Below are 144,179 nucleotides of genomic sequence, written 5' to 3'. Positions count from 1 at the left end.
AGCATGAACCCCAAGGTACTGGTGAGGGACCACGATCTCTATCAATCACAAAATGCCCTAAATCCATTAGAAGGCTAAGCGAACTAAAATCAAGGTCTCTCCCAGGTGAACTTCCCTAGCACTGAGACTCAAGTTGTAATTAGCTCCTTTGGGCATCCCACTTTGTTTGCGTGCCCCACACCAGACTCCTGAAGCAGAGAATCAATTCTGAACTCTGTCATGGACGGATATTATGAGATGGACAGTAGAGCCTCATAGGAAGTCATTCTTGCCTGTGGCCATCAAACTTTACAACTCCTCCCTTGGCGGGTCAGACACCCTGAGCCAATAGGCTGGTCCTGGACTTATTTACTGGCATAATTTACATATTACTATTTAATTATTTATGGTTTTATTACTATTTAATTATTTATGGTGCAACTGTAACGAAAACCAATTTCCCCCGGGATCAATAAAGTATGACTATGACTATTCCCCTCAACAAGTATACCACATTGGATACTGTTGGGGGGGATGACTTACCTGGGACAAGCTGCAGCAGCCGGATCTCTGGCATTGAGTCTGGCTCTGCAGTGCAGAAGGGAGGGTGGAAGAAGAGGAGAGCGGTAGTGATAGGGGACTCGATCGTTAGAGGTACAGACAGAGGTTCTGTGGTCGTGACAGAGACTCCCAGGTGGTTTGTTGCCTCCCGGTTGCCAGGGTCAGGGATGTCTCTGATTGCGTGCACAGCATTCTGAAGTGGGAGGGTGATCAGCCAGATGTTGTGGTACACATCGGTACCAATGACGTAGGAAGAAAGAGTGAGGAGGTCCTGGAGAGTGAGTATAGAGAGCTTGGTAGGAAGTTAAAAAGCAGGACCTCAAGGGTGGTAATCTCAGGATTGCTACCTGTGCTACGTGCCAGTGACGGTAGGAATAGGATGCTCTGGTGGATGACCACGTGGCTGAGGAACTGGTGTAGGGGGCAGGGTTTCAGATTTCAGGATCATTGGGAGCTCTTCTGGGGCAGGTGGGACCTGTACAAGAGAGACCTGTACAATATCCTTGCAGGGAGGTTTGTTAGTGCTTTTGGGGAGGGTTTAGACTAGGAGGATGGGAACCAGAGTGCCAGAGCAGATAGTGGAGCGGGGATGAAAATAAATGACGTTAAAAGTTCATGCAAAGTCACAAATAGAAGGGTTGTGTGTGGTGGTAATAATCTTCTGAGGTGTGTCTATTTCAATGCAAGGAGTATTGTGGGGAAGGCTGACAGGCTGAGGGTGTGGATTGACACATGGAATTGCGACACTATAGCCATTAGTGAAACGGCTACAGGAGGGGCAGGACTGGCAGCTTAATATTCCAGGGTTCCAATATTTCAGACGTGATCGAGGCAGAGGAATGAAAGGTGGGGGAGTGGCATTGCTTGTCAGGGAAAATATTACAGCAGTGCTCAGGCAGGACAGATTAGAGGGCTTGTCTACTGAGTCCTTATGGGTGGAGCTGAGAAACAGGAAAGGTATGACCACATTAATGGGGTTGTATTATAGACCACGCAATAGTCGGCGAGAATTGGAGGAGCAAATCTGCAAAGAGATAGCAGACAACTGCAGGAAACATAAAGTTGTGACAGTAGGGGATTTTAATTTTCCACATATTGATTGGGACTCCCATACTGTTAAAGGTCTAGATGGGTTAGAGTTTGTAAAATGTGTTCAGGAAAGTTTTCTAAATCAATATATAGAGGTACCAACTAGAGAGGATGCAATATTAGATCTCCTATTAGGAAACGAGTTACGACAGGTGACGGAAGTGTGTGTTTGGTTCCAGTGACCATAACACCATTAGTTTTAACTTGATCATCGATGAAGATAGATCTGGTCCTTGGGTTGAGGTTCTAAACTGGAAAAAGGCCAAATTTGAAGAAATGAGAAAGGATCTAATAAGTGTGGATTGGGACAGGTTGTTCTCTGGCAAAGATGTGATCGCTAAGTGGGAAACCTTCAAAGGAGAAATTTTGATAGTGCAGAGTTTGTATGTTCCTGTCAGGATTAAAGGCAAAGTGAATAAGAATAATGAACCTTGGTTCTCAAGGGATATTGGAACTCTGATAAAGAAGAAGAGAGAGATGTATGACATGTATAGGAAACAGAGAGCAAATAAGGTGCTTGAGTATAAAAAGTGCAAAAAAATACTTAAGAAAGAAACCAGGAGGGCTAAAAGACATGAGGTTGCTTTGGCAGTCAAGGTGAAGGATAATCCAAAGAGCTTCTACAGGTATGTTAAGAGCAAAAGGATAGTAAAGGATAAAATTGGTCCTCTTGAAGATCAGAGTGGTCGGCTATGTATGGAATGAAAAGAAATGGGGGAGATCTTAAATGGGTTTCTTGCGTCTGTATTTACTAAGGAAACTGGCATGGAGTCAATGGAAATAAGGCAAACAAGTAGTGAGGTCATGGAACCTATACAGATTGAGGAGGAGGAGGTGCTTGCTATCTTGAGGCAAATCAGAGTAGATAAATCCCCAGGACCTGACAGGGTATTCCCTCGGACCTTGAAGGAGACTAATGTTGAAATTGCAGGGGCCCTGGCAGATATATTTAAAATGTCGGTATCTACGGGTGAGGTGCCGGAGGATTGGAGGATAGCTCATGTTGTTCTGTTATTTAAAAAGTGCTCTAAAAGTAATCTGGGAAATTATAGGCTGGTAAGTTTGACGTTGGTAGTAGGTAAATTATTGGAAGGAGTACTGAGAGCTAGGATCTACAAGTATTTGGATAGACAGGGACTCATTAGGGAGAGTCAACATGGCTTTGTGCGTGGTAGGTCATGTTTAACCAATCTATTAGAGTTTTTCGAAGAGGTTACCAGGAAAGTGGATGAAGGGAAGGAGGTGGATGTTGTCTACATGGACTTCAGCAAGGCCTTTGACAAGGTCCCGCATGGGAGGTTAGTTAGGAAGATTCAGTCGCTAGGTATACACGGAGAGGTGGTAAATTGGATTAGACATCAGCTCAATGGAAGAAGCCAGAGAGTGGTAGTGGAGGATTGCTTCTCAGAGTGGAGGCCTGTGACTAGTAGTGTGTCACAGGGATCAGTGCTGGGTCCATTGTTATTTGTCATCTATATCAATGATCTGGATGATAATGTAGTAAATAGGATCAGCAAATTTGCTGATGATACAAAGATTGGAGGTGTAGTGGACAGTGAGGAAGGTTTTCAAAGCTTGCAGAGAGATTTGGACCAGCTAGAAAAATGGCAGATGGAGGTTAATACAGACAAGTGTGAGGTATTGCACTTTGGAAGGACAAACCAAGGTAGGATATACAAGGTAAATGGTTAGGGCACTGACGAGTGCAGTGGAATAGAGGGATCTGGGAATACAGATACAAAATTCCCTAAAAGTGGCGTCACAGGTAGATAGGGTCGTAAAGAGAGCTTTTGGTGCATTGGCCTTTATTAATCAAAGTATTGAGTATAAGAGCTGGAATGTTATGGTGAGGTTGTATAAGGCATTGGTGAGGCTGAATAAGGCATTGGTGAGGCTGAATCTGGAGTATTGTGTTCAATTTTGGTCACCAAATTACAGGAAGGATATTAATAAGGTTGAAAGAGTGCAGAGAAGGTTTACAAGGATGTTGCCGGGACTTGAGAAACTCAGTTACAGAGAAAGGTTGAATAGGTTGGGACTTTATTCCCTGGAGTGTAGAAGAATGAGGGGAGATTTGATAGAGGTATATAAAATTATGATGGGTATAGATAGAGTGAATGCAAGCAGGCTTTTTCCCCATGAGGCAAGGGGAGAATAAAACCAGAGAACATGGGTTAAGGGTGAGGGGGGAAAGTTTAAAGGGAACATCGGGGGGGGGGGCTTCTTCACACAGAGAGTGGTGGGAGTGTGGAATGAGCAGCCAGATGAAGTGGTAAATGCAGGCTCACTTTTAACATTTATGAAAAACTTGGACAGGTACGTGGATGGGAGGTGTATGGAGGGATATGGTCCAGGTGCAGGTCAGTGGGACTAGGCAGAAAAATGTTTCTGTACAGCCAAGAAGGGCCAAAAGGCCTGTTTCTGTGCTGTAGTTTCTATGGAGCAATGAGGGAGATTGAAATATTGAAGCCTGTGCAGGGGGTGAGCGCCGACTGCTTGCCTTTTGATGGGTTCCTCTGTACTAGACAGGGGAGAGCCTGCCGCTGCTCCCGGAGAGTGCTGCCCAGGTTTTTTCTCCATTTTGGATGTGACTTAGAATATAGACTCTATTTTCCAGTCTTATACTTTCTATATTTTGTGTTTTCTTGCCCGATCTTGCTTTTCTTGTGCAGAAGGACTGATTTGGGGGTTGATGTGCCTGTTCCAATTTTGCTTGTTTATTTTTGCTGGGAGCTGGGATTTGCAGGCTGATGATTGGGTTGTCTTTCTTTTCTTTCCTGGTTTCATAGCTACCTGGAGAATTGAAGAATTTCAGAGTTGTGCACTTTGATAATGAAATGAACCTTTGAACTAAGTGTGAGTAAATGTCATGGGGGGGGGGGCCCACTGGTAGCAGACCCAAATGAGAGACACAGACACTGAAGTACAAGGAACAGGACTTGACTAGAGTAGGAGCATGACAGGATACAGAGAAGGAGCAGGGACAAGAACACAGACTTGGGCTAGGACACAGACAAGAAACAGGGAAGCCGGACAAGGAACTATCAACTAGGAGCCTGGGCTTGAACCCTGAGCCAGAGACTGGACAAGGACCCAGAACCTGGGTCTTGCCTCAGGCTCAGGCCCCAGAACCCAGAACCCAGAACCAGGCAAGGACATAACATGACTGCAGGCCTGGGGTCTCAGGGGCTTGGAATACAGAGGCTGATAACTCAGAAGCTGGAGCTCAGAGACAGACTGGGAACTGTATATCAATAAAGAGCCAGGACTCATCTCTAACACAACACCAACATGAGACAGGGCAATACATAGACAGAGCCAGGACCATCCATCAGGTAATAGCAGAAAGACCAGACTTACCCAACAGAGGCAGAGGCAGAGGCAAAGGCAAAGGCAAAGGCAAGACAAGTCCCCCCCACAGGGGAACAGCAGAACAACCTGACTTACCTCACAGAGGCAAGGACAAGACAAGGCAGATCCCCCCACAGGGCAACAGCAGAACAGGCTGACTTACCCCACAGAAGCAAGGACAAGAAGAGACAAACACCAAAGAACAACAGACAGTTCCATCTCTGCATTAGCAATTGAACAAGACAGTGGCATAGGCAAAGTATCAAGCAGAGAGTCCAACAGGGAATCCCTCCTTTGCAGAGGTATTTATGCCTCAGCCCCAAAACGAGAATCATGTGCTTACAACAGAAACTAGGGAAAACCAGAAACCCTGGAATAAGCAGCTATGGACCGGACCGTGAACCGGAATACGGACTTCACGGACCAGGACAGTAAAGGTGCGTCAGAGGACAAAGGTTAGTGTGTATGTGCCCATGTGTATATATGTGAAGGAGTTAAGTGTGAAAGACATGTGTATGAGACAATACATAAGAGTGTGTGTATGAGAGAACGAGTGAATGAGCGTGAGGGATTGTTGTTGCTCCTTTTCGCACCATGTGGAGCACCAGGCGGCATTTGTTTGCTGTTTCCTTAGCATTTGTCTGATTTTTACGAGTCCGAGTTGCTAGCTTGATGCACGGAGCTGGCCAGATTCAAATCCAGAACCATTGGCCTAGAAGTTCTGTGCTGATGCCACTACATCACCGGCCGACTAGTGAGGGCTTGTGTGTATGATTAATACAGACAGATATAAGCATGACTGGCACTCTCCACTCCTCATTGTACCCAGAGAGCAGGTGATGTGGCAGGGGGCTCTTATTTACCACATCACTGTTGCCTAACCTGAGACTCTTCTTTAGAAAGGGACAGTGTCAGACAAAGGACAGCCAACAAACTTCAACTATTTTGTGCTGAAATGACTTGCCCAAAACCCTTCAGTAGGTGGCAGCCTATCCCATAAATTAATCTCTGGGTCATGCTCAGCCTTAAGGCTTTGTTTGTCAGGCTTGCGTTTGCCTTTAGACCCTTCAGATCAATGGTCACTGACCTTTTTGAATGAAAGTCCTACTTATTCACGCTTGTGTGCAGGGCCGGATTAAGCTAGTGCGGGGCCTGTAGCATATTTTATAAAGGGGCCCTAAATTTTAAAAATGCACATAAGTATTAAAACATAAATTATTTACTTGCTTAGTAAAGTAATTCAATTTTTTCATTTGCTATACAGCCAGATAATAGGACAAATGTCTAACACTTCAGTAATAGTATTACTTACATGTAGGTATCAATTTCAAGTGTCAAAAGTAACAAAAATACAATTTAAAAGTTAGATTTTCTAGATTTAGCATGAGGAAATTTGTTGATGATACTGGAAATGTCTATTTCACGCAGAAGTTCATGTTCAAAGCTCATTAGAGTGAGATTGTTCAATCTGTTCTGACCCATGGTGCTCCTTAGTTCATTTTTAATCCTTTTCAGTTTTGAAAATGAGCTTTCTCCACAGCAGTTGGTAACAATGAGTGACAAATAGATGCGCAAGGCACTTTCTTCATTTGGAGAACATGACTCCAAAGAATTGTCAGTTATCAAACGGTACAACTGTAACTCTACAAGGTCTTGTTTGACGCCAATATGAGAAGCAAGATCAGTCTTCAACAGTTCAGTAAACTGCACAAATTCTTCATTAAGACTTTCTTCCTGATCTTCCGGATGTGGTTTAATAAGATTTGATGACCTCTTTACGATCTCTTCAGGTGTAAACGACTGTAACTGATGAAGGAATTCAAAAACACCATTCACCTTTAGATAAGCTTTCTGCCTTTTTGACAGGGCTGAAAGCCAGCTGTCAATAATGGCAAGAAATGTTCGGCTTTTAAACTTCTGAGCAGGCGTTTGAGATTAAACAAGTGGATCAAGAGTGCTGGAACCACTGAAATCATCATACGTGCGATTTTGCTTGTGTTTTCTTCGAGTTTGTTGTTGATAATCTTCACACTTAGTCAGATCCTTGGCTTTTTGCTCAATGTCTGAAAAAGTAGACCGCATATCTTGAATATATCCATGCAAGGATTCATAGAATGCACAAGCTGTGTTCAAGTCTTGGCCAGAAGATTGCAAAGGAACACTGGTCATTTGAGAACGTTGTAATACTTGATCCCACAATATGACCATTATTCCTGTTTCCAACTTCATCATGGTTGAATGTAGTCCACGAGACTTGTCGACACTCTGCCTCCTGATCATTGTTATTTGAAATGTCATCCAAGACTTGTTTTATTGCAGAAAAGCTGTGTGAAAGTGCTTTTGTTGCATCTGCACGAGCTGACCACCTGGTATCTGACATTCAGAAGCAGAAAAAAATGTGTACAGGCTTTCTACAAATTGAAAGAAAACTAATGCTTCTTGACAACATTCAGCAGCACATTTTCCAACCAAATTTAGTGAATGTGCAAAACATGGAACGTAATCCGCAAACTCATTCAGCTCTTTAATTCGTGCTTGTAAGCCACTATACTTGCTACTCACATTGCTGGCATTGTCATAACTTTGACCACGGCAGTCTTTTATATCAATGTCATTTTCCTTTAAGTCAAGTAAACTTTGAGCGAGCTGTTCAGCACTATGACCTTCCATATCCAAAAAGTTCACGAATCTTTCAACTGGTCCAGACAGCAAAACATAGCATACAGTCAAAGTTAGCTGGTCCACATTAGATATATCTGGAGTAGAATCCAATGAAACAGAATAATACTTGTATTTAAAAACGCAAACAACACTTGTATTTCTTCACTTCACCGATAATGTGATCCAGTATGCTGGATCCAATCAGATCGCTGAATTTCTCACATGTTGTTTTAGATAGGTATGTTTTATGTCCCCTTCCTTGGTTCGCATGAGCATTTATACCATGACACAGCAAGGAGCCAACACCTGCCTGCACACATACTGTACCATGCAGCATGCAGCTCCCCCAACATGAAAACAACAGCATTGCCAGATCATCGTTGTTGTGGCGTGGGTGAAATCACAGAGCGTTGCGTTACCGGTAAGTACAAGGAAGTTTCTTTATTCGACAAAACAAGGTTACAGCAGGAAGAGACCCCTGGCAGAACAGGTCTAACCGCCTTGTGATTGAGGCTCGATATTTATTTGCTAAACACAAAGGACAGTTCATAGTTACAAGTATAGACAATTCTTTGAAGTTTTCACATCTTTTGATTAAATTCATTCTACCGGCGCCAGTACGCCTAAACTGGCATTCATGGCCTTTAGGAATGCAAGTTAAAATCCATAATACATTACTTGGTATGTTACGTGCTAACATAGAGGACAACTCATATTCAAAAAACATAGATGTGGTGTCTTTGCAACTACCTGTAAATTTAGCATTCTTGTCTCAGAGGCGCCAGAGATGCATTGTTACAAATGAAACTGGGTTCACAGCTTTTAGGAAATGCATTGTTATGAACTCAATCCACAGTACTTTGTCAAAGAACAGAAGACTGATGGCTGAAGTCATTTATTTAAGTGTGAATGAATCGTCTACCCAAAACTCACTCCTAACAGTCGTGAGAATACAGTGAGATGCCGATTTCACCAGACTGCAGCTTGCAAGCATTTGGTGCGGGCGGGACCCTCGAAAATGCAGGGCCCGTAGCATATGCTACTAGGTTAATCCAGCCCTGCTTGGCAGAGCAATTATGCAATCACTCATGATGTCACAGGCCACTTTTTTTAAGGAGTTGCGGCTTTCCAAGGAATATCTGGGGACTGCTCATACTCCTACGTTTGGGAAAGCTGGTTTTGGGTATACTTTATCAATTCTGTTGTGAATTTCATTTTGTGAAATTTCTGATTAAATTCCCTCAATATTAATAAAGCCTCAGAGGCTCCCTGCAATCTTTTGAGAGTCCTCCTTTCTATCCCTTGAAGGACTCTCACATCCCAGGTGAAGAACCACTGTTTAAGTTTCCTCCTAGTTCCACCATGATCCCTAATCTGTTTATTTACTTTTAGTATTATGACGCTTGATTCCTGGTGAACCATAATTGGGTGTACTCAAGGAAACACATAAGGATTTAGGAGTTTAAACAGGGTGCGGCATTTAACTCGATTCCAATTAGTAATAGCCATGTGACAGTGTGTCATCAGTGACATCATAAACATGCCTACGTACGGACACCATGGTAATGTAGTGGTTAGCATGACACTGTTACAGCTCTGGACATTGCAGAGTTCAGGTTTCAGTTCCGGCGCCATTCTGTAAAGAGTCTCAGTGCATTCTTCCCATGGAAAGTGCTCTGGTTTCTTCCCCAGTCAAGATTACCCTCCTAACTGGTCATTGTAAATTGTCCCATGATTAGATTAGGGTTAATTAGGTTTGTCGGGGGTTGTTGAGACTGAGTAAACCGTACATTGCATTTGCAACTGGATAACTGTTCTTTTTTATTCTAAACTCAGGATGTTCCAGTGCACTTTGCAGCCAATTGTATACTTTTGCTGAAAGATGGGAACTGGTCGTGGCTGAGGCCCTCCCTCTCCCTTGTGCTGGAGAGATTGTGGACAACTGTCCTGTCAAGATTCTGACTCGAGTGGTTGTGGGATAAGACTCTTAAGGCCTGGAACCTCCCCCCTCCTCCCTCACAATTGTCACCATATTTCTCCTTTAAAACTTACCATACTGACAAGTTTTTGGTCATCCACTCTCCTATCAGACACATTAAAGTGAGATCCTGCTTGCCTCTGATGAATCCTTTTGATTCTTTGAAAGATTTTCCTAAAGATCCTTTGGTTCTCTTGAGAAATGAGCGAGGTGAATCTCTTTAGTGATCTGCACAGTGTTTCTCTCCTGAAAGCAAGAACAAAGAAAATCTTTGACTTGTTGAAATAATTTTGTGAAGGGAGATGTTAATGTCTGTTTTCCTAGGTGAAAGTAAACATTAGAACATTAGACTGTTTTGACAAGAACAAAGCTTGCCAAATTCCTTTTCACATAGTGTGTTGAAATAACTATCGAGTTTAGATTTGAAAGTCTCTAAGGTACTACTCTCAACTACACAACCAGGTAGTTTGTTCCATGTGTCCACAACTCACTGTGTAAAGAAATGCTTCCTGAGGTTAGTCTGAAATCTCCCTTTAACCAGTCTCTACCTATGGCCCTGTGTCCTTGATGATGGGTTAATTTTGAAGCAGCAGCTGGAATTCACCTTACTTATACCCTTAATGATTTTGAACACTTCTATCATGTCTCCTCTTGTTCTATTTCTACTTAGGCTAAAAAGATTTAATTCTTTCAATCGTTCTTCATCGCTCATACCCCGCAGACCTGGAATAAGTCTCGTCACCCTTCTCTGAACTCTCTCGAGTGACTTCACATTCCTCACAAGATATGGAGACCAAATTTGTACAAAGTAGTCAAGGTGTGGCCTCACAAGCACATTATACAGTTTAAGGAGAATGTCTCTAGACTTGAACTCCACAGAGTGCATTCTATTAGCCTTCCTAATCGCTTCTGTGCATTGCCTAGATGTTGATAGTGATGAGTCTACCAGGATGCCCAAATCCTTCTCGTACAGTGTACTTTCTAACTCAAGTTGCCCCCCATTGTATATTTATATCTAATATTTCTACTTCCTATATGTAATATTTTACATTTACTTACTTTAAATTGCATCTGCCATTTATCTGCCCACTTCTGGATTTTGTTCAGATCTAACTGTATTGATTCTGCTGCCTGAATGTTATCAACCTGCCCCCCTAATCTTGAAGAAGACCCCAATTTTGAAGAAGAGCAGAAGAGTTTATTCTTCACTTGATATTATTGAAAATACAGATGATCTGGACTGCTTTACACTGCATTTTGTATAATCACACTGTGTCAGCAATGCTTGCCACACTTCAGAAGTACACCTTTGGTTGCAAATCACCTCAATGTATCATATAAGGGACTTTATTGGTTCTGTATGAATGCAGGTTTTTTTTCTCTCTTCAGAGATGGATCAGCTATTGTAGCTAATTAACATCTGTAAAGCACATGGGTGAGGTTAATTCTGGAGCAATAAACTGATGTTAAATGCAAGTATTTTTCCTGCTGTCAAGTTGGAATGAGCAAATGCATCATGTCTAAGGAAATGAACCCAGGCTGAGACGTACTTTACGTGCCCCCAAAGCTACAGGATGAGGCGACACCACATAATTAACCATCAAAGTTCAAAGTAAAATTTGTTATCAGAGTACATACATGTCACCACATACAACCCTGAGATTCTTTTTCCGTGGGTATACTTAGCAAATCTATAGAAAAGTAACTGTAAACTGTAAATATCAGGAACTGTAAACTAAACTGCAAATACAGGTATAAATAGCAATAAATAACAAGCATGAAATAACAAGATAACATGCATCAATATAGCAGAGTCCCTAAATGCCATCACTTACAGTGGTACTGCAATTTACAACATCTCCATGGTGCTTTCCAAATTCACGATAATTAGAATTGCCCACTCTTGTCCTCAATTTCACATGCCTCACACGTTTATTTATTTGTTATTTATTTATTTATTTAGCGATACAGAGTGAAGTAGGACCTTCCAGTTCTTCGAGCCACGCTGCCCAGCAATCCCACAACCCCGATTTAACACTAGCCCAATTATGGGGCAATTTTTCAATGACCAGTTAACAGACCTGGTACATCTTTGGACTGTGGGAGGAAACCAGAGCACCCGGGGAAAGCCCACATATTCCACATGGAAGATGTACAGACTTCTTGCAGAGGGTGTTGGAATTGAACTCCGAACTCCGATGTCCCAAGCTGTAATAGTGTCACGCTAGCCGCTAGGCAACCATGACATCCAGTACCCTTTAAGAATGTTTCTTCCTCTCCAACTATCACAGTGCACAGGTATTGAGTTACTGTCTTATGTCTGGAGACACAAGGGACTGCAAATGCTGGAATCTGGAGCGAAAAACAAAGCACTGGAGGAACCCAGTAGGTCTGATCGATGTTTCAAGACCTAAAACATTAACTGTTCATTTCCCTCAAAAGATCCTTCCTGGCCCATGAGTGCATCCAGGGAACTTTATGTCACTCCTGTCTTAAGTCTTCATGAATTCAACCTAAATTAAATCAAATCTTTGAAAAGCAAAAAAAAACTTTATTTACTAGAACTCTGAAATAAAAAAAATATTCAGAAGGTTAGACAGCATCTGTGGAGAGAGAACTATTATTAATGTAACCCTTAGGTTCAGCTGGCGGCATTAGTCTAGGGAAGACAGTCTCTGGCCCCGCCAAACGTGTGAAACCTGAAGTGCAAAACCTCTTGTTTGTTTGGATGCTGCATGATGTGTTCCTCTGTTTCAAATCTGCCACAAAATAACAAACAGTACACTCTATGCAATTAAATGATTTAGCTTTATAATTCTTAACTTGACTGGAGGGTTAGTAAAGAAAGCAAAAAGAAAAGGGCCCATTTTAACGAAACAGTCTAACGGGCACGTTGAAGCTCACAGTTTCCCTCCGTTAGTCCTCCATCGATTTTCCCCGGGCAGCCTTGACTAGAACAAGTCCACTCTGTCCTGCAGTCTGTTCTGGCATCTTCTCTCTCCATCTTCTGCCGAACAAAAAACTGTGAATACCTCGCTCTCGGGCACACAAGAAAGAAAAAACACTCCCCTTATTGGACGGCACATATTCCAAAGCCCCCGTTATCTCTAGTCATAACCCAAACACTGCTGCTACAGAGAAACCATTACATTAGCATTGAAACCTTTCCCAGAGCGTTACACTCTCCCCCCACCAAATTTAGTCACGTCCTCATGACTTTGAGATAATTTGCCAACACACAGGCACAAAGCACAAAGTCGAACCCAGGTGTAAAAGGCAGTGACGTAGCTCCCCACAGCGGTAGGGGCCACACCCTGTTCCCCCGGTGCTACATTGGCCAGCCTATCTGGTGGTCTCCTAATTCTTTGAGACCTCTGTTAGCCATCATCTACATCTGCTGGGGATACTTCTGGTCCACCAAGTGAGGCCTCTCCCGGCCTATCATTCATGCCCACCTGCAACTCGGACCCCTCTGCCCCTTGGCTGAGCCCTGCTTCATCCCCTGCAGGGTCCCTCTGCAACCTGGGCTGTCCACAGATGGCCCCGATTTCATCTGACCCAGCGTGAGAAGGGCTGGGAGTCTCTTCCTCAATCAGTGGAGATTTAGCAAAAAGCAGCATATAGCACACCCCCATGTCCTCATCCTCCGAATCAGCATCCCGCTCAGGGGCGGGGGCCGGCCTAATCTCTCCTGCTGTTGGTCTTGCAGTCACTCCACGTTGCAGCAGAGTTCTCTTACCAGGTGTAGGCTCCAGGTCAGGTTTTGGGTCAACCTGCACCTCTTGTCCCAGAGGCAGAGGGTGGTTCCGATGGAGAATCTTGACAGGCCCATTCCAATCCTCTAGTTTCAACTGGTACGTTTGGCATCTGACTTTCCAACCGCCCAGCGGTCAGCCAACTTATGCTTCTCAGGTAGCCCCAAATTCCTTTTGAGGACTCGGTCTCCCGGCATGAGTTGCGAGAACCTAACTTTTTTGATCATACCTCTTATTTCCTTGATTCTGCTTGGCAGCCACGGCCCAGCTAATTCATAAGCCTTTTTCAGCTCCCTTCTCATATCAGGTACATACTTCAGATAAGTCTTCGGTGGTGGGTCACCTTCGTCAATCTCAAAACAAAGGTCAGTGGGCAACCTCGCCTCGCACCCAAACATCAGATAATATGGCGAGTACCCAGTAGCTTCATTTTGTGTACAGTTGTAAGAGTGGACCAGATGTCCAATATGTTGACTCCGCCTGCTCTTCTTGCTGATCTCCAAGGTCCCGAGCATGTCTAGCAAGGCCCAATTAAACCTCTTAGACTGGGGATCACCCTGCGGATGATAGGGAGTAGTCCTCAACTTCTCAACTCCAAGCCTGCTCAGTAACTCATGGATGAGCCTATTCTCGAAATTCTATCCCTGATCACTATGTATCTGCCTGGGAAGACAAAATAAATGAAATACTTCTCTCACAACACTTTGGCCATCATGGACGCCCTCTGGTCCTCGGTAGGAAAAGCCTGCACATATCTGAGGTGGTGATCCGTGATGACTAAGACATTTTCCATGTTACTGGCACCTGGCTCTATTGACAGGAAATCCATACACACCAGGTCCAGGGGCTCTGCACTCTGCAAGTGGGACAAGGGAGCTGCCCGCGTAGGCAGCATCTTCCTCTGTATGCATCGAATGCACGACTTGCAATATTCTTCGACCTCCGTCTTCATTTGGTGCCAGTAGAACCAATCTCTGAGCAATCCATAGGTCTTTTCAACCCCCAAGTGTCCCAAATCATCATGAAGTGACTTCAACACAATCCTCCGATACTTCTCAGACAGAACCAGCTGGGAATGCCAAGGTCGGTCCAGAGGTGACGTGACCCAGTATAGGATTTGGTTCCTCAACTCCAACCTGGGCCAGTCTCTCAGTAATGGAGGCACCGCAGTGTGTTTTGTCTTCTCCACCTGAGCCAGGTCTCTATTTTCGACCACTGACTAAATGGTACCGATGCCTGGGTCATCTTGCTGAGCAGCTGCCACTTCCTGAGAACTCAATTCCGGTAACTGGTTTGTCTTCAGAGCAGTCAGGTTACAGTAAACTTGTGAAATGGGGTCATCAGAAGCTCTCAATTGATCTACCGCTCGATCCTGCCCTTGCCTTCCGCCCGCCTTTACTATGATAGAAAACTGACACATGGCCTTCACCTCCGGGGCAGGAACACCCTCCCACTCTCCATCCCTGTCCAGCCCTTCATGCGCACATTGGGACAAAGCATCAGCATCAACGTTCCTGCTTCCCGGCCAGTACTTCAGGCTGAACTCATAGGCAGACAACGCCGCCAACCACCGGTGGCCTGTGGCATCCAATTTTGCCAAGGTCAGGATATAAGTTAGGGGATTGTTGTCCGTTCTCAGCCCAAACTTGGTCCCATAAAGGTAGTCATTCAGCTTATCCACCACCGCCCATTTCAACGCCAGAAACTCCAACTTGTGCATGGGATAGTTTTCCTCAGAGGGCGACAGATTCCGACTGACAAACGCAACAGGTCTCAACCCAGTGCCCTGATCCTGATACAGGACACCCCATAAGCCCTCCCTGCTGGCATCCATATGCAGTATATACAGCAACTGGGAGTCTGCAAAAGCCAGCACAGGCACCTGGGTCAGCATTTCCTTCAGCAACTGAAAGGCCTCTTCACATTTCGCATCCCACCTCGGTCTAAAAGGCTCCGAAGGGCTAGGATACTTTTTACCCTCCTCCCCTTTTGTCCTCCCTTTCTTCCCCAAGGGAGAGTAACCACACAGAAGCTGATTCAACAGGTGACTCACTTTCGCATAGCCCTTCACGAACCGCCGTTAATAACCATGGAACCCGAGGAACGAGCGCAAAGTGCTCACCGTCTGGGGCCTTGGCCAGGTAGTCACCACCAATATCTTAGACGGATTGGTAGCTACTCCATCCCATGTGACTATGTGCCCAACATAACTAACAGACGTCTTGCAGAACTGGCACTTCTCCAGGGAAAGTTTTAATCCTTTAGCTTTAAGGCAGCCCAGCACCTTCAGTAGCCTCACTTCATGTTCTTCCAAAGTGGACCCATACTCTATGAGTTCATCCAGGTACACCAATATCTCAAGCAAGTTCATATCCCGCATTGTTTTCTTTATGACCCGCTGGAAGGTTGCAGGAGCTCCTGATATGCCCTGGGGCATCCTTTTGAACTGGAAGAATCCCAGGGGACATATAAATGCCGTCTTCTCTTTGTCAGCCTCACTCATGGGGATCTGGTAATATTCACTCCTCATATCCAGCATATTGAACCACTTTGCACCACTCAGACAGGCCAGCACATCTTTGATCCCTGGTCAGGGACGGTATGCCAGTTCAGAGTCCTATAGTCCACACACATCCGTACCTTCCCATTCTTCTTTCTGCCCACTACTATTGGGGACGCATAGGGGCTTCAGGACTTGGTGATTATCCCAGCTTCCTTCAGCTTTCACAAATGCTGCCGAACGTCTTCCACCTCTGCAGAGGCCAGTTGCTGTGACCTCCCTCTGAACAAGGTGTCCTCGGTCACCCAGATAGTGTGACGAGTGCTCTTGGAACAACCCACATCAAACTTGTCAGTGGAAAAGGCACCTTCCAGCTTCAACATCTTCTCTACCAACCTCCTCTTCCAACCCGCAGGAACTGGGGAGTCCCGGAAATTGAATGACGCAGTGGTCAACTTTCCCCCCCCTTTCCAATAGTTTCTCCCCGGCTTGTCTCACAGGGACATTAGACATTACCGTCACCGGGAAAAGATGCTCAGGGCATCCCCTAGTTGAAGGTGACCTCCCTCTTTGTAGTGCTCCTGACAATCACTACCATCCTGTTCGCCTGTACAACTGAGGACTTCTGCAGTTCGGGTCTCACCAGTACCCCAGCAGACACTCCTGACTCCTCTTCGTGGTCTTCCGGAGCATCCACCAAGAGGGCCTCGCCCTTGGGCATTCTGGGAAATTTGGGGTTTCCCCATTACTCTCACTATTTCCCTCGCCTAAACTCGTTATCCGGCCTACTGCAGCCACGCACTCCCTCAAAAGCAGCTCAAAACACCGGGTGAATGGACAATGTTCTCAGGAAGCTCTCTCCAGCTTTCTTCCTGCAGGCCCCCAGGAGCCTCCTCACAATAGGAGTGTTGGTCCCCAGAAGAATTGAAACACAGCCTTCTCAATGGGGTCTGGACAAGCTAGCACTAATGTATCAAAGGCCTCAGCCACTCCCACATCAGCCTCCGAAAACTCCAGCTTCACTGACAAGTAGCCATCATATGGATAATCACCCGAACTAAGACCCCAAATCTCAGTGCACTGAAAGGCGTCAATGGTAAATGTGTCAAATAGTGGTTGTAAAATGAACAGTACAGCAAAGTGACCTGCGACCCTGTGTCAAGTAGGCTCTAGCATAAGTACCCTCTATCTGTAGTGATACACTGGAGCTTGGCCCCACTGAGCCTTCAGGAGTATGGTTCTTTGCTTTTGGGTGTTCCTTGATATATTGCTGGGAATGTGCCCCCCTCCCCCTGATATGCCAGGCCATCCCCTCACTGGGTTTCTTTTAAGTTTTCACAACGACTCTTTCTGCTTAGGTACCCGGGGGCTCACTCTCCAAAGGGTTTCCCGTCGTTCACACTCCCGCCTGAAGTGTCCCTCTTCACCACAGTTATAACAGACCATACCAGCCACTCCTCTTCTCGCGTGACCCCGGCTGCTAGCATCCCTCTGCATAGTCCGTCCCCTTAGAGGATCTGCCTCCCTATCAGCTCCATCATATGGGGCAGGGGGGTTACACCCACTGATAACAACCGGGACATCTCAGTTCTCAATTCTGCCACAACCTCCTCTACCACTCCCCGGCGCAGGCTATCTGTGGTCACTTCACTGCAAGGGACCACTACCGAGGACTGTACCCTGGTGACGGAGGCCTTCCACGCATGCTCCACCTCTTGTACTTCTCTGATCTGCTCAACAAACTAGGGAGGCAGGCGCATCTTACGAGACAGTCGGAGACCCCAAGCGATCAGGTCCTGAGACTGGCTGCCCTTTGTTATCTGGTCCATTCTTAACTGATCCACCTCAGCCGCTTGAATGGCCCCTCTGCGCCGCAAGCAATTTAGCTGCCTCTCTAGCCGTTTGATGTAGGCAGAAAGTTTCTCCCCCTTCTCCTGACCGCATGTTCTGAAACCCCGTCATGAGATCCATTGGGCTTCCTGTTGTGCCAAATGCATTTTCCAGTACTCCCATGTAATCAGCAGTCTTGGCTAAGGGGTACCGAGACTTCACAGCTCTCACCACTTCAGCAGCCCTCCCCCTCAAACTCAACCAATCTCTGTCACTTTACGCCATCATCTAACAACTGAGAGGTCTGCTCCACCCAAGTCTCATGCTCCTCTTCCCTCTCCATCTTCTGCCGAACAAAAGACCATAAATCCCTTGCTCTCGGGCACACAGGAAAGCAAAAACACTCCCCTCATTGGACGGCGCACATTCCAAAGCCCCCGTTATCTCTAGTCATAACCCAAACACTGTTGCTACAGAGAAACCATTACATTAGCAGTGAAACCTTTCCCAGGGCGTTACATTAATATTTCAGGTTTATCAACCAGAAACATTAATTCACTTTCTCTCTCCATGGATGCTGCCTGACTGGCTAAGTATCCACAGTTTTTTTCTGTTTTGATTCAGAATTTCACCTCCAGGGAACACAGTGACTATAAATATTGCTACCCTTTAAAAATCCGGGTCTCCCATTGATTATAACAATTTTTCCTCATAAGGTTGTTTATCAGTTTTTAAACATTTATCAAAGCCAGGAGCATAGCAGTGTGATGAGACTTTCAGCTTCTAAGCCTGCTCTGCTTAGCTTGGTCAAGGTTGATCTTGAACCTTGTCCACTTTATTACGTCATCCTTATATCCTCTGATTTCCAAAAATATATTGCTTTTAGCCTTACCAGAGCACAGTTTTCTGGGAGAGAGAATTTCAAAGATTTACAAGTAAAGTGACTCTCAACTTTGTCCAAAGTAGGTGACCCTTATTCTGGGATTAAACCCCCAGTTCTCCTCTATCAGGGACATAAAGCCCTTGCCAAGAGATATGGACAGGTTAAGTGAGTGGGTAAAAAGCTGACAGATGGAATGTAATGTGGGAAAATGTGAGGTTATCCACTTTAGAAGTTAGAATTAAACAACAAATTATTATTTAAATAGAATACAAATACAAAACATTACAGTGTACAAGGATCTAGGGATTCTAGTCCATGAAACAATAAAAGTTACCATGCAGATACAGCAAGTAATTAAGAAGACTGATAGAATATTGACTCCGATTGAAAGGGTTATGGACTGTAGAGGAGGGAAGTTTTCAGAATATTTTTTGATTTCAGTGAAATCATATCTCACTATATTTCATTGATCATATCTTCATCTTCTAAGTTTGAAAGACATGTGACTGACGCACCATCCCAAAATCTGTGTGGTGAATTTTCACTGCATTTCCTCTACAGCGAGGATATTGTGAGACAAGGGGACCAAAATTGTAAGCAATAGTCTCAGTGCAATCTTATCAAAGCCCAAAATAATTATGGTAAGATACCTTTACTCTTGCACTCAAATCCATGCTATCTGCCTACCTAATTCCCTGCTGCGTCTTCATGTTAACTTTCCCAGGTCCCTTTGAATTCCTGTGCTCCCTAATCCCTCACCATTTAAGTAATACTCAGCATTTCTGTTTTTTCTGCCAAGATGGATAACCTCCCCTTTTTTAATGGACTTCTTCTGCCACATTACTGCCCATTCACTCAGCTCTTCTATATTCCCCTTATCACTGTTCCCACTCCTACTTGGTTTTATGTCATCAAGAAACATTGAAATGTTAGATTTGGCACACTCAATCAAATTGTTGATACAGATTGTGATTAATAAGGCCTAAGCATCAATCTCCGAGGTACTCCACTGGTCAGAACCTACCAACCTGAAAAGGACTCATTTATTCCAACTCTTTATTTCCTGTCAATTAATCAACTATCAATATACTCTAGTATATTATCTCCATCTACAATTGCTCTTATATTTTTCACCAACCTATGTGAGACCTTATCAAAATTCTGAAAATCCAAATACACTACATCCACGACTAGGTATACCTTTGAAGAACATCAACAGGTTGTTCAAACACAATGTCCCATTAATACATCTACATTGATATGTTATTAGATATGTTATTCTCTTAGCATCAGGATTTTATATCCTTTATAATAGATTCTAGTACTTTTATAACAACCGATGTTAGGCTAACAAGTCAGTAGTTCCCTGCTTTCCTTCTCCATCTTTTCTTAAACATTTTCTTGTCTCCAATCTTCAGGAAGCCATTGTACAGTCTGTAGAATGTTGGAAGATGTTAACCAGTCTGTTGTCTCCGTGGCAACCTTTCAAAACTCTAGGATGTAGATTATCAGGTATTTGGGATGACCGATTTTCAGGCTCATTAACTTCTCGAGTTATATTTCCATTTCTTTTACTTCCTCTTCTTTTACTTCCTCATTTGCAGTGGATTCTTAGTTTTGCAAAGTTTCTCTGCCGTCATCTGTGAAGACAGGCATAAGGTACTTGTTTAATTCCTCTCGTCATTTCCTTATTCCCAACTGTAAATTCTGCCTTCTCTATCCATAAAAGGCCCACATTTTTCTTTGCCAGTCATTTCATATAAAGCACAGTCTGTTTTCACGTTTCTTGCTCGTTTCCTCTCAAGTTCAATTTTCAATTTCCTTATCAATTTCCTGGCCACCCTATACTGAATTCTAAAACACTCTCTATTCTCAGGTTTGCTGCTTTAATTTCTGGCAACTTTATAAGCCTTTTCCTTCAATTTAATCCTATAATTAATCTCTCCATGACTAGGCCACTTTTCTGGTTGTATCCTTATGCTTTAAAGTATGTTGTTGTAAATCATGTATTCTTTTAAAACTGCTAGCTATTGTCCACTGTTTTTCCCTTATATGTAATTTCCCAAACTACCCCAGCCAATCTGTCTTCCATTACCTCATACGTAGTTTCCTTTGTTTAAATTGAAAAATCTGGTTTCAGGTTGGACTACGTCGCTTTCGAACAAAGTAAGATGCTATCATGTGACGGTCAGTCTTTCCTGCAGGGCCTTTTACAGCAAAATTATTAATTAGACTTTCCGTCGCTGAAGCAGACCTCCCAAGTGCAGAAATTTGCTTCTGCATGAGTGGCCTATAGGCAATGCAGAACATGCCTGGGAGGGGTGTCCAGTCTTGTGCTTTCTGCTAGTGGATGCCATAGCACACACCTAGGCTCCTGGAGTAACAGCGCATCTGACTGACAGAGAATGCAGAAAAAAAATTGAAGCTTCATGGACTGCATGCTGTCCCCAATTTTTAAAGCGAGTTATTTTTCATTGGAACTAAGCAGAACACAGACTTGTAGAGTCCAATTTCAATGCATTTTACTTTATTTATTTTTTTTTTGTGGAGGGGGAATCTGGTCATCATGGCAAATCCAGCATTTAGTTTCCACTCGTACATACACTGGAGGTGGTGATACTGAGTCAGTTTCTTCAACCACTGCAGTCTTCTGAGAAAGGTAATAGTAAAATCGAATGGTTCATAGGTTGTTCAGAGGGCAGTTAAGAGTCAGCCAAGTATGGTAGGTTTGAAGTCACATATAGGCTAGAAGGGTGAAGACAACATATTTCCTCCCCTGAAGGATATAAGTGAACCAGATATATTTATTTACAACAATCCAGAAGTTTCATAGTCATTATCACTAAGTCTTGATGTTCTTTTTCCAGATTCCATAACTACCATGGTGGGAGTTGAACTCATGTCACTATTTGTTAGGTCAGGCCTCTGGATTACCAGTCCTGTAATTTAACTACTGTGCCAATGCCATAATAAGACTTCCTTGCAATAAAGATCAATATACAATTTGCCTTCCTGGTTACTTGCTGCAGCCTTAATTGTGTGAATGATGTACATGAGGTCCCTCTATGCATCAGTATTTAATAGTTTTTCAGCATTTAAAATCAAAAGTTCTTCAATATGTCCAACAAAAAGGGATAACTTATCACTGCTCTGAAGCCACTATCTTCTTTCCCACTCACTTAACCTGTCTCTATCCCTTTGAGACTCTCTGTTTCCTCCTCACAGCTCTCAGCCAGCTTTGTATCATAAGAAAACCCGCCAATATTACACTCTGACTTTCCATCTAAATCATTACGATGAAATGCCCAGTACTAATCCCTGTGTGATCCCATTTTTCACTACTTCCTTGGTTCTCTATACTTTAAAGTCACTCAGTTCATGACCTCGATGCAGCCTTAATCCAAATATGATCAAAAGAGCTAACTCCAGAGGTGAAGTGAGAGTACTGCCTTTGACAACAAGTTTGCATTTGATCAAGTATTGCATCAGAATCGTATCGCTCAGCAACCCCCTGATTTAATCTTAGCCTCATCACGGGACAATTTACAATGACCAATTAACTTACCAACTGGTACAGCTTCGGACTGTAGGAGGAAACTGGAGCACCTGGGGAGAACGTACAAATTCCTTACAGGCAGTGGTGGGAATTGTACCCAGATCGCTGGTATTGTAAAGTGTTGTGCTAACCACTACGCCACCGTGTCACCCTAACATACCACTGACATTTGTCACGAAATATTCTGTTTTGCGGCAGCAGTACAGTGCCATACATAAAAATGCTATAACTTGCACAAGAAATATATATATTAGAAAATTTAATAAGTAGTGCAAAAAGAGAGTAAAAATATTGAGGTATTGTTCATGGGTTGGTTTATTGTCTGTTCAAAAGTCTGATGGTGGAGGGGAAGAAGCTGTTCCTAAAATATTGCGTGTGTCTCTTCAGGCTCCTGAACCTCCTCTCTGATGGTAGTAATGAGAAGAGGACAGGTCCTGGCTGATGGAAGTCCTGAATGATGGATGCCACCTTTTAGAGGCATCACCTTTTGAAGATGTTCTTGATGTTGAGGAGGTTATTGCCCGTGATGGAACTGGCAGAGTTTGCAATCCTCGACAGCTTTTTCTGATCATGTGTAGTGGCCCATCCAGTGATGCAACCAGTTAGAATACTCAAGTAGCCCTGGCTAAACTGGAGTCAATTCATAACTATTCACTCCACCACTGACACACAGTTGCAGCAGTTTGTACTACCTACAGGATGCATTGCAGCAACTCACCCAGAGAGAGCAACTTCCAAACTCACCAGCTAGAAGGACAAGGGCAACAAAAGCATGGGGAAAACCATAACCCTGAATGTTACCCTCCAAGCCACACACCATTCTGTCTTGGAAATATTTCACCGTTCCTTCATTGTCGCTGGGTCAAAATCCTGGAACTCTCCCCTTAACAACATTGTGGGTCTAACCACATCTCAGGGACTGCAGCAGTTCAAGAAGGCAGCTCGCTGCCACCTTCTTAAGGGCAACTAGGGATGGACAATAAATGCTGGCTAAGCCTGCAAAGCCCATATCCCTTGAACGATCTGAAAAATAATTAATCCTACTCATTTTGTTCTTAAGCTGTGCATTGGGATCACTTGCTCCCACTTCAGTTTAAAACAAAATCAGAACTCTGGAAGAATTCAGCTGGTCAATCAGCATCTGTAGAGGCAAAATTTTTTTGCCGACACTTCAGGTCAAAACCCTTCGTCAATGAAGAAGGAACTGGGAAGATTGCCAGTACATGAAGGAATGGGGGTGGTTTGTGGAGGGATAATGGCTGGTAGGTGATAGGTGAGACCAGATGTGGAGGGGTTAATTGATAGATGGAACCAAGTAAAGTGGGTGGGTGGGACAGATGCTGCTATGTAATATGTGGAAACAGATGGGGAAGGGAAGACAGGCAGACGGAACCTGGGTGGGGTGAGGGGATTTGAGGGATGAACAAAGGGAGAAGAAAACCAAATGGACAGGTGAGTGTTTATAGGAAGAGAGCCACCGGGAGGGGAGAGGATGATGGGCAGTGAAATCAGAATCAGGTTTAATATCATTGACATATGTCATGAAATTTGTTGTTTTGCAGCAGCAGTACAATGCAATACATAAAAATTTAAAAAACTATATTATAATAAGTATATATTTTAAAAAATAATTAAATTAAATAAGTAGTGCAAAAATACAGGAAAAAAATAGTGAGGTAGTGCACATGGGTTTATTGTTCATTCAGAAATCTGATGGCAGAGGGGAAGAAGCTGTTCTTGAAATGTGAGCGTCTGTCTTCATCCTCCTGTGTCTCTCCCTTGATGGTAGTAATGAGAAGAGGGCATATCTGGGGTAATGTGGGCCCTTAATGATGGATGCCACCTTCTTGAGGCATTACCTTTTGAAGGTGTCCTCAATTCAGGGACAGTCTAGTCCCCATGATGCAGCTGGCAGAGTTTACAACTATCTGCAGCTTTTTCCAATCCTGTGCAAGGGCCCCTCCATGCCAGACGGTGATGTAATCAGTTAGAATACCCTCCAAGGTACATCTGTAGAAATTTGTGAGGAAAAAGGAATGGGAGGAATGAGTGATGAGAGAAGAAAACTAGGTGGGCCTACAGTAGGTTGACTTACATCTTTTGACCCCACAAATGCTACTTGACTTGTGTTCTTCCAGCATTCTATCTTTAATTTCCAGCATCTGCAGTCTCTTCTTCCTTCCACTCCAATTTTGTGGGTTCAGTTGACTGATGAAGCTAAAGTTGGACCCACACTTCCATAGATGGAGCAGGAGGTGCTTGAAGTGGTAGGTGGATGGATAGTTCATGAGACCATGCACTCCTTCTGTCGTTTACACAGGAATTATGTGTCTTCATGTCCTCGAGGCTTTCAATACCATCCTCAATGCTCCTCCAACTTGAGCAGTAACAGAGCAGAGATCCCCAGGAATCAATGTGGATGTTGTATTTTTCAAGGACACTCAACAAATCCTGGAAACTTTTTCTGGGTCTGCTTGGTATCTCTACCCACGACAGAGCTCAGAAGAGAGCACACACTCTACTCCTCCCCACAGATCTACCGAGCCTTAGGAACATCATTTTACAAGGCATTTTATTGAACTTCTTTTACTATTCTTACACAGCCAAAGCCTATCAATCTCAACATTAACAGGGTGTCTTCAAACAGAATCGAGTAATAGTTTATTGACGGATTTTCACATCTGGTATGTATCACCACATCATCTCGCCATTGCAATTATTTTGCTATTTTGCCATTCTCTTTTCAATACTCCCCCTCCCTTCTCTTTGTGAAATAATTTCCTATTTTAAATGGTGAGCCCATGGCTGCCCAGCTTCTGAAAATGCTCAAACACCAAGAATGGATTTGAACAAAGCATATGGGCAACAGCAATGCAGGTGGAAGCCTGATTTTCGTAAACACTCAGTGTGAAAAATTGCAAGTTCCTCCATATTAAACATTCAGTATTAGGTACACCTGTGTACCTACTTGTTAATGCAAATATGTGGCAGCAACTCAATACATAAAAGCATGCAGACATGGTCAAGAAGTTCAGTTCTTGTCCAGACCAAAAATCAGAATGGGGAGGAAATGTGATGTAAGTGACTTTGACTGTCGAATGATTGTTGGTGCCAGATGGCGTGGTTTGAGTGAAACTACTCATCTCCTGGGATTTTCACACTCCACAAGCTAGAGTTTACAGAGAATGGTGCAAAAAACAAAAAACATCCAGTGAGTGTCAGTTCTGTGGATGAAAATGCTTTGTTAATGAGGGAGGTCAGAGGAGAATGGCCAGACTGATTCAAGCTGACAGGAAGGCAACAATTGCTCAAATAACCACGCATCACAACAGGGGTATGCAGAAGAGCATCTCTGAATGCACAACATGTTGAACCTTGAAGTGGATGGGCTACAGCAGCAGAAGACCATGGTGAAGACACGTCAGGGATTAGAGCTGGGGTCAGGGGAGGGTGGAGTGTTGGAGTGGTCAGAGGAGAGGGGATACACTCAGTGGCCACTCTATTAGGTACAGGAAGTGCCCAATAAAGTGGCCACTCTGTGTAAGTGCACACTAATACCTCTTAGCCATTAGGTATTGATTCAATAGACCACAGCGAAAAGTCTCAGCAAACACAGTGAGACATTAAATCCAGGGCTGACCCAACACTGAGCATGTGCAGTGCATGTAATAACTTGGTCTGTTTCTTATCCACTTTGTTAAAAAATAACAACTCTGGACAGCCTGACCACAGTATTTCTAGATAGTGTCTGGAGAACATATCTCAGAGGGTTAGGAATCTTTGGAATACTCTTCTTCTGTGGAGGCAGCCGTTGAATGAATCCAAGACCAGGTGGCAGGATTTTTAAATGCAATGACAATCAGTGTATATGGGAATCATGCAGGAAAGTTGATGAAGTGTAGAAACAGCTTTTTCTTTAATGATGAGCAAGCTTAAGGCTGAATGTCCTCCTCCTACTCATGTCTTTATATCATAACAAGCTTCGTTCTCCTGTACATGTGTTAGCATGAAGAGGAATTGAACTATTTTTATCAGCAAGCATATTCAAAGGTATGATAGATGAATATGCAAATCCTAATTTGATTATATCACTTCCATTATATCTTATCTTGGGACAAGGGAGGGCTGGACATGTACAGTATCAGGAGTGATTATCAGCCCAATAACCATTTATGAGTTGGTGCTTTCTAAATATAAAAGAAAAAAATTGTGACCTGAAAAACCTGAGTGTTATTGAGTTGGACAATTGAGATGCTTCCAAAGGAGAGAGCGAGATTTACATTTCCATCATGCCTTTCATAGCAACAAAAAAGTTTATTAATGGTACTGAAGTCTATAGTTTTTCAAACATTGTTTAAAAGGCATTTAAGCAGGAATATGGGCCAAACACGGAAAATTAGACTGGCCGTATAGATTGGTGGTGGGTCTGTTGTTGTTTGTCATCTATATCAACATTCTGAATGATAATTTAGTAAACTGGATCAACAAATTTGTAGATGACGCCAAGATTGGAGGCGTAGTAGATAGTGAGAAAGACTATCAAAGCTTGCAGAGGGATCTGGACCAGCTGGAAAAATGGGCTGAAAAATGGCAGATGGAATTTAATGCAGACAAGTGGGAGGTGTTGTACTTTGGGAGGACCAACCGGGGTATGTCTTACCCAGTGAATGCTAGGGCACTGAGGTGTGTGGTAGAACAGAGCTATCTGGGACAACTAATTCATAATTCCTTGGAAGTGGTGTCACAGCTAGATAGGGTCGTAAAGAAAGCTTTTGGCACATTGACCTTCAGAATTATTGAGTACAGAAGATGGGATGTTATGCTGAAGTTGGATAAGATGTTGTTGAGGGTTAATTTGGAGTATTGTTTGCAGTTTTGGGCACCTACCTACAGGAAAGACATCAATAAGATTGAAAGAGTGGAGAGAAAATTTACAATGATGTTGCCGGGACTTGAGGACCTGATTTATCGGGAAAGGTTGAATAGGTTAGGGCTTTATCCCTTGGAATGTAGAAGATTGAGGGGAGGTTTAGAGGGGTATAGGGGGTATAGATGAGAACTAAATGCAAGCAGGCTTTTTTCACAGAGGTTGGTTGAGACAAGAACCAGAGGTCATGGGTTAAGGGTTAAAGATGAAAAGTTTATGGGGAACATGAGGGGGAACTTCTTCCCTGAAAGGGTGGTGAGAATGTGGAATGAGTTGCAAGCAGAAGTGATGAATTCAGCTTTGATTTCAACATTTAAGAGAAATTTGGAATAGTGCATGGATGGGAGGGCTATGGTCTGGGTACAGGTCGATGGGACTGGGCAAAATAATAGTTTGACACAGACTAGATGGGCCAAAAGGCCTATTTCTATGCTGTACTGTCCTATAACTCAGATAGATATTTTGGTCAGCACTGGATGAGTTGGGCTGTAGGGCTTGTTTCTATGCTGTATAACTCTATAACTCGAGAGCAGAAAATGCAACAGCATAGCAAAATCCCATAGGTTACAGCAGATGACTGGCTAGAAATTCTAATGCTACCAATACACTGTTTAGGGGCTGAGTGCAGGATGTCTTGGGGAAGGGAAATGAGTGTGGATCAGAAAATCAGCCGACTGGATGGTAAGGGGCTGAAGGCACCAAGGAGTGCAATCAGAAAGCCAGTAGTTAAGATGGCAGGGGATAAAATCAGAGGTGAAGTGTTTGGATGGGGAGGGCTTGAAGTTGAGTACGATGGTGGGATGCAGTGGGGGAAACTGAATCGTCAGTTTACATGGATGGTATTAGAGACAGAAAGTTTAAATGTTTTGGGGGGACTAAGGGAAGTAATTGTTAATGGATGGGTGATTGGAGATGGACAGTTTGGTTGGGGGAGGGTGGTAGGATCAAGGGCAGGCAGTTTGAATGGGGGTGGGGAGGAGAAACACCGAGATAGACTGTGGGGAAAATTAAGGCTAGCAGTTCAGATTGAGGAAGAGTTCAGAAACTATCGGCCTGAATCTAGGTAGCAAAAACAAATGAATTAGGAGGTGCTTGGACACTGGGTGGTGGCAAATTGGGGCAAGGGCTGCAGCGTCATTGGCTCAGGGGCATGATTGGGAATTATTGTTGTTACTTGTAGTTGGTGCAGTGCTGGGGTGGGAAGAGTGGTGGGGGAGATGTGCTGGTTAAGAATGGAAGGTGAGTAATTGACCTGTCTTACAAGTGTCCCAGTCCAATCCTGTGCAAGGCAGGCAACATGTGCACCCAAAGGAGGTGCAGCCTCCTCTAAATCAGTGAGACCCAATGTAGATTGGGGGACCACTTTGTTGAGCATTTTCATTTCATCTACTACAAAAAGTGGGATTTCTCAGTTCTTCTTCTTGGGCCTTCTGCAGGGGAGCATAGGCCATCGATAACACCCTGTCTCCATTGTCCTCTGAAGTTATTGATATGGTTGGAGTTCATCAACAATTCTACAGTCCATTGCATCCACCGTACAGGGGATTGGCCTATACAGCTTCACCAGAGCCCTGGTGGCCGGCCACCTCTCACAATGGGGACTTAGGGTTGGACTTTAAGAGGTGGGATTTCCGGGTGGCCATTCATTTTAATTTTACTTCCCATTTCCATTCCAACATGTCAGTCCATGACTCCCTTTACATCGCATGAGGTCACTCTCAGATTAGAGGGGTAACACCTCATAGTCTGTCTGAGGAGTTGCCAACCTGACAATGTGAACAATGCTTTCTCCAATTTCCAATAATTTCTCTCTCCTTCCCCTTCTCTCTTTTTCCATTCCCCATTCTAGCTTCGCTCTTACCTCTTCTCTTCAGCCCACCTGCTCATCACCTCCCTTTAGTACCCCACCTCCCCTATCTCTTATGGTTCACTCTCCTATCAAAATTCCTCCTTCAGCCCTTTACTTCTTGCACCTATCACCTCCCAGCTTCTCAGTTCATCCCTCCCTCCCCCACCCAGCTGGTTTCACCTATCACCTCCCAGCTTGTACTCCTCCCTCTCTCCCAATTTCTTATTTTGGATTCTTCCCTCTTTCTTTCCAGTCCTGAAGAAGGGTCATGGCGTTCCTGTTCATTACCCTCTATGGATGCTACCTGAGCTGCTGAGTTCCTTCTGCATGTTGTGTACGTTGCAATGGAATAAGTTTTTGAGAGATGAAACAACTGTGCAAGAGTATGGTTTTAGAGTTAGTGTTTATCGTATAATTCGGACAGATATAGACGAACAAAAAAATCCATTGTTTTACTGTTAAAGATCTTGATGTGTTAGATTGTTTGAATGTTAAATAGGAAAATGATAGAGCATCTTTTCTTCAAATTTCCCTTCATAAAATGGTTGAAGTTCTGTATTTTTTCTTTCATTTATTGATATTGCTTTATTTTATATTTCAAAATTTTATTTTTGCATTACAGCTAAATTACTTTCTCGTGTTTATAAATTACCAAAGCTTTTCTTAAGGGTTGAAATTCTTGTGTAGAAAGGGCTGACATGTATGCCAACCTTCTTAGGTTAGAACCATAGATGTTTGCTGTGAACTAAAATAGCAATGAAAAGTAGGTATAAGGGGTGCATCCGAGGAGATATTGATCTGACATATTCTGTTACATTCCAAAGCTTAAAGTTTCAAAGGCAACACAATTTTAAATGAAATCTGTATTTCTGTAATCCATTTTTATACTACCCAGGCCTAGACCTGTCTACACTTTAAACAAGCCCAACCAGTATGCTCATTTTGTGGTTTCTCCAACACCCGATAATTATGTTTCTTTTAATTATTTTTATTGTCTCATTAAATGAGAATGTAAAATTCCACCACTTAAGCTCCCCTGAACACAATGCTTGGAATGCACTCAAATCTGTATTCAATCACATCCAGACGTTTCGCCACTGTTCTTAGACTTCAGTGATGAGTGTGTGCATACCCAAGTCCCCATTCTGTGCAGCAATATTCTAAACAGCATTGAAATTAGTGCGTTGGATAGCCTTTGTTAAATCTTGATCAAGACACCAGAATAATTTCCTGTTCTTCTTTGAACAGTATCCTGGGATCTTTGACAGGCATTAAGCACCACATTGAGACCTTTGGTTGGGTGGCCTATCTGAAGGCTGCCAATGTTCCGAGACTATACCCCTTGGTCCTTATGGTTCTGAGTGTGTTTTTGATATATGTGATACCTAATAAACTGTATTGAGTCCAGGGATTCAGTCAAAATTCTTGTATTATATTCAGTGAACAGTATCCATCGTATGCACTTACACAGTTTCTTCATCCTTGGAAGGCAGTGAAACAAACTCACTATTGGACCACAACCTACCCAAACAGATTATTTAACAGATAAAGAAACAGCAACAAATACCGTGTTTAGATTCACAGCAGTAAAACCAGTTCCCAGAATCTAAAAAATAACAAAAGGGAGAGACCCTGCATTAACATCCAGTGAAATTGGATCTGATAACATTCTTTAAGAATTAAGGTTTCTGTGATATTTTAACTTCCCACAGAACTTGCTGTCTTCATGTCTGGAAATAGTCTCATGAGATCCTGAATTGTCAGGGATTTTGTACACAGTCAAGCTATTGGTGGTAAGTATCATGCCATATTCTGGTTTGTCTTCAGTTGTTGAAGACCAAAGCTTTGGAATTTCATCCTTTAATGATCCCAGTCACTAGCACCTTCTTCCTTCACGCTCCTTAAATCTAAACTTTTGGTCACACATTCTAATATCTTGTTGCATGTTTCAATGCAAAATTTCATATGTTAGTATTGCTGTATCAAAGTTGTTTTATAAATGTCTGTTGTTATTAAGTAATAAGTTTGTCATTGATATTGCTGAGAATCTCAGCTCCTGTGTGTTTTGTATAATTAACAGCACTTCTCTCAGGATCTGGGTCCAACACTGACCTCTAGCACCTTCTGTATGGAGTTAGCATGTTCTCCCTCCGAATGTGTGGATTTCCCCTAGGTTTTCCAGTTTCCTTCCACATACCAAGTATGTGTGGGTTGATAGGTTAATAGGACGCTGTAAATTATCCCAAGTATAGGTGGGAGGTGTGGAATCTTGGAGGGGAGTTGAAGGGAATGTGGGGAAGAGTTGGTGGCAGAGGCAAATACATGGATATACATACGGGTGAAAGAAAAATACAGAGCTTTGTGGAAGGGAAGGATTAAATTGATCTTGGAGTAGGTTAAAAGGTCAGCTCGACTTCATGGGCCAAAGGCCCTATACTGCGCTGCACTGTTCTAATAAAATGGGATTAGCATATGATTAATGTAAAATAGACAGTTGGTATTTGATGTGAAACTGTTGAGATAGTCTCCCTGTGGCATACATTGATATTATGCAATTTTTTAAACTGTATTTATTGATGCCACAATATTAGCCAATGAATCGGTTGTGGGATAAGGCACACAGTATGACTGTCAAACAATGTCAATTTATGCAGAAAACAGTCAGTTCAAAAGGTGGAGGAAACACAAACTAGACCAACTTCTCATGATACACAGTAGGCCAGGTAATCTGCCTCGGAAAATTCAGTGAGTAGAAGATAGTTATACACAGTTTCTGTGCATTAAAGTCAATCATGTGCAGCAGTGTGGTCATAAGTGTGATTTTTAGAGGAAATTTTCCAAACATCTTCACTGTGTCATCATATACAGCTATTTTCAGTTTGTCACACTGTGTTATATACACTATGCAATGCTGCATCTCTTCTGTTATAAAATACAATTATACTTATCTTCCATTATTGATAGTGTGCTTAATGTGAAACTGCTATAAGGTGATTTATAAATGAACCACAACTAAGAATTTGAATGCACTGCCCAATAAGGTGATAGAAGCTGGAACGATAATAACTTCCAAAAGGGAATTGGATAAGTGCTCAAGGGAAGAAAAACTGCAGGGATATGGAAACATTGAGAAAATGCTACTATGCTCAGTGGCCACTTTATTTGCTACCCCCTGTACTTAATAAAGTGGCCACTGAGTGTATGTTTGTGGTCTTCTGCTGCTGTAGCCCATCTATTTTAAGGGTCGACATATTATGTGTTCAGAGATGCTGCTCTGCACAGCAGCATTGCAGCAAGTGGTTGAGTTAGTGTTGACTTCCTGTCAGCTTGATCCAGTCTGGCCATTCTCCTCTGACCTCTCATTAACTAGGCATTTTCGCCCACAGAACTGTTGCTCACTGGGTGTTTTTTTTTGTTTTTCACACCATTTTCTGTAAACCCTAGAGCAGGGGTTCCCAACCCGGGGTCCACGGACCCCTCAGTTAATGGTAGGGGCCCATGGCATAAAAAGGATGGGAACCCCTGCTCTAGAGACTGTTGTGCATGAAATCCCAGGACATCAGCAGTTTCTAAGATCCTCAAACCACCCTGCTGGCACCAACAATCGTTCCATAATCAAAGTCACTTAGATCACACCTCTTCCCCATTCTGATGTTTGGTCTGAGCAACAACTGAATCTCTTGACCATGTCTGCATGCTTTTATGCATTGAGTTGCTGCCACATGATTGGCCAATGAGATATTTGCATTAACGAGCAGGTGTACAGGTGTACCTAATAAAGTGGCCATTGAGTATATATTGCTTTCAGAAGAGTCACCACAAACTTGACGGGTTGAATGGCTATGTTATACCATGCTGCAATACTATATCTGCCTAATGTTTTGTGGTGTATTATCAAAGTATGTGACTAAAATTCCTGAAGCAGCAGTGAAATATGGGATCAGCTGGGTAAGTGACATTCAGTGGAGAGCTACAGTTCACCCAGCTGCAGAAACACTTGCCTCCTCACCTTGCCAACACTACAGTTTGCCACAAACTGGCTGGACTGTAAAAATGGTGATTTTTACCCAGCTCTGAGTGATAGCAAATCACTTTTCCAGGATCTCATACCACCAGGACAGTACAGAGGCCTATCTTGGCGATCAGCCATTTGATAATGAAACTCAGCTAGCACAACAGTGAAGACTTTTTTTGTTGCAGTTTAATTTTACTGAACTTTTGAGCTTGTCAAAGAGCTCTAAGTTCAGAAAAGGGACCAGCAATTATATTTCTGTCAATCTCAGCAGTGCTTTATTACAGTCTTGGGTTTGTATGAGGCAGTTCATCGAAGTGCAGTCAACAAAAAGGGGAAAAAAATTACTGGGAAGATGCCAGACCCTAATAGTCATTCTATTAGGGTAATCACCAATGACCACTGTCGAGGACTCGAGAGAGGAATGATGATCTCTAAACTCAGGCGTCTGAAGCATAGGGTACTGCAGCAGCCAAAGCTCGGTTGGTAGGTGTCCTGTCTCCGAGTGAGAAAGTCCTGCTGCAATGAAAGAGTGTTGCGCCGTCAGAGATAGTCTTTAAACCAAGACAGTGTTTGCTCTTCTAGCTGGATGCAAATATTTGGGAGTTCTTCTCAGTGTCCTGGCCAATATTTTTCATATTTGAAGACTATGTTCATACAAAGATACATGCAAAGGAAGAAGCAGAGTGCAGTGCATTCATGATTGGTGCTTTCTGTAGTGAAAACTTTAAAGAGCAAAAATGCACAAACAAATAGAGCACCATTGCCACTCGTGTGATCCCCTGGGGTCATACACCCTATCATTGTTTGCGAGGCTTTCCCATCTGACTCAGCCCCTCCATGTGCAGTAATGGAAGGAGCCCAGACTGTGGCCCTTCCCTACAGAGCCTTTGCATTGGCTATACCATGTTTCAATGCATTCCTCAGCACATGCTCCTGCAAACTGTGATATACCAGTCAGCAGTATTCCCTCATGGACATCTCGCTGTACTGGCTGACCAACATGTTTCAGGCAGACCAAACGGTGTCCTTCACTGAACTGATTGATGACCTTCCAATAGCACTTCACGTCTGTCTCATAGTGTGTGTTCCGAGGAGCAGCCTGTAGATCAGAGTCCTCTGTTACAGTTGTTGGGGATGTACCAAGGCATGGACCTTTGTATCCATCTCTGTACCCTCTTAACAAATCCAGTATACGAATAGGTGGGTGACTGTTTCTTCCTTGCTGTAGCCATCCTGAGGGCAGCGTACGCTGGGGGTGATATGTTGTCTGTGGAGGAAAGCCCTGACTTGGAGGGCCCCTCTCACTGCCAGCTGTGAGGTCTTGGTGCTTGTTTGTCAGATCTGGCGATGAGACGTTCTGCCTTATTGTTTGGACCGTTTGTTCAGAGAACAAACCAACAGAATGCAGAGTGTCCCTGTCCTACAGTGTCTGCAGTACATTGCACACTGACCACTGTCTGATGGACATGCTTACTTGGAAGAACTCTTCCACGAAGGACGGGTAGTGTAGCAATGTCCAGCTGACTGGGGTATTGAATGGAAGAGGGGCCAGTCCTGTCTTCCGTAACACCAAGGATAGACAAAACCTCAGTACATGGGGTCTCTTGGTGTCCATGTACTCTGGGTTGATACACTGATACAGTAACACACAAAGGTGGTCATCAGGTTGAAGGCAACATTGTTTACACTTTTGCCCCATTTTTATTTTCTTATTTTCACATTTGCACTTTATCCCATTGTAAAGCACTTTGAACTACATCATCTGTTTGAAAAGTGCCCTATAATATAAATAAAATTGTTATGATTATTATTACATTCTCAGGGGACTTGTGACCTATCTTGGACCTCCAGACAAAATGGAAGATGTCCTGGATGATAATTGAGGCAGAGAAGCAAGGAACAGGCCACACCTCTGCCAGCACATCACGCCTGAGAACACATCACACGTGGTAACCAAAATCTTCCCAGTTATTGACAGAGAGCATCATTTCCACCGACCCAATGTTTGTTTGTCTTTCTCAACCCCCTCCAGCCAGTTCCTGTTACACAACCCAATATTAATCTCTCAGTCAACATCTCTAAACCAGATTATTTCAGCACTACACACACAAAATGCTGGAGGAACTCAGCATGTCAGCCAACATCTATGGGGAGAAGAATAAGCAGTTGACCATTTTGGGCTAAGACCCTTCACTGGGACTTTGAGAGTAGACTTTCAACAAACGTTACCTTCTACTAGGATATCAGAATAGGCAACTAGTTTCAATTCTTCTTTATACACATGTTCAGTCATTATAGGTGACAGCATGAGATGCTGACATTTTTTGGATAGACTAGCTACAACTTGAATGTCAAGACAGTTCCTGTAAACCACCAGCTGAAATTATTGTCAATAGACAGGAGCTAACTGATGTTAATGAAATCTTCTTCCCAAATGGCTTTTCCAATACTTCCCTCATTTCCCACAGCCTTCCCATCCTCCTAGCTCCACACTTACACAGTGATTTCCAATTTAAATTATCTCCTTCCTTACTCTTTATAATGGAGAAGTTACTTATGCTCAGTGTCAGTCAAGGTTCATTTGTGCTTCAGGTTACAGGATCAAACACTGGCACACTCCAATGTGGCACCAAGGCTGGAAATCATTACCTTATCTTTCAGGCCAGCTGCTGAAGAGGTCTGTCTATTAGTAATAGGTTCTATGGCTAAGAATAGAAATGTCTACAAAAAGTGGTGGTCATAGCCCAATCCATCACGGGCAAAGCCTTCACCACCATTGATCACATCGACAAGGAGTACTGCCACAAGAAAGCAGCATCGATCATCAAGGAGCCTCCACCAATGGCCATGCTGTCTTCTTGCTGCCACATCTTGAAGGAGGAACAGGAGACTTGAATCCCACACCATCAGGTTCAGGAACAGTTGTTACAATTCAGCCATCAGGCTCCTGAACCAGTGTGGATAACTTCACTTGCCTCAACTCACTTTCAAGGACTCTACAACTCATGTTCTCAGTATAACTTATTTTTTTTTTAAAGTTGGACAGTTTGTCTTCTTTTGCATATTGATTGCTTGTCATTCTTTGTGTGTAGTTTTTCATTGATTCCATTGTATTGCTTTGTTTTACTGTAAATGAATCTCAGGATGGTATACATACTTTGTTAATAAATTTACTTTGAGCTTTAGAATGAATAATTTCTAAATAGGGAGGAAATCCAGGAATCTGAGTTGCAGAGGGACTTGGGAGTCCTTGTGCAAAACACCCTGAAGGTTAAGTTGCAGGTTGAGTTGGTGGTGAGGAAGGCAAATGCCATGTTAGCATTCATTTCAAGAGGTCTAGAATACAAGCACAAGGATGCGATGCTGAGGCTTAATAAGGCACTGGTGGGGCCTCACCTTGAGTATTGTGAACAGTTTTGGGCTCCTCATCTAAGAAAAGATGTGCTGGCATTGGAGAGGGTCCAGAGGAGGTTCACAAGGATGATTCAGGGTTATCATTTCAGGAACGTCTGATGGCTCTGGGTCTGTACTTGCTGGAATTCAGAAGGCTGAGGGGGGGGATCTCATTGAAACATTTTGAATGTTGAAAGGCCTAGACAGAGTAGATGTGGAAAGGATGTTTCCCATGGTGGGAGAGTCTAGGACAAAGGGCACAGCCTCAGGATAGAGGGGCACCCTTTCAAAACAGAGATGCGGAGGAATTTCTTTAGCCAAAGGGTGGTGAATTTGTGGAATTTGTTGCTACATGCAGCTGTGGAGGCCAGATCGTTGGGTGTATTTAAGGCAAAGATTGATAGGTTCTTGATTGGACATGGCATCAAGGGTTACGGGGAGAATGCCGGGAACTGGGGTTGAGGAGGAGCCATGATTGAATGGCGGAGCAGACTCGAGGGGCCAGATGGCCTAATTCTGCTCCTAATTATAAGATACCATGGCTTTTATGTACCTTGTCATTTTGTGGCATCATTGGTTTGCGTAGGTAATTAATTATTTAGCACTTCTCAATAAAATTAACTAGGTGTGTTTATTATCTGTCCTTGATGACAAATTAGTCAGATATTTTAAAAATCTGTTGTGCAACTTCTAATTCAGGGTCAAGTCATTTTGTCATTTTGTGCTGCTGGATGAAAAGAGGTAAAATAATCTTATGGTACAAATATAAACTGGGTGCAAGAAAACAGAACACACACACACACACACACACACACACACACACACACACACACTCACACACACACACACACCCACATACTCACACACACACACACTCACACACACACACTCACACACATACACACACACTCACACACACTCACACACACACTCACACACTCACACTCTCACACTCACACACACACACTCACACACATACACACACACTCACACACACTCACACACACACTCACACACTCACACTCTCACACTCACACACACACACTCACACACATACACACACACACTCACACACACATACACACACACACACACACACACACTCACATACACACACACTCACACACACTCACACACACACACACACACACACACACACACACACACACACACTACTGGAGAAGCCTGTTAACAAAATAGCTGCTACCATTGGATATGCTTAAGGAATGAAAACTATTAAAATGCACCAGTAGGAGCTCAGCTAAAGTTTTTTTTCCTTAAATCATTAGTGAGAAAAAATAATGCTTGATGAAAATATGTGAGCGGTCTTCACCAAAGTTGGTGGGGGGGAAGGTCTTGAGGAACAACAAACTCACACTAAATGATCTGTCTCTGACTTCAAAGCTGTGCAACATTTTTTAAAAAGTACCCGGCTGATGAGTCATCGAGAACTGCTCATGAACACACATGATTAATTTTACTTGTAAATTTTCTTTTCAATGTGGCTCTTTCTTCAGTGAGCACATACCTGTGCTTGTTGAAGTGACACGTGCAAGCAACCTTCCTGAATCTTAAAACAAAAATAAAGGCCACAAAGTATAAAATGTGATTTGTCAGTGCCTATTTCCGAAGGTTGTGGTGTACACAGAAATACCAAGACGCTCACTCAGATCCCATCAGGTTGAAAGCAGCGAGTTACGTGGCCACTCCTTTTCATCCTGCACACTGACGTCTTCGACTTATTCGAGGCAAGGTAAACAGGAATTGCAAGGTTTGCAAAAGTACATGCAATATATCAGAATCCTGCTCAGAGCGGATGAAGTCCTGAAAATTGAAATTGACACAGTTAGCAAATCAATAGGTTTCACTGACAGAAAGCCTGCAATTCTAGACAACAGGCACAGCTACAATATTAATGCCTAAAGTTTGGGACACTGAATCCTTGTTAGTGTATATTCAATGGCTAGCTACATGATTGCTTCTCCCAGAAAATCCGATGCAAAAGATTTGTCAAGAAGTTCATCCCCTATAAGTAGCATTAGCGTGTTGTGCTCGGTTTTTGAAATTCTTTACAAGGGAGTCAATGGAATGCAGTTCAAACAAGGAATGAAACACGATGACTCAACCATAGATGAATTTCTAGACAGTATTTTCATCACCACCCCTATGCTTTCCTTTCACCTTTTCCTTCTCACTTACACAACAGCAGGCATCTTAATACACTTTTACCACACTCAAAATGTCCCAAGAACACTTCTCAGCAATGTTACCAAGACAAAGGGCTAACAATGAGCCACATGAGAATCCATTTGAGCTTAGGACCAAAGGCATGGCCGCAGAGGGCAATTGAGAAGATCTGCTCGAAGGACAGAAGCAGAGGCAGGGAGGTTCAAGATGAGAATTCCAGAGTTTAAGGGCTTGGCAGCTGAAAGCATGACTGCTAGTGATGGAATGATTGAATTCCGGGTGGAATTGGACGACTGCAGCAATCTCATAGGGCTGGAGCTGGAGGAGGTTACAGAGATGGCAGGGCTGAGGCGAAAATAGGAAATGGAGATGAGGATAAATCTTCCATTTCAAAGTGTTGCCAAGCAAGGATTAAAATGGGAGCGAAGAAGTGATTGAAAAAGAAAAAGAAAATCAGCTCCAATATTTTATTATACTTGAGAGGCTTTCAGCTCCTGAGTTGTGTACAAGCTAGTAATAACCCAGACAACATCAATAACAAGGAATATACTGAAGGACTGATAAAATTGCCTCATTAAGTATATTCCAATTGCATAGCAACACTGTGTCAAATCACAAACTGCTTTCATGACTTACAGCTATCTCCCTGTGCCCCTCTCCCTGTGTGTAGTGCCTTGCTATCAATTTGTGCGTGCCAGAATGGTGTACGCCAGAATATGCAGTAAGAATCCTGGAATCAATTTAGCTGTTAAAATATTCCCACTCAATATTTTGTGAACAAGAAAATCACAATGTAAATACAGGAAATGCTAGTAAAAGCTGAATTTTAGGGTAAATTTTGGTTGCCTTAAATTGGACGTTGCATATATGATAAAAACATTAAGGGAGTGTAAGTCCTTTAGTGTTAGTTTGGCTCAGTATCAGACTATCTCAGGATCAGAGGGTCATTAACTGGAGCTCATAGTTTTAACTTCACCTTGAGCACGTCCCCAGTGTAGCACTGAGGGAGTCCTTCATTTCTGGTGGTACTGTCTTTCAACAGAGACATTAAATTAGCCTCTTCAGGTCAATGTAGAACTATAGTTTGACACCAATCTCTCTTGACTGGCTGGGCCAACATTCTCCTCTCACCTAACATGATTATAAACAAATTATTGATCATTTGTTTAATTATAAGCTGAGGAATGTTGCCAAGGCAGAACAATTTCTGCGTTGAAGCACTTTATAATAATGATTCCTTGCATAACATCAGGGAGTGTTCCACCCAAGATGCCCCGATTAAAAAAATATGTTCAGGGTATCGCGTATAGGATTTGAAATGTCATGTTACTGCTGTATAAAACATTGGCAAGGTCATATTTGGAGTAACAGAATCACAGATTAGATCCAAAAGTGGTGACTGTTTGTATGTGCAAAACACTGCCACGTACAGTCAAATCACTTGAGATTCTGCTGAGAAACTCACTCCTTAAAATGTGCACTTTCCTGATTGATAGTCAACATAATACAACAGTGTTGTATTGCGCCCAGAAAATGGGTGTTTTTCTCTCTCATATGAAATCTCCACAGCTTCCTTTACACATCCAATTGAGCTTCAAATGAGAGGACGGAGCTAAAATAAACCAGGATCGAATCAGCCCCCTTCAAAAGTGTCTGAGCTGCTTGTTGCACAGTGAAAAGAATGAATTTCCATTGTATAATACTTCTGTTGTAAACCAGCAATCATCTGACTGACCGTGAGGAACATCATGAGAGCCTGGAGCGCTTCTTCTCAGTTCCTTCTTACTGAAGTTGAGACTTGCCAGCCCTGATGACATATATTGCTCATGATGACCTCGTATTTTCATCGTACAGTGAAACCAACACTGCTTTCAGTTGCAAGGACTCCAAGTCTACCACATTCCCTCTCCCCCCACCAGCCTACACCAAACCCCTCCTTCCTAGACATTGGAGGTCATCACTTTTATCCAGATGCTATGTGCAGCATTCATACCCGTGCAACGAAATTCAGGGAAATGGTGAAAAAAAACAGTTATAAAATTATTTATGGTTTTCAACCTGAGTTGTGTGATTAACTTTACAGGAGTACAGATGTGAAAGTAAGCTGGTATTAGCTAGTCTGGATACATTAGAAAGTGGATGATGTTGTGTTTATGATACCACCATACCAGCAAGAAATTGAAGTTATTTTCACCCCTTCCTGTGCAATTCTTGATTGGCTGACCTCTGGAAAGTGAGTTAAACCTTTAAGAATTCTCTCTATGTCAGCCAGAGCACAGTGGCAGGAAAGGTTGCCAAGGGGCTGAAGACAAACACCAGCAATCCCCAGCATGTCTGGGAACCTCCCCACACAATTTGGTGGATGACAACTTGTGTGTCCCAAGTAGCTCCAAGCCACTGTAAGGTGAGCTCACAAAGGGCCAATGGTCTTGTACTGAGCTGCATAGTGCAGAGATGCTGTGATCTCTGTGCTTTCCTGTGGAGCATAAAGAAAGCTCACCTCTGACCCAGGATACTGACGGACTTTTACCGCTGTACCATTGAGAGCATATTCACCAACTGCATCTCAGTGTGGTATGGCAATTGTCCCGTATCGGACCGCAAAGCACTCCAGCATGTGGTGAAGACTGCCCAGCGGCTTATCGGCACCCAATTGCCCACTATTGAGAACATCTACCATAAACGCTGCCTGGGCAGGGCGAAAAGCATTATCAGGGATGCATCTCACCCTAACCATGGACTTTTTACTCTCCTCTCATCCGGTAGGCGCTACAGGAGCCTCTGCTGTCGCACCAGCAGGCACAGGAAGAGCTTCTTCCCTGAGGCTGTGACCCTGCTCAACCTCACATCACAGCGCTAAGCTGTATTGCACCCATATTGTACTGTCTCAGTACTTTTATATTTGTGTGCTGTAGCACTTACTTTTTATTCGTAGTTATTTTGTAAATAACACTATTCTTTGCATTTCTGGTCAGACGCTAAATGCATTTCATTGGCTTTGTATTTTTACTCAGCATGATGACAATAAAGTTGGATCTAATCTAATCCAATCTCTGTCAGTCGTGTCTGCAGACAGAGCTGAAGTATAGAAAAGTGAGTCTGGGAAAAGGTCTTTGTCTTTGGAGCATAGAAGGTTGAGGGGGGTCTTGACAGAGGTATTTAAAATTATGAGGGGGATTGATAGAGTTGACGTGGATAGGCTTTTTCCATTGAGAGTGGGGGAGATTTAAACAAGAGGACATGAGTTGAGAGTTAAAGAGCAAAAGTTTAGGAGTAACATGAGGGAGAACTTCTTTACTCAGAGAGTGGTGGCTGTGTGGAACGAGCTTCCAGCAGAAGTGGTTGAGGCAGGTTCGATGTTGTCAGTTAAAGTTAAACTGGACAGCTATATGGACAGGAAAGGAATGGAGGGTTATGGGCTGAGTGCGGGTCGGTAGGACTAGGTGAGAGTAAGAGTTCGGTATGGACTAGAAGGGCCGAGATGGCCTGTTTCCTTGCTGTAATTGTTATATGGTCTATATGGTTAAAAGCAGCGAGTAAATAGGGAACCTCTATTTTCTATCTCTTTGCTGACTTAGTGAATAGTTTGTTCCTTGTTTTACTATGAGTGAGAAAGGTAGGTCATTGGTCTTACACACGTTATAAGGCAGCTTCTGACAGCTAATGCAGAAATGGTTGCTAAGCACCAGAGTATTGAATAGGACAGGAACAGAGTGAGGTGCTGGCATTGTATGTGTGAAATAGTGGTGTAAGCTAGAACAAAGTGCTGATGACCACAGTGGCAGCTAACCTGAAGTGAGTGTCGGCAGGTGTGAACATAGGAGAGGATACTGCCCACACTCTGCAGTGGAGGGGGTGTAGCAAGGCAAGAGATGTTCCTGATGAACTGCAGCCAGGAAGCAGTGCAACTCTACTCTCATAGATATGTGACAAGGCATGGTGTGGAATATATGTTGCATGGAAACACAAGGAAACTATTCTCCTGACAGAAGTGGGTTGAAAAACCTGAAATGTGTTTGCAAATCTTCTATCACTACAAAAAGCAGAAGATGTTTTGTTTAGTGAAGTGGTGCAATGTTTACTGGATCACTTTATTTCCAAATACTACAAAGTGGGAAGTAGGAAACAACAACCCCATTGGCTTAAAGATGGACCCATCTCTGCAGTGCACATTCCATATCTTTCTAAACTGGGTGCCAAGCAACGAATTTGTTTGTGGCTTAATCTATGAGCAAATCCAATAGAAACCATGAACTCACACCTGATATTGTGTGCAGAATTACGATATCCATGCAGATGGCCTGAAATAAAGCCAAAAGTACTTTGTGCAATGCAAAGTATATATCTACTTGCAGTACACGGCTAGAGAGTGGTAGTGAGAGTTGGAGCTCTTGAGTAGGGAGGATGTTTCTGTCAATGGGCACATCGTCCCCCACCTCTGGTGGTACCTACAGGAGGTGGTGCCTCAAAAAGGCAACATCCAACTATCAAAGACCCCCACTATCCAGACCATGCCATCTTTTCACAGCTCCCATCGGGCTGGAGGTACAGAAGCCTGAAGTCCCACACCACCAGAATCAGGAACAGCTACTTTCAATCACTCAGTTCTTGAAACAACTTGCACGACCCTAATCACTGCACTGTGACCATCTTGAACTACAATCAACTTCATTATTCTTGTTCTAATTGTGTTCTTTCTTGTGAAAATTGTGCATCATTTGTTTAGGTTTTTTTTTGTGAACGCTGCTTATCTGATGCTGTGCCTGTGATGCATGCTGCCAGTCTTTCGTTACACCTGTTCACACATGGACGTGCATATGAAAATAAACTCAACTTTCAGAACTGTTGTGACACTAAGTGGAGAAAGCCTGTCACTCCATTTGTGCCCTCAGGGCCCGCCTACATTCCCTCCATGAAACCCCACAACCATTCTTTTCCAGTGATGCTCAACTGACAGTGACGCTCTGTGCTCTAATTCTTACTTGTCCAATGTTCTTACATATCCCCTTTCTTCACTTTTGCTCTCAATGAGTTGATGTTGAAAATTAGTTCGTAATGCACTCACCAAAGCTCACTGGATACTCAGAGCCTTCTAGAAGGGAAGCAGTAACCCAGTTTCTTCATGAAGCTGTAGCCTCTGCTGCCAGTGGCCTAACTGCACCTCTTCACCCATCACTCATGGGCTTCTTCAACCCCGTCTGTTCGCAGTAGGACAACACCTCACTTTTAAAGCTCTCACCATTCTTAAATACCGGAATGATCTTGTCCTTCTGTAACTTCACCCAGCCTTTTGTCCTTCTGTAACTTCACCCAGCCTTTTAACATTCTGAGATTTCTGCATTCCTTTAATTTTGACCACTTGATCATTCACAATTTTAATTGCTCCACCGCCAACAGCCATGCCTTTAGTTACAGAACCCACAGGCTCTCTATAACCCTGCACCGTACTTTACTCCTTTTAAGAGACTACTTGAAAGTTAACTCATGGACAACCTTCTAAGCTAACACCCATTTACATTGCCACATTTTATTTGTTAGCCACATCTTTGGTTTGATTGGCAATGTTAAAAGCTCAAGATGCATGGACACTATTTTCATAGCATTGCATTTTCAGAACTATTTAGCAAAGTAGATGCAAATTAAGTTTAATGCCGCCCCTGAAGGACTACAGTTCAGCACTTTTCTCAATACTGCATTAGATGTTTAGCCTGTTTCTGGAGCAACATTGGAACTCTTGACTTTCTGCTCTGAAGGCAAAACTGCAAGTCACTCAACCATGGCTGATAATCCTTCGTGCCCTGGGAGGACCATCAGCAGTTCTAAAGCTGTAAATGACTTTGTTAGGGTTAATGGGAAGTAGCAAGGACCAAATGCGATGTAACTGCCATCAGAACCTTTCAACCTTCTCAGAACTAGAAGCCTGTAAATGACAACTCTTTTGCATATTTTGTTTGATCTGAAAGGAATATAACTTAATGCAAATCAGAGCATAGTGTCACGGATCTACTGCAATTTAATAACTTCTGAAGGGAATCCAGCCCTCATGGACAGCGTGTGACAGCTACCCCACACCTCTAAAGACCTGGGTTTAATTTTGATCTCAAGTGCTGTCTGCATGGAGTTCTCACCTTCTCCCTGTGAGTGCATGGGTTTCCCCTGGGTGCTCTGGTTTTCTCCCACATCCCAACGATACATGGGTCTGTAGTTTAATTGACCACTGTAAATTGCCCCCCTAGTGTGTGGTACAATCTGTGGGGCGGAGGAAGTTAATGGGAGTATAGAGAGCATAAGTTACAGAAAACTGAATATGGGACAGGACCGATGTGATTGATCTGAGAATTATATAGACTTAATAGGCAAAACGATCACTTATGTGGTGAGAAGTAAGCAATGAACTTCAGAATCATGAGGGGGTCATGAAGTTTAGTCACAAGCCGACTGCACATTTAATCAGACCCTAGGGGTATTTTATCAGTCCCATGAATAATCTGTTTGGATAGGCTTTTGTTCTGAAATATGCTGGAATTTTCTTTTGAGGAAGGAGAGGGGGAATAGCTTTCGTGCATAGCGTAGGTTTCTGACTGTTTTAAGATTCATTTAGCATGTCTGCTGGGTGTGATTTCATTTGAGACAATTACAACTCAAAGGTGTGCAGTACAGAAATAGATTATTCTGTTAATTGTCAGAGCTGGCTCTTTATTAATCAACCCCTGGTGAATGCTCTCTCCCCATAACCTGCAGCAATCCCAAATGAGTCCCGTGGCCCTATTCTCTCCTCACGACATTGAGCAATTTCCAGATAAGCCCCATTAAATTCTTTTCAACCCATCAGCCTTTACCAATCCTACACTAATTCCACTACTCTACTTAGTTCTGTATCAAAGTCGTAGTTCAAGACAAATTTATGCTCAATCTATGTATATGTCACATATACTACCTTCAGATTCATTTTCTTGCAAGTATTTACTGGAAAATAAAGAATAGAGTAGAATTTATGAAAAACTATACATCCACAAAGGCTGGTAAATAACCAATGTGCAAGAGAAGACAACTTGTGCAAGTAATGTTAAAATAGAAGTAACTAAAAAAATAATACTGAGAACATCAGTTGTAGAATTCTTGGAAGTGAGTCTATAGGCTGTGGAGTCAGTCCAGCATTGAGGTTAGTGAAGTTAACCCTGGAGCCTGATAATTTTAGGGTAGTGACTGTTTCTGAACCTGGTGGTGTGGAACCTAAGGCTCCTGTATCTTCTGCCTGATGGCAGCAACGAGAAGAGAGCATGACCTGGATGGCAGGGGTTCTTGATGATGGATGTTGCTTTCTTATGGCAGCGCTCCTTGCAACTGTGCTCAATGGTGGAGAGCCTTTGCCTGTGATGCACTGGGCTGTATCCACCACATTTCCATTCCTGGGTATTGATGTTTCCATATCAGGCTGTGATGCAACCAGTCAGAATACTCTCCACTGTTCATCTATAGATGCTCATCAAAGTTTTAAATGACATGCCAAATCTATGCAAACTTCTAAGAAAGTAGAGGCACTGTTGTGCCTTTTTGTGATGGCACTTTGGCTCTGGTCCCAGAACAAACCCTTTGATATGGTAACACCAGGGAATTTAAAGTTACTGACTCCCTCCACCTCCAATCACTTAATGAGGACTGATCAATATTTATCCTTCAGTCAACTTCAGTAACTGCAGTTTATCTGCTTATTATCAAACTGATGTTTGTGGGAGTTTGCTGTACTTTCATTAGCTGCCACGCTCCCTACAACTCCGAACCGATTTAAACAAAAATACTTAATTGGCTTCCAAATGATTCGGGATATGTGCTGAGGAATGTGAAAGCTGCTATAAAAATACAGGTCTTTCTTTTTTCTCCCTTCAAACACTGCAGGCCTGACTTTAAGCCTTGCTTTCCAGTAGAAACAGAGTTGACAGACAGTTAAAATCAGGGTGGCAACTTACTTCTGAGACCCCTGGTCGCAGTGCATCCAAATGCAATGCACTGGGACTGTGGCAGAAGAGGAAGAGATCTGGGTTGTGGTTACAGGACAGTGAAGAATTTGGCAGGAGTACAGCTGTGAGATTACTTTTACCTTTTTTTGTAAAGCATCTGGGATATCGTGTTGGAAGGAAATGGGTCTTGCTTTAAATATGCAAACCATGTCATGAAAGTCCCGCTGATAATTTTGATAATAGGCGCAATGTAGACGAGCTTGCTGTGCCTTCTCAAGTGAGCCAACCAGGCTTGGAAAGTTCAGATACTTATAGTGTTATTGTTGCCTTGTACTGCTGGATGGAGCAGCGGTTCGCCTAGATCCCTGGGCATTTTCTCGCGCTCTTCCTCTGGAATGTACTCCCCAAACCCTTCCTTCTCCACCTGATGGGACCGGCTAGCTGCTTCTGTCCTTATTCTGCTTGGAGATTCTAGATAAATGAGAGGCATTATAATCTCATGGCGTGAATGCTAACAAGCTGAGAATGTTTTTGCTATTGATACCACTCCTGACTGAGACTTTCAAACTGTATCCACCGTGCTACTAAGTCAGATGGTTATAGGCCTGGGAAACACACAAGAACTACCCACTACTTCCAGTTCAGCCAGATGTGACTTTAAAATGTATGTGAGAAGCTTCACATGGGGAAAAGTGATTTTACAATTGCAACAATGTGTAGAAATTTGTTATTTTGAAGCAGCAGTACAGTGCAAATACATAAGGTATTATAAATTACAATAAGAAATATACTGAATATGAAAATTAAATTAAATATTGCAAAAAAGAGAGCAAAAATAATGAGGTAGTGTTCATGGGTTCACAGACCATTCAGAAATCTGATGGCAGAGCGGAAGAAGTTGTTCCTGAACCTACTCTCTGATGGCAGTAACGAGAAGGGGGCACGTCCTAGATGTTGAGTGATCTAATGATGGATGCCACCTTGAAGCACCATCTCTTGCAGATGTCCTCAATGGTGGGGATGGCTACCCATAATGGAGCTGAAATCCTCTGTAGCCTCTTTCAGTCCTGTGCATTGAAGGCTGTATACCAGTCTGTGATGCAACTAGTCAGAATGCTTTCCATCGTACTTATATAGAAATTTGCTAGAGTCTTTGTTGATATACCAAATCTCCTCAAACTCTGTGACACACCAATGTGTTGGCCCTAGGACAGATCTGCTGAGATGTTTGACACCTGGGAAGACGAAGCTGCTCACCCTTTCCACTGCTGACCCCTCAGTGAGGATTGGTGTGTGTTCTCCTGACTTCCCCTTCCTGAAGTCCACAATCAATCCCTCGGTCTTGCTGACGTTGAGTACAAGGGTGCGTTGCGACACCACTCATCCAGCTGATCTGTCTCACTCCTGTATGCCTCCTCATCACCACCTGAGATTCTACCAACAACAGCGGTGACATTGGTGAAGTTATAGATGATGCTTGAGTTGTGCCTAGCATAGAGAAAGTAGAGCAGTGGGCCAAGCATTGGTTCAATACTTTGAGTTTGCCTGTAGTATTAACAAAAGCCAACATGAGAACTAATACACTGTCATCAAAAAATTGTACAACATTATGCCACCACTATCAATGCTCAAGGTTGTATATAGTATAGATACTTTGATAGTAAATGTACTTTAAATTTTGAAGCCATTGTCAATGCTTTCACTGAAGCATACTAGACGATTGGCCTTATACTCAATAACGTCCTCTACTTCCCATTCCTTGTAATGGTAAAGGTACATGACGATGGTTCACATTGGTGGGGAATCACTTCCCATATTGTGGGATCCACCTTTCATCAAAGGCAAACATTGATGACGAAGTTCACCACCACCTTCAACACAGTTGTACATCAACAACTCAGACCACACACAAACTCATGGTCTACCAGCAGCTGTGATCCCTGCTCTCCAATATGCTTCTGAGACCTGGACTACCAACAGCAGGTACCTCAACGCATTAGAGAAATACTGGCAGCGCTATCTCTGCAAAATCATCCAAATCCACTGAAAGGGGAAGGATTGTGTCCATTGGAGTCCTTTCCATGGCCAATATCCACTGTACTGAGGCCATAGTTATACCCTGTCATTGTGCTCACCACATTATTTGCATACCCTCAAACAGACATCCTATGAGCTATGTGATGGGCTGTTAGAGCAAAAGGTTCAAGGACACAGAGTCATAGAGACATCGAGCCATAGAGCTATACAGCACAGAAACTGGTCATTCGGTGCAACTTTTGTACTACCCCACTATTTTTGCTCTCTTTTTGAACCACATTTATTTTTTTTATGTACAACGTATTTCTTATTGTAACCTGTTTTTTTTCTTCTTCTATTTTATGCGTTGCACCATACTGCTGCTGCAAAACAGCAAATTTCAGGACATATGTCAGTGATATTAAACCTGATTCTGATTGTGATTTTGTCCATACCAACAAAGTTGCCTACCTGAGCTGGTCCCATTTGCCTGTGTTGGCCCGTATCCCTCTAGGTCAAGGGTTCCCAACCTGGGGTCTACAGACTCTTCGGTTAATGGTCGGCATCCATGGCTTTAAAAAGGTTGGGAACCCCTGGTCTCCATCCTTTCTAACCACCTACCTGTCCAAGTGTTTTTAAAACATCAAGATTGTACCTGCCTGACCACTTCCTCTGGTAGCTTGTTCCATATGCCCACCACCAAATGCGTAAAAAAAGCTTGCCCATTAGATCCTTTCCAAATCTTTCCCCTGTCACTTCAAACCTGTGCCCTCTAGTATTGAACTCACCTATTCCGGGGAAAAGATGTGACTATGCACCATATCTATGCTCCTCATGATTTTACAAACTTCAGCAAGATGACACCTTAGCTTCCTTTGCTCCAGGGAAAAAGTCCCAGCCTATCCAGCATAATTCAAACCCTCCAGTTCCAGTAAAAGCCTTGTAATTTTTTTGCACCACTGCTAGTTTAATGACATCCTTGCGTAAAGTCTTCTTGAAGAAATGCAGCACCCCCACTATTTCCTGGGAATCCATGGTCTACCTCTGCTCCATGTGAAGAAAAAGGATTTGGGATGGGATTGAGAACTTGAGGTCATGCATCAGGAACACACAGAGATAGATGGAGCACACCACCCCACACTTCATAACCCACAAAAGTGGAGTGGAAACGTGTTATCTTTGATTCTAAGGGAGACACAGGAGGCTACAGATGCTGGAATCTGGAGTCAAAAATAAACTGCAGGGTGAGCAAATTTGTGAAGACAAAGTGATGATCGACGTTTCAGGTCAATGCTGCTTGATGCACAGGGTTCTTCCAGCAGTTTGTTCTCTGCTTAATCCTGAGAGATTGCCTAAAAAGCAGGAGATGATTCAGGGTAATGACTTGCTAGCTTTCATTTGGGGATCAGATTCAAGTTTATTCCAAAGCAGTTTTCTAAACAACAAGAGACAGATATGAGAATGGGTGATACAACTTTCTAAAAGCTGACATCTGAAATATCAACCCATCGCTGGAAATAGACCAAATTACTGCCTTACAGTAATTAAAAGTGTTAATTCGATATTTTATCCCATAGTAATAACATCTTGCAAGGAAAATAAACGTTAAAAACATGATTTTGTTGGTAACTCACCTCATCAGTGAACTGTTCCCACAACCTATGGATTCACTTTCAAGGACTCCCTATCTCATGTTCTCAATATTTATTGCTCTTTTTTCTTTTCTACTCACATAGTTTGTTGTCTTTTGCACATTGGTTGTTTATCTGTTCTGTTGAGTGCGGTCTTTCATTGATTCTATTGCGTTTCTTGGATTTACTGTGTATGCCCACAAGAAAATATATCTCAGGGCTGTATTGGTGACATATATTTGATAATAAATTTAGTTTGAACTTTGAACTGTTTTTACTGTTCGACCCACAAAATAGGGATTTGTTCAGCTTAGATACAATATGGATTGCGTGTCTAAAGCGAGAAGAGAGGAAAGGATGTTTTTAAACTAACAATGTGCAAGCTATTCACTGATACAGTCAATCACTAAAATCGCAGTCCACAAAGAGTTTTACTAAAGTGTTGAAGTCAGTTATTATATATAAAAAAACCGAAATGACCAGTAAATTAAACAGCTCCCAAATGTTGCTATTCTCAAAAAATAAAAGTAAGTTTTTTTAAAAAAAAGTTGTGTGCAGTTTCATATGTTCATGCAAGCTTCCCTTCAGAACAGTCAAACAGACAAATCAGTCTCTTGTGCCTCTTCTCTATTTCTCCTCCAGAGGGTGATATATTGACTTGTCGCGTTTTTCAAGGCCACTACGCCTTTAAGTAGAAACGCTGTGGCTTTGACGTCAGATCAGGGGATTGGAAAAGAAGGTGTTGAGAGTCTCCTGCCATACAGTCTTTCTGGAGCAAAGTGTTGTCTTTGTTGAGGTGTGAGGTAGGGATCTGGACTTCTTTTTCTGGTTGTCGCTCTGTAGCCAACAGCAAAATTACAGTAGAGGTTGGAAATCTGCAGTGAAAAGTCTTTGACCTGAAACGTTTCCTTGTTTCTCTTACTACAGGTTTTGCTGAGTATTTCCAACATTTTCTGTGTTTTTTTTTAATATATCATTTGTTTTTTAGGTTTGTTTGCGTGTCTGTGTTTCAGATTGCCTCTTAACTATTGAGCCGTGCCAGGTTCTGGGAGAATATGGCTGGGGATGTGTTTTTCAGCCACGTCTTTAAGCTGTGGTGTTTGCTCCAGACTTTCTCTCCCCCCCCCCCCCCACCGCGGCTCCACATTCAACTGTTCAAGCTTGTGTTATATACGTATTTTCTCTCGCTCTCTTTCTAGATAATCGTCCCAAGCGAAAATGACTCTAGAAGGAGGAATGAAGTGCATCAAGTACTTGATGTTCATATTTAACTTCTTGTTTTGGGTGAGTCCTTTTTTTAAAAAAAACTTCAGTGTTAATTTTCCCTTTTCCTATAAATTTTAGTATCTGATTTGTTGTTGAGCCTCAACTTCCCTTCGGATAAACGCTTGTGAAGTGATCGAAAATAGCAGACTACTGGTGTTAGAATAAACCGAGAAAAGTATCTCAGTATCGCCCGTTAACACTTTGCCACAGTCTTTTGCAACAGATTTTCCTTTCATCACTTTTTAATGGCATTCGCTGAGATCTGGTCGTTTTTTTTTCTCCCCTATATGAAAACTCCAAGCCAAATACTCGTTCTATCTCGCCAAAATTAAGATGACCAAGGGGAGCGGCTACGTGGATGGTTTTGTTTTAAGTTTGGAAATTACTCGGTATGACTGTATTCGTATCTGAATGTTATATCTGCGAAGGTCTAACAACATATACTTTGGATCAGTGAGTTTAATGTCTCCACTAAAACGGGCAGGGTGTGTTGAACGAGCGCTTGTACATTTTTCATGGGGCGGGGGAAGTATTATTTGTATGGAGGAAATGCCATTGTTTGGGGCTCTCCTTTTCCAAACGCCAGGGTGTTGACTTTAATTCTAAATCCTACAAGGACTGATGTGGGCTGGCGGTGACCATTTATTCTGCGTCTCGCCTGACGAGACATGTTGTCTCTTCCACTTGTAACTGCGTCAAACCTACTGTCTCTAATGGGCAAACTAAGCAAGTGTGGGGCGGGGCTGGGGTCAGTCCCAGAACATTGAATGGCCGTGGAGCCAGGATTTTGTATGCTACACAAGGTAGGGGTCGCAGACTACCATCACTTGTCCGTTAATTTTCTGCACTCACACCCTTGCAATTCTAAAGCTCGTCTCGGTGAAATGTCAGCTTTTCCGTTGCCAATTTGAAATATTGACTTTCCCCAAAGTTGTGGGAGGAGGGTGACTGTGTTTATTACCTAACAATTGAGTCTCCTGTGTAATCTTTGAACTGTACTGACATTCGAGACTTATTAGTCTTGCCCCAGAGTTGTCACCAAAGCAGTTGTCTAGTGAGACTGGATTCTATTTCTCCCTCATTCATGAGTGATTCATAACCACGTGGATGAGATCATGGGCCCTAAGTAAGCATGAGGTGTGGAACTTGTGGTGAATGAGGTTTGTGCTGCAATCCGTGTAGTTTAACTAAGAGTGAATAAGCAAAACCCTATTTTAGCCAAAGATGCACTTAATTCAGTCTAAATCATTTATCTTGTGAAGCATCAGTATGGATGGGTGCCCTTGTTTTTTCTGTATTCCTGGTTCCAACCTAGTGCTTAAATACAACCTTTGTTTTGCTTCTATTAATTGTTTACCATAATCAAAACTTAATTGTACTTAATTCAAATTGGTGAACTGGTGATGATTGCAATGTGAATTCCCATTGTTTGTCCAAGGCAGTTCAACACTTGGCTGGGCTGCAATCCAGTTTTTGACTTGATGTGCAAAATGTCTGCATGCAAGAGTGTTGCATAGAGGCAGGACTTCAGTATATAGTATAACTGGTGTGAACCCAATTCTTCACACCTTAAGCTTTAAGATGCAGGCAATTTGCCAGGAGTCTGTTATTAGTGTGAAGTGCAGACATGGGTGATTAGTGTTTTGGATGTAAACTGACCTTGAGGTGCCTTTCGGGTAGTGGAAGTGTTGGGGGGGGGGCATCAAAGGTGTTAAATATTTAAGGTACAGTTTCCTGTAGTTTTATTTTGGGTAATGTTGCATAGTTTGCTGGTTTTGTTTCCTCTGGCTGGACAAGGAAGGGAAATTGTTGCATTAAATGACTACCCCACTTGAGTATTGTTGCCTCCTAAAAAGCCTACTGATGTAACTGCATCCCATAAGTTATCGCAATATGCATCAATAATGTACTACACTACGGAAGAGCGGCTTTTTAAAAAAAAAATCTCTGTGGCAGTCAGTCAATTGGGGCATTTTGTTCCACGTATGGGCGGGGGAGAAGCACCTCCAATAAGTCAGAAGTAGAGTAAAGGTTTCATGGCATTTTGGGGAACTGGCCTGGCCACATTTTCTTGCTGAGTGCGTTGCCATACATTTTTTTAAGGAAATAAATATAGAGCAGCCACTTTTAAGCTACTCTACTACCTCCCATCCTTCAGGCTAAATCCTCAGGTTGGCAACTTTTCACTATTTTGTGATGTTGCCACCTTTCTCTGAACCACCCCTCCACAATTATTTTGTGGCTCTCCACTCCAGATTCAAAGCCTGAAAGAAAATGTTCCCTGGATTATTCAGAGTAGTGTCCAGGTAGGTGATCAGGCCTCCTGGAGGGTTAGTAATCCTGGGAACGTTGCCAGAGTAGGTTCTATTTTGCCCCTTTCTGACTTGTCCCTTCAGTAGTACGGCACCATCTACTGTCCAACTTTCATTTTTATTTGACTTCTTTAATCACTGGCCTGTCTCCATTAAGTAAAGAACAGTTGTTTAGTTAAGCTCCAGGCACATGTAGCAAGTGCCTTTCTCAAATAGCTTTTGCCACCTAATGGGACTAAATGTTCAAAATTTCCTCCTTTATGCCTTCCGAATCTAACACTCCTTTAAAAGGGTTAAACTTGCTGAGACCAGCTTGCAGCTGTGTTAAGTGTTTGTGTCTTGGTTCAGTGACATTTTCTGCTTTGTGATAAAACTTGTTGGTAGGATACAAGGCAGCCTGCTTCAGTTGTCTGGCTTTTGTTACTCTTGGATCCCTACCCCTCCCTTGGTGCTGTATGGCGGGCAGGTAAGCTGTTCAACCCAATGGTCAGTTTGTCTTGGTTGCCAATTTTATTTGGCAGCTGGGGGATTGGAATGGAAGTAATTATAAGACTAGTGGAGAGCCCTAAAACATGCATGTCATTTTTGAAAAAACTTGCTGGTTCACTCCTGATTTCATTTGAGCTTGAAGTAAGCAATGTGATTTGTAACTGCCCTCTGAAATGGGCAAGTTCCCATGTTCAGGGTGAATGGGGATGGTTTATAATTGTTGGTTGATGTGTACTTCCGTTTTGTGGGAACTTCGTGAAATCTTGCTGCCCTGTATATTTCAATGCAGTAGTGACTGGGTTTTTAATGTACATTAGCTGTATGATACTGAAGTCATGGCAAGTGCCTAATCATAGAGTAGTACAGCACAGAAACAGGCCCTTTGGCTCATATAGTCCATGCCAAAACCATTTGAACTGCCTCCACCCAATGATCATAGACCGCCATATCCCTACTATCCAAACTTCTCAAACGTTGAAATTGAGCTTGCATGCCCTACTTGTGCTGGCATCTCACTCCACACTCTCATGGCCCTCTGAAGAAGTTTCTCCTTGTGCTGAGCTTAAACTGCTTGTCTTTCACCTTTGAGCCATGACCTCTGGTTGTTGTCCCACGACCTCTGGTTGTTGTCCCACCCAAGAAGCTGGTTCTTTAAAATTCAACCACCTTTACTTTCTAAAAGAGAGCTGAGTGCTAGGATTTGTTTTGTGTGAGAACACAGCCTTGTAGGTCAGTGGCCAGTACAGAACTGCAAGCAGCTTGCCAAGAACCATACATGTTGGTGTTGTAGTTTCAGTGTGGGCTAGAAGGGAGTTTCCATTTGAACATTATATGATTTGGTTTCTTCCTCTGTCAATGATCAACTTGTACCTTCAGAGTTTCCAATGAGTGCTCTTGGCTTGTGATTATAATGCTCACCCCTGTATTGTATCTTCATTGACAAACATACAATTTATAACACACAGACTTTTGAAAGATTATGTTGGGGCATGGTCCAATTGAAAGTTTTAAGGGGCTGAATGGTCTCTTGACGTTCTGCTCCAGTTTGAGGTGACTGTCTCCCTTGGCAGATTCTTAACCAATCCACTTATTTTCCACCTCCATGAAAGTGAAGCCCAGACAGTGTGTCATTGGGTAACTGTCCCACAGTGGGAGGAGAATTGTAATTGAATGGCTGCCTTGCATGTGAAGTGCTCCTTAGTCAGATGTAACACTTAATATAAATGGTTCTCCTGCTTCACCCACACAAATGTTCCAGCATGTCAGCATCATCTGCTGTGTGGGCTTGGTTATATTGTGATGTTTTAAGCAGTGAGTCTATACCAAGATTATGACTCCATCCCAGCAATAGAAATGTAGATTTGCATTTCAGTTAAATATTAGACTATGAAGTTTCGTGGAAAATGTATCTCCTTTTTATTAGGCAGGGCCATTTGGCCCATGAGTTTATGCTGACTCTCAGCAATCTAGTTAGTCCCATTTTGTCCACTTAAGACCATATGACATAGAAGCAGAACTGGGCCACTCGGCCTATTGAGTATGCTCCACTATTCTATCATGGCTGATTTATCTTCCCCTCAACTCTATTTTCAATAACCCATTCTCTGGCATGCCCGTCAATTCCTCCCCAGTTCTGCTACCACTCAGTACCAGGGCCAATTAACCTCCCAGTCTTTGGGATGTGAACGGAAACCCACATGGTCACGGGGTGAAGGTGCATGCTCTGTGCAGACAGCACCAGAGTTTGAGATTAGCCCTGGGTCACTGGCGCTGTGATGCAGCAGTGGCCCCGCAATACCGCCCTTCATTTTGTTGCCCTGCCCTGGCTGTACAGGCCAACAGTGCTTTTGGCCACTTTACCTGCGAAAGGGATCAGTACGGCAGTGAATGGCCGTGTCACTGCCTGATAGGATGGTACAGATTGAGCTGTGAGGCCAGTGCCTTTTGAGGAAAGGGTTGCGTTTTGGCCTCTGCTCTGTCCCGGCAAGAGCCTGCCCTGAGATTAGTGAAGGGAATTGAGTGAGGGGATGGAGAAAGCTGTCAACTTCCCTTCCTCTACATGATTGATGATGAAACAGTTGAAGTCCAATGTTTGCTTACTCTGAGCTTCCAGTCACATATGTGGTAGAGCCACTGTAAGCTTTGGTATTTTAGGTTGGGGTGTGTGTCCTCCTGTCTTTCTCTGTTGACTGTGTGCTCTCCCAAGCAGTTCAGTCACCTTCACCTCTATATTGGTTACATTGCCAATAACAGCAAAGGCTCTTGCCACCTCTGTTTAGACCAGGCCACAATGACTCTGGCGGTGATATCTTCTGCACGAAAGCAGATGTGATGTCTGTTGCAAGGTTTGTGTGTATTACAGTACAGCCCTCAGATGTCCAGTTTTTGAAATTTCAGATTTGGCTTCAAGCAGGGAGAGAAAATTGAGTTTCTATGTACAGATATTCCAGTCTGCTTTCTCCAGAGGAAACTATTTGATGCAAATAACTGGTTTACTTGGGGAAGCTTGTTGCTGATGTGCCCACGCACTTGTGGAAGGTCCAGTGAGTCGAAGCACGGGAGTGGCTTTTCTAGTACTTTGCTCACTGCCTTGTGACTCTTAATTGCAAAACTGTCAGCCAGTGCTCTGCCAGCCTACTCACTGGTGTCTGAAGTTTTATTTCCCACTCTGGCGACTTTGGCTGACGGACTGAAGCTGAAAAATCCTTGGTAGTGCAACATCAGTCATTTGGCATATAATGTTAAATTGGTGCCTCTCCTTCACTCCCAGTGGATGTAAAACAAATCTACAGAACTTCATTGTGTTCTAGCAGTAACTCCCCTTTTATATTTAAGCAGAAGCAATCAATGTAACTAGTTACATTTTCTCCTTTAATATTACATGTCTAGTAATTGCATGTTAAGCTTCGTGATATTGTGAAAGATGCGCAAATCATTTTATTTAATCTTGGCTCTAAAGTTAGTCATGCCTTATTTATTTCTACATTTCAGGATGTTGTAACACAAGGAGGTGTCGGCTTGTTCTTTTTCACTGATTTGTTCCCAATCATACTTGGAAACCTTCCCGAGAAGCACACTAAAGCAGAGTGTGGTCCAAGCACCTTTGTCAATATCTGCTGACTGCTATGTCCCTCCGGCTGATTTATTTTTGCAATGAGGCGAAAGTTGTGACTTGGCTTTTTGCAACATGGGTCTTTGTCCTGGTCTCCACGGACTTTGTTTAACAGATATTTTCTCTGCTTGTTGTTTCAGCTTTTAACAGGCCAACACAGGTTCTGAATTAGGTTTAGCAAGTACTTCCCCTGTGACCAATGAATTTAATAAAACTTTAAATTTTGGCTCAATGTTTGTTCTGCCTTGGTCAGAAGGTGAATTTGAATTTCTACTACAGACGGTCCTGCAAGTATTGACTGATAGGATCATCCTTTCAATGATGTGCCTCCACCTTAAATTCCCATCAAACGGTACTGCTGTATCAGTGTAAAGCTGGTTTATACCATGGAAGAATAGGACAGAATTCCTGCATCCTTCAGGGGCATGTGTGGTATTTCACTAAATTGCCAACTGTAAATAGTGGGGTTCCTTCCTACCAAACCCAGAAATTCCAAGTGGAAACTGGAATCTTAACTGCAAGTTCACAGGTGTGTTGTCTGTCAACCTTTCTTCTCCAGTGCGGTATGCTCCTCGTGAACTTTTTTCTTCACGCTCTTGCTCAATGTCGTCCTTCCAGCTTCCTGGAAATAATTCAACATTAAGTCTCCTTTTTAAAGCCTGCTTTGTAGTCTAATGGCTGTGAAATTGGCATCTATTTTCTTTCAAACAGTCCAAGCAACACTATGTAAATGCAAGTTGTTGCAGTTCAACATTTCTCCTACTGTCCCTCTGGCAAAAAGCTTAACTGCAAAAAAAAATCCTGCTTTTTATTTTTGCATGAATCAAGGGCGTTGGCTGATATCTAAAGTTTAATGTAAAAGTTATTTGTGTATCTTGCATTTTCAGTGTAACCATCGTTCTCTGCCCTTCATGTACTTGCAGGCTGGACTTCAAGCAGTTGCTGACTACGTGTGCAGTGAGCAACGGGTCCTGCTGGCAGTTGGATAGGTTTAAGTGTTTGTTCCTGTGTTGAGCGAGCATCTTGCCTTGTGGCATGTAATGTGGGGGCAGGAGCTTGGCGCGTAACTTCGACCTTGACCTGGTGCTGATGCCACTTACAATGGCGCATAAATCTGTGGTTGCGAGGCCAGCTGCTGCCATCGGGAGTCAGCCAGACCAGTGAGAGGAGCAGCCATTGGCTCTTCGAGGAGCAGTGAAGGTTCAGTCATTAGCTTGCTGTCGGGCATGGCTACCTAGCACAGCAATTTGGTTGTTGGTTTGGGGGGTCGTGGGGGGGGAGAGGTTAAAATGGGACAAAGTAGCTACATGTGCCACCAATTCCAACAGTGTTAACACAGCCATGCTTCTCATTGCCACACTCTCCCCTCCCACAAATGCATTCTGAAAGTGCTATTTGCAACTCAGCTGATAACACTCATTCATTGTGGTTCCCAGTTTAAATTCTGCTCCCTTGGATTAAACAGAATTGTTCTGGCACCAGAAAGTGCTGTTTTGTAACACCACCTGAGATATTAAACTAGGGTCCTTTCTGCCTTCCTAGATTCTGGTAGAAGGACTTGTAGTGCCTTTTTTTTGCCTAAATGCCAATTTTTGGTTATTGGCCAATAGCACTGTAAATGATTACATATTATCACGTTATTCTCCATGGAAGCCTGCTCTGCGCAATTGGCTGCTGCCTCCTACATTGCAGGAGATGAACTTCAGAGTCCAGATCATTAGTTGGAGGGCACCAACTTTGTCCACCAATTATTTTCCATTTCTTGGTGGCGCACAAGAAAAAGCAAGTGTTTTTAGAGTGTGCAGAAGAGAAGTTGTTAAATTATTTGTGGGTGGGGGAGTGAAGACTTGGTTACCTGAATGGACTGAAGATGCAGAGGTTGTTCTTCGAGCAAGATGTTGAGATCTTAAGTGTTTAAGGAATAATTTAAGGACAAATAATACAGATCGAGAGAAGCTGTTTCATTGTGGGTGTTGAGAACAAAATGAGCATGCTTGCTTTTTAATCTGTGAGATGAGCAGTGAGGTGTGGAGGGAGGTTTAGCTGTAGTGTCGAAGGAGGGTGAATATGAAAGGACACGATTTCCAGGGCTGTTGGTTTTGGGAGCAGGAGTGAGACTGGCTGTGTAGTTTGTATGGAGCTGGTACAGTCTCATTCATGGCTGGCCTCTCCACCCTGGTGACATTCTAAGTTCATGATGCCAATAAACCTGGGTCAGCTCAGGCAAAGTTGCTCAAGAGTCAGTAGAACCTGATGTGAAATGAGTTTCCAATATTACTGAGTTGCTTCATATTTAAAAACCTAATGTTGGGATGCATATGGGATCTGAGGAAGGGAGTTGACTCTGGCTCTCCAATGGGTCCTTCGGAATGACAGTGAGGAAAGAAGATAGGGCTGGGTCATGTTGTCTTAGTGCTCCCACCAGCCTCTTGAACCTGATGAAATTGCGGTCTATATACAGATGCCTGAGCTAAGGAGTGGGATTACCAGTGAGCTCTTTCAGCCATTAGAACACTGTACTTATTTTTTATGACTCTTGAATCAGGCAGCACCCGTGAAGCAGAATAAACAGTCAACATTTCGAGCCACTTATGTGCTCCAAATGGTACCGTTTCAAAGTCAAAGAAGTCAAAAGATAAGAAATACAGATCAAGTGGGCAGCTAGAGATTTTTTTTCCCAGGGTGGGAATGGCTAATACCAGGGACATAATTTTAAGGTGATTTAGAGGAACTTTTTTTTTTACACAGGTAGGTGTATGGAACGAACATCCAGTTATGGTAGTAAAGGTAGATACTTTGGGGGCATTTAAGAAACTCTTAGGCACATGGATGATAAAAATAGAGGACACTGTGGAGGGAAGGGCTGGATTGATCTTGGAGTAGGTTAAAAGTTTGGCACAACATCATGGGCTGAAGGGTCTGTAGTATGCTGCAATGTTCTGTGTTAGACCAGGTGTCAGTACTGCATTTGCAGGTGTTGGAAGATGGGTTTTGGGGAGAGATTTAACAAAAAACACACTGGACCAGCTTTTCAGAGGATGGTTTCTTGAATCTGATATTCTATTCAATAAATGCGAAGCTGTTCCCCATGTGTATCGGTCACAAGACAACTTGGTTTTAGCTGAATCATGGGAACCAGTTTCAATTCTTTCAGAGGGGTGAAAAAGCTTTAGGTCCAAGGGCTCATCATTCTGCTGTCTAAGCAACAGTTGAGTTGGTGGGGAGAAGAGTGCAGTTCAAGCAAATCTTTCCACAGGACCAAATGACTGAGTGGCTGAGAAGAGGAGCATAATGCCACTTTGTTACAAAGCTCTTTTTGTTTTCTCCCCTATCCCCACTGGTTTCTTTGTCCTGGAGTACTGTGTCATATAAAGAGGCCATCCTGATCATGCATTTATTTTATGCACACGCACCAGACCAGCTGTCAACTTGCCAAGATGGGTAGTGCTAGCAAACACAAAGTGGATGTGGTGCATTATGGGCTGGAACTACCATTTGAACCAGTGTGGCAAACAAAGCACAAGTGTTTACTGCAATATTCTGAGAATACAGGATTTAAAAGCTCTTGGGTGCGCAAAAACTCTTAGCCAAATGAGCGGTGTAGGACCTAGAGCTCACTACTTACTCGGTGGAGAACAGGATGAGAGGACTGCGTGGAAGATTGCCCTGCTTATCATCGTGGCTGATAGAAGTTGCTGGTCGCAGTCAACAGTGCATGACCTCTGCTGGACCTGGGAACAGATACCGAAGAAGATGGCACACACTGAGGAAACTGCCAAGGTACGGTTACTCAACAGTACCACATAATGGGCAGTTGGCCCATGTGTCAGTGTTATCAGTTTTTGTATTGCTGATCTAATTTGCTGGTGGGTAATGTCAGACCTTCAGACAATCTTTCATGGTTTTATAGCTGCATTCTAGCAGGGCGCACATTCAAGCTGCAACTTGCGGCTGCAAATCTTGGCGACAAGGCCTTCATACAAGGAAGCACAGTGCAACTGCATGGTCAGTTATTAAGACGGGGGTTAAGTTTAGATACTGCCCTGTCCTTGAACAAATTTTCCTACCCTCAATTAAATAAAGTTTAAGATCGTAGACTTGAATGTGAGCTCAAAAGCAAGGCCTCCAAGGTTCGCCCTTTACCTATAGCATCACGGTCATGCTGCTGGAGGTACTGCTGTAAGCACTGGCTTTCAGTGCTGTCCTGTTCCTGCTGTCTCTTGTGCTCATCCTTGCTCCTCGGCTGCGCCCATGAGAACTGCAACATAACTTGCAAGCCTGTGGTGTTGGTGTTACAGCTAAAGTCATTCTTGTAGTGCTGATCTGCCTTCGGGCATACACATGAGCATTGTATAGAATATTATGTAGTGTAAGTTTTGAACATGGAACATAGATTACAGCACAGGAACAGGCCATTCGGCCCACAACGTTGTGCCGAACCAGCTAAAGCAAATCAAAAACACCCAAACACTAATCCCTCCTTACCGACATGTCCATGTGCCTATCCAAAGGTCTCTTAAAACCCTATCATGTACTTGCCTCGACCACCATACCATACAGTGCATTCCAGGCATTCACAACCAAGTAAAAACTCACCCCTCACAACCCCTTTGAAGCTATCCCCTTACCTTCAATGTATGCCCCTGGTATTAGACTTTATAACCCTGGGAAACAGATACTGTCCACTCTCTCTAATTTCTTAACTCCCTATAGGATCTCTCCTCCCCTCTGACACTACAGAGAGAGGGGGGAAAAAAAACAAGTTTATCCAGCATTTCATGCCCTCTAAACCAGGCAGCATCCCGGAGAACCTCTTCAACACCTCAACATCCTTCCTATAAAGAGGTGACCAGAACTGTATGCAATACTCTGGCTGTGGCCTAAAGTTGCAACAAAAGCTCCTGACTTTTGAACTCAATGCCTTAACTAATAAAAGCAAGTGTTTCATGTGCTGCCTTAACCACCTCATCGATCTGGTGTAGCCACTTTCAAGGAGCAATTAACATGGACCCCAAGATCTCTCTGCTCAGCAATAATTAAGGACCTTGCCCCTAACAGTATATTGTCTCCATGCATTTGCCCTCCCAAGGTGCAACACCTCACATTTATCTGGGTTAAAATTCATCTGCCATTTCTCAGCAATTTGTCTATATAGTGCTATATTCTATGTGTCTTCTACACTCCACAACTCCACCAATCTTGGTATCATCCACAAATTTACTAACCCCCCCCCCCATATGCAATTTCATCCAGCTAATTTATATACATTAAAAAACAGATAATTATATAATTATATACAAACATTTGTATAATATATAATTTTTTATACTCATTTGCTTCATTTGATCCTAACTTCCGAAGCTTAACATACTTTTCCTTGACTAAATCAATCACCTCTCTGGACCATCAAAGGTTCTGTCTTTCCATCCCTGTCCAACCATCCTTCTAACAGGAACATGCCTTTCATGTACTCTGTGCAATTGATCTTTAAACGCCCTCAACATGTCTGATGTGGACTTGACAGAGAAAAGATGTTCCCAATTAATGCCTCTTAGTTCCTGCCTAATGCCCTCGTAATTTGTCCTACTCCAATTTAAAATTCCCACAAGGATTATGCCTATCCTTATCTATAGCTGTCTTGGAAAAATAAGGAGTTGCGGTCACTGTTCACCCACTGATAGCTCAGTCACCTGGCCAAGCTCAGTTACCCAACACCAGTTCCAGTATGGCCCCTCCTCTCATTGGGTCATCCACTTATTGATTTAAGAAATCTTCCTGGATGCACTAAACAAATTCAGCCCTATCTGCACCCCTTGCTCTAAGAAGGTCCCGCTTTGTTAGGGAAGTTGAAATCCCCCATGACAACAACCCTATTATTTTGTACATTTCCTTAATCTGATTACATATCTTCTACAATGTCCCAGTGGTTATTGTGTCTGTAGTACAATCTCATCACTGTGATTTGCACCCTTCCTATTCCTGAGTTCCACCCACATGGTTATACATATTGCAAATCAACCTTGAGGTATGTTTTAATGCAAACTTTTATTTTTCAGGTGTCTTTAAAAAAATAAATAAATAAATTCTAATGTGCCTTTTTTCTCCTGTCTTTTGTAGACCTGGAGGAGCAGGCTTCTGAAGGCACTGAGCAAGGCTACACCCTATTGTCTATTTCACCAACGTTTGCTAGCTAGCACCCGTACATCTACATGACGATGCAGTTGGTGAGCTAGAACATGGCACCGGTGAGTCACTTTGCACAGCTGAGGAGGAGCAAGAATCTGATGCCCAGTTGGCACTGTGACTTCCTTTGCTGAGGAACTTTGCTGTACTTTGAGTCCTGGAGTGAGGTGAAGTTGGCTGTGGAGGCTGCTGGCTGGTGCATCAAAGCAGTACCATCATGAGACTCACAGCCCTTGCCCTCTGGACTGTACACTACAATCTCCTTGTGTTGGCTCTGCCACTGCCAAGTGGGTGTATGCTAGATGCCATCTAGCTTGCCAGGTTTCTTTGGCTTGAATCCTTTTAAATCTTGCATCCTTTAAATCACTGTGCTTGTGGGTGTTCCCACTATTTAAATTTCTGTCTGGCACGCGAGTCGGTCTCTTGAACTCTTGCTCCTCTTCGAAAGATTGTGCTGAAATAACCCTTGACTCTTATTGTGGTGTTCATCTGTAACCACCGTTTTCTTTCCAGTTAAGGCAGAGGAGTCAGAGTTGTGCACAAGCTGTAAATGGAGCTGTCGTCTCATCTTTTGCTTGTATATTATGTGATTCTCACTAAATCTGAGTCATCTGGATTAAATTCAACAACAATATGATCACATTTTTTTAAAAAAAACTTCTGACTTCACCTAGAACTTAACCCAATGCATGAGCTGCTATTCTAGAGCACAAGCTGCCTTCAGTAAGGAGCTTCTGAAAGCAGTGTTTACACTGTGGTAATTCAGGATGTTTCCTTTTGGTTCATCTTTTATGACTATGGTAGTTATCTTAAGTAACAGTGAAACTGTTGTATGTTGCTGTATTTCTCCTAATACTACCTTTTGTTACAAAAATACCCTGTTGAAAAAATGACAGTGAGTCACTTGTCCTCCTGTGGGGTGGGTCTTGATAATTGCAACCATGTTTAAAGCACTGGTCATTTTCCTATTGTTTTTCTGACAAGAATCTTGCATGATCTAAAACTCCCAGCTTCTCAGAAGTTCATCTTCAACCAATTAGATTTTCTGCACCTGATGCTGTGAAATGGCGGAGGGTATTGAAAACGAGGCAGTGATGTTGGACAACATCCCAGCAGTGGTACTGAGTACTAGCTGTACCTCTAGCCAATCTGTCCTAATATGATTACATATACCTGATCATGTGGAAGATTGCCCAGATGTGTCCTTCCTACAATGGGACATTCCATTTGGCTGAAGATAAATGGTAGGTTTTGTCAGTGGTGCTTGCCAGTACTCAGTTTTATTTGACAAGGCCATTCTGTGTCAGATATCAGACTTGGTCCAAGCATACATTGGAGCTGAATTATGGCAGTGAGGACTGCCCTCTACTTCAAAGCAGCATTTGGATATGGAATCAAGGAGCCCTGCCCCTCCCTCCCAGGCATAGGGGGGAGGGAATAATTCATTGTTGTGAGTTGTACCTCACACTAAGGAAAATGGTTGTGGCTGGAGGTCAATTATCCTGGAGTGTCACTAGATCCAAACATCAACTGTTTCATCAGTGGCTGACCCAAGGTCTGAGGTGGGGACACTGCAATCAGTCAATCATCAGTTCAATTTACACTTCTTAACAAATGAAGCAGCCCACTGCCTGCACGTAGCAGGAGAAGGCAATAATATCTCCAACTATCTATTAACTGTCTACTTTTTAAACATTCAATGGTATTACTATTTGCTTTAGTGCCCCACTGTCAGTATTCTGGGAAGTGATTGGGTGGGAGTGTGCAATGAACGTGTTACTGTTGGTCTAAAACTCATAGTCCAGTCCCAAATACTGTGGCTGCAAGAGCAGGTCAGCGACTGGGCATCCTTTCCTTCTGCCCTCCTAGTCTCCACTTGCCTCAGTACAAAAGGGTCTCTACAATCTTGACATCAGGGCAAAGCCCATTTGATCAGTGGCTGTCCACCAATGGCACACAGTAGCTGCAGTGCGAACCGTCTACAACATGCACTGCGGTTATTCACTCAGGCTATTGTGACGGTGTGCCTTTCAGAACCAGGACCTCTGTCACTGGGAAGAAGGGCAGCCGATGCACGATGGGGTTATCACTTGTAGATTTCCCCATCATCCTGACTTGAAGACTGGTCACTCTTCTAAATTCTGGGTCACCAACAGCGATGGAAGGACCAGTAATTATCACAAAGTTGGCTCATCACCATATTAAGTGGTATTGATATTGCCCTGCCTTGGTGATGTCAATATGAAATATGAATTGAAACAATCAGTGTTTCACGGCCACTGGTACTTCAAGGTGTTGTCTCAAGTATGCAATGCAGCAGCTAGTTTAACGTAGGGTGAGGTCCCAAGAATAGTAATGTCACGAACTCCAGCAGTACTGTTGGTTGGGAATGTTTTTTTTTGATAAGGCCCCTGTCAGTGTAATTGCAACCATGACTCTAAATGAGCTTGCACTGGCAAGTACAAATGATCACCTTTGGGTATTTGCTGTTTTCTGTTCGCCTGGACTTGCTGCCCTTTGTGAGATGTGTGCTGCTTTGCAGGTGATCGGTCCTCTATTGACCTCCTTAAATTTTCCAATTAGTCCTCTTGGAAGTGGCATGTTCACCTACTGGTGAACAATCTCTGAATCGGGTTTATTTTCACTGACATATTGTGAAGTTTGTTTTGCAGTACAGTGCCATACATAAATTACAAGCTGCAATAAATGTAAAATAGTACAAAAAGAGCAAAATAGTGTTTATGGACCATTCAGAAACCTGGTGGTGGAGGGGAAGAAGTTAATCTGAAAGCATTGCATCTTCAGGCTTCTGTACCATCTCCCTGATGGCAGTAATGAGAAGAGGGCTTGTCCTGGATGGTGGGGATTCTTGATGATGGATGCTGTTGTCTTGAGTTTTTTTTTTGGTTCAATGATGAACAATCTCCAGATGGGAATTTTTTTTTCCATACAAGTTTTCTTGAGCTGCATCTAGTCTGCATCCCTCTTGCAAGTTGATGAGGAGCTCCTCATGAGTGGAAGCTGTATTGATGATTAAATTCTCCCTGTTTGCACCTACTTTTTATTGTGACTCCTAACTGCCTTCTGCTTTGTGGATGTGTTGGGGAATTGAATACACAAGTAGGAAGGTCGTTTCAGTCATGGGGCTTGGGTGAGACCTTGTCTGCAATGATACTGATCTATTTATTTAAGGATGCTAATACATTAGAAGCTGTTAACTAGGTTACTACCTGGAATGGCTTAGTTGCCATTGTGAAGAATGAGTGGATGACCTGTGCTTGTATCTCCTGGAGTTTTAAACAACAATGGGGGATTTGAATGGAACACAACTCCTGAGGAGTCGTAAGATGATGGGGTGGGGAGAGGATGTTTTCTCTGTGGGGAATTGTACATTTCCTTTTTTAAAATGAAGGGTTGTCATTTTAAAATGGAGTTAGAGTTCTCCTAAAGGTAGTGATTGCTTGGATCTTTCCTCCAAGATAGTGGAAGTTGTCTTTGAATATATTGAAATTGAGAAGTAGAAGTTCTCTATGAGCATGTAGGTGAAAGATACCTGAGGGTGGATAGTTTGGACTTCTGCTTGTAATTGGATCAGCCTTTGTCTCAATGGCAGAACAGGTTTGAGGGGCTGAGTAGCTTATCCTCCCAATTCCTATGTGAAGGATCCAATGGTTTCTTGAATTAAAACAAGGAACAAGTCGTCAACATCTGGACTAGTATTGGTCCTTCAAGGCCAGATCAAACAAGACTTTTATTAGATTGATTTCTGGGAGTTTGCTGTGTGCACATTGGCTATTACATTTCCTATATAACTAAAGTACTTGGCTGCATCTTGAGGTACTTTACAACTGCAATGGTGTGACTGCAAATGTTAATTTGTAATGATTTTCAATAGCTGCACATTATTATCCCACCAAGTTTAAGTTTAACTGGTATTCAGCCATACCTGAATGTAGCCAAACGAAACAGTATTACTCTGGAGCCTAAGGTGCAAAACACAGTACCAACAGTTATACACAGCACAAGGCGGATGTATGTGCTTGCTATCTTGTATCAGTAAAATAGTCACGCAAAAAATGTAGTCCTTGAATGTTGCAACAGTCTGCAGTTGGAAACAATATGGCTTGTTTTCTGCTGAGTAAACATGGGGGTGGGGGCCAGTACTGGTTCCAGCTTGGGCAGCACGCCACACCACCCCTGGCACTGTGGTGGAGTGCACTGACTTCAACGACTATCCTGGGGAACTGTAAGGCGACTCCACGGCTCGAGGCCTTGTCCTCACTGTGACAGAGACCACACAGCTCCCCTGCCGTCTGCCAATAAAGCAGTGAATTAGACTTGCAGCATTCCACATTAACAATGTTCAAAAGGGTTTTGCAATCACAAGAAAAGTAACTAACATGATCGCTCACTGTTGGACTGCACAGTACCTTCATGCACTGACTCCTCCGACACCCTTCTGATGTAGGCAGCAGCATGATTTGCACTAAGTCCAGTTCCTTTGGTTTCTCTGCCAACAAGCAACTCGTGGAATGGAGAGACCTACAGTTCCTTAAGTCCAGCAGGATCTTGCGATCATTTATTTTCTTTTAAAAATGAGGCAGTAACACCTTTGGTTGACCCATAAGTTGCTGTGACTGAGCACGCTGCCACCTTACTGGAATTAAGTTAATCAGTGTTTGAAATTTCTGAGCATTCCTCTTGCCTAACTTTGCCTTGAAATCACTTGCCCTGCAATTATCTTAACCACGCTCAGTGGTAAGGTGGGTTCACTTGCATGTCTTGTGAGTTTCGTTCATACACACTCCCAATGTGTTTCGTCATTCATTTTGAGGTGGGGTAGAAATGGCAATCTTAAACTTTAGATATTTCCTAATAGTTGCTAAGTGAAATTGTTGGTGTGAAATGCCTCTGGGTCAGGCTTGTTTTCTAATTTGACAATACGGTAGTTTTGTGTGTGTGTATACACACTCACACGTGCATATGCACACGCACACAAAATGTAGGAGCTGAAACTTGTGTAGAATATTTTTTTGACAAAATTCAGAGCTTCATGTGCAAAATTTGATTGCTTTGCTCTCCAACCAAATGGGTAGCCTCCAACCTGATGGCACCTGTTTCTCAAACGTCTGGTAATTGCGCACCCCCCCTCCCCCCAACAATTGGTCTCAACGTAAGCCAGTTTCAAGCTCTGCTGATGTTACCAGGCGAAATTAAACTGATATTAAGTTGCTAGCCTATGGATTTCCTTTTTTCCATTTGTGATATCATATTTATAATGCTTTGTGGTCAATAATACACTTTTGAGCTGCCCAGCACAAATCCTCGCAGATTTGATTTGATGCAAACTGACACATTTCACTGTTTTTTGATGTAATATGACAAAAGATTATTAAATGCTACACTGCCAGGACAAGCCAGAAACTATAGCTGACTGCAGAGGTTCATGCACTGCTTGGGGATCATGTGCTTCCTTCAAATCAGGGGACAGGATGTCTAAGGTCAGCAAGAGCTGCCCTCTCCCGTGCCATCAGGCAGATAAAGTGAGTATACTTAGAAAATCCAGACACCTTTGATACCAGGGACTTGCAGTGCATGTGGCAAGATAGAAACTACACTTTGATTCGGAGCGAGAAGGCTGCAAGTGAACGGCTGGTTTTCGGAACCAAGGCAGTTTTTAACCACTCAAAGTAAAAGAGAGGCAAGACTGTGCAGGTGCATGACGTCAGGTTTAAAAAGAAGACAGCCATATCCAGTGGGCAGTGTTCGGAGCAGGCAGTGGAGTGAGGGGCAGCAGAGTGATGGGGCTTTGGCTCAACAGGCGTAGGCGGTAACGGGACAAGGCGAAGTAGGTTTACCTGTGTTATTTGTGGAAAGGACGAAGTATGTGTGTGAGGCCAGTTTTCTGTGCTCGGTGTCAGATGTGGGAGGTCCTGGAGTCTCCCAGCCTCCCGGACGGCCATATCTGCACCAGGTGTCTCAAACTGCAGCTCCTAAGGGACCAAGTTAGGGAACTGGAGATGCAGCGCAATGACCTTCGCCTGGTCTGGGAGAGCGAGGAGATGATAGAAAAGAATTATAGGCAGGTAGTCACACTGGGGCCACAGGAGATAGACAAGTGGGTCACAGTCGGGGGGAAGAGGAAGAGTCAAGTACTAGAGAGCACCCCTGTGGCTGTACCCCATGACAATAAGTACTCCTGTTTGAGTACTGTTGGTGGGGGAGTCAGCCTACCTGGGGGAAGTGACAGTGGCTGTGCCTCTGACACAGAGTCTGGCCCTGTGGCTCAGAAGGGTAGGGAAAGGAAGAGTGAGGCAGTAGTGATAGGGGACTCTATAGTTAGGGGGGTCAGACAGGTAATTCTGTGGATGCAGGAAAGAAACTTGGATGGTAGTTTGCCTCTCAGGTGCCAGGGTCCAGGATGTTTCAGATCGCGTCCAAGATATCCTGCGGTGGGAGGGAGAACAGCCAGAGGTCGTGGTACATATTGGTACCAATGACGGGTAGGAATAGGGAAGAGGTCCTGGGGGGGGGGGGGGGAGAGGAGTACAACGAGTTAGGAAGGAAGTTGAGAAGCAGGACCGCAAAGGTAGTAATCTCAGGATTACTGCCTGTGCCTCACGACAATGAGAATAGGAAGAGAATGAGGTGGAGGATAAATGCGTGGCTGAGGGATTGGAGCAGGGGGCAGGAATTCAGATTTCTGGATCATTGGGACCTCTTTTGGAGCAGGTGTAACCTGTACAAAAAGGACAGGTTGCACTTGAATCCCAGGGGGATCAATATCCTGGCGGGGAGGTTTGCTGAGGCTACTGGGGAGAGTTTAAACTGGAATTGTTGTGGGGTGGGAACTGAACTGAAGAGACTGGGGAAGAGGAGGTTGGCTCACAAATAGGGAAAGCTTGTAGACAGTGCGAGAGGGAGGATAGGCAGGTGATAGAGAAGGGACACGCTCAGACCGATGGCTTGATGTGTCTGTTTTAATGCAAGGAGTGTTGTGAGCAAAGCAGATGAGCTTAGATTGTGGATCAGTGCTTGGAGCTATGATGTGGTGCTCATTACAGAGACTTGGATGGCTCAGGGGCAGGAATGGTTACTTCAAGTGCCAGGTTTTAAATGTTTCAGAAAGGACAGGGAGGGAGGCAAAAGAGGTGGGGGTGTGACATTTGATCAGAGATAGTGTCATGGCTGCAGAAAAGGTGGACGCCATGGAGGGATTGTCTACGGAGTCTTTGTGGGTGGAGGTTAGGAACAGAAAGGGGTCAATAACTTTACTAGGCGTTTTTTATAGGCCGCCCAATAGTAACAGGGATATCGAGGAGCAGATAAACAGATCTGGAAAGGTGTAATAATAACAGGGTTGTCGTGATGGGAAATTTTAATTTCCCAAATATCGATTGGCATCTCCCTAGAGCAAGGGGTTTAGATGGGATGGGGTTTGTTTGGTGTATCCAGGAGATAAGCTTACAAGAGGAGAGGCTGTACTTGATCTGGTATTGGGAAATTAACCTGGTCAGGTGTCAGGTCTCTCAGTGGGAGAGCATTTTGGAGATAGTAATCATAATTCTATCTCCTTTACAATAGCATTGGAGGGAGATGGGAACAGACAAGTTAGAAAAGTGTTTAATCGGAGTAAGGGGAATTATGAGGCTATCAGGCAGGAAATTGGAAGCTTAAATTGGAAACATGTTCTCAGGGAAAAGTACGGAAGAAATGTGGCAAATGTTCAGGGGATATTTGTATGGTTCTGCATAGGTACATTCCAATGAGACAGGGAAGTTATGGTAGGGTGCAGGAACCGTGGTGTACAAAAACTGTAATATATCTAGTCAAGAAGAAAAGAAAAGCTTACAAAAGGTTTAGAGAGCTAGGTAATGTTAGAGATCTAGAAGATTATAAGGCTAATAGGAAGGAGCTTAAGGAAATTAGAGCCAGAAGGGGCCATGAGAAGACCTTGGTGGGCAGGATTAAGGAGAATCCCAAGGCATTCTACAAGTGTGTGAAGAGCAAGAGGATAAGACGTGAAAGAATAGGACCTATCAAGTGTGACAGTGGGAAAGTGTGTATGGAACTCAAGGAAATAGCAGAGGTACTTAATGAATACTTCAGTATTCACTGCGGAAAAGGATCTTGGTGATTGTAGTGATGACTTGCAGCAGACTGAAAAGCTTGAGCATGTAGATGTTAAGAAAGAGGATGTGCTGGAGCTTTTGGAAAGCATCAAGTTGGATAAGTCACTGGGACCAGATGAGATGTACCCCAGGCTACTGTGGGAGGTGAGGGAGGAGGTTGCTGAGCCTCTGGCGATGATCTTTGCATCATCAATGGGGATGAGAGAGGTTCCAGAGGGTTGGAGGTTTGCAGATGTTCCTTTATTCAAGAAAGGGAGTAGAGATAGCCCAGGAAATTATAGACTAGTGAGTCTTACTTCAGTGGTTGGTAAGTTGATGGAGAAGATCGAGAGGCCCGATTTATGAACATTTGGAGAGGTATAATACGATTAGAAATAGTCAGTATGGCTATGTCAAGGGCAGGCCGTGCCTTTTTAGATTAGATTATGAAGACACGTAGTCGTCCGTTACTGTCATTTAGTAACGCATGTATTAAGAAATGATACATTATTTCCTCTGGTGTGATATCACACAGGACAGACCAAGACTGAAAAAACTGATAAAACCACAATTATATAGTTACAGCATTGCAACAATACCATAACTTGATGAAGAAGTCCATGAGCACAGTAAAGTTCAAAGTTCCTCAAATGTCCCACAACTCACGCATGGCTCTCCCTGCCATGCCGACCACAATCCGACTCTGAGTCATCCGAAAACTTCGAGCTCTGATCAGCTCTCCGACACTGAGTACTGAGCGCCATCTCTGTCCGAACGATTTGACCTCCTTCTTGGTTGCCAAAAGCAGGCAAGGCTGAGGATTTTGAGGCCTACCCTCCGAAAGATTCCCGACCACACAGTAATGACAGCAGCGAATGGGTGTTTCAAAAATTTCTCCAGCTGTTCCTCTGTGCTTTCACATCCATTCTCCATCAAATCAGAATTGTCCACGGCCCCTATTTAACAGATATGATATCATTTTTCACCGGGGGGCTGTGCACACGCAGGCATGCCACCATCTCCTCCCACATTACCTTATGAACCTGATTGAATTTTTTTTTGAGGATGTGACTAAACACATTGATGAAGGAAGAGCAGTAGATGTGGTGTATATGGATTTCAGCAAGGCATTTGACAAGGTCCCCATGCAAGGCTTATTGAGAATAAGGAGGCATGAGATCCAAGGGGACATTGCTTTGTAGATCCAGAACTGGCTTGCCCACAGAAGACAGAGTGGTTGTAGACCGGTCATATTCTGCATGGAGGTCAGTGACCAGTGGTGTGCCTCAGGGATCTGTTCTGGGACATCTACTCTTCATGATTTTTATAAATGACCTGGATGAGGAAGGGGAGGGATGGGTTAGTACATTTGCTGATGACACAAAAGTTGGAGGTGTTGTGAATAGTGTGGAGGGCTGTCAAAGGTTTCAGCAGGACATTAATAGGATGCAAAACTGGGCTGAGAAGCGGCAGATGGAGTTCAAGCCAGGTAAGTGTGAAGTGGTTCATTTTGGTTGGTCAGATATGATGGCAGGGTATAGTATTAATGGTAAGACTCTTGGCAGTGTGGAGGATCAGAAGGATCTTGGGGTCCGAGTCCATAGGACGCTCAAAGCAGCTGCGCAGGTTGACTCTGGCTAAGAAGGCATACGGTGCATTGGCCTTCATCAATCACGAGATTGAGTTTAGGAGCCAAGAGGTAATGTTGCAGCTATATAGGACCCTGGTCAGACCCCACTTGGAGTACTGTGCTCATTTCTGGTCGCGTCACTACAGGAAGGATGTGGAAACCATAGAAAAGGTGCAGAGGAGATTTACAAGGATGTTGCCTGGATTGGGGAGCATGCCTTATGAAAATAGGTTGAGTGAACTCGGCCTTTTCTCCTTGGAGCGACGGAGGATGAGAGGTGACCTGATAGAGGTGTATAAGATGATGAGAGACATTGACAGTGTGGATAGTCAGAGGCTTTTTCCCAGGGCTGGAATGATTGCCGCAAGAGGGCACAGGCTTAAGGTGCTGGGGAGTAGGTACAGAGGAGATATCAGGGGTAAGTTTTTTACTCAGAGTGGTGAGTGCATGGAATGGGCTGCCGGCAACGGTGGTGGAGGCGGATACGATAGCGTCTTTTAAGAGAGTCTTGGATAGGTACATGGAGCTTAAAAATAGAGGGCTATGGGTAAGCCTAGTAACTTCTAAGGTAGAGACATGTTTGGCACAACTTCGTGGGACAAAGGGCCTGTATTGAGCTGTAGGTTTTCTATGTTTATAACTGATTACAAGTCTACCCTGCATGTCAACAGTAGTGACACCTCCCTTTCTGATGGGCCGAATGCCTTCTATGCATGATTTGACCAATTGAATGAAGTGACATCAATGAAAGCTCCCCTCCACCCCCCAGCCGCTGTCCTGAGGAACAGGCACCTTGTCTGTCTGCAGCCAAGGGGAGGACCACCCCAGTCAGGGTAAACCCACATAAAGCTGCAAGGCCAGACAATATATCTGAAGGACTGTGGCCCAGCTATCAGAGTTCTGGACAGACATCTTTAATATATCTGAAACAGTCCACTGTCCTTGTAGGTTTTAAGGCAGCCAGCATCATTCCAGTGCCCAAGAGAGCAATGGTAATTGGCGTAAATGATTACCATCCAGTGCAATGATCTCAACAATCGTGAAATGCTTTGAGTAGCTGATAATGGATCATATAAAATGCCAACTTTCAGCTACACTGGACCCTTTCCAGTTTGCCTACCATTCAGACTGGTGCACTGATGATGCCATAGCCTCAGCCCCTTACTCCCTCCTGTCCCAGCTGGAAAACAATGCTCCATACACTGGGATGTTGTTCATTGACTTCTGCTGGGTGTTTACAAGATCATCCCTCGGGCTGGTGTGAGAACTGTCCTCGTTGGGACTCAACCCCAGTCTCTGTAACTGGATCTTGTCCTTCTTGACAGGTAGACCCCAATCAGTCTGAGTTGGCAGCAAAGTCTCCAGCTCCATCACGCTGAGCACTGGTGCCTCCCAGGGTTGTGTACTCAGCCTGCTGGTGTTCACACTGCTGACTCAATTGCATTGCCAGACTTGGCTCAAAGCGAATCAAGTTCATTGATACTACTGTGGTTGGCCTTGAAGCTGTTAGATTGAGCCCTGATGCACTGAATTGTTCGTCCCAGCTGCTGGTGTTGCCTCTGGCACAGCAGCTGATGTCCCAGATTTTTAGTACGTACTGATAATGCATTATACTAATGTACTCACCACTGAGTATTTTCTAACCCAACTCTATTGTCCTACGCCTAGGGTCTAATTTCTTGACCTTGGTGTAAACCAGCATTGAAAATGATAACATTGATTTTGCTGGTTCCTTTAAAAGTTCCTGCAATCATTAAAGGCAATTGGCTGACCAGCTGTGAAATATTCCAGTGGGAAAACCAATCTTGTATAATACTGGGATAGGCTGTCAGCAAGTGGCAGTGTGTGTTGGCTGGGCAAACAATCAGCATTTCAAATTTCTACATTAAATAGGAAATTTGCTGCACTGGTTTCAGTGTGTTCCATTCAGTATTGACAATTCTGTATTCTGATATCTGTGATGTTTGCTAAGGGAGTACCCTTTAGTGCATCCATTCTCTGTTCAAACTTTGTTAATGTAACATTGAGGTAAATGTCCACTGCATTATTTTGCATTCAAAAGTGCTTTCTGCAATTTGGATGATGAAAGATTGCAGTGCAGTTCCAGTCCTTGACCAATCACCTCCCTGCCCCTGTCGCTGTTTCCACTCTATTCCCCCACCCCCTCTCATGCCCATCACTCCTCACCTGGATTTGTTCATCACCTGCCAGCTCTTGTGCCACCCTTTCCTCTAGCCTCTTTTAGACCATCTTCCCTCTACATTTTCAGTCAAGATGAATGTGAAATTTAATTGTCCATTCCACCCCACCCACCTACCTTTGTTCTGGTGTTGACAGTGGATACTTGAGATCAATAGTTTCTCCTTTTGAGTTGTTCCAAAATCTAAGGATGTCTCTTGTTTTCCCCTCCATCAAACTTATTGTATACTTTACTGTTGCATTAGGGTTGCCTACAGTGAGCTGGCATGGGTGAGCTAATTTACCCTGGTGTAATACTACATGCAGGACAGTTAATTTCCCTTTCCCAGGTGCAGGCTGTCTTCCTCTATAGGCTGAAATAACCTGGACTAGCAGCTGCTTCAAGCCCTACATTGCCATCTCAGCTAATTCCAAATCAATGCCTCATCTGTTCTGCTTTAGTACTCTTCAGCACTGTGCCTCTTGCCACCTTTTAACCACGTCAGACTCGTCCTAGCATGATGCCGATTGCCTTGGTCTTCCTCAAAATCGACTGATAAGGCTCTTCTGCCACCTCCATTTGCTGTACCATTCAATCCAATCATAGCTCATCACTTGCTAACCTCTACCTTCCTGTACACCTGTTCCTAGAATTTGAGTTGATTTACTTTTTTGCCCAGTATGTTTATACTTGGTATGCTCAGGCTGTAGCAGCAGATTATCTATCTGGAGTGCTTTCTTTCTTTATCTTCCAAGGTCCTTTTTGTTCCTCTTGCTCTAGGACCTTTCCATTAATGCATGTTCTAGCCTGCCACTTCTCAGCCCATTTCACCTGAACACTAAAGGCTACCCTTCACGTCCTGGGAACTTGCTTATCTTGCCTCCCACATCCAAGTTGTTGCTGTTTGTTTTTTTTTCTTTTTAAGAGATGCAGCACAGTAGTAGGTCCTTCTGGCCCACTGAGCCTGTGCCAGGCAATTGCACCCACGTGACCTACTAACCTGGATGTCTTTGGAATGTGCGAGGAAACCCATTTGGTCATGGGGAGAATGTACAAACTTGCAGACAGCAACAGTATTGAACCAGGGCCGTTGGCATTGTAACGCATTGTGCTAACCACTGTGCTACTGTACCACCCCAGGCTTGCATGTATTGTGAACGGCAAGGGCCTCAGCATGGATCCTTGAGACACCAGTTGTAAAAACAACTTCTACCACCAACTTCCGTCTTCTATCGCCAAGCCAGTTTTGGATCTAGTTTACCAGCTTGCCCTCACTCTAGTGGGGCCCTTAACCTTTTGAACCAGTCTCCCTGTGGGATCTTGTCAAAAGCTTTAAAGTCCATGGAAGCTGCATCTATTACCCCTCCCTGATCGATTCATTTTGTTCCCTCTTCTGTGAATTGCTAAGAGCAAGGATCTGTCATTGAGGTAGCCATATTGTCTCTGACTAGTTCCTGCCTTTCCAAGTGATCACTTATCCTCTCCCTTGTTTATTTTCTCTTTATTTACTTCTAGTGTTAGACTCACAGGCCTCTATTCACCAGGCTTTTACCTTTTGCCTTTTTTTGGGTGTGGGAGAGGGAGAAAAAGGAACTACATTTACTGCCCAGCTGCCTAGTACTTTGGTGCCTCACCTATATCCAGTGAAGAGTACACCATCGCACTCTGTATATGTGTGCCTCACAGATGCTAGAAAGACTTGGATGAGAGTGGGTTGGCACTGATCTGCTCTAGTCATGTTTATTTTGCCAGGTCTAGTTAAGGTTGTGCTTGATTGTGATGCTTCTCAGAAGATGGTGAGGATCTTGAAGCTTCACCAGTCTGTACTGGGTGAAAGCGAGCCATCTCTGGTGTTCTGCAAACCTCTAGGCCCAGTTACAGGAACCACATCTGACTTTAATAAGATGGGGGGGGGGTGTAGTTTACTAGTTCTGTTACAGTACATTTTATACTTGCTGCTTTAATGTCCCAATTTCCATAAAAAATAGAACCTTTCCAAGACTGGCGGTTTAAGATGTCATTCCCAATGGTGGAATAGTCAAAGTCAGAATGATGCAGCTCTGAATGTTTAAGAACTGGAGGCATTTGGTGAAGAGAATAAAGCCAAGTCTCTTACTAGCTCTTCCTTCAGTTAGTCCTGATGAAGGGTCTCGGCCTGAAACGTCAACTGTACCTCTTCTGAGAGATGCTGCTTGGCCTGCTGCGTTCACCAGCAACTGATGTGTGTTGCTATTAAGTGACTTTGTGGTTTTCTTTGTGGGGTCAGGAAATGTTCATCCTTGCTAGCTCCAGTAATGAGTTTCACATGCCTTATTAGCACATGCTTGTGTCAATAGTTCCTTATGCTTTACCTGTGATTGGCTTGAAGGTGAGGCTACCATGGCTATTAATTGTACTTCAGTGATGTTTTATCTTGGTTATTAACCTCTGTCACACATTTTAGCAACTTTTGTCCAACATCTAGACTATTTGTGCATCAGTTTCTTAGCTACCAGTCTAACGTAGAATAGCTAGTCAGACTAAGAACGTCATGTGTTTTGGGTTTGTGTTTTTAAGACTTTCCTGAAGGCTATTTTTGAATCTGTGTCCTAAATGCAGTTGAGATTGTGACTTCAACATCTAAGCTATTAAGCCCTTTGCAATTTTCTTTTTCATTCAGCCACCTCCACTCATTTAAACTCCAGGGAGCATTGGCCCAGTTCTCCACTTCCTCTACATGGTGGGGAAGAATGCCCTCCCCAAAACTAATCCAGTGACCCTCAATGCACATTGTCTTTCAGAAAGAAGATTCAAACTAGTGATCTGTTTTCATGAGGTACACAGAGACCTATTGAATCTCAACATCTATACTCTATTCTTTCTCCTTTAGCTCCAAAGTAGATAAACTTGTACTTCCCTTTTTTATATTCCATTCCAAATATTTTGTTCTTTCAACCTTGCAACTTGGTTTTTCCCACTTAACACATAGCAAGTAGTTTCCTGAAGTTGCCTTGCACCTTCACTTAAGGCTTTGTAACTCTGAGGTAAGGTGCTCAGCTTTTGATAAATGCACCCCCTCCCTCCTCCCCACCCCCCAACCAAGCTGCAGCCTGCTGACCTGAAATTTAGTACCTGCTGCTTTCAGTCCTAAATCCACGCTGATGTTACCATATCCCTTTTTCCACTGGCCCATCAAAGATCAACTTTATTCGCCATATATATTTATATGCATTAGGAATTTGTTGTGTTGGTCAGGGCATGGCATACAACAAAAAAAATTCAGCAATTATAAAAAAAACTATATAAAATTATATATAAAACTAAGGTTGAAGAATGAATATGGGATAAAATGTGGATAAATGGAGAGAAAATGCAAAAATTGGAGGCACAAAGGGACTTGGGAGTCCTTGTGCAGGATTCCCTAAAGGTTAATTTGCAGGTTGTGTCTGTGGTGAGTCTGTACTGGAGAGCGTTGCCCAGGATGTGGACTTGGGTTACAGACTTTTTTTTTCAGTCTTATAGTTTTTATATTCTGCTTCTTTGCCCAATCTTAGTTTTGTTTGTGGAAGGAAGGAAATTTGGGAGTTGATGTGCCTGATCTGTTTTGCTCTTTTTCTTGCGGGGAGATGGGATTTGGGATTGATGTTTGTCCTGCCTTTCTTCTTGGTTTCATGGCTACCCAGAGAATGGAATTTCAGAGTTGTATACCTTGATAATAAATGAACCTTTTGAAGGCAAATGTGATTTTAGCATTCATTTCAAGAGGACTAGAATTATAAAAACAAGGAGGTTGAGACTTCATAAAACACTGAGGCCTCATTTGGAGTATTGTGAGCAGGTTTGGGCCCCTTTATCTTAGAAAGGCTGTAGTGAAACTGGAGAGGGTTCAATGGAGATTCACAAAATTGATTCCAGGATTGAACAGCTTGTCATATGAAGAGTGTTTGATGGCTTTGGGCCTGTATTCAGTGAGGGGTGACTTCCTAGAAATGTATCAAATGATGAAAGGCCTTGATGGTGGATGTGGAGAGGATGTTTCCTATGGTGGGTAAGTCTAAGACCAGAGGACACAGCCTCAGAATAGAGGGGCGCCCTTCTAGAATGAAGATGAGGATTTTATTTTAGCCAGAGAGTGGTGAATCTGTGGAATTCTTTGCCTTAAATATACATAAAGATTTGGCACCCACAGCTGCTTGTTGATAGATTCTTGATTGGTCAGGGCATAAAGGGATGCAGGATGAAGGCAGGAGATCGGGGCTGAGAGGAAAATGGATCAGTCATGATGAAATGGCTTTGCAGACTGAAGGGGCCAAACCCTGCTGCTATATCTTGTCAAAATACCAGCATGTATTCACAATGTAAATATTGTCATAAAATGTGGTTTAAAGTGTCTACAGTGCAGTGACAGGAGTAATCCCACAAGCTGTAATTTTGTGCAGTAACCTTGCATTGCACCTTGTCAAATGCTCTTTGCAATATGACCAAAGACTAAACTTGCTGCTTTTTCAGTTTTTAAAAGCATAGTAATTTGAATCTCGGTATATTATCAATCACTATCTATTGGTCCCAATTTGGGAAGTTTCTGTTTACAATTTTTGGTTGTTCCTTTTTCTCGTTGCCCAACCTGCCCTTCCCATTTTCTAAGTAAGTAGTCATGTTTTATGTATAGGTATAGGTACATCCTCATGGGATGGAGTGTCTGCCTGTAGGTCATGAATAACAATGAGGATTGCTTCCACCTGGAGAAAAGGAATGTGGAAGTTCACTGGGAGGTGAACACACAGGAACTCCAGTGAGTAGAATGGGGAATTGGTGAATAAACTTCGTTTCCAGCCAAGTCCACTGAAGTTCATTGTTCTACAACACTGAAAACAAAACTAGTTACCTGAGGATGTGGTTCAGCAGCAAGTCATTTGTGGCAATTTGCAAAGGATTTGCAGTTGCAGACAGTGCCTTCTGCTATACAAATGTCTTGAAGGGTGCTTGGCAACTTGACTGATTCTTGGTTTGAAGGAAGTGGATCTGTTCAAGGGGGAAAAAAAACTACTTGTATGAAATGCCATTTGGGTCTTGGCTGAAGTATTGCAGCTGGTTCTAGGCACTGCACTTAGGTGATTTAGAAGCTGTCTGAATAATACCAGGGAGATGCCCTTCAGTTGAGAAGAGGTCATTCTCCTTTGAGTTCAGAAGATCAGTGGTAGGTTTGAAGGAAGGGGCCCAATGTTTCAAAGAGCTCTGGCAGTGAGGTTTGTGAGGATTGACAGTATTACCATAATGTCACCAGTTTGAGGAGAATTCTCCCCTGTACTGGGGTAAGTTGATATGGTTGGACGTACACTGGACAAGTGGAGAAATCTTCAAAGGGAATTTGCGTCCCATCTGCGTGGGATGGGGGAGGCGGGAGAGAACTTGATGGGCTGTGGTGGGGGGGGCACTTGTAATGCCCCTTTGCAAGACTAGTACAAGCATACTGAGTGGGATGGCTTCCTTGTTCCTGTACACTATCTGCATCACATGGTTTAGATCTTCTGTTCATTGGCATGGTTTTGGTGGGTCAGAGGGTTGTTTCTGTCCTGTGATTCTAATCTCCCACACCCCATACCAAATGGTGGTTGATTGAGGTGGGATATAGGAGAGTTCAATCTTGTTCCCTTGGGGTGAAGTTTAGTTGATCCAATTTGCTGTTCAGGCTGGCATTTGGCCAAGATGGTCACCAGTTGTCTGTTAATAATTGAACGCACTTTGGAGAAGGGTTCTTAGATCTATACCTGGAATGGGTTGGTTGACTTGAGGAGAAAGGTTGGACAATCTATGATCATTCACTGGAGTTTAAAGGTGAGATGGCACTTGATTGAAACAAGATTCTGAGCTGCCTTGACAGGGTGGGTATGAAGTGAATTTGAAATGAGGTGCTCTGTCCAAAACAAGTTGCCTGTCTGAGACATGGCAGTGAACTCTTCCTTAAAGATTCTCAATTCTTTGAACACTCTGCTTCCACTACTGTAAGTGTAACCCTATCACTGGTGGCTCATAACAAACTTGGCTCGTCAGCTAATTCTAACTGCCACATGACTCAGTGGTGCGAAAGCCAGTTCAATAGACAATTCGCGTCAAGAGTCGGTATAATTCTGGTTCAAAAAAAGAAAAAGGGTCCACTACAGATAAACCAGTCTAAATGTGCACATAAACATTGGAGCTTGTTTCTGTAGTAGTTGCATGTATTGCTTTACTCATGGCACTGAACTCCCATCACCAGCCCGAATTATTGGCACTTCCTTGAAACAATTTGTCTGCACAAAGCACTCCTTGCAGTGCGGTCTCCCCTTCAGGGTGGGATCCTCCAAGCATCTTCCCTTGTGCTCTTCTCTGTACCTCCTAACAAAAGACCTCAAACCAGGCTACTGTCCTTCAGAAATTTGATCCCATCCAGCTCTCTCAAATCTTGTATCATATCCCACTGGGCAGAATGTTACAATATGTTTCCAAAACAAACCAGATTGGCTGACACAACATTCCTAAGTTGGGCAAATGGGTCCTTGTCTTTAGCGGAAGCCAAAACATTCGTCTATGAAGCTTAGCTAACGGGACACACTGCAATTGCAGAAAAAACTGTTAAATTAAAAATGCCTCACCACATAGCATTAGAAATAAAATAAAACATGTTCTTAACCAGGGCATTACATAAAGCTTTTGAATTTTTTTTTAAGACTGTTAGAATCTTGGTAAGAGGCTGCAGGAGTAGGAGTAGATGGCACTACAGAATTGAAGTTGTAATGGCATTGGATAGAATGAAGGAGCATGTTCATGGCCAAGTACACAAATCAGACTTTGATTTTATTGCATCTGTCACAGCCAATGTTGCACATTTGGAGGAAGGTGAGCTATTTAAAGACGTAGTCCATATCAGTCATAGCAATACAGCACAGATACAGGTCTTCAGCCCAGCCAGTTCATACTGACCAGTGCCCACCTAGCTAGTCTAGACTTCCTGTGTTTGGCTCCCCCCACCCCTCCAAGTGCTGCTAAAATGATACTGTTGTACTTTCCTCAACCAATTTCCCTGGCAGCTCATTCCACATGTTCACCATCCCCTTGGGGGAGGGTGAAGTTGCCCTTAAGGTCTCTTTTAAATCTTACCCCTTGTCTTAAATCTGTCCCCTAACTCCGTACCCCACCTACTGAATCGTGTGGATGTGGAGGAGTAGAAGTTGGGGAAAGACGTTCCATTTTGTTTCTCTTTCCCCCCACCCCCAGGCAATGCTTTCTTGGTCAGAATTGATTTTTGTCCTGACACTTGTGATGTATGGTAGATTAGCCTGTAATATACTCTTGCTGCATTCTTGTGCTTCACAACACTGGCCTTCGTTATTGATATAAGGATAACGGGGCTGGAGTAGGACAGATGCTCTTTAGAGTGAGGCTGGTTTTCTCTCCCAAAGGTGGTGTTGGGCTTATGCCCTGATTACCTATTGTATTTTTGGGGTAGCCAGGTACACTGCCTGCTCTGTGGTCTGTCATTGATTCTATTATGGTTATTGAATTTATTGAGTATGCCCACAAGAAAATGAATCTCATGGTTGTATATGGTGACATGTATTTACTTTGAACTTGCAGCCATGTTAAATTTAAAAGCTCCCACCTGCAGTCCCCTTGAAGTTGGGAAGCACTTCTGTATTCTTCCATACATAGGAATATTGTAGTGGAATCATTGAACTACTTCCAAGGCTCAAATTGGATTTCTAAATTTAATTGTAGATGCATGCAGAAGGTCAGTAGGCTTGCAATACGTGCAAGGAGATGGGAGGAAGAGTTAAATTGGCTGTGACCTGATTGGCTGCAAAGACTCTTGAGGACTATCTCCCTGTGCTCTTCCATTGGCTAACATGGAGCATGTCTAGTGCATTGCAGATATTTTTCTTCTTAAATTAGACATGCAATTTTCCCCTGCTTTTTTTTCTTCTCTCCAAATTTAATAAACATTCTGTTTAGTTCCCATTTTTGTTGTGATTGGCCTAATTTCAATAGTTGATCTTGGTTCAGAGACATTAGCAATACAAAGGCCTGTAAAAGTAAATTCAGTTTCTCCTTAATATACCAAATGTTTGGCCTAATTTGACTCTCTAAACAATGGAATGCTTGTTGGTGACTTTGTTGAGAGGCTTGTACTGAGAGCTAGTTTCCTGGAACAGAAATGCCACGTGGGGGTGAATGCCTGTTTTGTTCTTTTGATGCCACTTAACCAACAGCAAATACTTATGCTGGAAATGTTTGTCTTTCAAGAAAAACCTTAATGTTCAATAGGTCAGAGGCATCTGGAAATGACATAGTTAATGTATTACGTTGATGGCCTTCCATGTGCAGTTAATGTGAGAAAGTGAAAGTTCTTGGGAATGAGTTTCAATTTTTTTCAGGGGGGGGGGGGGAATGGTGTTCAAATACTTGATAGAAGCAGGCTACAACTCCACCTCTGCCCTGCAAAATAGCAGTTGTCAACAGTGGAAACTGCTGCTGTGGTTTGAGGTGGGTGACTGGTCTGTTCTCAGTTCTTCCATTGTTACATCAGGGAAGTCAAAGTTACAGGGTGGGGGGCCATGTCCTTGAGCCAAACTTTCCAGGGCCAGCTGCCTTGGCTGCAGAGAAGCTTTGGATTAATGTGGTCTAATTTTGTCTCTACTTACCACATGCCCACCACCAAGGTCTGGACAGATGTGTGGTGACTGAGGAAGGTAGAACTTAAGTGTTCTTTGCCTTACCATACCTGATAGTCTCCTATCCTGGACTCAAAAATTTCCTCCCTAAGTGCCTTTTAAGAGTCTTCTCCAAGAATTTAACATGTCACTCTGTCTCTCTCCTGACATCTCCCTTTTTGTATTGCTTTTCAGAATCAAATTTATTATCACTGACATTGGAGTTTAAAAACCAACATTGCTCAGACTTGGTCCATTGAATTCCAGTGGTATTGAGCTATTCAGTTTTCAGAGGAAACTCGTGTAAGGTACCACTGCAGTTCAAGAGTTGGGGTGCAAATTGTGTAATTAATATTTCAGTAATATTTGAGTTATATAAATGTATTATTTAAGCACGGTTTACATAACTTGGCTATATGTAAAAGTATATCATGGCAAAATGGCTTACACCAGAAGTGAACGGTAAATTAATGAAAATGGAATTAGACATTGGCTCGGCTGTGGCAATCATCAATCATTGCACAAAATGAGTTTCAGGGCATTTTGGAGATACTGAACTGAAGCCTACAGATATCCAAGTAAGGACTTGTACTGGAGAAAAGGTAACTCCTGTGGGAATGACATTCGTAACAATGAAATGAAACATCCAACAAGCTGCATTGGGCTTGTATGGTAAAAACAGGAGGGCCACCATTGTGGGGATGTGATTGGCTGAGACAACTACAATTTGATTGTACATCCATCCATTGCTTCCCCTGTAACAGTCAAACGAAAGCGAGTTAAAGGTACTGGATGATGCCACAGCTGTGTTCAAGGATGTCATTGAGAAAGCTCAAAGCATCAAGGGTAAAATAGTGTTAAATGAGAATGCCACATCCAAGTTTAGCAAAGCCCGTCTGGTTCCTTATACCATTTGTGATTTTAAAAATGGCCAATGAGCTAGATCACATGGAGGCTGAAGGAATTCTTTCCAAGAAGGAGTGGAGCCATGGAAAATGCCAGTTCTCCCAGTAGCCAGGAAGAATGGGTCTTTTGGGATCTCTGGTGATTTTAAGGTCATCGTTAACCCAGTAATGAATGTAGATCAATGCCCTCTGCCCAGGATGGAGGATATGTTTGCAAACTTTTCTGGAGGGAAACACTTCAGCATAGAGGACTTGGCATACTTGTGGATGGAGATGGAAAAGTCCAAAGTGTATCTCACCATAATCCCTCACAAAGGGCTTATTGCTGTAATAGGCTTATTTTTGGAGTAGCATCTGCACTCTGGCAGAAAGCTATGGACCAGGCAAGGCTGCCCAGGCATTCGGTGATACCTAGATGACTTCATTGTTACTGGTGAGGATGACAAGGAACAGCTCCAAAATCTCAACAGTATTTAAAAAGATTAGAAAATTGTAGGCTCAGCAAGTCGCAACAAGTGCGAATTCTTTAAACCAAGTATTGCTTACTGTGGTCACATCATTCATGCCGAAGAATAACATAAGTGTGCTGCAAAAATTCAAGCGGTGCTGGATGGCGCAAGGGTGTGTCACAATGGCAGTCCTTTTTGGGATTTGTCAATTACAGTAATAGGCCTGCTCCACCCCGTGAACTCATTACTACAGATTGAGCAACACGCACAAAAGTTGCTGGTGAACGCAGCAGACCAAGCAGCATCTCTAGGAAGAGATACAGTCGACGTTTCGGGCCGAGACCCTTCATCAGGACTAACTGAAAGAAGAGCTAGTAAGAGATTTGAGAGGGGGAGGGGGAGATGTGAAATGATAGGAGAAGACAGGAGGGGGAGGGATGGAGCCAAGAGCTGGACAGGTGATTGGCAAAAGGGATATGAGAGGATCATGGGACAGGAGGTCCGGGGAGAAGGAAAAGAGGGAGGGGAAAACCCAGAGGATGGGCAAGGAGTTACAGTGAGAGGAACAGAGGGAGAAAAAGGAGATTGAGAAAAAGAATGTGTATGTAAATAAATAACGGATGGGGTACGAGGGGGAGGTGGGGCATTAGCGGAAGTTAGAGAAATTAATGTTCATGCCATCAGGTTGGAGGCTACCCAGACGGAATATAAGGTGTTGTTCCTCCAACCTGAGTGTGGCTTCATCTTTACAGTAGAGGAGGCCGTGAAACGTGCAATTAAAATGTGTGGCCACTGGGAGATCCTGCTTTCTCTGGCGGACAGAGCGTAGATGAATGGGGCTTCTCTAACTTCTGCTAATGCCCCACCTCCCTCTCGTACCCCATCTGTTATTTATATACACACATTCTTTTTCTCTCTATCCTTTTTCTCCCTCTGTCCTGTTCACTATACCCCTTGCCCATCCTCTGGGCTCTCTTCTTCCCCCCCCCCCCTTTCTCCCTGGGCCTCCTGTCCTATGATCCTCTCGTTTCCCTTTTGCCAATCACCTGTCCAGCTCTTGGCTCCATCCCTCCCCCTCCTATCTTCTCCTATCATTTTGGATCTCCCCCTCCCCCTCCCACTTTCAAATCTCTTACTAGCTCTTCCTTCAGTTAGTCCTGAAGAAGGGTCACAGCCTGAAACGTCGACTGTACCTCTTGCTAGAGATGCTGCCTCGTCTGCTGTGTTCACCAGCAACTTTTATATGTGTTGCTTGATATTCCAGCATCTGCAGATTTTCTCGTGTTTGCGTTTTTAGACTACAGATTGAGAATCCTTTCATCCACAATTCTCTCCTGTCAAGCAGGAAAGAATTTATCCCACAAGAGTAAGAAACCCTCCATAGTAATAAAATCTTTAGGCCTGAATGGGGAAAATTTTAAAAATTTACTATGCTGTGGATGTCTGTATAGTAGCTGTATTAAATTATGTGCTGTGTATATTAAATTATTGCTGCCTGAAGACCTGCGCTGATCAGCTGGCCCCCATCTACACATGGATCTTCAATAGATCACTGGAGCTGTGTGAAGTCCCTCATTGCTTCAAGTGCTCTATTATCATTCCAGTCCCTAAGAAACACACTCTCGAGAGACTGAATGACTGCAGGCCTGTTGCCTTGACATCTGTGGTCATGAAATCCTTTGAGAGACTAGTGTTGGCTCACCTGAGGGACATCACAGGCCCCCTGCTGGACCCCCTGCAGTTTGCTTATCGGGCAAATAGGTCAGTGGATGATGCAGTCAACATGGGACTGCATTACACACTACAACACCTCGACAACCCAGGAACTTCTGCGAGGGTCCTGTTTGTTGACTTCAGCTGGTGTTCAACACCATCGTCCCAGAAATCCTCCACTCCAAACTCACCCAGCTTACTATCTCTCCCGCCATCTGTCAGTGGATCACAAGCTTCCTGACTGACAGGGTGCAGCAAGTGAGGCTGGGGAGCATCATTTCTAGCACCCAGACAATCAGTACTGAAACCCCCCAGGGATGTGTGCTCTCTCCCCACTGCTCTTTTCCCTTCACACTAATGACTGCATCTCACAGGATCCATCTGTTTAACTCCTGAAGTTTGCAGACGACACAACTGTCATTGGCCTTATCCGAGACAGTGATGAGTCTGCATACAGACGGGCGGTGGAATGGCTGGCCCTCTGGTGTGGTCAGAACAATCTGGAGCTAAATACGCCCAAGACTATGGAGATGACAGTGGACTTCAGGAGGAGCCCCCCAATACTCCCCCCCCACTCAACGATATCGTGTCTGCTGTGGAGACCTTCAGGTGTCCGGGTGTCACAATCTCCCAGGACCTGAAGAGGACTCCCAACGCGGACACTCTTATCAAAAAGGCTCAGCAGAGGTTGTATTTCCTACGTCAACTCAGGAAGTACAACCTGCCTCAGGAGCTGCTGATTCAATTCCATTCAGGAATAACCCAGTCTGTTCTCTGTTTGTCCATCACTGTCTGGTTTGGATCAGCTACCAAACAAGACAAGAATAGACTCCAAAGAACCGTCAGGGCTGCGGAAAGGATTATTGGTGTGAAGCTGCCCTCGATCCAGGACTTGTATGCATCTAGAGTCAAGAAGCGAGCAAGCAACATCATTGTAGACCCATCACACCCTGGACATCACCTGTTCCAACTCCTTCCTTCTGGTAGGCGCTTTAGATCACTGTATGCCAAGACAAATGGGTACAAGAACAGTTTCTTTCCGTATGTCATCAGTCTTATGAACACTTGAATTTTAGTCTATTGTAAACCAAGTCCACCTGTACATACACAGGTATACCTCATTGTATATAGTTCACGATGACAGTATTTGCACTATTGTTTTGTTTGTTTTTTGATTCTGTACAGCGAGAGCTCAGGGAAACCGGCATCAAATTCCCTGTATGTGTCCACATACTTGGCGATAATGAAGGATTCTGATTATGACTAGAGCAATATGTTACATATTTGAGTTAACATGCTTTCTATATTGAGTTGTAGCTAAGAAGGAAGAAGTGTTGTGTATTTAATCTTTCAGAAATATTTGGGTAATATTGTAAATGTATGTAAGAAATGTTTAAATAACTCACTGCAGGTTGTGCAAAAGTACATGAATGGCGTAAGTCATTATGCCACCACGTCATAAGTGCGCACGCCACTAAAGTAAAAAAGCCTATATGAGTTAACCCCTGCTCAGTGTTTTTCTTTTGATTAGTTTTGTGTTTAAATCTAGTAATTAAATGACTTTTGGTGCTAAGTGTTTCAAGTTGGATGGTGAGCATCTGTAAACCATCTGTTTTGTCCTGTTTTAAATCCTTGCATCTATGAACTACCAAGTAGATCTATTTATCATTTGTTTTTAATGTCGGTACAGCTGAAATGCTGATGATTGATTTGGCAACTACTTAACATTGCCCAAGACAGTGGAGCTGCCTGGGAAGGTTGGGTCAGTGGTGGTGGAGGGGCAGGGGGTCGGAAGAGTGGAAGGCAAGGAACTAACAACTTAAGAGCGTTCAATCAGTGACGGATTAACAGAATCCTGAGAGGAGTGTGTGGAAACAGATTTATTAAAATGCAAAATAGATTGTGGTGTAATGAGCAATTGGAAACTTGTATTAGCTAGGGAAAAGTGGGTGCCTGTTTACAAAGTTTCCAAGGTGTTTTCCTGCTCTGGATTACCTTGGTTGAGCAATTCTCTTAATGCATCACACATCTATAAGAATGCCAAAGGCTTGTTTTATTTTTAAGGAATTGCTTTGTTCCACAATGTGGGTTTTGCAGGAAGATGTTGATCTGCCCAGATGTGGCAGTTTTCCATCTTGGCACTCTGCTATTAAATAGCATTGGCTCAAAGGGCAGTCCAGTGGCAGTGTTATCATTCACTTCACCCCTAGCTGTCTTCAGTTTCAGCACAAGGGGGTCAGAGTTTGTATACTGTATCACAGTAAGTGGGGAAATGCTATCACGATGTACACTCCGTTGTCTTGTGTTGATCATCTCCTCTGCCAACACCAGAGTTCCTCTTTCAGGTCTGGACTAACTAGCTATTGTCTTCCTATTACAGACCCTCCCTCAGGTTATGACCACCAAACTTGTGGGCAACCATATGCAAATGACTTAAGTTGTATTGACATGAGAATTATCGGATGAATTTTGGGTGTTTTTGAGATGGATTTGCTAGCTGCTGTGAGTTTGTCTTGATGTCAAGCAGAGTATCTTAATGATGGCTTTATTTGTCTCACGCATCGAAGCGTAGTGAAATGCGTCAATGGCTATCGCAGTCAGAGGATGTGCTGGGGCAGCCCTCAAGTGTTGCCATTGCTTCTGGCATCAGCATAGCATGTGCACAACTTACTAACTCAACCTTGTACGTCTTTGGTAAATGGAAGGAAACCCATGCATTCCCATGGCGAACTTACAGTAGCGGGCATCGAACCCATATCTGTGATCATAAGTGCTGTAATGTATAATGCAACAGTGCTGCCCCCTTTTTTCCCCAGATGTTTGGGAGACCAGTAGGATTGATTTTCTGGTTGCTGCAATTCCCTTTTACCAGATGGGAGTGGGGTAGTTCTCATTCTCGCCACGCTCCTGTAGGTGCAGCAGCTGGGGTTGGGCAGGCTGAGCAAACTCACTCAAAGACACTAGCTGATGGCTGTTCGTCCTGTGCCTGCTCACTCTTCCCCCCTCAGTGATACATTCCCACACTGTTTTTCATTTCTAACTGATAAAAAACCTGCGTTGTTAAGTTTTCAGCAGAGGAACTATAACTTGAAATGCCTGTGTTATAAGGAGCAATCTCAATTGACGAGGGGGTTGTATTCCTGAGCTTGTACCTTTCTGGACTAACTGTGTTGCGTGTGTAACCCTCGCTTTACCTAGTGACATGATTGTGGGGTGATAACCCCCTGCCTGGCCAAACCTTAGAATTCCTGTTTGGGGGGGATGCTGTGCCATGTGTCCCCTATTTCAAATCAGTACACCAAAGTGACCAGCCATGCGCATTATGAAGTTAAACAATTAAGATTTTATAACTCTTATTTGAACTGTAGAATTAGTAGAGAACCAAAATATAAACTAAAAGGTGCCAAAAATAATAATTAGACAGTTTGTGCACAACGTTGGAGTTCACGCAATATCCTCGGACCACCATTCAATTTCCTTCGAACTCCGGCGGGTCCCGGGCCCCCACTCGGGGTCCGTTCCACTAGCCAGCTCACAGCATCTCTCCGTGTGCTTCTTCTCTCTTCATCCCCATGGTATGATCTCTCCAAGTCCCACGCAAACAACAGCTTACAGACACACACACACACAGAATAACATCTATCCCATTGGGTAGCAAATGAATAAAAGTCCCGTTATCAGTAATTATAACCCAGACATGCTGCTATAGAGATCCCCTTACCTCAGCAGTTAACATTACAAAGAAGCCATTTTATTATAACACTACAGAGAAGCCATTTTATTAGCCTTAGCAAGTAATATGAAAGAAGAAACCCCTTACACATGCATGAAGTTTAAATGTTCTTGATTGTTACACCACTGAAATTCTCAACCAAGAGTGAAATTGATGCTGTCAACTATTCAAGCAACTCTTGTGTATTACAGTTGTTTGAGTAATGGAAATTTGCCTTTACAGAATTTGTGAATCACTACCCCAAAATTTGAAATTCAATAAAATTTGGTCTCCTGGAATTTGGGGATGAAAAATGTAACTTTTAAGGTTGCTTCACGTTACAGCAATTTGCAATACAGAGGGAAAATCCTTCACCATAATACTTGTATTAGATGCTCCATTTTGCAAAGGCATTTCAAGTGACTACGTACAACTTGGACATTTCTTGGAGGTATTTCAAATTTGGAGATGACAAGTTTTGAAACTGAAAAATGGTTTTTAGTGAATGAAAATGGTCATCTCCTTTCGGGAGATTTTGATGGATTATCAATAAGTTTTCTTTCCTCCCTCCCTTTCCATTAATGGGTAGCTATGGGTGTATGGGGTGTCAGAGGGATAGCACCTCTGGTTGGGTCCTTTTCAGGCAGTTAGTCGACCTTTGGTCCCCACCTGGCACTCGGCTCTCACCTGTGGCTCTCCATAGCTGTTTGCATGCGACAGCGGCCACACCCCAGGCAATGGCTTCCACAAGCCAGCTAAACCAGGTGAGGGTAGCCGACGGGTCTCAAACACTCGGTGAGATGGGGAGTTGTCTATCCCAGCATGTGAAGACAGACTCCAGCGGATTGAGCGGACGAGACCAATGGAAGGTCCAACGGTCAAGAAGGCGGTCTCTGCAAGCGTCGTGGAATGTGTAGAGCAGGACAAAACACAGAAGACGTCCTGGTCATCCACTGCGCCTAGTCCCATCTCCAGTCGTCTCGACTCTGTTTTGCCACTGGATCCAGATGGGAATTGGGAAGAGAGAGTGAGGCTGATGCTGCGCAACTCTCCCTCACTTAAATCCAAATCGAGCACTAGTCTCAACACCATCATCATCACCCTCAACGTTTGAAGTCCTGTGGCGATGGGGGAGCGACAAAGCAGCAGGTGTGGATACACTGGGAGCTGTAGTCACGGACCTGCACACAGGCGGCTCAGATCTAATAGTCGCTTTTCGCTGACCGAAGCAGCAGTGAAACTCAGCGTCTACCTGGGCGACTGAGAGCCCTCTTTAGGAATTCACTGCTCACCTCCGTAGTATGAAGAAGAGGCTAGAAAAGGTGCCCTAAACATTGCCTGCTTCATTACACTCTGGCCAGATTATCGCGGCTGGCGGGGATCCCATCTTGGCAGTCGAACAAACACAACAAAATGCAAGGTGACACCGCTCACCATTGGCACTTGGAAAGTGCGCGCACTATTGGACAACCCTACAGCAAACAGACCAGAGAGAAGAACAGTCTTAGTTGCCAGAGAGCTTGCAAGATACAACATTGACACTGCAGCCCTGAGTGAGACTCGTCTTGCCAACGTAGGTCAGCTGACTGAAACTGGAGGCGGATACACTTTTTATTTCTGGAGCGGTCGCGGCAGCAATGAGTGTCATGCTGGAGTTGGATTCGCCGTCAGGAGTCACCTTGTTCAGAAACTTGCCAGTCTCCCCAAGGGTGTGAACGACCAGCTCATGACACTATAGCTTCTGCTACAGAACAGAAGTCAAGCCACTCTGATCAGCGCCTATGCCCCCACAATGACCAACCCGGACGTGACAAAAGACAGGTTCTATGAAGAACTAGATGCCCTACTATCAGCAGTGAGCAGCACCGACAAGCTGATCTTGCTCGGCGACTTCAATGCAAAGTAGTGTGCAACTCTACAGCCTGGCAGGGAGTCGTTGGGAGTCATGGAGTGGGCAAATGTAACAGTAACGGCCTACTCTTACAGAAGACCTGTGCAGCACACACCTCCTCATCACCAACACAGCTTTCCACCTGCCTACCCATAACAAGACCTCTCGGATGCACCCCACTCTAAGAATTGACATCTTATCGACTATGTCATTGTCAGGAGAAAAGACAGGCAGGATGTCAGAGTGACTAAGGCCATGTGTGGTGCTGACTGCTGGACAGATCACAGGCTCATTGTCTCCAAAATGAAGCTCTGCATCTGACCCAAGAGGTGACCACAAGGAAGCAAGGCTATGAAAAGAATCAATGTGGCCAGGCTGAAGAACCCCAGCATTGCTTCAGCATTGGCTGAAGATTTAGAAACCGAGCTTGCTGACCTACACCTTGCAGGCAGTGCTGTGGACGACTGGGATCACTTCAGGGATGCTGTCCATTCATCTGCACTGAAGATGCTAGGGCTCTCTACCCACAAGCAGCATGACTTGTTCGTTGAGAATGATGAGGAGATACAGGCTCCACTTGTTGAAAAGCACCGCCTTCATCGTGCCCATCAGCTGCCAAGAAAAACGCCTTTACCAGTGCTCGCAGGACAGCCCAGAGTAAACTGCATAAAATGTAAGATGCCTGGCTGAGCGCCAAGGCAGATGAAATACATTGATATGCTGACAGAAAGGACTTGAAACGATTCTATGAAGCCCTCAACACTCTCTACGGACCTCAGTCTCTCGGGAGTCTCTCTTTCCCCCCCCCTCCTGAGTACAGATGGTACAACTCTCATTACAGAGAAGGCTCAGATCCTGCGGAGATGGGCTGAACATTTTGAAGCCGTCCTCAACCGACCGTCATCTATTAACGATGAGGCGATAGGATTCCCCAGGTCGAGATCAACAGCACCATGGATGACCCACCGGTAGCAGCAGAAGTCACAAAAGCTGTCAGCCAGCTATCCAGTGGCAAAGCCCCAGGGGCAGACACCATACCTGCAGAGATTTAAAGCCAGTTGTCCTGTACTTATAGAGAAGCTCACTGAGTTGTTCCAGTCTTGTTGGAAGCAAGGATCCATTCCTCAGGGACTTAAAGATGCATCCATCGTACACCTCTACAAGAGGAAGGGCAATCAACAAGTATGTGACAACCACAGAGGAATCTCGTTGCTCTCCATCACAGGGGAAAAACTCTTGAGTCCTGCTAAATCATCTGGTCACTCATCTGGAGCTGGGCCTGCTGCCAGAGTCACAGTGTGGCTTTCACAAAGGTCGTGGGACTATTGACATGATTATTGCTGCGCATCAACTTCAGGAGAAGTGTCAGGAGCAGAATCGCGAACTCTACACAACTTTTGTTGACCTCACAAAAGCCTTCGATACTGTCTGCCAACAAGGCCTGTGGAGGATCATGTCAAAGTTCGGCTGCCCCACCAAATTCATTCAGATGGTACGCCAGTTCCATGATGGCCAGAGTGCTGGACAGCGGAGAATCCTCTGAGACGTTCCCAGTCACCAGTGGCATCAAACAGGGCTGTGTGCTCACACCCACACTGTTCAGCATGATGTTTACTGCCATGCTGAATGATGCCTTCCAGGACAGTGATGCTGGAATCGGCCTCAAGTACAGAGTGGATGGGAAGCTCTTCAACCAGAGGAGACTTCAAGCTGTTACCAAAGTGAAGGAGACTGTTCTGAGAGACTTCCTCTTTGCCGATGACTGTGCCCTGTATGCTGGCTCGAAGCCAGAGATGCCAGTCAATATTGGACAAATTCTCCACGGCTTGTGACAACTTTGGACTCACCATCAACATCAAAAAGACCGAAGTCACGCACTAGCCTGCCCCTCATGCACCGTACACAGAACCGAAAATCACAGTCAAAGGACAGAAACTACAGGCAGCGGACCAGTTTACTGACCTTGGCAGCACCCTCTCCCGAGCAGCGACTATTGATACAGAAGTTAACTGCAGAATAGCAAAGGCAAGTTCTGCTTTCGGTTGACTGCACTCCACTGTATGGGAACGCCAAGGAATCAGCCCAGCAACAAAACTGAAGGTCTACAGAGCCGTGGTACTCACTACCCTCCTGTATGCCTGTGAAACGTGGACTGTGTATGGAAGGCATGCAAGACAGCTCAACCATTTCCACATGACTTGTCTTCACAGAATATTAGGCATCAGGTGGCAAGACAAAGTACCAGACACTGAAGTTCTCTCCAGAGCAAGTCTACCATCAGTCCACACACTGCTGATGAGAGCACAGACCCGGTGGGCAGGTCATGTCATCCGCATGCCAGACCAGCGCATACCCAAGCAGCTGTTTTTTTTTAGTGGGGGGGGGGAGTTCTCTGCTGGAAGACGCTCGCATGGAGGGCGGGAGAAACGTTACAAAGACACACTAAAGGCCTCCCTGAAGTCGCTTGACATAGACACGACCACCTGGAAAACGCTGGCACAAAACAACACTACCTGGCGCGGCCTCATTCACAAGGGCTGTCAAGCTTACGAAGCAGGGCGCATTGCTGAAACACAACATAAGCGCGAGCTGCACAAGTGCGGACCCACCAGTCACTCCCTGCTAATGTTTTGAAGTGTTGGCAGAAAGAAATTTCATCTCACCCCAAAGCCTCATCCTCTCCATTTGAGAAGAGGGTGACCTCCAGTGCCAATCTGGCCTGCCTTCAGGGAAGGAGCATTCTGCCTAAAGTAATAGCAGTAGTCACCAAGCTGTCTACTACAGTGAAAGTCATCTGAGAAATAGTACCTGGCCTCTCTTGCCTTCTGAAAGTCCTTTTCCTTCCACACCCCCCCCCCCCCAATCAAGAGGGAACAGTACAGCATCCTTAAATATGGCTGCCTGCAAGTGTTTGTATTCATCTTGAATCTAGATGTGGTAATATTGACCCTGCAGGTGCACAACAGACCATTTTCAGTGTAGACTAGTGTCAGTCAAGGCTGTGCCATTGCCCCATGCTTTTCTCATCTTATTGCACTGTGCCCCTTGTCTCGCCCTCCCAGTAGATGGATCTGATATACAGGTCAAAAAGGAATCTCTTCAACAAATGGTGCCATCACCTCAGCTTGTATCATTGAGTTGTAGTGCAGAAGAGGCTGAGCTCCCAAGTTGTCATTCTTCTTGAATACCTCAGGAGACAAGAGAATAGACCTTGGCAGTATCACAGCCCTGCCTGTCACCTATCCCCATTGCCACAAGAGATCTTAATGCTGTGTACACCATGCAAAGCATGAGGATGTGATGACTATTCAGGCCTACACAACCTTGGAGGCCAATGATTGGATGCACTGCCATGGTCAACCACGGTAACGGAGGCCACAGCTGCTGCACCTGCCACGATGGGCATGTCCTCACGAGTTTAGAAGAATGGGGGGGGGGGAGAAATCTCATTGAAACCTTTTAAATATGAAAAGCTTAGATGATGTGGAGAGGATGATTCCTGTAATCGGGGTGTCTAGGACCAGAGAGCACAGCCTCAGGATAAAAGGATGTCCCTTCAGAACAGATGAGGAATTTCTTTAGCTGGAGGGTGGTGAATCTGTCAAATTGCCAAGTCATTGGGTATATTTAAAATGGAGGTTGATGGGTTCTTGGTTACTAAGGGTGTCAAAGGTTACAGGGAGAAGCCAAATGAGTGGGTTTGAGAGTTGCTCCTTGTGTCTTATGGATTGTAATTCCTCAACCAGCCTGCTCCTTTTATTCAATTCTGTACTCTGAGAATCCACGCCATTGCCCAATAAAGCATGGCCGCTTTTCCGTGTCTTGGTAAGCACTTCTCGAAGGCACATGTTGCTGAAATTCCCCACTACTTCATTGTACCAGCACTGCTTCTGGCTGCCTGAGGATAAGTAGGTATTGAACATAGTCTATTCAAGAGCGCACAAGCCCAGTGTGAAGAGCAGAACAAACCTGTTTGCCCTGTCACAAACTCTGCTACCTCCAAACCCAAGTGTAAGCATGTTATCCTCAATATCACGAGACTGCCTGAAAAGTAGCGGTCTTTTGATCTTGCGCATGATCTTTTTCTGAAGGAGCTGGTGTATTTTTGAGACAATACTCCTAAAAGCTTTAATCCTGAGTGTCTGTGCTGGAAAAATCCCAAACTAGATGGTGACATGCTTTTTAAACAGCTCTTCCATTGATGTGGTTTAACAGCACTTTTCAATCCTATTGATTGTCATTAGTTATGCTGTTTGATGGTGAGCAGTTTCCTTAGAGGAATAAATAGGTTCTTCTGCGTGATCACAAGGCAGAGGTTTGTAGGCTCACTCCTGATATCCTATCGATTCTAAAGAACAGCCAACAAAGTGTGGGAGAAGTGAACTCCTGTTTCTACTGACAACTTACAACTTTCTCTGCATTTGAATAAACTTTGTCTGACCCGGAGCTGCAGTGTTGAATTTTGAACTGCTCTTCTCCCATCCCCTGGTGCTTGCACAAGTGGCTGTCCTTCAGAAATGGGCTGTGTGATCTGGGGGAGGAGGGCTGGTTATTGGAAATTAACAATGTGGAGCCAGTGTCTTGTCTGTTTAGTTGATGTTTCATTGTTCCTAACATCCCTTCATTTAAAATTTGAATGCAGGCCAATTCTGTTCAATCTCTCTAATGGCAGATTTGCCATATTCCAGAACCAGTTTAGTGCAACCCTGCACCCTCACCAATGTAAATTGATGATCTTTTGGGTAAGGAGACCAGACTTGTAGAGAGTACTGCAGGTGCTATCTCCCCAAGACCTGTGCTGTTGTATGACATCATTACTCTTGTGCTTGATTCCTTTTAAGCCAGCGTGCTATTTGCCTTCCCAATTATTTTCTAGTTTTCAGTGATTAGTATACAAGAGTGCCTGCTTCTTTTTGAACGCACCCATTCTATAGGAAGGATGTGATTTAGCCAGAGAGGATGCCGAAAAGATTCGGAGGATGACTAGCTTGAATTAAGGAGAGAATGGATGGGCTGGGACTGTTTTCTGGCATGAAGGAGGCTGAGGTGTGACATAAAGGCTTAAAATTTAGATAGTTGTATGAGTGGTCAGGATATGGAAGTCTAAAACTATAGGTCATAGAGAGGAAAGGGGAAAACTGAAGGGCATAAAGGACAGGGAGGAAAAGATTTAAAGGGGGCCTGCAGTTTCTCTCTTCCTCCCTCCCCCCTGTAGTCTGAATGGAATGAACTGCCTGAGGAAAGTATTAGAAGCGGGTATAATTCTCAGCTAGGGCAGGCTTTGATCTGGGCCAGACACAGAAATGGGGCTAACTCAGAAGGCACTTTAGTCAGCATTAACAAGTTGGGATAAAGGACCTGTTTCTTTCCTGTATAACTCTGGCCCAACCTCTTTTAAAGTTTAAATGTCTTGTACACAAAATGGATGACTTCATATTTCTGCCAAACTTTTCCACTGGCTCTTGTCAGAATCTCCTTAAAGATTAGCTTTGTCACATACATCAAACAGTGAAATGTTGTTTTGCATCAACAGCCAATGCAGTCTGGGGATTATGATGGGGGCAGCCTACAGGTGTTGCCACGTTTCAGTGGCAACATGGCATGCTCACTGATGCTTTGGAATGTGGGTGGAAACCCCTGTGATCCTTACAATGGAAATTGAATCCCAATCGGTGATCGCTGACTGTAAGGTGTTGTGCTCCGTGTAATGCCAATGTGCTGCTCCCTTAGACTCCCTGTTTGCAAACCCACCCAGTTTAGAATCATCAGTAAACTTTAGAAATTACCTTTTGCCCCCTCAGGCAAAGCATCGATGGGACCCTGCACTAATCCTGGTACCTTTCACTGTGTACAATGATTAATGACTCTCCTTTTTCAGTGGAATTAGAGTTGAACCCATGTGCAGTTTTGTTTTCATCACACTGTGTTGGGGCTGTTCGAAGAAATAGATTTTTGCTCTGGTGTATTACCAGTTTACTTGTTGTAACATGTAAACTCCTTAACCTGTGCTGTAATATCTGCTTGCTCAAGTGGCTCAGCTGGTAAACCTGAATGAACTGGGTTGTTTCTTAGTCTCAAACAACAGGAATTCTGCAGATGCTGAAAATTCAAGCAACACACATCAAAGTTGCTGGTGAACGCAGCAGGCCAAGCAGCATCTGTAGTAAGAGGTGCAGTCGACGTTTCAGGCCGAGACCCTTCGTCAGGACTAACTGAAGGAAGTTCCAACTTTCAAATCCCTTACTCACTCTTCCTTCAGTTAGTCCTGACGAAGGGTCTCGGCCTGAAACGTCGACTGCACCTCTTCCTACAGATGCTGCTTGGCCTGTTTCTTGGTCTGCTGCTTCTTGCTTCAGCATCAGTTTTGCCTGTGGGTTGGGTGAGTGGGAATAAATGACAGCTGTGATTTCTGCTGCATGGCTACAGGGTGCATCTTGGCTTTCTCCCGCTCTCCACTGCTGCAACTTTTCCCTTGTGTGCCAAGCAACCCATGATGGGTGGGCAAGGTGAGTGCAGTGGGTTGGCAGCAGTTATTTTAGTCACTGGTGGCCCTACTGTAAGCTTCAGCTTTTGAAGATTTGTCCCAAGCTGGAAACCTGAGAGGAGGGGGAACAAAATACTCACCGAGTCGGGCAGTATCTGTGGAAATGTCTTTCAAGCTGAAATGTTAACTTTCTATTTCCACTTGCCCAGCTTGTGCTGGAATGTATGGTGGCAGTTGCTGGCACCTTGGGGGCCCCCCCCCCCCCCTGCCCCAGCACATCTTTGGGTGTGTAGGTGGTTATTACAAACAATGCATTTCACTGTTTTGATGTCCATATGACAAATAAACCTGAATCTTGATCTTCTGGGCATATCCCAAAGCTCTCCATTTTTTTGCAACTGACATTCCTTTTGCCCGTGTTCTCACTAACCACCTGTATTTCATATAGCTTTTATAATCAAAGCCATGTTCTCCTTGCCCAATTGTCCTCACTAACCCATCAAGCTGATTTACCTTGTGAACAGAGCAACACACAATGCTGGAGGTCGGGCAGCATCTGTGGAAATGAATGAACAGTCGATGTTTTGTGTGTTCCTCTGGATTTCCAGCATCTGCAGAATCTCATTTACCTTGTCTACAATTTATGCTCATAGCAACAGTGTGGCCATTAGTCTTTGCCTTTTGTGCTTTTCAATTTCTTCCTGCAAATTGAAACTACCTTGTTTTCCCAGTTTAATCGGAAACATTAACTGTTTCTCTCCAAATGTTGCTTGACACTGCTGAGTGTTCCCAATATTTCTGTAATTCGCAGATGCTTAGACCTTCGAGGAGAACCCAGCTGTGCTGGCTCCTAAGATGACTTAACCAGAATACCTCCATCAAGGGGGTTCATGTCAATAAATTAATCCTCCTTTCCCAAGAAGCAGGAATTTCATCGGGGTGTGAAGATGACGACCAGATTCATATCCAGGGTGAAGCAAACTGACTTGGAAGTGTCAAAATTTTTCTTCTGGGTAAAGAGCAGTGGAAGTGCTCTTCCTATTTGTGTAACAATGTGCTGTACAATTCAATTGTTGAGCCATTATTCATTGTTCCTGTCAAAAGCTCAAATGAATGTGTGAAAGTTGGACTTGGGTTTCTGCCAGTTGACAGGGACATGGATAATCTGCCTCTCACTTTCCGTACCATTTGCAGCCTGAATTCCAGAAATTGAAATATCTTCAGAATCAATGGCTGAACATCCAAAGTCAATCATAGAGCACTACAACTAGAAGCAGCCCCCTCAGCCCATCTAGACTGTGCCAAGCTGTTACTCTGTAGAGTCCCATCAACCTGCATCTGGACCATAGCCCTCATAGCTCTCCTGTTAATGTACTGAACATCACCTAAATGTTGAAATCAAACCTACATTCACTATTTCTTGCAGCTAGTTCCATAATCACACCACCCTCTGAGTTGAGATGTTCCCACTTGGATTCTCCTTCACAAATTTTTTTTCTTGCAACTCTATACCCCTCATAATTTTGTATATGTCTATCATATATTCCATTGTTCGTCTGTCCTCTAGGGAATAAAGTCCTAATCTATTCAACCTTTCCCTGTAACACAGGTGCTCAAGTCCCAGCAATGTCCTTGTTAAGATTTTCCCTGTACTCTTATCAATCCTATTGACATCTTTTCTGTAGGTAGATAACCAGAACTGCACACAATGCTCCCAATTTGTACAATTTCAACATGACATCTGAACTCCTGTACTCAATATTTTGATTTATGAAGGCTAATGTGCCAAAGCACTCTTGTAGCCCTATCCTGTGATGCCATTTTCAAGGAATTGTGGATCTGTATTCTGAATCCTTCTGTTCTACTGCACACCTTGGGGTGCACTATAGTTCACCAAATCCTTCCCTGGTTTGACCTCCAAAAGTGCAACACCTTGCATTTGTCTGCATTTAAAATCCATCTACCATTTTTTCAGCCCATTTCAGATCCCGCTGCCAGCTTTGATAGCCTTCCTCACTGTCCTCCACACACCCAATCGTGATGTCATCAGCAAATTTGCTGATCCATTTTACTGCAATCATCCAGATCATTGATGTAGATGACAAACAACAACGGACCCAGTACTGATTCCTGAACCGCATTAGTCGGAGGCAACCGTCTATCACTCTGTGGCTTCTCCCATGAACCCAATGGCAAATCCAATTTACTACCTCATCTTGAATGCTAAGTGACTGAACCGCCTTGACCAACCTCCCATATGGGACCTTGTCAAAAGCCTTGAAGTCCATTTAGACAACATTAACTACCTTTTCTTCATCAACTTTCCTGGTAACTTAATTGTTTTTTTAAAAAAAAACAACTTAAGATCGGTTAGGCACAACAAGCCCTACACAAAGCCTTATTGATTATCCCTAATCAGACTCTGTCTGTCCAGATTCTTTAGTCCAGTCATTTAGAATACCTTCCAATGATTTAACCACTACTGGTGCCAGAGTCATCAGCCTATAATTTCCCAGTTTATTCTTGGAACCTTTCTTAAATGACAGAAGCACTTTGGCTATTCTCCAGTCCTTCAGCACCTCACTCATGGCTAAGGACATTTTAAATATCTCTGCTTGGTCCCTTGCAATTTCTGAACTAGCTTCCCAAAAGGTCACAGTGAACACCTTAGGCTCTAGAGAACCTTAATTTCTTCAAGACAGCAAATACCTTTTTGTAATCTGTGTATGGTCCTTGACCTCACTGCTATTTTGCCTCAGTTCTATAGACCCTGTGTCCATCTTCCAAGTATATAGAGATCGGAAAAAATCCATTCAAATTCTCCATCTCTTTCATCTTCATACATTTTGTCCTTTGCTATCCTTTTGTTCTTGATACATCTGTAGCAGCCCTTGTGATTCTCCTAATGTCTTGTTTGCCATAGCAACCTCATGTCTTTTAGCCCTCCTGATTTCCCTCTAGTGTTCTCTTGCTTGCATTCAAGTGCCTCATTAGTTCCTTGCTTGCCTATACCTGTTATGCAGCTCCTTAACCAGCGTTTCAATATGCTTCAAACTAAGGTTTCCTAAGCCTGTTAGCCTTGCCTTTTATTCTGACAGGAACATACATTGTACTCTTAATTTCACTTTTGAAGGCCTCCCACTTACTAAGTACACTTTTGCCAGAAAATGGCCTGTCCAGTTCAACACTTGCCAGATCCTTTCTGGTGTCATCAAAATTGGCCTTTCTCCAATTTAAAATCTCAGAGGACCAGACCTATCCTTCTCCATAATTACCTTTAAACTAATGGAATTATGATCACTCGATCAAGAGTTCTCCTCAGCAAACTTGTATCACCAGCCTTTTCTCTTTACCTAATAGGAGATCCAGTACCACACTCCCTATATGTAAAGGAAACTTTCCTGAACACATGGGACAAACTTTCCCATCCAGTCCTTGTATAGTATGGGAGTCCTAGTCAATAAGTGGAAATGCCTGTTATCTTCTGTTTTGCTTCTCTATATCATGCTGACTATTGGGTGGTCTATAATATAATCCCATTAATGCTGTCATCCCTTCTTATTCCTCTGTTCAATCCATACAGCCTCAGTAGATAAACTCTCCAGTCTGTTCTATCTGAGCACTGTTGTGTCATTTTCCTTGACTGGTAATGCTACCCCTCCCCCTTTAATACCTCTCCTATCATGTCTAAAACAACAGAATCCTGAAATATTAAGCTGTGAGTCCTACTCTCCAAGCAAGTCTCTATTGCTAAAATATAATCTCATGTGCTAATCCATACTCTCAGCTCATACACCTTGTCTACAATACTCCTTGCACTGAAATTGAAATAAATGCAACTTGGAATGTTCTTCTTGCCATGGTCAACTTTTCAGTTGCTGTCTCGTGTATGTAGGCTTAATGTAATTTCTCCACACCGCCCCACTCTCTGCTGCAGCATCTCTGGTTCCCATCCCCCAGCAACTCTTGTTTTAACACTCCAAAGCAGCAGAAGCAAAAGGGTATTGATTCCTCACCAGTTCAGGTGCAGACCATCCTGGCTGTACAAGTCCCACCTTCCCTGGAAGAGAGCCCAATGAAACATAGAAAACCTACAGCACAATACAGGCCCTTCGGCCCACAAAGCTGTGCCGAGCATGTCCTTGCTGCAGAAATTACTAAGGGTTACCCATAGCCCTCTATTTTTCTAAGTTCCATGTACCTGTCTAGGAGTCTCTTAAAAGACCCTATTGTATTTGCATCAACCACTAATGCCAGAAGCCCATTCCATACACTCACCACTCGGTTTCTTTTTTTAAAAAAAACTTGCCCTGACGTCCCCTCTGTACGTACTTCCAAACGCTTCAAAACTGTGCCCTCTTGTGCTAGCCATTTCAGCCCTGGGGGAAAAAGCCTCTGACTATCCACACGATCATTGCCTCTCATCTTGTACACCTCTATCAGGTCACCTCTCATCCTCTGTCGCTCCAGGGAGAAAAGGTTGAGTTCACTCAACCTATTCTCATAAGGCATGCTCCCAAATCCAGGCAACATCCTTGTAAATCTCCTCTGCACCTTTTCTATGGTTTCTACATCCTTCCTGTAGTGAGGTGACCAGAACTGAGCACAGTACTCCAAGTGGGGTCTGACCAGGGTCCCATATAGCTGCAATATTACCTCTCGGCTCTTAAACTCAATCCCATGGTTGATGAAGGCCGATGCACCATATGCCGCCTTAACCACAGAGTCAACCTGTGTAGCAGCTTTGAGTGTCCCATGGACACGGCCCCAGGATCCCTCTGATCCTCCACACTGCCAAGAGTCTTACCATTAATACTATATTCTGCCATCATATTTGTCCTACCAAACTGAACCACCTCACTTATCTGGGTTGAACGCCATTTGCCACTTCTCAGCCCAGTTTTGCATTCTATCGATGTCCTGCTGTAACCTCTGACAGCCCTCCACATTATCCACAACACCCCCAACCTTTGTGTCATTAGCAAATTTAATAATCCATCCCTCCACTTCCTCATCCAGGTCATTTATAAAAATCACGAAGCGAAGTGCTCCCAGAACAGATTTCTGAGGCACACCATTGGTCACTGACCTCCATGCAGAATATGACCCGTCTACAACCACTCTTTGCCTTCTGTGGGCAAGCCAGTTCTGGATCCACAAAGCAATGTCCCATTGGATCCTATGCCTTCCTACTTTCTCAATAAGCCTTGCATGGGGTACCTTATCAAATGCCTTGCTGAAATCCATAAACACTACATCTACTGCTCTACCTTCATCAATGTGTTTAGTCACATTCTCAAAAAATTCAATCAGCCTTGTAAGGCACGACCTGTCTTTAACAAAGCCATGCTGATTATTCCTAATCATATTATAACTCTCCAAATGTTCATAAATCCTGCCTCTCAGGATCTGTTCCATCAACTTACCAACCACTGAAGTAAGACTCACTGGTCTATAATTTCCTGGGCTATCTCTATCTACCCCCTTTCTTGAATAATGGAACAACATCTGCAACCCCCCAATCCTCCGGGGCCTCTCCTGTCCCCATTGTGATGCAAAGATCATCGCCAGAGGCTCAGCAGTCTCCTTCCACGCCTCCCACAGTAGCCTGGGGTACATCTCGTCCGGTCCCAGTGACTTATCCAACTTGATGCTTTCCAAAAGCTGCAGCACATCCTCTTCCTTATTGTCTATATACTCAAGCTTTTCAGTCCACTATAAGTCATCCCTACAATTGCCAAGATCCTTTTCTGTAATGATCCAAAAATTTGAAGGCCACCCTTCTGTGCCATCGCCTTAACCATGAGTGAAACTATTATTTTTCTATTGTTGGCCTTGCCAGCGCCTGGGATGGACAGCAATCCTGAGATCACTTCCTGGGAAGTCCTGTCCTTCAGCTTAGTACCTAACTCCCTGAACACTCTCTACAAGACCTCATCATCCTCCCTCCCTTTGTCATTGGTACTGATATGGACCATGCCCTCTGGCTGCTCACCATCCTTCCACTTACAAATGCTATGGACTTTGTCTGAGATGTCCCTGACCATGGTACATGGGAGGCAACATGCCATCTGGGAATCTTGTATCTCATTCTCCTCCACAGGACCTCCTGTCTGTTCCCCTAAACGATGAACCTCTTACCACTACTTGCCTCTTCTCTTCCTCCTCCCGCCCCATCCTTTCTTTCTGAGCCACAGAGCCAGACTCAGACTCAGTGCCAGACACCTAACTGTTGTGGCTTTCCTGTTTTTGGTGGTGGGGTTGGGGGTGAACAAACTAGCAGTGTTCAAGACGATGTACTTATTGATGGGGTGGCCATAGTGGTACCCTGTACTGACTGCTTATCACCTTTTCCCACTCCATTGCCTGTGTACTGCACCTTGGGTGTAATTACCTCCTTGTCTTGCGAGACCATGGAGCCATGGATCTGCGCCTGGAAAGTCTTCACTCTCCAGGGCGCAGGCCTGGGCAAGGTTGTATGGAAGACAGGCAATTGCCCATGCTGCACGTCTCCCCTCTCCACGACACTGATGTTGTCCAAGGGAAGGGCAAGGACCGATACAGCTTGGCACCAGTGTCGTCGCAGAGCAATGTGTGATTAAGTGTCTTGCTCAAGGACACAACACGTTGCCTCGGCTGGGGCTCGAACTAGCAACCTTCAGATCGCTAATCGAATGCCTTAACCACTTGGCCAAGTGCCCACACATTACCTCCCCGTATCCCCTGTCAATCAACTCCTCAGCCTCGTAAATGATCCAGAGTTCATCCAGCTCCAATTTCCCTAACGTGGACTGAAAAGCTGCAGTTGCATGCACGTTCTAAAGGTGTAGTCATCAGGGACACTGCAGGTCTCCCTGTCCTCCCACATACTGCAAGAGCATTTTACTGTCTTGCTTGGCTTTCCCACTACTTCATTTGGGCAAAAAGAAAGGTTTCTGGTAAATTTCTATCTTGGCCTCCACCTCTCTTTGCCAAAGCTTCAAACTCTCTACTCTAACCCTGATCCTTATGCAATTGCTGCTCTGCTTAAACCTAACTACGTATTGGCCCTCGACGAGTACTTAATGTCCTGACTGGCCCCACTCGCTTTTGAAGTCTTGCTCTCGCTCACCACAAGCAAAGGTCCTCGGAGGAACAGAATGCAATTTCCTAATCGAGTTAAGAACAACCCAGATAAGACCAGTAGTGGAAAAATTGAGCTATGGCTTAAGGTAGTGCCTTCCAAGGGAATGGAGGAGTGAATTGTAGAAAATCATGGATACTTTCCCAGTGGGTGAGATTCTTTGCCTAAGTACAGATTAATGTTTGCTTATTGCTCAAAGCCCAGTTTAGGTTTGTGTAACTTTTTGTGGAGTTGTGGGCTACAGCTGTCTTGCCTCTGTAAGCACTTGCCATTGGGTGACCAAAGTCAGATGAGCATTTAGCTTCGGAAGCATTGCAGTGAATGACTTGTCTGTGATGTATTGTGGAAATTGTCATGACAAACGCTAATTCTCTTTAGTCCAGTTGTATCCTGGCTTTTACAAGCACTTCTAAATCCACTTGTTAATGTTTGCTATAAACCACTTTTTTTCCTGCGCATTTCTGATGTGTTGCTTTTCTCATTGCCTTTGTGGTTCAGTGCCTCATTTTTCTTTAATCCTGCAAAATTATATGAATCTATGTATATTTTTTTTCCTTATTCCAGATCTCGGGCATTGCACTCATTGTGGTTGGTATTGTGGTCCAGACCAAGCTGAATGGCACACTGCACATCACCAGTGTTGCTGCCTCTGGCGCTCCCATTGTCATCATCATAGTTGGCGTGATCATCAACTTTGTGGCCTTCTTTGGTTGCTGTGGTGCCTGGAATGAGAATTACTGCATGATAACCACGGTAAGGGGCCTGCCTGGGCTGTTTATATATCACTATTGTCTCTAACTCAAAGTAAAAGAGGACCATTCCAGTAAGTCCATCGGCACTCTGAATGGTGTGTGTCACTAGCTTTCCATTCAGTCCTCTCCCTGCCTCCAGGCTACCCTAATCAAGCATAGAAACGATAAAAACATTCGGAAGCCTTTACTTTTGAAGGATAAATGTCAGAGTCTGGGTGGGAGGAACAGCCTCTTGATATTTTCATGTCTACACTGCCACGACTGGGTGCAACACACACACAAAATGCTGGAGGATCTCAGCACGCCAGGCAGCATTTTGTGTGTGTTGCTTGGATTTTCAGCATCTGTAGATTTTCTCTTGTTTGTGATTGGATGAATGGGTGACTAGTTTCTGTGGTATTCCCAGTTTTATTGTCTACTGTACAATGCTGTTTACTGATGCCTGTAATAGCTTGGCATGTATTCCATTGTGACGCTTGGTGCTCACTGTAAGGAGGTTCCTTCCCTTGTATCATGACGTGTTACTGGCATACAGGCACTGATATTTAATCCATCATTCTTGAGCTCTAGCTGTCAGCGGTTTGGATTGGGTGTTGGAGGGCATGATCGGCAAATCCAGATTCAGTAATTTGACAAAAATATAAAAATGGGGAGATTATGCTAATTTTCAGGACATTGGTGCAACCACATCAGGAATATTATGTGCAATATTGACATTCTTGAATAAGACCAATGTGTTGAAGGCAGTTCAGAGGTCTGCAAGGCGGTGCCTGGAATGGTGGGGGAAGGGTGGGGTGAAGGGGCACTACTGGAACATACAATTCTGAAGAGTCTTGACAGGGTAGATGTTGGGAGAGTGTTTCCTCTTGATAGGATCTAGAACTAGAACCCATCCTTAAGGTGGATGGAATAATTTATTTATTTATTTTTTTTAAGGCTGTAGATCTCGAGCTAGATGTTTCAACTGCACTTTTGAGAGTGTAATTAAGGCAGTGGTAGATTAATTCTTGATGAGCAGGAAGTGAACAGGAAGCGTTGAACTTGCAGACATATTGGCTGTGATCTGATTAAATGGCAGTCTAAACTTAAGGGGCAAAGTGGCCCCAATGTTTGTAGTGGAATAGGTATTCGGTCAGTACACTAATCTCCAAGTGCTTGGCTCTGTGGTGTACTGGTACTAAACATTTAGCATTTTCCACCAGCTCTTTGTATCACATCCCTTAAATATCTAGGTTGGAGGCCAGGATTGTTAATGTGATGGGCTATCATTGCTGAAGTGACTAGTTATGGAGAGGGTTTCAGCCCAAAACATTCACTGTTTATTCCACACCACAGATAGAAAATAGGTGCAGGAGTAGGCCATTCGGCCCTTCGAGCCTGCACCGCCATTTATTATGATCATGGCTGATCATCCAACTCAGAACCCCGCCCCAGCCTTCCCTCCATACCCCCTGACCCCCGTAGCCACAAGGGCCATATCTAACTCCCTCTTAAATATAGCCAATGAACTGGCCTCAACAGTTTCCTGTGGCAGAGAATTCCACAGATTCACCACTCTCTGTGTGAAGAAGTTTTTCCTAATCTCGGTCCTAAAAGGCTTCCCCTCTATCCTCAAACGGTGGCCCCTCATTCTGGACTTCCCCAACATCGGGAACAATCTTCCTGCATCTATCCTGTCCAATCCCTTTAGGATCTTATACGTTTCAATCAGGTCCCCCCTCAATCTTCTAAATTCCAACGAGTACAAGCCCAGTTCATCCAGTCTTTCTTCATATGAAAGTCCTGCCATCCCAGGAATCAATCTGGTGAACCTTCTTTGTACTCCCTCTATGGCAAGGATGTCTTTCCTCAGATTAGGGGACCAAAACTGCACACAATACTCCAGGTGTGGTCTCACCAAGGCCTTGTACAACTGCAGTAGTACCTCCCTGCTCCTGTACTTGAATCCTCTCGCTATAAATGCTGCCTGACCTGCTGAGTTCCTTCAGCATTTTGTATGTTGTGCTGGATTTACAGCCGAGTCTTGTAGTCATTTAGTCCAACCAGCAATGAGTCTTGGTTTTGTCACTTTTCATATTGCCTTGATGTAGAAGGCAGCAATTCAGCTTGTCAAGTCTCTGAGTGTCATTCAGCATTGTCATGAGTCTAATCTGGGATAATTCACCCACTGGCTACTTACTCACCACTGGTTACATGTGATCTCCGTGTAAGTGGACTTGAAATCTTTTTCTTCTTCCACCACCACCCACTCGGTAAATAGTTTGAAATGCAAGGGTTTGCTTCTGCAATGTCTCAAAGGAGCTTGCTGGTTCCTTATTAAAAATCGTACCAAACAATTTCTAGCAAACGTTCTCCATTTTCTGCTGTGGCATTTGAGATACTAGTAGTACTTCTCCCAACTTTAGTTGGGAAGTTGAGAGGCTGATCTATAACGGTCTGTTGAAATGCTTTATATTTTTTCCCGGTTCTAGTTTGCGGTTCTTCTGGTCCTCATCTTTCTTGTGGAGATTGCTGCTGCTATTGCTGGTTACGTTTTCAAGGACCAGGTGAGTATTATCTTGTTCCTTCTCTGGGGAAAGGTTTTACACAAATATGTTTTGTTGTTTATTTTTTTTTTTCTTGACCTTGAACAAGAAGCTCAATTTCAATCTGCCAAGTGGTATGCAAAGGTTTTATGGGGAATTGTGACAGGGTTCAAAGATACATGCAGTATTTTGTAAGAACTGAGTATATTCTTACCATATTTGAATGATTTTGAGTATTCCAGAACAAGGCAAAATGATGTTGGAAGAAATCAAATTGCAGATGCTGGAATTAGAAAATACTACAAATGCGCTAAGACAGTAGGACTATAAGACATGGGAGCAGAATTGGGCCATTTGGCCCATTGAGTCTGCTATTCATTCATGGCTGATCCATTATTCCCCTTAGCCCCACTCCCTGGCCTTCTCCCTATAACCTTTGCTGTGTCCGATCAGAAACCTATCAAGCTCTGCCTTAAATACACCCAACAACCTGGCCTCCACTGCTGTCTGTGGTAATAAATTCCATAAGTTCACCACCCTCTGGCTAAACAAATTTCCCTACATCTGTTTTAAATGGACACTCCTCTATCCTGAGGCTGTGTGCTCTTGTCCTAGACTCCCCCACCAAGGGAAACATCCTTTCCACATCTAATGTCTAGGCCTTTCAACATTCAAAAAGTTTGGATGAGATCCTCTCCCATCCTAAATTCCAGTGAGTACAGACCCAGACCTATCAAACATCCCTTGTGTGATGACCCTTTCATTTCCAGAATCCTTTTTGTGAACCTCCCCTGAACCCTCTCCAATGCCAGCACATCTTTTAGATGAGGAGCCCAAAACTGTTCACAGATAATACTCGAGGTGAGATCTCACCAGTGCCTTATAAAGCCTCAGCATCGCATCCTTGCTCTTGTTTGTATTCTAGACCCTTTGAAATGAATACTAACATTGCATTTGCCTTCCTCACCACTGACTCAACCTGCAAGCTGACCTTTAGGGTGTTCTGCACAAGCACTCCCAAATCCCTCTGCATCTCAGATTTTTGGATTTTCTCCCCATTTAGAAAATAGTCAGCACATTTATTTCTACTATCAAAGTGCATGACCATGCATTTTCCAACATTGTATTTGATTTGCCACTCTCTTGCCTATTCTCCTAATTTGTCCAAGTCCTTCTGCATCCTGCCTGTTTCTACAACACTACCTGTCCCTCCACCAATCTTCGTATCATCTGCAAACTTGGCAACAAAGCCATCTATTCCATCATCTAAATCAATGACATATAGCATAAAAAAGAAGCAGTCCCAACGGAACACCTAGTCACTGGCAGCCACATTTTAAAATAAATAAATAAATAAATAAATAAATCCTACTCACTTCCTCCTACCAATCAGCCAATGCTCTAACAATGGCAGTAACTTTCCTGTAATACCATGGGCTCTTAAACAGCCTCATGTGTGGCGCCTTGTTAAAGGCCTTCTGAAAGTCCAAATATACAAAGTCCACTGTTTACCTATCCTATTTGTAATCTTGAAGAATTCCAACAAGTTTGTCAGGCAAGATTTTCCCTTGAAGAAACCATGCTGACTTTGTCATATCTTGTCCTGTGTCAACAAGTACTCATAACCTCATAGATGGATAGATAGGTATACTTTATTAATCCCGAGGGAAATTCAGTTTTGTTACAGCTGCACCAACCAAGAATAGAGCGTAAATATAGCAATACAAAAAACCACAAACAATCAAACAACAAAATGCAAACTATGCCAGATGGAAATAAGTCCAGGACCAGCCTATTGGCTCAGGGTGTCTGACCCTCCACGGGAGGAGCTGCAAAGTTCGATGGCCACAGGCAGGAATGACCTCCCGTGATGCCCAGTGTTGTATCTCGGTGGAGTGTGGCCGAAGTCCAACAGCAAAAAGTTCAATATCCAGTCTACAAACACGTTCCTCAATCGTAATATGACCCGGATTGCGCCATCCGTTGTTAACCAGAACAGTAAGCACCCAACTCCTTTACGCTTACTGCTCTCATCCTTAACAATTGACTCTAACATCTTCCCAACCACTGAGGTGAGGCTAACTGGACAATGATTTCCTTTCTGCTGCCTTTCTCCTTTCTTAAAGTGGAGTGACATTTGTAATTTGCCAGCCTTCTGGCACCATGCCAGAGTCCAATGGTTTTTGAAAGGTGGTTACTAATACCTCCACAATCTCCTACCGCTACCTCTTTCAGAACCCTGAGCTGTAGTTCCTCTGGTCTGGTTGACTTGTGTACTTTTTGAGTCTTTCAGCTTTTTGAGCGCCTCCCTCATAATAGTAACTCTCTTCTCTTCCCTTACACCCGTCAACACTGCCAGTGTCTTCCACAGTGAAGACTGGTGCAAAATACTCATTTAGTTCATCTGCCATCTCCTTGTCCCCAGTTATTATTTCTCCAGCCTCATTTTCTGGAGGTCCTATATCCAATCCCATCTCTTCTTTACATATTTGAAAAAGTTTTTACTATCCACTTTGGTATTGTTTGCTAGCTTGCATGTCTTCCCTCCTAACAATTCTTTTAGTTGCTCTCTAGGTTTTTAAAAGCTTTCCAATCCTCTATCTTCCCGCTAATTTTTGCTTTGTATGCCCTCTCTTTTGGTTTTACATTACCTTTGACTTCCCTTGTTAGCTGTGGTTGTACTATTTTGCCATTTGAGTAGAAGGTCAGGCAGAAGGAGAAAGGTTTAATTCCCCAGGTGTGGGACTCCATGTCAGAACTTTTGTTTCAGACTGGAAATGTTAGTTGCTGCCTGGCTTAAGAGTTTCTGGCACTTTATTTTAAAGTGGAGCTACAGTGGTTTAAAAGCCCCTTGCCATTAGGAGTGAGCAAAGTTTTAGGAGTTTGATGAAGTTTGTTTTTTGACATCTTGAGTAATGACAGCACAAAACATGAGGTTGTTGGCTTCTGGGTTTTGAACCTCATGCATGTCTGCGATTTGATATCAATCTGTGCCATGTGATTTTTTTTTCAACTTTTGCTTTCATCCTCACCTGACAGATTCGCGATGCCTTTGAGAAGTCGTTTAATAATACCATGGAGCAGTACAACCAGACGACTAGCAATGAAGTTGACAATTGGCAGAAACAGGTATGTGTGCCTCTGAGGAGCCTTTGACTGCAAGCTTCATCAACCATGTTTGTTGGTGGCACATTTAAAGGGAGCATTTATTTCTATTAGCAGAAAAGTAACTGTACCCATCCTGAGATGTTTTCCTGTATGTGGTTTTGTAGTTTGCTGTTTAAACCCTGCCCACCCATGGAAAACCTTGTTAGCATTTCCAGCAAAAAACATCAAAAGCTTCTTGATTCTTAAGCCCCAACTTGGAGTCAGAACCTCGGCAGAGCTGAGCGCTGACTGTGATACAGTAACCTAGTATTTGCATTATTGATCTCTCCTAATAATCAGGAGATGCAGGTTTGAAACTGGCTGTGAAACTACTTGGGGCTGTATTTGGGGAAGTCTGATTCAGTGATATCCTTGCAACACATACAAAATGCTGGAGGAACTCAGCAGGCCAGGCAGCATGTATGGGGGGAAAAAACAGTCAATGTTTTGGGCTGAAACCCTTTGGCAGGACTGGAGGAGAAAAAAGCTGGGGAGGAGATTTGAAATGGGGGGGGATGGGAGAGGTAAACATCAGGTGATAGATGAAACTTGGGGAAGGGATGAAGTAAAGAGCTAGGAAGTTGATTGGTGAAAGAGACAGAAGGCCATGGAAGAAATTAAAAGGGTGGGGGGTGGGGGAAGGAGCACCAGAGGGAGGCAATGGGTGGGTGCCTCCCTTTGGTGGATAGGAGGAAAAGGGGATGGGAAATGAAGGGATGGGGGCGGTGGATGCATTACTGGAAGTTCGAGAAATCAATGTTCATGCCATCAGGTTGGAAGCTACCCAAACGGAATACAAGGTTTTACTCCTCCAGCCTAAGTGGGGCCTCATCACGACAATAATGGAGGAGGTCATGTATGGGCATATCGAAGGGGAAGTGGAATTAAAATGGGTAGCCTCTGGGAAATCCCGCTTGTTCTGACAGATGGAGCGTAGACGCTCAGAGAAGTGGTCTTTCAATCTACGTCAGGTCTCACCGATATACAGGAGGCCACACCGGGAGCACCAAACACAGTAGATGACCCTAACACTCACAGGTGAAGTGTCTCCTCACCTGGAAGGACTGTTTGGGGCCTGAAAGGTAGTGAGGGAGGAGGTGTAGGAGCAGGTGTAGCACTTGTTCTGCTTGCAAGGATAAGTCCAGGAGGGAGATCAGTGAGGAGGGACAAATGGACAAGGGAGTCGCGTACGGAGCGATCCCTGTGGAAAGCAGAAAGTGGGGGAGAGGGAAAGATGTGTTTAGTAGTGAGATCCCGTTGGAGGTGGTGGAAGTTTCGGAGAATTATGTGCTGGACACAGACTGGTGGGGTGGTAGGTAAGGACAAGGGGAGCCCTATCCCTGGCAGGGTGGCAGGAGGGTCGGGTAAGTGCCAGTCACTTCAGTGATATTGTTCTCTAATCTGGCCTGTGTGAGATTTTGCCAATATGGTTGACTCTTAAGTGGGCATTGAAATAACCCAACAATCCATCATTTCACGACACATGCCGGTGAAAATAAACCTGATTCTGATTCATTTGAAGGTCAGTTGTGGAGGAGCACTGAATGCTGGCCTGTTCTACATTTTATTTAAATAAAACCTTGATATCCTTCTGTTATCAGACTTTTGAATGGACCTCTTGTATGCCAAAGATGAACTCCTGCCTACATTTCCTCCTGCCTCAGGAAAGCAGTCAATATAATCAAGGATCTCCTCTCCCCCCCCCCCCCCCATACTCTTTCTCACTTGTCTCCAATCCCATTGGGCAGGAGGGACAAAAACTTGAACAGGTACCACCAGACGACCAGGCCCAGGACCGCTTCTATCCCACTGTTAAGACTTTTCAATAAACCTTTGTATGCGAAACATGAACTTTTGATCTCCTAATCTACCTCTTAGTGGCCCTAGCACTTTATTTACCCGCGCTACACCCTTTCTGTAGCTGCAGGGCTATACTCTGTGTTGTTTTCTTTTATTTCCCCCAATATTGTTGTGTATGGAATGATCTGTGGGAATAGCATGCAAAAAGAAAGCTTGTGACTATCATGTACACAGGTGGGTGTGGGGGGGGGGTGGGGAGAACTTGGAGGAAACTTTAGTATTTTTGAAATGTTGTTTCCAGCAGTCCCTTAAATTTTTTTTTCTCCCCCAGAAACTGACTAGTTGTAAATGCTCATTGTAATCCTGAAGCACAAACTCCAATGCCGGTAACTCGGGGGGGGTTTGGACTGATGATGCTTAAATGTTCAAATCTCACTTTGAACTCTTATTAACTAAGCTCATTACTGGTAGAATGATAACACAATTGTCCCTGTTTTCTACTCTGTCGGACCTGTGTATAAACCAAGTTGCCTTCAATCTGTTTCATCCCTTCCTGCAGTTTCACTGCTGTGGTAGTGTCGACTATCGTGACTGGTTCCCGCAGCTGAACAACACGGTGCCAGATTCTTGTTGTAAGCAAGAATTTAGAGGGTGTGGCAGGAATACTAGTGATTCTAACATATACAGGCAGGTGAGTAATGGTTTGACCTTCTGTTCACTGGCATCCACCAGACTCTACCAAGCAGCCTTTGGATGCTTGCAACTTAACAAGTAAAGAGTGGGTGGTGGGGAAATATCACTTGGATTGTTGCATCTGTGACCAGCCCTGCTTAGAAAGTTCAAGTTGCTGGGGATGAGGGAGGTAGGAAAGGCTTTATTCTGTACATGAACCTGTGTGCTAGTGGCATTGATGCTGTGTATGGGAATGCTGTTCTGAGTTTCTATTCCATTAGTCATTTTAGGGTATTTTAAATTTTTTCCTGCAAATTTGGTACCAAGAAGCAGCTGAAGCTATTGGATTGTCATTGAAAACCAATAGCTTCACTAACTCTCTCTCATGGGGGAGAAAAAGCCACCTCTTCTCTTTACAAAAGGTTCAGATGAGGACCATCTTAGTCCCCTGGAGAGTTTGAATAAGCTACTGTTGTATGCATGAGTAGCTAGGAATACCAGTGGTGCCAACATCCTGCAAAGTTTGAATCTAACAGGTTTAATAAAAATCTGTAGGTAGAAGATGGAGAATAGGAGGCAGATTTTCCACTAGGACCAGCAAGTCTGAGAAGTCCTATATTTGGATCAGGGATCAGTTTTGGGACTGGAGCTTGTTACACATCAATGATCAGGATGAAGGAGTGTGATGACAGTACCAAGATTGATTGAGGGTCAGGTAGTGTTGTGGAGATGGTCTGCAGAAAGGTTTGGACTGATTAGGAGAGTGAACAAAAAAGTGTTTAAATACAACATTAGGAAGTGTTGGGGCTGTGCATTATGGTAGGGAAAATAAAGGTGTAGACTTTTTAAATGGGTAGAATTCAGAAACCAGAGGTGCAAAGGGACCTTGAAGACCAAGTTCAGGATACCTCAAAGTTAAGCTGGTAGCTTTTTTGAAAAAAGGCAAATGTAATGTTAGCATTTGTTTTGAGAGGACTGGGATGCTCTGCCGAGCCTTTATAAGGTATTGTCAGACCACAGTTGGAACATTGAGCAGTTTTGGGCCCTGTATCTAAGAATGTACTGATCCTGGAGAGGGTCCTGAAGAGGTTCACAAGAATGATCCCTGGATTGAAAGGCTTAACAAATGAAGAGCGTTTATCTCTGCACCTGTACTTGATTGACTTCAGAAGAATGAAACTGGGTGGGGGAGGACACAGAAATCTCATTGAAACGTGCCAGATACTGAGAGACCTGGATAGAGTGGGTGTGCAGAAGATGTTTCAATCAGTAGGGCAGTTTAGAATCTGAGAGCACAGCCTCAGAATAAAGGGATGTCACTTTTAAAACTGAGATGAGGAATTTCTTCAGCCAGATGGTGGTGGATCTGGAAATCATTGTCACAAAGTGGTGGAGGTCAAGTTATTGGGTGTTTTTAAGGCAGTTTGATGGGTTCTTAACTGGAAAGCAGGATAAAGGTTACAGCTAAAGTGGGAAAATAGGGTTGAAGAAATTGGCCATAATCGAATGGCAGAGCAGACTCTGGGCTGAATGGCCTAATTCTGCTCCAGATGCCTTGTGGATAGGACATGGTCTAGAATGATGCATTATGTTGAGTTGGCTCTTCCTGCGTCTTTGTGCCTTGTCTGAGGGCTTTATCAGCACCAACTTTGTGCCACTATTGCTGAAGCTCACTAATATACAATGTGCCTGTGCTGTCAGCTGAGCTGCTCGGGCCCTGCTTTCAGAATGGGAAATCTTAAAGGTCTGCACACAAGGAAATTTTATGTGGGTCTTATCATTACCTTAATCTTCATCATTTGTATTTTTCCTGTCAGTAAGCTATTTTTCTTTTTCTTTAAAATATAGGGCTGTGTGCAACTTATTAATGATTGGCTTAAAAACAACATTGTGATCGTGGCAGGTGTGGCTCTTGGAATTGCCTTATTCCAGGTAAGAACAAATTTGTCTGTGTGACAGCCTGTGATAAAAGTTTGACAATGTTTATCCATCGACTGTGACTGTTCTCAGCCAGTGAACTCACTTCCTGTTGCTGGGACTCCCTCTCCTGAAGTTGGAGGAACTTGGCAGGTCAGGCAGATTCCATGGAGGGAAATGAACAGTCATTGTTTCAGGTCAAGACTCTTCAGCACTAAATAAGGGGAGTTGGCCAGTATAAAGGGGTGAGGCAAGAGCTGACAGGTAATGGGTGGATCCAGGTGGGGAGGGAGGGGGAAAATAATGACAGAAGGCATTTCCTCGTCATCTCTGTGCCGTCAAATTATAGTTCTATTAGACAATGGTTGTGTGGCTTCAAAAATCGGAAGGGACCTCCTTCTTTGTATTTTGATCAAATAGCCTCATTGGGGCAATTTTCCAGGCAGTTTAGTTGCATATTTTTGGGTTATTTCAAGCATCACCAGTGGTGAGCAGTTGTAGACCTGGGAAATGCTCTAGACAATGGGCATCTTTTCACAGAAGTAGAAAAGGCCAAGAGTTTGGTTAATAGTTGTCTTTTCCTGGTGTTTGTTGAGTGCACCACTTGGTAAAGAGGGAAGGCAGGGAGTCTCTGTCCGCAAAAGCTGCTGGCCGGTGATGGGTTGAATGTCACACTGAGAAGTGTTGCAGTGGGATTAGATTGATTCCTCCTGTAAAAGGCTAGTAGGGATCCAATTGGCTGGATATACTTTAAGATGAAGGCCAGCTGCTGTTGTAATTGTTAAGATTGCTAGTAGGGGTGGTTGACCATGGTGTTAACACTGCCTGGTGGAGTACTAAAATAACCAAACCTTGACCTCCTGTGCTGTACACCAGTTCAATGTCCAATCTATCTTCAGTCAAGGTATGACATGGGTAATTGACCTGAAATGTATGGCTTTAAGTGATCAGCCCATAGCAGAATCTGATTTGCAGCCTGCCCTAGCAATTGTTCTGATTTATTGAAAATCAGGCCTTTTCTCCCCTTGTATGTGAAAGACTCGAGTAAAGCAAAACAACATGATGGAAACCCTCAACTGGCTAGGTGGCATCTGCCAGGGCTGGGGGAGGGGTGCGGTGGGGTTGGTGTAGGTGAGTAATATTTCTTGCTGGTAAGTCAGTTGGTTCATTTGTGCCCAATGTGGATAATTTCTAAAACAACTGTGGGCAAGGTGCAAGGACTCTGAGGTGGGTAGTAATGCTTATGTTGTGTAGCACCAGCTGAGTTAGAGTGCAATCTTGTAAAGCGATGAGGTCAAGGCCAGCAATTATTGCCCTTCCTCTGTTGCCCTTGTGCTAGCGAACCATTTTGCTGTGGGGGAGATGCTTCCATACACTGGAAGCAACAATTATATTTCCAATGTTGGGCTGGTGTGTCATTTGGAAGGGAGTCTATAGATGGTTTTGGCATGCCCCTGCTGCCCTTGTTGCCCTTGGCACTAGAGGTTGCATGTGCAGTCGTTTCTAGACATTGAGTTATTTTGATTAAAGAATTTCAGAGTCCTTTTGGACTAATATTGCAATGATAGAAATTTGGTCCAAACACTTTGCTACCTTGGTATGCGTACCAAAAAATCTACCAATCTACTTTTCATTTGCAATTGTATGTCAAGATCTCTTGAGCAATTACATCACTAGTTAATGAGATTTTAGTGTAATTTTTGTCTAATTTTTTTAACCACTTTGTTTTTGTTTCAGCTCCTTGGAATTATATTTGCGTGCGTGCTGATGAAAGGCATTAAAAGTGGCTATGAAGTAATGTAGTCTTCATCTCAACAGCCAATGTTCATTGAATACTTTTCGTTTGTATTTTTGCCACAACTGTGAACTTTGATCACAATGAATATTCTTTTGTTAAAAGAAAATGAATGTCTGTGCCTTTCTCCTTCATTACTTTTGACATATGAGCACTAAAATGTAACCAAGGTGACCCAGCAAATGCTACTCATTTTCTACCCCCTACCTGCTCTACAAATGTCTTGTATAGGCATGTTTTTTTTTCTTCTTGTAAAAGACATATCCTGTGCCGAGGGTGCTTTAGTTTATTCAACTGTACTGTAGGGGCCATGATTTAGGGTGGAGTTTCTCCCTCATTTCAAGGGGGGACTTTCTGATGAAATGTTTGTCACCAGCCTCTGCAATCGTCAGGCAACACTCCATTGTGTTTGGTCAAGAGGCCACAGCACTTTCTGCAGGTCAATCTGTAAAATGTGCTGTCAGCCTTTTCCTGGATAATGTCCCCTTCACCTTTCTCTTGAGAGTTTTTTTTTAAGAGGATATTAATGGCTTGTAATACCACATCCTGGTCACTTAACCTTGCAACTTTAAGCAGCTGGATGACTCCCAATGGAGAAGTTGGAGATCACTAGGAGTAATTTTTCTTTCCCTTACCAAGGAGCTAATATATTTGGGAGTTCTGCTTCCACTTGTGTGTCCTTGGCCCAGTTATTCACTTCTGCCCAGCTCACCCATTGGAAGTGGTTTACAGTTCCACTTGATCAAAATTCTCCAAGGCAATCTCCAATATCTAGGGATGCAGAACCCTGATGAGTTTCTTTCTCCTTTTGCTCTTTTTTTTTCCCCCCCTGAGTGAAACTTGTAAAGTTGCAACAAACATCTTGCTAGATTGAGGGCACAGTAACCTTTTCATCTTGATCAAAGGCTTTGGTTTGCAGTCTTGTCAGCCTCAAGGTGAAAGATTGGCTCTGTGTTGTGGACCATTGGTTTGACATCTAAAAGCTCATGGCACATGAATATGGGAGCTGTCCTGCTGGCTCCAGTCATGTTGTTTGATCTATAAACCTGATGGGCATGCCTTTAACACCTTGTTCCATTTTCAATTTCCCACTCCTGAACTTTGGCATATGACTTCACTTGAAATAGGCAGTTGAAGTTTTGTCAAAGGTGATCTGGGAAGGCAGGCCAAGACACTTTTTAAATAAAATGTTTTCTTTTTTGGTGTTTTTTTTTGGGACCAGGCTTTGGGCTGCTGCAATGGTGGGGGGGCAGGGGTGTTTACTGTCGCCAGAGCGTGGATGAAAATGTCTTTATTTTGGGGAAATACTAAGGCCTGACATATCACTTCTTGAAGCTTAAGTCTGCAATGTCAATTGTGCACTTCCCACCATTCCTTGCTCCACCACCACCTGTCTTGATCATGTTAGTGCATTTAGTTGTATTAGAAGTTGTTTCTCTTCAAATTAGATCTTGAGAGCTTCAGAGAAACTGCCAGCACCACACCCTTTTGCATTCTGTTTGTGCCATTGTTATTTAGGAGGTAATCAAGAGTTTTTGTATATTGAGTGGGGTGCAGTTTACTTCCCAACACCTTCCCCAAAGCCAATTCAAAAAGAAGCCCTGTTCTTCTGTTTCAAAGGGCATCCCAACTTCAATTCACTGCCCCCTATGGAATATGGGTGCAACCTCACCGAGGGGGTTGTCTCTTCACACCACATCCTCAAACTCCAAAAGGGCACCTGCCAACAACAACTGCTTCACAGCTTTCTGACCACTCTTAGAGAGGAGGGTTGGGGATCCTTTGACAGAATTCTAAATTTGATGTATTTCCTTTCCAGTTTGTCAGCATGGAAATGTGATCGCATGCTATTTTCAATATGGTTCCTTGTTTATTCAAGTGTTGAATTTCTGATGTTCTGTATGTGGCAAAATAAACATTTTCTAGGTTGTATGCCATGCTTGTATCATGCTTTATTTGCACAGTCTATACAACAGCTTGTAGTTATCTGCTAGGTAGCAAACTAAACTATCCATGCTAGTGAATGAATGAACCTGCTGTAGAACCTGAGGAATTCATAAACTTTGTCACTATTTACTGCCTTTTGACCAAATGTAAACCAATCTGATCCGTGCAACTCCCTACCCATACTAAGGTTAACTTTAAACAGGTCTTACTGGCCCAACAACACATTTTAAAACACTTTTAAATTTAATGTCAGTAATCTGATTTTCAGGGTAATGCCAGCCTTGCTAGTGGTGCCCTTTTGCCGTGATGTGGCAGTTATTCCAATAGTTCTTCATCTCCAGCAATGGCGTAGTTTGGGGTTGCCAATCTTTTTTATGCCGTGGACCAATACTGTTAATCAAATGGTCTAAGTATCCCTGGTTGGGAAACGGTGCCCTAGTTTTACTTAAATGGATTTGGAGTGATAAGTATTTTAGCTACTTTTGACATTATTTCACAAGCCCTCTACCAACTGAGTTTCAGCAATGAATAACTAACTGGCTAATTGGAGTCGGCTGAGGAGCAAACATTGGCCAAGCACCAGGAAAACACAATGTATCTTTTGACACTCACTTGTGTTGTAGTGTTCATCACAAGTGTTAAGGGTTCTAGCATCTATCAGACTTCAGATCAGAAAAATGCAGTTACTGTTTGTAGGGGTTGCGGGGGGTTAACTAGAATAGTTGATTGGAATAACTGACTGGGGAAAGGAACTACTGTGCCGTTTTTAATTTTAATAACCCTAAGTACTTTTCAAAAGGGAGCTTTTAGTAAATGTCATTTGCAGCAATCTCCAGCTCCAATTACTAAGCCAATTTTGGATCTGGTTTGCCAACTTGCTCTGGATTCCATGGGCTTTTTGTTTTGAACTTTGGAGTTCAAAACAAATGAAATGTGATGAAGAATAGTGGGGAAAGAAGTCTTTTCTTGCTTCCCTCTCCTAAAATACAAGAGCTTCCTGTTTTGGTTCCACAAATGCAACCCTATCCTGACTTGATATTTCCAATGGTGGGGAGTCTAGGACAGGAGGGCACAGCCTCAGGATAGAGGGGCATGCATTTAAAATAGAGACGTAAATAAATTTCTTTAACTGGAGTGTGGTGAATTTGTGGAATCTGTTACCCCAGGCAGCTGTGAAGGCCAGATCATTGGGTGTATTTAAGGCATAGCTTGATAGCTTCTTGATTGGACACAGCATCAAAGGAGAAGGCTGGGGACTGGGGCTGAGGAGGGGAGGGGAGGGGAAAAAGGATTAGCCATGATTAAATGGCAGAGCAGACTTGATGGGCCAAATAGCCTAATTCTACCCTTGTGTCTTGTGGTCTTGACATGCATCAGGAAATAAACAGGGACTTGAACCTGTAACAGGCTTCTTGTGCTCTAGGTAAGGCTCACTCATAAGACTTTGGCGTATCAAGTCCACCCCAACGTTCAATCATGGCTGATTATTATCCTCAACCACTTTCTTCTGGCTTCTCCCTTTAACCTTTGACAGCCTTGCTAATCAAGAGCCCATCAACCTCTGCTTTAAATAGTCCCAATGACTTGGGACTCCACAGCCATCTGTGGTAATGAATTCTACAGATTCTCCACTCTCTGGCTAAAGAAATTTATCCTTGTCTCTGTTCTGAAGGGATGTCCTTGTAATCTTTAGGCCATGCTCTCTGGTCCGAGACACCCCTGTTACAGGAATCATTCTCACAACGTTCACTCTATCTAGGCCTTTCAATATTTGATAGGTTGCAACAAGATTACCCCCAGTCATTCTTTTAAACTCCAGTGAGTACAACCCAGAGATCTCAACCTATGGTGGCAAGGTTAAGGGAGAGCTTCCAGGCTCATCAGCTGTTGCCTTGGTTACATTAGTTGACCATGGCAGTGGATCCAGTCATTGGCCTCTGAGGTTGTGTGGGCCTGGATGTGCGTCACTTCCTCATGCTTTGTGTGGTGTACACAGGCTTCAGATGTCCCATGGCAATGGAGAATGGGGGACAGAGGTAGGGCTGTGATAGCTGGGAGTTCTCTGCCAAAGAACCAAAGGCAGCAGACGTGTCACACCTCAGTCTCACCCAGCCCTCCACCTTCTGCCCCCCCACCCCATTTGCTGCAGGGATTTAAGGGTGGAATTGGTAAGTTTTGCAGGGTCCAGCCTGAAAGCCACGGTGACACAGTGGTCACAGCTGCTGTCTCTGATACAGATCCAGGCTTAATCCTGACTGGATGCTACCTGCGTAGAGTTTGCACCTTCTCCTTCAAACCATTGCGAGTTTGCTCCAGTTTCCTCCCATGTCCCCAAGATATGGGAGTCTTGGGGTCCATTGGCTGCTGCAAGTAGCCCCTAGGGTGTAGGTGAGAGCCCCTAGAGTGTTGGTGTGAATAGTTTACAAGGAAATATAATTAATGGGGTTGCTCTGAAAGCTGGCATAGACTTAACAGGCTGAATGCCCTTGTGTAATAAGAAAATATGATTGTTGTCCAAAGTCCTATTCCATGCAATTAGCTCCCACATTGCATCAGATTTTAATATTGCTGTGTGTTAGTGGGATGTCAATTATTAAGCTGCTTAGTGCTGGCCCACTATTGGTTCATGGCCAGAGTTTATTTTAGCAAATATCTGTTTTGGGCTGACTTCCAGTTCCTTAGCAGAAACCCTACTGAGTCATTTTTCACACCTGCGGAAGTTTCCTCTCGGTGCTGATGACCGCAGGGTACTGGAACGAGGGACAGTGTGGTGGTGCAGCAGTTAGCATAATGCTTTTACAGTGCCCGTGACCTGGGTTTGATCCCCACTGTCTTTTAAGGAATTCGTATTCTCCCTGCGATTGTGTGGGCTTTTTTCCGGGTGCTCCACTTTCCTCCCATATTCCAAAGATGCCCAGGTTAATCGGTCACATGGATGGCTGGAAGGACCCGAGAACCTACTGTATCCCTAAACCTAACTTACAATCTAAGAATTGTTGGAACTGCAGCTACAACCACCAGAATCGGTGTTGCTGATAAAGCATGAACTTGGCATGACACTTCACTGAGTACAGTCAGACTAAAATAGGATGGCTGAGAAAACACCAGTGTGAAGGTTTTGGAAGGGATATCCTGAGCTTCAACCCTGGCAGCTGAAGGTGCTGCCGCCACTGGTGGAACAATGATGACCAGACAAGGTTGAAGGGTGCAGGCAAGTGTGAGGCTGAAAGACCTTGCCAGAACACCGCACTTCACACCAGATGTTGAGCAATTTCTTGCATGCCAATGTATGTGGCACCAATGGTCACCCTGTTCACTAACAGTTAATGTAAGGCTTCATCGTGACTATCGAAATAGTCATACAACGCAGAAACAGGCCCATCAACCCGCCATGCATCAAGCACCCTTCTGTGCTAATCCCATTTACCAGCACTTAGTCTGTAAGCCTTCTCTGCCTTGGTGATTCAAGTGTTCATCCAAATACATCCTAAATGTTGTGGAGTCTCTGCCCCCACCACCACCTCAGGCAGTGCATTCCAGATCTCAACCATCTGGGAGATAAGGTTCCTCCTTAGATCCCACCTAGAAGTGCTGTGCTGCTCTTGTGTATGTATGCCTATGACAACAATAAACTTGAACTAAACCTCAAACACAAGAGATTCTGCAGATGCTGGAAATCCAGAACAACACACAGGAAATGCTGGAAGAGCTCAGCAGGTCAGGCAGCATCTGTGGAAGGAAATAAAACAGTCTACATTTTGGGCTGAGACCCTTCATCAAGACTGGAAAAGAAGGAGAAAGAAGTTAGAACAAGGTGGTGGGGGGGCGGGGGGGAAGGAGTGCAAGGTGGCCATGTGTTAGGGGAAACCAAATGGGAAGTGGAAGGTGGGTGGGTAGGGTTGGGGGTATGAAGTGAGAAACTGGGAGGGGGGGTGATAGTTGGAAGGGGTAAAACGCTGAAGAAGAAATCTGATAGGAAAAGAATGTGGACCTTGGGAGAAAGGGAAGGAAAAGGTCCACCAGAGTGAGGTGATAGGCAAGTGAGGAAAAGAGGCAGCTTAAGGGGGGAGCCTGAATGAAGAATATGGGGGAAAAAAAAGGAAAATGGGAAGGAGGAGAAACTACCAGAAGTTAGAAAAATTGATTTTCATGCTGTCATGTTGGAAGCTACCCAGACAGAATATGAGGTGTTGCTCATCCATCCTCTTACCCCTTACCTTAAATGTATGCCCACTGGTTATAGACTCTTTCACACCAATGTAAAAACCTACCAATCAGAGAGAGGAATTCCATGGTGCTTCTGCGGGCTGAGTTCTGCTCATATTTTTCCATAGACAATAGGGAAAGCTGGAAATACCCAGCAAATCAGACAGCATCTGTGGAGGGAGAGAATCTGAGTGTATACCCTTACATCAGAACTAGCCAGTTCTGAAACACAACAGTAAATACTGGCTGTCTGAAATTGTTGAACTTGAAAGTCACAAGGGCTGCAACACACCCGGACAGAAGATGAACAAATAAAGGAGGTTCCTCCTTCAATTGGGGAAGGATTTATTGCTAAAGGAAGATCCTTCTTCCAGTGCATTCCTAATCCTCACAAACTCCTCTCCAGCCATGCTCTTCCTTGGTAGTAAAATCATCAGTGAACATATTTCTAATTTTGAATTACATTTTCCTGAGGGACCCTGTCATGAAAACATCTGCAACGTAGCTGGAAATGGACTTGGAAAGTTAATAAATTGGAGTGCTGGGGGACAAGTGCTTCACTGTCCCTGTATCATTAATTCCAAGTAACCAGATGTTCTGGCCCAGTTGCTGCTGCCGCTGTTGTAAATGCAGGCAGCCCAACCTGTTAATATGGTGCAGGCACAAGCTTGTTGTAGGTGAGTTAAATGTCCACGGGCAACCTTCAGTCTGTGTAGTAGGATGCTGCCAAAGGTAAGATGGAAACTCAGAATCCAACAGCAATGAACTACCTGCTCAGCTTCCAGTGTGTGCACAGCTTTGTCCTTTATTATTCTTGCGGCAAACTACTTAGTCAATTCAACCATTTACTGTTGAGTGGATGCACTTCCCACTGAGGTTGATAATTGCCAAATGCCATTTATCGTAACATGTGATCTGTTATTCATAGACTACATTAGACAACCAACAATACGTCACATCATTACTGTGACTGGTTTAATTTTACATAAGTAATACAGTGATAAATTTTGTGTATAAAATAAGTTGTAGCTTGGGTATTGGAGTTGTCTTCTTAAATCTAGATGGAATGGAAGGGCATTAAAATGTTGTTGTAAGGGAACTCACGATGCCTTAGCATTCATATGTGTCTCTGTAAACGTTTTACGGGACAATAAGCACTATCTTTGCACCCAATTCAAAGAGCAATATGACTTGCTTACAGGGCACCTGAGGGCTGAAGTAAAGTCAGTCCCGAGCCCCTGTTCGTAATGGTTATGACCTGAAAAATGAACAGTGGGCTTCACAGTTAGGTTATAATTACTGCCTGGGATCTCTCAGGAAGGGTGAGCACCCGAGAGGCACAGATTAGCATCACTCCTGGTTGGTTACAGCAATGGATGCAACAGGTAATCAATAAGATGAGAAGGGGTAAATTCAAAGGAGATGAGCAGGGCAACCTTTGGTGCCTGGAGTGCGCTAGCTGGCGTGGTGATGGAGGCAAATGCCTCTTAATGCATTCAAGAGACTCTTAATGCCACCAATGTGCAGGAAGTGGAAGGATATGGATATAGTGTGAGCAGCAAAGATGAGTTGTGAAATTGACTTAATTAGTTTGGCACACATTCTGGGTAGAAGGGCCTGTTCCTGTGCTGTAATGCTTTGTGTTCTATGCCCTAATACTGTATTACCATGCAAAACCTTTGATGGGACACATACCTCGCAATGACCCCTTGACTAAGGTACTGAGAGTTTCCTTACAATGCAATTTATCTGCCCCTATATTCCAGTGCCCCCTTGAGGGTGGTGGGAGTTCCTAAGGGGGGGGGGTGGCAATAAAGATAAAGGGGACAGTTGGGAGGGGCGCGTCAGATAGCGAGGGAGTGGCTGAGGAATTACAGGCTTAATTTAAGAAATGAATTACTTATAAACACTTGGTCCTCAGTGCCTCATAACTAAATGCGTAATCACCTCATCTCCTGCTAACCCACCATTCTCTTAGACTTTGCTCAAAGTGCATTATATTTGTTGAAAAGCAATGTAACACTTTTGTATTTGGCATATCATGAGAAATCTGGACTGAAGAAATCATGTTATTTCCAGGCCTGGCCCACACGTTCTTGCCATTCACTATTGTGATACAGTGTTAGCTAATATGATTCCCAGACTCTAATCACTCAGTGGCACAATTCCTGTGAATTAGGGTACGGTGTTCAATGGGGTAAAGTTCAAAATCTGCCCTTTTCAGTGGTTTTAACCACAGTTCTCTAACCCATGCTCCAACCAAGATATCACTACCCCACTTTATGTACCTTCAGGCAGAGAGCCAGGTTTTACATGAGCTATGATAACTTTCCCCTTTATTGATCATAGCATTTGAGGTTGGACCAAAGCAATCGGTGATTGACTATGGTCGCTACTCCATAAAGAATATGGCAGAAGCAGACCAAATGAAAAAGAGTGTAGATAGTATAGTGTGGAGTATCTGAAATATGGATTTATACCAGCACCAGGCAACCAACAGCAGCCAATGTGTCTGTTGCGTGAATTTTTTTTTAATGAAGCGATGAAGTTGTCCAGGCTCTTTGAACATTTGAAGAGAATACACTCTGATAAAACAAAGAAGAACTTGGCTTATTTTCAGTCACTTTGTGAAAACTTACAGAAATGGAAAACACTTTAAAACATGTTTCCCAGCACTTCACAACCAAGCAGTGATGGTTTGTGTGCTCCATACAACATTTCATTGCTCATTGCTAGATCTGGAAAGCCGCATACAATTGGAGAAGAACTGATTCTGCCAGCAGTAAGGGAGGTTCTGAATATAGTTTTACACGAGTCACCAGACCAAGTAATTAAAGCAATTCTGCTCAGCGACAACTCTATTCAAAGATGAATAGATGAAATGTATGCTAATGTAGAAGACAATTTGCGCATACTCCGGACAACAAAATTCGCTCTGCAGTTGGATGATTCATCTTTGCCTGGGAGCGAATCTTTGAAAGCATGGTTCAAGAGTTGGTACTTGCAAGGGGACTAGAAATAGATCCAAAGTGGGAGTCAATATTTTGGGTTGTTGAGCAATTTTTCAGGGAGAAGGACATTCTGCTCACCGACATTGTTGCTTGTGTAACAGATGGGGCACCATCAATGACAGGATGCCACTGTTAGGTTATTACTTTTTTGAAATAAAATCTGTGCCTAAAATATTTACTATTCACTGTGTAATTCACAGACAACGTTTTGTTGTAAAGAAGCCTAAGTGATCAGCTGTACAATTAATTAAATATTGGCATCACAGTAGTAAATAAAATCAAGTCCCATGCTCTCAATTCTTGACTATTTTGAGAGCTTTGAATTGAGAATGATGAATAATTTGAATGCTTGCTGTTTCACACAGAAGGTAGATAGCTCTCAAAAGAAAACTGCCTGAGACATTTTTATGCGCTTTTTCAAACTGTGATAAAATTTTTTGAAGAGTTGAATGCTTCATTTAGTAGTCAGCTCAGGAACTGCAAGATGGTACTGTTGAACCATGGCGACGTATTGCAGGCAGCTTACAAAATGGCTTCTTCTGAACTACTCTCACTACGTTCTGCAGCCTGTAATTTCCCTTTAAGTGATGTACATTCAGCCTTCTTAATGAACTAGCAATTTCATGATCTTCTGAAGGACTCAGACATAACTCTCGAGCATGCAGGTATGGTACCTTTAAGCAGATGAAGGCCAAAAGAGAGGGAGGAGGGCAGGACTCCAAGCCAGGCTAAACTGCCAGGGTATGAGACTTCCGCTATCCAGAATCATGTTAGCAAATGTACTGTCACTGGAGAACCAGATTTATGATCCAAGGGCAATGTTGTAACATGAACCAAGTTTCTGAAGCTAGTGTATATGGAAGTGTTTTATTCAACAAAAACGAGCAGCAGGCATCATATTGAGACACACTTGGAGGAAGAGGCCTCCTGACCCAATACTACATGACATTTTTATATGCTATATATTAAAGGTAACCACAGGACTATTCTATAGTTGCAATGTACATACAGTGCTTTTTTTGAATTACATATAGTTTTCACACACCTCCTTCTTAGCACCCACACTCCAGACACCCAAAATGAATGTTAATCTCCATCCACATTCATGCATGAAGGTTGGTTGCTGTTGAGATTAATATTTGCTATATACCCTAACTCCAGAATATGCCCTAACAGGCAAGATTGCTGTATTGTAAGGAAATGAGGGATTGCATGGAAACATGGCTCACTCTAGACACATCAGATAAGTTGATAAGACCCAAAGCCTTCTTGATACACAGGATAGACTGGACTAATGATTTGGAGAAAGCAAAATGTGTAGGAGGTCTGTATTTCATGATAAACTCTTTGTGATGCTCAGATGCAGCTGTCTTATCACACTCTTGTTCCTCAACCTGGCATATCTAATGATTATGTGCCAATTTACCACCAGAGTTCTCTTTGATCCTGACCACAGTTTATATTCTGCCAAAGGCCAATTTTAAGCAAGCACCCAAGGTATTAAGAACTGCCTTCAGCAAAAAAGGAACAGCCTACCCTGAAGCCTTTCAAATCATTGTCGGGTGCTTCAATCAGGCTTGTTTGAAGGACTCTCTGCCCAGTTATCATCAATATATCACCTGCAGCACCAGGGGGCCCATCACACTCAACCACTGATAAACTACCATAAGGAATGCCCACTTTTCAATCCTGAGGTTGCATCTTGGGAAATCTGATCACTTGGCTGTCCTTCTCCTACTTGCATACAGGCAGCGGCTAAAGAGCAAGCTTCCAGAGATGCGGACAAGAAAGGGATGGTTGTGGGAGGCAGAGGAGTGGCTACGGGATTGCTTCAAGTTGATGGACTGGGCCGTGTTCAAAGACTCATCAAAGGATCTGACTGAATACAGCATGGTTGTCACAAACTTTATAAAGACAGTTTTAGACGAGTGCGTCCCCACAAAATCATTCAGAGGTTTCCCCAACCAGAAGCCCTGGATGAACCATGAGATTCACAATCTGCTGAGGGCCAGACAGAGGCGTTCAAGTCCGGTGACCAAGCAAAATACAGGAGACCCAAGTACGATCTTTCGAAAGCCATCTCACATGCGAAGTGGCAACTCCAGACCAAACTTGAATCACAGAAGGATGCTCAACAGTCGTGGCAAATCTGTTGGAATTCTTTGAAGAAGTAACAAGCAGGACAGACAAAGGAGAATCTGTAGATATTGTGTATTTAGATTTTCAAAAGGCCTTTGACAAGGTGACACACATGAGGTGTTTAACAAGCTACAAGCCCATGGTATTACAGGGAAGATTCTAGCATAGATAAAGCAATGGCTGATTGGTAGAAGGCAAAGACTGGGAATAAAGGGAGTCTTTTCTGACTGGCTGCCAGTGACTAATGGTGTTCCAAAGGGGTCTGTGTTGAGACTAATTCTTTTTATGTTATATGTCAATGATTTGGATGATGGAATTGATGGCTTTGTTGCAAAGCTTGCATATGATAGGAAGATAGGTGGAGGGGCAGGTAGTTTTGAGGAAGTAGAGAGGCTACAGATGAGGAGAATTGGCAAAGAAATCGCAGATGGAATACAGTGTCAGGAAGTGTATGGCCATGCACCTTGGTAGAAGAAATGAAAGGGTTGACTATTTTGTAAATGGAGAGAAAATACAAAATGAGGTCCAAAGGGACTTGGAAGTCCTTGTGCAGGATTTCCTAAAGGTTAGTTTGTAGGTTGAGTCTGTAGTGAAGAAGGCAAATACAATGTTAGCATTCATTTCAAGGGGGACTAGAATTTCAAAGCAAGGATGTAACGTTGAGACTTTATAAAGCATTGGTGAGGCCTCATTTGGAGTATTGTGAGCAGGTTTGGGCCCCTTATCTTAGAAAGAACGTACTGAAACTGGAGAGGATTCAAAGTAGGTTCACAAAAATGATTCCAGGATTGAATGGCTTGTCGCATGAAGAGTGTTTGACGGCTCTGGGCCTGTATTCACTAGAATTCAGAAGAATGAGGGGTGACCTCATTGAAACCTGTCGAATGGTGAAAGGCCTTGATAGAGTGAATGTGGAGAGGATGTTTCCTGTGATGGAAGAATCTAAGACTAGAGGACACAGCCTCAGAATAGAGGGGTGTCCTTATAAAATGGAGATGAGGAGAAATATCTTTAGTCAGAGAGTGATGAATCTGTGGAATTCATTGACATGGGCTGCTGTGGAGGGCAAGTCTTTGTGTATATTTAAGGCAGAGGTTGATAGATTCTTGATTGGTCAGGGCATGAAGGCATTTGGAGAGAAGTTAGGAGATTGGGGATGAGAGGAAAGACCATGATGAAACGGTGGAGCAGACTCATTGGGCTTAATGGCCTAATTCTGCTCCTGTATCTTATGGTCTTGTGGTCTTATTACCCCTCAACCATCAGGCTCATGAACCTGAGTGGATAACTTCACTCAACTTCATTTGCCCCATCACTGACCTGTTCCCACAACCTATGGACTCTTCATGGACTCTTCATCTCATGTTCTTGATATTTATGGCTTATTTATTTATTATTATTATTGGGTTTTTTTCCATTTTGTCCTTGCACAGTTTGTTGTCTTTTGCACATTGTTTTTTGGCCATCCTGTTGGGGCTGGTCTTTCACTGATTCTGTTGTGTTTCTTGTATTTACTGTGAATGCCCGCAAGAAAGTTCGTCTCAGGGTTGTGTTTGACGATGTATATATACCTTGATAATAAATTTACTTTGAACTTTGAACAATGGATATTAGTCATGACGCTGCTTATTTCTCAGAATTATTCGCAAAATTTAATGAAATCCATCTTTAGTTGCAAGGAGATGATATGAATCTTATTAAAGTCATATCTTGTGTCTCCACATTTCTGCCCAAGTTAACCCTATTTAAGTGCAACATTGGCCGTCGTGACCTTTTCCAGTTTATGAGCCTCTCTGATTTGTAAGAGGAAGTAAGAATATAGATGATGCCTACAAGTATATTGTGCCCTCCTGGGTGAGCTGCATAAAGACACACCAGAGGGATTTCAGGATCTTCTCTCGATCCAACTCCAGATTGGGTAATAAATCTATTCCTGAACACTTGTAATGAGGAATTAACATGAAGGATGGAGGAAGAACTGATCTTGCCGCAAAATGACTGAGCTGAAGCTGATGTTCAAAAAATCTTATCAAGACTTTTGGCTGCAGAAACAAATCTCTGAATGCTATCCTGCACTATGGAAAAAGTGAGAATATTCTTTATTGCCTTTCCAAGATCATATTTAGTAGAGTGCGGTTTCAGTGGAGTCGTCCAACTTGTTTCAAAGCGATGAAATAGCCTGTAAATTACTGAACGTGGGGATCTGAGGCTCCTTCTGAGGTACATTGAGCCTGATGTTGAGAAGCTGATATCACTGCACCAAGCCATCCATCTCACTGAATGGTGAAAAAGCAATGAAATAGTGAATAGTTGGACTACTAATGTACGCTCTTAAATTGTTGATGAAAATCGTTTATACTGCAATTAAATAAAGAATTAATTGCATTTGTAGCTTTAAATAGATATGAAAAATTTTTGCAATTATTTGTCACTGCTTTGAATTTGCACTTTCTATTTTCTTTTACTGTGCATCGTGAACCAATTTTTAAAATAGTTTTTATTTATAATGGCTGGAAAGGGAGAGGTTGTGGTCTGGGAGCCAAGGGGGCGGTAATCCAACAAAGTTTGGGAACTACTGCTCTATTCCACCTAGATTTAATAAAACAACTCCACTACCCAAATTAAAGCTTGCTTTCTACAGAAATTTTCACTTGGAAAACAACACTTTTTTTGCACGACTGATGTGAAAGTAAAGAGCACAAACCAATCAAAGTAATTGAGTCATCGATTCTTGCTGCATGTAACCAGGCCATTCAGGCCAACTCATCTATGCTGACTTTGTTGCCCAGCCAGCTGGTCTCATCTGCCTGGGTTTGGCCCATTGGCCTTTAAGTCTCTCCTATCCATGCACTGTTTCTAGTTGGCTTTTAAACTTTGCTAATTCACCCACCTCAACTATTGTTTCTAGCACCTCATTCCAAATATGCACCACCCTTTGTGTCAAGAAGATGCCTCTGATGTACCTTTTAAATCACTCACCTCTGCCCTAAACTTTTTCACACCCTTCCCCTGGAAAAACACGAGAGATTCTGCCGATGATGGAAATCCAGAAAGTGCTGGAGGAACTCAGCAGGTCAAGCAGCATCTATGGAGAGGAATAAAGAGTTGTTGTTTTGTCCTGAGATCAGGACTGGAAAGAAAGAGGGAAGAAGGCAGAATAAGAAGATGGAGGAGGGGAAAGAGTACAAGCAGGAAGGTGATAGGCGAAGGCAAGTTAGGAAGAAGCATGTGCTTTCACCTTATCTATGATCTCCTATACCTCTATCCCGTCACCCCTCAATGTCCTATATTCCAGGGAATAAAGTCCTAGACTACATGCCCTCTCCTTGTAACTCAGTCCCCCAAATCCAGGCAACATCCTATTAAATCTTTGCTGCACTCTGTTTCTAGTTTACTAACATCTTTTCTGTAACAGTATGACTGAAACTGTACAACAATACTCAAAGTGTAGGCGGCTAATGTAATGATGCAAGGGTGCACAGTACCTACACTGTCCTACCTCTGATGTCAGAAGTTTTGTCTTGTGGTTCTTGCTCTTCCAGCCAAGTCCAGGCACCCTCTCTTTACCTTCAGAAATATTATGGCCAATTGGCGTAAACCTCGCAGCCACAAGATCAGAGAATATATTTATTCAGAAATGTAACTGAGTGATAAATATAGATATTGAGCAGATCACCAGGAAGAGTCCATCTGCCCTGGGATCCTTTAACAGCAATGCACTAAGATCAGCCTGGAGTCTATTGTATTTATTTGTTCTATTGTGAATGCCCGCAAGAAAATAAATCTCAGGGTAAAACATGGAGACATACATATACTTTAATAATAAAGTTACTTTGAACTTTGGACTTCCATGCTCCAATCTCTGGGACCCATAACCTCAGTGCGACTGAGATAGCAGAGGAAGAACATGGGAGGGGATTTGCTTTTTGCACATAGCTGGTGGATGAAGCTTGGCTCAATCCCACTGCGTCCAACAAATATCTGCCAAAGAGGCCAAGTCTTGCCTTCAATTGTAGTGACTGGGACGTTGAGTGGAGAAGACTACATTTTTATCTTAAGTACAAGAGATTCTGCAAATGCTAGAAATCCTGAGCAACACATACAAAATGCTGAAAGAATTCATCAGATCTGAGAGACTGGTGTAGGGGGCAGGGCTTTGGATTCCTGGATCACTGGGGCCTCTTCTGGGGGAGGTACAGCCTGTACAAAAAGGACGGGTTACACCTGAACCCAAAGGGCTCCAATATCCTAGCAGGCAGGTTTAATAGAGCTGTTAGGGAGGGTTTAAACTAATTTGGCAGGGGGATGGGAACCTAAGTGATAGGGCTGAGGAAAGGGAAACAGAAATAAATCAAGAATAGTGTGCAACAGAGATGATAAAAAGGACAGGCAGGAGATGAGGCATAATCACAGCTAGTGGGATGATTTACAGGACAATAGAGGCATGGTGCAGTTAAAACAGAAAGCAACAAATACTGGACTGAAAGTGTTATATTTAAATTCATGCAGCACAAGAAATAAAATGGACTATCTTGAAATTCAGCTACAGATTGACAAGTATGACTTTGTGGCCATCTCTGAAACTTGGCTAAAGGATGGCTGCCATTGGGAGCTGAACATCCAAGGATATACAGTGTATCAGAAAGGTAGCTTAGTAGGCAGAGGAGGTGGTGTGGCCCTGTGTATAAGAAATAATATTAAATCAATACAAAGGGATGACATAGGATCGGAATATGTAGAGTCTCTATGGGTTGAGTTAAGAAATGGCAAAGGTAAAAGGTCCCTAATGGTAGTTGCATACAAACCTCCAAACAGCAGCCGGGATATGGATTACAAATTACAGCAGGAAATAGAAAAGACGTATCAGAAGGGCAATGTCATGATAATCGATGGGGATTTTAACATGAAAGTGGATTGGGAAAACCAGGCCAGTATTGAACCTCAAGAGAAAGAATTTGTAGAATGTCTAAGGGATGATTTTTTAGAACAGCTTGTTGTTGAGCCCACTAGGGGATCGGCTGTGCTGGATTGGGTGTTGTGCAATGATCCGGAGGTGATAAGAGAACTTAAGGTTAAGGAACCCTTGGGGAACAGTAATCACAATATGATCAAGTTCACTTTGAAACTTGAGAAGGAGAAACTAAATTCCAATGTGTCAGTATTTCAGTGGAATAGAGGAAATTACAATGGCATGAGAGGGAAACTGGCCGAAGTTGACTGGAGAGGGACATTAGCAGAAGGACAGCAGAGTAGCAATGGCTGGAGTTTCTGCAAAAAATGAGGCAAGTGCAAGACAGATATATTCCAAATAAGAAGAAATTTTCAAAAGGAAAAAGGACACTACTGTGGCTGACAAGAGAAGTCAGAGCCAAAGTAAAAGCAAAAGAGAGGGCATACAAGGAAGCAAAAGCTAGTAGCCAGATAGAGGATTGGGAAGCTTTTAAAAACTTGCAGAAGGAAACTAAGAAGGTCGTTAGGAAGGACAAGATGAATTATGAAAGGAAGCTGGCAACTAATATTAAAGAAGATACTAAAAGCTTTTTTAAGTATATAAAGGGTAAAAGAGAGTCAAGGGTAGATATAGGACCAATAGAAAATGACACTGGAGATATTGTAATGAGAGACGCAGAGATGGCAGAGGAACTGAATGTGTATTTTGCATCAGTCTTCACAGTGGAAGACATCTGCAGTCTACCGGATATTCAAGAGTGTCAGGGATGTGAAGTATGTTCAGTGAAAAGTTCAACTGAGAAGGTGCTCAGGAAGCTTAGTGGTTTGAGGATGGATAAATCTCCTGGACCTGATGGAATGCACCCTCGGGTTCTGAAGGATGTAGCTGGAGAGATTGCAGAGGCATTGACAATGATCTTTCAAGAATCGATAGGTTCTGGCATTGTATCGGATGACTGGAAAATTGCAAATGTTAGTCCGCTATTTAAGAAGGGTTGGAGGCAGCAGAAAGGAAACCATAGACCTATTAGCCTGACATCAGTGGTTGGGAAGTTGTTGGAATCGATTGTTAAGGATGAGATTACGGAGTCCCTGGAGGCACATGACAAGATAGGCCAAAGCCAGCATGCTTTCCTGAAAGGAAAATCCTGCCAGACCATCCTATTGAAATTTTTTGAGGAAATTACAAGCAGAGTAGACAAAGGAGATGCAACAGATGTGGTGTACTTGGATTTTCAGAAGGCTTTGACAAGCTGCCACACATGAGGCTGCTTAGCAAGATAAGAGCCCATGGAATTACAGGAAAGTTACTAGCTTGGGTGGAGCGTTGGCTGATCAGCAGAAAACAGAGAGTGGAAATAAAGGGATCCTACTCTGTCTGGCTGCCGTTTACCAGTGGAGTTCCACAAGGGTTGGTGTTGGGACCACTGCTCTTTACAATGTATGTCAATGATTTGGACTATGGGACTAATGGATTTGTAACTAACTGTGCCGATGATACAAAGATAGGTGGAGGAGCAGGTAGTGTTGAGGAAACAGAGAGCCTGCAGAGAGAGGTACAGTCGCCGTTTCGGGCTGAGACCCTTCGTCGGGACTAACTGAAGGAAGAGCTAGTAAGAGATTTGAGAGGGGGAGGGGGAGAGCCGAAATGATAGGAGAAGACAGGAGGGGGAGGGATGGAGCCAAGAGCTGGACAGGTGATTGGCAAAAGGGATATGAGAGGATCATGGGACAGGGGGCCTAGGGAGACAGAAAAGGGGGGGGGAAACCCAGAGGATGGGCAAGGGGTATAGTCAGAGAGACAGAGAGAGAAAAAACCTTATCACAGGACAATTTACAATGACCAATTAACCTACCAACCGATATGTCTTTGAACTGCGGGAGGAAACCAGAGCCCCCAGAGGAAACCCACGCAGTCATGGGGAGAAAGTACAAATCCCTTAAGGACTGTGGCCAGAATTAAACCCCAGTCACCTGTACTGTAAAGCATTGTGCTAACCACTAACGCTACTGTGGTGCCCATTTTCACACAATGGGTGAGGGAATTCCAAAACTTTCTTCCAGAAGTACTTGGGGACAACTGGAAATTTCAAGATGCAGAGACACTTTTGTTGTGGTAGGTATGAAAGGAAGTGATGCTGAGGCTGATTAACAAGGCTGGGTTACAATTGAATCCTGACTGTACTGTATGGCAAGGCAGGCTTCAGTAATTCTATCTGTCTGGAGGCACGAGCTGCTGGGAACGGCAAACTCTGGAAGTTTCTGATCCTGTGTCCGGGGTGGGGAAGAGGACAAGGGCTGCCAGATGTCATTTTGACATCATCCACCAGTAAAATCTATGAGGCAACTTTGTCGAGTAGAAATTAGTGGAGTTCTTACGCGTGTCATGCATCCACAACGTCTGTGAGTCATATTCCAGAAGCTCAGGACTGTGAAGAAAGCTATGGGTTGGAGATGCCTGGGCGGTCATGATATACTGGGCAGGCTGTCAGACCAGGCAGACGCTCCCAGTTTGTCAATTTTCCAGTGTTGTCCTCTCCAGCATTTTGTTTTGGATTTTCCAATTGGCAGCTGTTTAGATTTGCCCTGCCTTAGTGTGGGCATGGGTGTGCGTGTGTGCATTCAGGAAGTTAAGTCCTGTCCACGATAACTTAAAGCAAACAGATTAGAGGGTGAAGCCTGAGTTATTAAACACTTCAGAATCTTTGGAATCATACAAATTACAGAGCTTGGTCTGAGACGCTCCAAGTAGGACATGCAAATCTCCTGAGTTGTATTCCCGCAAGCTGAAAATTAGTAACTATTTTAAACTGTTGCTTGAATGTTGACGAGTGGACAATTTCAGCCCCAGTGAATCTGAGCAAACAGATCTGAGGAGTGACAGCTGCAGGCAAAGATGACACAAGATTGGCCCAGCAGGCAGAGCCGCTGTCTCACAGCTTCAGAGACCCTGGTTCAATCCTGACCTCGGGTGATGTCTCTGTGGAGTTTGCATGTTCTTTCTATGATTGCGTGCGATTCCTCCGGGTGCTCCACATTTTAAAGACATGCAGTTGGGGAGGTTAATTGGCCGATATAAATAGCCCCTAGTGTGTGGGTGAGTGGTAGAATATGGGGGCAGTTGTGGGGAATGTAGGAGAATAAAATGGCTGTAAGGCCATTAACTACATTGCAACTAATTACATTGCCTGTGTCTGCATGCATTATACATATGTCACACATTAATGCAAGCTACAACTGTTCACTAGTTTTGTGAGTCTTGAATCCTTTCGCAAGATCTGGCAGAAGTTCAGCATAGTTTCGTCCCATCCCTGGGAACAATTCCAATTCTGCGATGCGTTCAAGCTCCCTTCCACTCTTTCTTTGAATTGCTGAACTTATCTGCATCAGCCTTTAGCCCCAAATAAACTATATCTTTTTGTACAAATGCACACTTGCTATTGTTTGAAATTGACACTGTCTGCGTGTAGCTACCTGAACACTTATGATATTCAAAGGAATTTTTCTTCAGTAATTGTGGCTATCATCTTGATTGCAATAGACGATGGTCTGAACCTTGTGGTATCTTCCAAGTGAGGCAAAGGCTCACATGCACCTCCTCCAACCTCGTCTACTGTTCGACGTGGCCTCCTGTACATGAGTGAGCACCCAAACTCTGTCAACAGTAGCCACCCTGAGCTCCTGGTTGCCTACCATTTTACTTTCTGTTCACATTCCCACACCAACAAGTCCATCTGTGGTCCTCCTCCACTGCCAGGATGAGGCCAAAGGCAAACAAGAAGACTAGTGCCTCATATTCCCCCTGAGCAGTCTACAGCCCAATGGCATGAGCATTGAATTTTCCAATTCCAGGTAACCTGCTTCCCTCCCACCCACCCCCCGCCCCCCGCTGATCCACCCAGGTTCTCCCTACACAAACCCCCTTCCACCTCCTTCATCCCATTTTATTCCCCTCCCCGACCCGGACACATCTCCCTATCACCCACGCACTTTACCAACTGGGTCTGCGGTCTCCTATCCTCTCCTCCCTCTGGTTCCATTTGCCCACCATTCCTCCCTGATCACTTCCTTACCGATCAGATTCCAGGATCTGCAGCCGCTTGTCTCTCTACTTACAGACTTCTATCCTCTTTCCCTCCCTCCCCGGCTCCATTTGCCCCCTGTATTTCTCTCTCCTTATCTGACTTCACCTGTTGCTCCCAGGCTGCAGGTTTAAAAAATCCACCCCTCCCCTTTACCCCATGTGGACCCATTTGCCGATCTCTCTCACCTCTCCCCCAGAAAGCCGAGACACAGGAGATTCCACACAGCAAGAAGCTTGTGCTTCTGTAGTCGCTGACACATGTATGTGGGCCATGGAAATGTTTCAGAAATTCTGACTTCGGCCATTGAGTTTGGGGGTCTACATTTTGTTGTTGTCTGGTCCCCATTTATGCTGTGCTCTTTCCCCATTTGTGGATGTTCCAGTGCTACCTAAGTTTCAACTACTCTCTGCCTAGAAACTAGCTTAACTACTGTAAACCCACACTGTGGTTAACATGATTCATGACAGGAGATAGAATGAAATGCAGAATAAAGTGTTATAGATTGCGGAGGAAGTGCAGTGCAGGCAGCCAATAACATGCAAGGTCATAACGAGGTAGATTGCCAAGGAGATTGTCTGAAATGTTTTTTTTTGTGTTTTAATTTGGAAGGTTGTAGGTTGAAGAGCTGCTCTGGAGACCAGCTCATGAGATCTACTTTTCTCCCCCAGGGTGCTTAGGGTTATATAGTGCAGAGCCAGGCCCTTTGCCCATCAAGTCCATGCCAACCATATATACTGTTCCCGTTTTCATTCTCCTCACATGCACATCAACTCTGGCACTCACCTGCACACTAGGGGCAATTTACAGTGGCCAATTACACCACTGACCTACCCATCTTTGGGATGTGGGAGGGAACCCACACGGTCACGGGGAGTAGTTACAAACTTCACACAGGCAGCATCTGACATTCAGGTTTAGCCTTTGACCTGTGACTAGTGGTGTGGCACAATGATCGGTGCTGGGTTTGTTGTTCATCGATATCAATCACTTACACGATAATGTGGTAAACCGTATCAGCAGACATCGAGGGTGTAGTGGGCATCAGGGAAGGCTATCAAAGCTTCCAAAGTAATCTCAACCAGCTGGAAAAATGGCAGATGGAATTTAATGCAGACCAGTATGAGATGTTGCATTTTGGCAGGACAAACCAGGGTAGGACTTATACAGTGAATGGTGGGGCCACTGAAATATGTGGTAGAGAGGGACCTGGGAATACAGGTCTCTAATTCCTTGAAGGTAGCATCATAGATGGGAATGTCATAAAAAAAGCATTTGGCACTTTGATCTTCATAAATCAGGGTTTTGAAGTTGTATAAGACATTGCTGAGGCCGAATTTAGAGCTCTGCGCATAATTCTGATCAACTACCTGCAGGAAGGATAACACTAAGCTTGAAAATTTGCAAGGATATTGCCAGGACTTGAGGACCACAGTTATAGGGAAATATTATTCCCTGGAGTGCAGGAGAATGGGAGAGGATCTTATAGAGGTATACAAAATTATGAGGGGTCTAGAGAGGGCGAATGCATGCAGGTATTTTCACTTCAGGTTGGGTGAGATTAGAACTAGAAGTCATAGGTTAAGGGTGAAAGGTGAGACAATTAAGGGCAATCTGAGAGGGAACTTCTTCACACAAAGGATTGTGTGAGGGTTGAGCTGCCAGAGGAAGTGGTAGTTGCAGGTTCGAATGTAACATTTAAGATAAGTTTGGATAGGTATATGGATGAGAGTGGCATGGAGGGATATGGTAGATGGCGCTAAGCAGAGACCAGGCCAGTATTGGCTAGATGGACCAAAGGGCCTTTTTCTGTGCTGTATTGCCTTACAACTCTATGATAAAGCTGTTTGTAGAATCTTGGATGCAACTTGACTTCTGTTTCCCAGGTTACTGCAGCAAGCCGACCTGACTGAGTGCGTAGTAAGGAAGGCATACGGTATACTTACTTTCAATAGGTACATTTAATGCCAAAGAAATGTATACAATATACATCCTGAAATTCTTTTTCTTTGCAAGCATCCACGAAAACAGAGGAGTGCCCCAAAGAATGAATGACAGTTAAATGTTAGAACCCCAAAGCTCTCCCAGCTCCCCCCTCCCTCGCACAAGCAGCAGCAAGGCAACGACCCCCTCGTTCCCCTCCAGCAAAAAAAGCATCGGTGCCCCCCACCGAGCACGCAAGCGTGTAGCAAAGCATCAGTAAAGACACAGACTTGCAGTACCCCAAAGGCTACTCGTTCACCTGGTAATTTAACATACCACAGGCTCTCTCTCTCCCTAATAGGGGGGAAAAGGTGTCCCCATTTCACAGCGAGAGGGGAAACATAACAAAACAACTCACCGATTTATGGTGTTAAAAGTCTGTTGTGTTGCTTTTTCCAAGCTCTGTGCCCAAAGATCTCGGATCCCTGGGCACACAGCCAGCAGCCAGCTTTCTGCTTTCTATCTTCTCTGTACTCCCACAACACATCAGGTGGCAGCACTGATCTCGAATCAGCCCACCTCCAGAGCCATGAAAATCCGGCACCCTGAAGGCACACTAGTCTTCCAGGCCATATCCTTGGCATATTGAAAAGTGGCCGGTCGTGAGACCACGAGAGCGGGTCACATTTCTGCAAAGAACCGAAGTCAGCGTGTAACTCCAGGTCAGGGTCTTCAAAAGAACCCTGAAAAGGAAAAAAAGAGATGTGAAAGATAGAAATAGAGCCGTTTCCAAAGACGCAAGCAAAGGAGTCACCGTTAGGCGCCATCATCCTCCTAAGCTCCACCCTCCATCACTACGAGGTGTTTGGTAGAGAATTCAAGAAGTCACATTTCAGCTGTATAAAACTTTAGTTAGGCTACATTTGGACTCGTGTGCAATTCTGGTCGTGCCCCTCCATTACAAAAAGGATGTGGAGGCTTTAGAGAAGGTGCAGAAGAGACTCACCAGGATATTGTCTGGATTAGAGTGTATTAGCTATAAGGAGAGGTTGAACAAACTTGGATTGTTATTTTCTGGAGTGGCAGAGTCAGAGAGGAGACCATTAAAGAAATAAAAAATTAGAGAGACATAGATAGGGTCGATAATGAAAGTTTTTTTCTCAGGGTGGAAATGTCAAATGTTAGCGGCCATAGCTTTAATGTTAGAGGGTGAATATTTTAAGGAGATTTATGAGGCAAGTTTTTTACACAGCGAATGGGTGGTGCCTGGAATGGGATGCCAAGGGAAGCAGTGGAAGTAGATACAATAGCAATATTGGTACAGGTTTCAAGGCTGAAGGCTCTGTTCCTGTGCTGTACTATGTTCTACAATACAGAGATGGAGACGGAGAGAGTGGAAGAGTGAGGGAGGTGTGGAGAGGGATCACTGAGGAAGGGGTGACAACCTGCTGGGGGATCTGGACTCTGGAAAACAAGGAAGAGGATGTCAGAGGGGGCTGTGGGCGAGATCTGATGTAGGGATGGAACAAAAGTTATATTTCTTAGGGGCCCCAACAGGGGATCCATAATTGTTAGAAGGAAAAGCAAAAAAAAAATTGCCAGACTTTTGTGAAATGGCACAGGAACATTATCTACAGTGAGAAATGAAGAGGGACGATTAATGTTTAATGTAAGGCTGGGTGAAAGCATACTTTATCACAAAAGGAAAATGATTTAGTCCTTAGCTCTTGGACCGGTTAGCTTTTGGTCACAAATTGGCTGTAATTTAAATGGATCATTTTGCTAAGTCTCTTGCCACTGGACTTTAAGGTTCAAGTCTGCCGTGTCTAGGAGGAAGCTGAATTAGATTTGATTCTGAAAGGAATAAAATCATGAGACACAACTCATTAATCTTCACAGCTTGTTGCTGTTGCAACCAGAGCTGGGTTGTCGTGGAAACTGTAAATGGCAGGCCATCGAGGCCTAACGCTGCCTCACATCCTTCTGCTTTAATCGGGAACGGAAAATGCTGATGGCCATTTAAGTGATGTTATCAGCACGGCCTTGTCTGACAAGATAGACAGGAGTGAGGATATCAGTTGGTAATTAGAGAGTCCCAGTAATTACAATTTGTTGTAATCTGTTTATTCAGAGCAATGTTCAATGAAAAGGTAATGAACTGGATAAATTAGAGGGTAATAAAATCAGAAACTGATACAGCAAATACTGCTGAATCCACGCACAGCACCAGGATATGTTAACCCGTTTGAGCTAGATTCTTAAAGTGACTGTCCACTTCAAAGGCTAGCTGCAATCTCTCTGGAACGCAGGAAGTGAAAATTAAAATAAAACAACACATGTTGGCAATCTGAAACAAAAGCAGAAAACGCTCAGGATTTTAAAAAAAAATTATTTTTATTTATTGATACATTGTGCAATTGGCCCTTACCGGCCCTTCGAGCCGCACTGGCCAGCAACCCTTGACTTAACCTTAGCCTAACCACGGGACAATTTACAATGAGCAATCAACCTACCAACCGGTATGACTTTGGAATGTGGGAGGAAACCAGAGCCCCCAGAGAAAATCCACGCAGACTACTTACAGGTGATGCCAGAATTGAACTCCGAACACCAATGCCCCGAGCTGTAATAGCATCGCGGTAACCACTAGGCTACTGTAGCGCTCCAATAGGTTGAGTGAGCTAGGGCTTTTCTCTTTGGAACAAAGGACGATGTGAAGTGACTTGATAGAGGTGGACAAGATGATAAAAGGCAAAGGCTGAGTGGATAGCCAGGGACGTTTTCCCAGGGCAGAAACGGCTAATACAACAGGGCATAATTTTAAAGTGATTGGAGGAAGTTGTAGGGTCAGAGGTATGTTTTTACAACAGAGGGTGGAGTGTGTGTGGAATGCCCTGCCGGGGTGGTGGTGGAGGCAGCTACATTAGGGACATTTAACAGACTCTTTGGTGAACAGAAAATGGAGAGTC

The 144,179-nt window shown here is 43.7% G+C and overlaps 1 protein-coding gene across 2 annotated transcripts; it reads left to right on the top strand.

Moving 5' to 3' along the window:
* The first annotated feature begins 50,804 nt into the window (after positions 1-50,804).
* Positions 50,805-120,884, top strand: cd63 (CD63 molecule). 2 transcript variants are annotated; one of them, XM_063036939.1, is made up of 8 exons: positions 50,805-50,922; positions 51,319-51,403; positions 106,909-107,097; positions 109,568-109,642; positions 112,661-112,750; positions 115,128-115,259; positions 117,089-117,172; positions 118,895-120,884. In XM_063036939.1, exons 2-8 carry the CDS (start codon positions 51,338-51,340, stop codon positions 118,958-118,960), a joined length of 702 nt encoding a protein of 233 aa, XP_062893009.1. In that variant the 5' UTR covers positions 50,805-50,922; positions 51,319-51,337; the 3' UTR covers positions 118,961-120,884. The 2 variants fall into 2 exon arrangements, with proteins under 2 accessions (XP_062893009.1, XP_062893010.1); XM_063036940.1 differs by lacking the exons at positions 50,805-50,922; positions 51,319-51,403 and adding an exon at positions 63,446-63,543.
* Positions 120,885-144,179: the final 23,295 nt, after the last annotated feature.

This window comes from Mobula hypostoma, chromosome X1 (genome assembly GCF_963921235.1).
Source record: "Mobula hypostoma chromosome X1, sMobHyp1.1, whole genome shotgun sequence".
In the NCBI taxonomy this organism is placed as follows: domain Eukaryota; kingdom Metazoa; phylum Chordata; class Chondrichthyes; order Myliobatiformes; family Myliobatidae; genus Mobula; species Mobula hypostoma.
The sequence above is the reverse complement of the archived record's forward strand: the minus strand, read 5'-3'. Positions and strand labels throughout refer to the sequence as shown.

Excerpts from the sequence above, each read along its gene's own strand:
- cd63 (XM_063036939.1), top strand. The coding sequence starts at position 51,338 with ATGACTCTAGAAGGAGGAATGAAGTGCATCAAGTACTTGATGTTCATA. Across the intron at positions 51,404-106,908 it reads TATTTAACTTCTTGTTTTGG|ATCTCGGGCATTGCACTCAT; the intron begins GTGAGTCCTTTT and ends TCCTTATTCCAG. Across the intron at positions 112,751-115,127 it reads TTGACAATTGGCAGAAACAG|TTTCACTGCTGTGGTAGTGT; the intron begins GTATGTGTGCCT and ends CCCTTCCTGCAG.